This window comes from Lonchura striata, chromosome W (genome assembly GCF_050655825.1).
Source record: "Lonchura striata isolate lonStrDom1 chromosome W, ASM5065582v1, whole genome shotgun sequence".
Lineage (NCBI taxonomy): Eukaryota > Metazoa > Chordata > Aves > Passeriformes > Estrildidae > Lonchura > Lonchura striata.
Window position 1 is genome coordinate 30,389,741 of NC_140743.1, and position 141,387 is coordinate 30,531,127.

Sequence of the window (141,387 nt, forward strand, 5' to 3'; positions counted from 1 at the left end):
CTGATGTCAGTTTGTAGGGCTCCCTTGGGTCTATCTGGGCAGCACAACTTTGAGGATGGGACAACTTCGGTTGGGGGTCCATCCTTCGATATAAGGATTTTTTGCATTCAGGTCCGAGCCCAGTGCCAGGGGCCCCTGGGCACATCCTTTGGCCATTTTCCCTGGGAAAGAAAACTCACCAGTCCAGGTTGCTGATGTCAGTTTGTAGGGCTCCCTTGGGTCTATCAGGGCAGCACAACTTTGAGGAGGGGACAACTTCGGTTGGGGGTCCAAACTTCGATATAAGGATTCTCTGCAGTCAGGCCCCAGCCCAGGGCCAGGGGCCCCTGGGCACATCCTTTGGCCATTTTCCCTGGGAAAGAAAACTCACCAGTCCAGGTTGCTGATGTCAGTTTGTAGGGCTCCCTTGGGTCTCTCAGGGCAGCACAACTTTGAGGAGGGGACAACTTCGGTCTGTGATCCATTGTTCGATATAAGGATTCTTTGCAGTCAGGTCCCAGCCCGGGGTCAGGGGCCCCTGGGCACATCCTTTGGCCATTTTCCCTGGGAAAGAAAACTCACCAGTCCAGGTTGCTGATGTCAGTTTGTAGGGTTCCCTTGGGTCTCTCAGGGCAGCACAACTTTGAGGAGGGGACAACTTTGGTCTGTGATCCATTCTTAGATATAAGGATTCTTCGCAGTCAGGCCCCAGCCCGGGGTCAGGGGCCCCTGGGCACATCCTTTGGCCATTTTCCCTGGGAAAGAAAACTCACCAGTCCAGGTTGCTGATGTCAGTTTTTAGGGCTCTCTTGGGTCTCTCAGGGCAGCACAACTTTGAGGAGGGGACAACTTCGGTCTGGGGTCCATCCTTCGATATAAGGATTCTTTGCAGTCAGGTGCCAGCCCAGTGCCAGGGGCCCCTGGGCACATCCTTTGGCCATTTTCCCTGGGAAAGAAAACTCACCAGTCCAGGTTGCTGATGTCAGTTTGTAGGGCTCTCTTGGGTCTATCAGGGCAGCACAACTTTGAGGAGGGGACAACTTCGGTCTGGGGTCCATCCTTCGATATAAGGATTCTTTGCAGTCAGGTCCCAGCCCTGCTCTTGGGGCTCCTGGGAACATCCTCTGGCCATTTTCCCTGGGAAAGAAAACTCACCAGTCCAGGTTGCTGATGTCAGTTTGTAGGGCTCCCTTGGGTCTCTCAGGGCAGCACAACTTTGAGGAGGGGACAACTTCGGTCTGCGATCCATCCTTCGATATAAGGATTCTTTGCATTCAGGCCCGAGCCCAGGGTCAGGGGCCCCTGGGCACATCCTTTGGCCATTTTCCCTGGGAAAGAAAACTCACCAGTCCAGGTTGCTGATATCAGTTTGTAGGGATCCCTTGGGTCTATCAGGGCAGTACAAGTATGAGATGGGGACAACTTCGGTCTGCGATCCATCCTTCGATATAAGGATTCTTTGCATTCAGGCCCGAGCCCAGTGCCAGGGGCCCCTGGGCACATCCTTTGGCCATTTTCCCTGGGAAAGAAAACTCACCAGTCCAGGTTCCTGATGTCAGTTTGTAGGGCTCCCTTGGGTCTATCAGGGCAGCACAAGTATGAGATGACGACAACTTCGGTCTGCGATCCATCCTTCGATATAAGGATTCTTTTCATTCAGGCCCGAGCCCAGTGGCAGGGGCTCCTGGGCACATCCTTTGGCCATTTTCCCTGGGAAAGAAAACTCACCAGTCCAGGTTCCTGATGTCAGTTTGTAGGGCTCCCTTGGGTCTATCAGGGCAGCACAACTTTGAGGAGGGGACAACTTCAGTCTGGGGTCCATCCTTCGATATAAGGATTCTTTGCAGTCAGGTCCGAGCCCAGTGCCAGGGGCCCCTGGGCACATCCTTTGGCCATTTTCCCTGGGAAAGAAAACTCACCAGTCCAGGTTGCTGATGTCAGTTTGTAGGGCTCCCTTGGGTCTATCAGGGCAGCACAACTTTGAGGAGGGGACAACTTCGGTTGGGGGTCCAAACTTCGATATAAGGATTCTCTGCAGTCAGGCCCCAGCCCAGGGCCGGGTGCCCCTGGGCACATCCTTTGGCCATTTTCCCTGGGAAAGAAAATTCACCTGTCCAGGCTGCTGATGTCAGTTTGTAGGGCTCCCTTGGGTCTATCTGGGCAGCAGAAATTTGAGGGGCGGACAATTTTGGTCTGCGATCCATCCTTCGATATATGGATTCTTTGCATTCAGGTCCCAGCCCTGCTCTTGGGGCTCCTGGGAACATCCTTTGGCCATTTTCCCTGGGAAAGAAAACTCACCAGTCCAGGTTGCTGATGTCAGTTTGTAGGGCTCCCTTGGGTCTATCAGGGCAGCATAAGTATGAGATGGGGACAACTTCGGTCTGCGATCCATCCTTCGATACAAGGATTCTTGGCATTCAGGCCCGAGCCCAGGGTCAGGGGCCCCTGGGCACATCCTTTGGCCATTTTCCCTGGGAAAGAAAACTCACCAGTCCAGGTTGCTGATGTCAGTTTGTAGGGCTCCCTTGGGTCTATCAGGGCAGCACAAGTTTGAGGTGGGGACAATTTTGGTCTGTGATCCACCCTTCGATAGAGGGATTCTTTACAGTCAGGCCCGAGCCCAGGGTCAGGGGCCCCTGGGTACATCCTTTGGCCATTTTCCCTGGGAAAGAAAACTCACCAGTCCAGGTTGCTGATGTCAGTTTGAAGGGCTCCCTTGGGTCTATCAGGGCAGCACAACTTTGAGGAGGGGACAACTTCGGTTGGGGGTCCAAACTTCGATATAAGGATTCTCTGCAGTCAGGCCCCAGCCCAGGGCCAGGGGCCCCTGGGCACATCCTTTGGCCATTTTCCCTGGGAAAGAAAACTCACCAGTCCAGGTTCCTGATGTCAATTTGTAGGGCTCCCTTGGGTCTATCAGGGCAGCACAACTTTGAGGAGGGGACAACTTTGGTCTGCGAACCGTCCTTCGATATAAGGATTCTTTGCAGTCAGGCCCCAGCCCAGGGCCAGGGGCCCCTGGGCACATCCTTTGGCCATTTTCCCTGGGAAAGAAAACTCACCAGTCCAGGTTGCTGATATCAGTTTGTAGGGCTCCCTTGGGTCTATCAGGGCAGCACAAGTATGAGATGGGGACAACTTCGGTCTGCGATCCATCCTTCGATATAAGGATTATTTGCATTCAGGCCCGAGCCCAGTGCCAGGGGCTCCTGGGCACATCCTTTGGCCATTTTCCCTTGGGAAAGAAAACTCACCAGTCCAGGTTGCTGATATCAGTTTGTAGGGCTCCCTTGGGTCTCTCAGGGCAGCACAACTTTGAGGAGGGGACAACTTCGGTCTGCGATCCATCCTTCGATATAAGGATTCTTTGCAGTCAGGTGCCAGCCCAGTGCCAGGGGCCCCTGGGCACATCCTTTGGCCATTTTCCCTGGGAAAGAAAACTCACCAGTCCAGGTTGCTGATATCAGTTTGTAGGGCTCCCTTGGGTCTATCAGGGCAGTACAAGTATGAGATGGGGACAACTTCGGTCTGCGATCCATCCTTCGATACAAGGATTCTTTGCATTCAGGCCCAAGCCCAGTGCCAGGGGCCCCTGGGCACATCCTTTGGCCATTTTCCCTGGGAAAGAAAACTCACCAGTCCAGGTTCCTGATGTCAGTTTGTAGGGCTCCCTTGGGTCTATCAGGGCAGCACAAGTATGAGATGGGGACAACTTCGGTCTGCGATCCATCCTTCGATATAAGGATTCTTTGCATTCAGGCCCGAGCCCAGGGCCAGGTGCCCCTGGGCACATCCTTTGGCCATTTTCCCTGGGAAAGAAAACTCACCAGTCCAGGTTCCTGATGTCAGTTTGTAGGGCTCCCTTGGGTCTATCAGGGCAGCACAAGTTTGAGGTGGGGACAATTTTGGTCTGTGATCCACGCTTCGATTGAGGGATTCTTTACAGTCAGGCCCGCGTCCAGGACCAGGGGCTCCTGGGCACATCCTTTGGCCATTTTCCCTGGGAAAGAAAATTCACCAGTCCAGGTTGCTAATGTCAGTTTGTAGGGCTCCCTTGGGTCTATCAGGGCAGCACAACTTTGAGGAGGGGACAACTTCAGTCTGGGGTCCATCCTTCGATATAAGGATTCTTTGCAGTCAGGTCCGAGCCCAGTGCCAGGGGCCCCTGGGCACATCCTTTGGCCATTTTCCCTGGGAAAGAAAACTCACCAGTCCAGGTTGCTGAGGTCAGTTTGTAGGGCTCCCTTGGGTCTATCAGGGCAGCACAACTTTGAGGAGGGGACAACTTCGGTTGGGGGTCCAAACTTCGATATAAGGATTCTCTGCAGTCAGGCCCCAGCCCAGGGCCGGGGGCCCCTGGGCACATCCTTTGGCCATTTTCCCTGGGAAAGAAAATTCACCTGTCCAGGCTGCTGATGTCAGTTTGTAGGGCTCCCTTGGGTCTATCTGGGCAGCAGAAATTTGAGGAGCGGACAATTTTGGTCTGCGATCCATCCTTCGATATATGGATTCTTTGCATTCAGGTCCCAGCCCTGCTCTTGGGGCTCCTGGGAACATCCTTTGGCCATTTTCCCTGGGAAAGAAAACTCACCAGTCCAGGTTGCTGATATCAGTTTGTAGGGCTCCCTTGGGTCTATCAGGGCAGCACAAGTATGAGATGGGGACAACTTCGGTCTGCGATCCATCCTTCGATATAAGGATTCTTTGCATTCAGGCCCGAGCCCAGGGCCAGGTGCCCCTGGGCACATCCTTTGGCCATTTTCCCTGGGAAAGAAAACTCACCAGTCCAGGTTCCTGATGTCAGTTTGTAGGGCTCCCTTGGGTCTATCAGGGCAGCACAAGTTTGAGGTGGGGACAATTTTGGTCTGTGATCCACGCTTCGATTCAGGGATTCTTTACAGTCAGGCCCGAGCCCAGGGTCAGGGGCCCCTGGGCATATCCTTTGGCCATTTTCCCTGGGAAAGAAAACTCACCAGTCCAGGTTGCTGATGTCAGTTTGTAGGGCTTTCTTGTTTCTCTCAGGGCAGGACAACTTTGAGGATGGGACAACTTCGGTCTGGGGTCCATCCTTCGATATAAGGATTTTTTGCATTCAAGTCGGAGCCCAGTGCCAGGGGCCCCTGGGTACATCCTTTGGCCATTTTCCCTGGGAAAGAAAACTCACCAGTCCAGGTTGCTGATGTCAGTTTGTAGGGCTCCCTTGGGTCTATCAGGACAGCACAACTTTGAGGAGGGGACAACTTCGGTTGGGGGTCCAAACTTCGATATAAGGATTCTCTGCAGTCAGGCCCCAGCCCAGGGCCAGGGGCCCCTGGGCACATCCTTTGGCCATTTTCCCTGGGAAAGAAAACTCACCAGTCCAGGTTCCTGATGTCAATTTGTAGGGCTCCCTAGGGTCTCTCAGGGCAGCACAACTTTGAGGAGGGGACAACTTCGGTCTGTGATCCATTGTTCGATATAAGGATTCTTTGCAGTCAAGTCCCAGCCCGGGGTCAGGTGCCCCTGGGCACATCCTTTGGCCATTTTCACTGGGAAAGAAAACTCACCAGTCCAGGTTCCTGATGTCAGTTTGTAGGGCTCCCTTGGGTCTATCAGGGCAGCACAAGTTTGAGGTGGGGTCAATTTTGGTCTGTGATCCACGCTTCGATTGAGGGATTCTTTACAGTCAGGCCCCAGCCCAGGGCCAGGGGCCCCTGGGCACATCCTTTGGCCATTTTCCCTGGGAAAGAAAATTCACCAGTCCAGGTTGCTGAGGTCAGTTTGTAGGGCTCCCTTGGGTCTATCAGGGCAGCACAACTTTGAGGAAGGGACAACTTCGGTTGGGGGTCCAAACTTCGATATAAGGATTCTCTGCAGTCAGGCCCCAGCCCAGGGCCGGGGGCCCCTGGGCACATCCTTTGGCCATTTTCCCTGGGAAAGAAAATTCACCTGTCCAGGCTGCTGATATCAGTTTGTAGGGCTCCCTTGGGTCTATCTGGGCAGCAGAAATTTGAGGAACGGACAATTTTGGTCTGCGATCCATCCTTCGATATATGGATTCTTTGCATTCAGGTCCCAGCCCTGCTCTTGGGGCTCCTGGGAACATCCTTTGGCCATTTTCCCTGGGAAAGAAAACTCACCAGTCCAGGTTGCTGATATCAGTTTGTAGGGCTCCCTTGGGTCTATCAGGGCAGCACAAGTATGATATGGGGACAACTTCGGTCTGCGATCCATCCTTCGATACAAGGATTCTTTGCATTCAGGCCCGAGCCCAGGGCCAGGGGCCCCTGGGCACATCCTTTGGCCATTTTCCCTGGGAAAGAAAACTCACCAGTCCAGGTTCCTGATGTCAGTTTGTAGGGCTCCCTTGGGTCTATCAGGGCAGCACAAGTTTGAGGTGGGGACAATTTTGGTCTGTGATCCACCCTTCGATAGAGGGATTCTTTACAGTCAGGCCCGAGCCCAGGGTCAGGGGCCCCTGGGCATATCCTTTGGCCATTTTCCCTGGGAAAGAAAACTCACCAGTCCAGGTTGCTGATGTCAGTTTGTAGGGCTTTCTTGTTTCTCTCAGGGCAGGACAACTTTGAGGATGGGACAACTTCGGTCTGGGGTCCATCCTTCGATATAAGGATTTTTTGCATTCAAGTCGGAGCCCAGTGCCAGGGGCCCCTGGGCACATCCTTTGGCCATTTTCCCTGGGAAAGAAAACTCACCAGTCCAGGTTGCTGATGTCAGTTTGTAGGGCTCCCTTGGGTCTATCAGGGCAGCACAACTTTGAGGAGGGGACAACTTCGGTTGGGGGTCCAAACTTCGATATAAGGATTCTCTGCAGTCAGGCCCCAGCCCAGGGCCAGGGGCCCCTGGGCACATCCTTTGGCCATTTTCCCTGGGAAAGAAAACTCACCAGTCCAGGTTCCTGATGTCAATTTGTAGGGCTCCCTTGGGTCTCTCAGGGCAGCACAACTTTGAGGAGGGGACAACTTCGGTCTGTGATCCATTGTTCGATATAAGGATTCTTTGCAGTCAGGTCCCAGTCCGGGGTCAGGGGCCCCTGGGCACATCCTTTGGCCATTTTCCCTGGGAAAGAAAACTCACTAGTCCAGGTTGCTGATGTCAGTTTGTAGGGCTCCCTTGGGTCTATCAGGGCAGCACAACTTTGAGGAGGGGACAACTTTGGTCTGCGAACCGTCCTTCGATATAAGGATTCTTTGCAGTCAGGCCCCAGCCCAGGGCCAGGGGCCCCTGGGCACATCCTTTGGCCATTTTCCCTGGGAAAGAAAACTCACCAGTCCAGGTTGCTGATGTCAGTTTGTAGGGCTCCCTTGGGTCTCTCAGGGCAGCACAACTTTGAGGAGGGGACAACTTTGGTCTGTGATCCATTCTTAGATATAAGGATTCTTCGCAGTCAGGCCCCAGCCCGGGGTCAGGGGCCCCTGGGCACATCCTTTGGCCATTTTCCCTGGGAAAGAAAACTCACCAGTCCAGGTTGCTGATGTCAGTTTGTAGGGCTCTCTTGGGTCTCTCAGGGCAGCACAACTTTGAGGAGGGGACAACTTCGGTCTGGGGTCCATCCTTCGATATAAGGATTCTTTGCAGTCACGTGCCAGCCCAGTGCCAGGGGCCCCTGGGCACATCCTTTGGCCATTTTCCCTGGGAAAGAAAACTCACCAGTCCAGGTTGCTGATGTCAGTTTGTAGGGCTCCCTTGGGTCTCTCAGGGCAGCACAACTTTGAGGAGGGGACAACTTCGGTCTGCGATCCATCCTTCGATATAAGGATTCTTTGCATTCAGGCCCGAGCCCAGGGCCAGGGTCCCCTGGGCACATCCTTTGGCCATTTTCCCTGGGAAAGAAAATTCACCATTCCAGGTTGCTGATGTCAGTTTGTAGGGCTCCCTTGGGTCTATCAGGGCAGCACAAGTATGAGATGGGGACAACTTCGGTCTGCGATCCATCCTTCGATATAAGGATTCTTTGCATTCAGGCCCGAGCCCAGTGCCAGGGGCCCCTGGGCACATCCTTTGGCCATTTTCCCTGGGAAAGAAAACTCACCAGTCCAGGTTCCTGATGTCAGTTTGTAGGGCTCCCTTGGGTCTATCAGGGCAGCACAAGTATGAGATGGGGACAACTTCGGTCTGCGATCCATCTTTCGATATAAGGATTCTTTGCATTCAGGCCCGAGCCCAGGGCCAGGTGCCCCTGGGCACATCCTTTGGCCATTTTCCCTGGGAAAGAAAACTCACCAGTCCAGGTTCCTGATGTCAGTTTGTAGGGCTCCCTTGGGTCTATCAGGGCAGCACAAGTATGAGATGGGGACAACTTCGGTCTGCGATCCATCTTTCGATATAAGGATTCTTTGCATTCAGGCCCGAGCCCAGGGCCAGGTGCCCCTGGGCACATCCTTTGGCCATTTTCCCTGGGAAAGAAAATTCACCAGTCCAGGTTGCTAATGTCAGTTTGTAGGGCTCCCTTGGGTCTACCAGGGCAGCACAACTTTGAGGAGGGGACAACTTCAGTCTGGGGTCCATCCTTCGATATAAGGATTCTTTGCAGTCAGGTCCGAGCCCAGTGCCAGGGTCCCCTGGGCACATCCTTTGGCCATTTTCCCTGGGAAAGAAAACTCACCAGTCCAGGTTGCTGAGGTCAGTTTGTAGGGCTCCCTTGGGTCTATCAGGGCAGCACAACTTTGAGGACGGGACAACTTCGGTTGGGGGTCCAAACTTCGATATAAGGATTCTCTGCAGTCAGGCCCCAGCCCAGGGCCGGGGGCCCCTGGGCACATCCTTTGGCCATTTTCCCTGGGAAAGAAAATTCACCTGTCCAGGCTGCTGATGTCAGTTTGTAGGGCTCCCTTGGGTCTATCTGGGCAGCAGAAATTTGAGGAACGGACAATTTTGGTCTGCGATCCATCCTTCGATATATGGATTCTTTGCAGTCAGGTCCCAGCCCTGCTCTTGGGGCTCCTGGGAACATCCTTTGGCCATTTTCCCTGGGAAAGAAAATTCACCTGTCCAGGCTGCTGATGTCAGTTTGTAGGGCTCCCTTGGATCTATCAGGGCAGCACAACTTTGAGGAGGGGACAACTTCGGTCTGTGATCCATTGTTCGATATAAGGATTCTTTGCAGTCAGGTCCCAGCCCGGGGTCAGGGGCCCCTGGGCACATCCTTTGGCCATTTTCCCTGGGAAAGAAAACTCACTAGTCCAGGTTGCTGATGTCAGTTTGTAGGGCTCCCTTGGGTCTCTCAGGGCAGCACAACTTTGAGGAGGGGACAACTTTGGTCTGCGAACCATCCTTCGATATAAGGATTCTTTGCAGTCAGGCCCCAGCCCAGGGCCAGGGGCCCCTGGGCACATCCTTTGGCCATTTTCCCTGGGAAAGAAAACTCACCAGTCCAGGTTGCTGATGTGAGTTTGTAGGGCTCCCTTGGGTCTCTCAGGGCAGCACAACTTTCAGGAGGGGACAACTTTGGCCTGTGATCCATTCTTAGATATAAGGATTCTTCGCAGTCAGGCCCCAGCCCGGGGTCAGGGGCCCCTGGGCACATCCTTTGGCCATTTTCCCTGGGAAAGAAAACTCACCAGTCCAGGTTCCTGATGTCAATTTGTAGGGCTCCCTTGGGTCTCTCAGGGCAGCACAACTTTGAGGAGGGGACAACTTCGGTCTGGGGTCCATCCTTCGATATAAGGATTCTTTGCAGTCAGGTGCCAGCCCAGTGCCAGGGGCCCCTGGGCACATCCTTTGGCCATTTTCCCTGGGAAAGAAAACTCACCAGTCCAGGTTGCTGAGGTCAGTTTGTAGGGCTCCCTTGGGTCTATCAGGGCAGCACAACTTTGAGGAGGGGACAACTTCGGTCTGGGGTCCATCCTTCGATATAAGGATTCTTTGCAGTCAGGTGCCAGCCCAGTGCCAGGGGCCCCTGGGCACATCCTTTGGCCATTTTCCCTGGGAAGGAAAACTCACCAGTCCAGGTTCCTGATGTCAGTTTGTAGGGCTCCCTTGGGTCTATCAGGGCAGCACAAGTATGAGATGGGGACAACTTTGGTCTGCGATCCATCCTTCGATATAAGGATTCTTTGCATTCAGGCCCGAGACCAGGGCCAGGTGCCCCTGGGCACATCCTTTGGCCATTTTCCCTGGGAAAGAAAACTCACCAGTCCAGGTTCCTGATGTCAGTTTGTAGGGCTCCCTTGGGTCTATCAGGGCAGCACAAGTTTGAGGTGGGGACAATTTTGGTCTGTGATCCACGCTTCGATTCAGGGATTCTTTACAGTCAGGCCCGAGTCCAGGGCCAGGGGCTCCTGGGCACATCCTTTGGCCATTTTCCCTGGGAAAGAAAACTCACCATTCCAGGTTCCTGATGTCAGTTTGTAGGGCTCCCTTGGGTCTATCAGGGCAGCACAAGTATGAGATGGGGACAACTTCGGTCTGCGATCCATCCTTCGATACAAGGATTCTTTGCATTCAGGCCCGAGCCCAGGGCCAGGGGCCCCTGGGCACATCCTTTGGCCATTTTCCCTGGGAAAGAAAACTCACCAGTCCAGGTTCCTGATGTCAGTTTGTAGGGCTCCCTTGGGTCTATCAGGGCAGCACAAGTTTGAGGTGGGGACAATTTTGGTCTGTGATCCACCCTTCGATAGAGGGATTCTTTGCATTCAGGCCCGAGCCCAGGGCCAGGGGCCCCTGGGCATATCCTTTGGCCATTTTCCCTGGGAAAGAAAACTCACCAGTCCAGGTTGCTGATGTCAGTTTGTAGGGCTTCCTTGTTTCTCTCAGGGCAGCACAACTTTGAGGATGGGACAACTTCGGTCTGGGGTCCATCCTTCGATATAAGGATTTTTTTCATTCAGGTCCGAGCCCAGTGCCAGGGGCCCCTGGGCACATCCTTTGGCCATTTTCCCTGGGAAAGAAAACTCACTAGTCCAGGTTGCTGATGTCAGTTTGTAGGGCTCCCTTGGGTCTATCAGGGCAGCACAACTTTGAGGAGGGGACAACTTTTGTCTGCGAACCATCCTTCGATATAAGGATTCTTTGCAGTCAGGCCCCAGCCGATTGCCAGGGGCCCCTGGGCACATCCTTTGGCCATTTTCCCTGGGAAAGAAAACTCACCAGTCCAGGTTGCTGATATCAGTTTGTAGGGCTCCCTTGGGTCTATCAGGGCAGCACAAGTATGAGATGGGGACAACTTCGGTCTGCGATCCATCCTTCGATATAAGGTTTCTTTGCATTCAGGCCCGAGCCCAGTGCCAGGGGCCCCTGGGCACATCCTTTGGCCATTTTCCCTGGGAAAGAAAACTCACCATTCCAGGTTCCTGATGTCAGTTTGTAGGGCTCCCTTGGGTCTATCAGGGCAGCACAAGTATGAGATGGGGACAACTTCGGTCTGCGATCCATCCTTCGATACAAGGATTCTTTGCATTCAGGCCCGAGCCCAGGGCCAGGGGCCCCTGGGCACATCCTTTGGCCATTTTCCCTGGGAAAGAAAACTCACCAGTCCAGGTTCCTGATGTCAGTTTGTAGGGCTCCCTTGGGTCTATCAGGGCAGCACAAGTTTGAGGTGGGGACAATTTTGGTCGGTGATCCACCCTTCGATAGAGGGATTCTTTACAGTCAGGCCCGAGCCCAGGGTCAGGGGCCCCTGGGCATATCCTTTGGCCATTTTCCCTGGGAAAGAAAACTCACCAGTCCAGGTTGCTGATGTCAGTTTGTAGGGCTTCCTTGTTTCTCTCAGGGCAGCACAACTTTGAGGATGGGACAACTTCGGTCTGGGGTCCATCCTTCGATATAAGGATTTTTTGCATTCAGGTCGGTGCCCAGTGCCAGGGGCCCCTGGGCACATCCTTTGGCCATTTTCCCTGGGAAAGAAAACTCACCAGTCCAGGTTGCTGATGTCAGTTTGTAGGGCTTTCTTGTTTCTCTCAGGGCAGGACAACTTTGAGGATGGGACAACTTCGGTCTGGGGTCCATCCTTCGATATAAGGATTTTTTGCATTCAAGTCGGAGCCCAGTGCCAGGGGCCCCTGGGTACATCCTTTGGCCATTTTCCCTGGGAAAGAAAACTCACCAGTCCAGGTTCCTGATGTCAGTTTGTAGGGCTCCCTTGGGTCTATCAGGGCAGCACAACTTTGAGGAGGGGACAACTTCGGTTGGGGGTCCAAACTTCGATATAAGGATTCTCTGCAGTCAGGCCCCAGCCCAGGGCCAGGGGCCCCTGGGCACATCCTTTGGCCATTTTCCCTGGGAAAGAAAACTCACCAGTCCAGGTTCCTGATGTCAATTTGTAGGGCTCCCTTGGGTCTCTCAGGGCAGCACAACTTTGAGGAGGGGACAACTTCGGTCTGTGATCCATTGTTCGATATAAGGATTCTTTGCAGTCAGGTCCCAGTCCGGGGTCAGGGGCCCCTGGGCACATCCTTTGGCCATTTTCCCTGGGAAAGAAAACTCACTAGTCCAGGTTGCTGATGTCAGTTTGTAGGGCTCCCTTGGGTCTATCAGGGCAGCACAACTTTGAGGAGGGGACAACTTTGGTCTGCGAACCGTCCTTCGATATAAGGATTCTTTGCAGTCAGGCCCCAGCCCAGGGCCAGGGGCCCCTGGGCACATCCTTTGGCCATTTTCCCTGGGAAAGAAAACTCACCAGTCCAGGTTGCTGATGTCAGTTTGTAGGGCTCCCTTGGGTCTCTCAGGGCAGCACAACTTTGAGGAGGGGACAACTTTGGTCTGTGATCCATTCTTAGATATAAGGATTCTTCGCAGTCAGGCCCCAGCCCGGGGTCAGGGGCCCCTGGGCACATCCTTTGGCCATTTTCCCTGGGAAAGAAAACTCACCAGTCCAGGTTGCTGATGTCAGTTTGTAGGGCTCTCTTGGGTCTCTCAGGGCAGCACAACTTTGAGGAGGGGACAACTTCGGTCTGGGGTCCATCCTTCGATATAAGGATTCTTTGCAGTCACGTGCCAGCCCAGTGCCAGGGGCCCCTGGGCACATCCTTTGGCCATTTTCCCTGGGAAAGAAAACTCACCAGTCCAGGTTGCTGATGTCAGTTTGTAGGGCTCCCTTGGGTCTATCAGGGCAGCACAACTTTGAGGAGGGGACAACTTCGGTCTGGGGTCCATCCTTCGATATAAGGATTCTTTGCAGTCAGGTCCCAGCCCTGCTCTTGGGGCTCCTGGGAACATCCTTTGGCCATTTTCCCTGGGAAAGAAAACTCACCAGTCCAGGTTGCTGATGTCAGTTTGTAGGGCTCCCTTGGGTCTCTCAGGGCAGCACAACTTTGAGGAGGGGACAACTTCGGTCTGCGATCCATCCTTCGATATAAGGATTCTTTGCATTCAGGCCCGAGCCCAGGGCCAGGGTCCCCTGGGCACATCCTTTGGCCATTTTCCCTGGGAAAGAAAACTCACCATTCCAGGTTGCTGATGTCAGTTTGTAGGGCTCCCTTGGGTCTATCAGGGCAGCACAAGTATGAGATGGGGACAACTTCGGTCTGCGATCCATCCTTCGATATAAGGATTCTTTGCATTCAGGCCCGAGCCCAGTGCCAGGGGCCCCTGGGCACATCCTTTGGCCATTTTCCCTGGGAAAGAAAACTCACCAGTCCAGGTTCCTGATGTCAGTTTGTAGGGCTCCCTTGGGTCTATCAGGGCAGCACAAGTATGAGATGGGGACAACTTCGGTCTGCGATCCATCTTTCGATATAAGGATTCTTTGCATTCAGGCCCGAGCCCAGGGCCAGGTGCCCCTGGGCACATCCTTTGGCCATTTTCCCTGGGAAAGAAAACTCACCAGTCCAGGTTCCTGATGTCAGTTTGTAGGGCTCCCTTGGGTCTATCAGGGCAGCACAAGTATGAGATGGGGACAACTTCGGTCTGCGATCCATCTTTCGATATAAGGATTCTTTGCATTCAGGCCCGAGCCCAGGGCCAGGTGCCCCTGGGCACATCCTTTGGCCATTTTCCCTGGGAAAGAAAATTCACCAGTCCAGGTTGCTAATGTCAGTTTGTAGGGCTCCCTTGGGTCTACCAGGGCAGCACAACTTTGAGGAGGGGACAACTTCAGTCTGGGGTCCATCCTTCGATATAAGGATTCTTTGCAGTCAGGTCCGAGCCCAGTGCCAGGGTCCCCTGGGCACATCCTTTGGCCATTTTCCCTGGGAAAGAAAACTCACCAGTCCAGGTTGCTGAGGTCAGTTTGTAGGGCTCCCTTGGGTCTATCAGGGCAGCACAACTTTGAGGACGGGACAACTTCGGTTGGGGGTCCAAACTTCGATATAAGGATTCTCTGCAGTCAGGCCCCAGCCCAGGGCCGGGGGCCCCTGGGCACATCCTTTGGCCATTTTCCCTGGGAAAGAAAATTCACCTGTCCAGGCTGCTGATGTCAGTTTGTAGGGCTCCCTTGGGTCTATCTGGGCAGCAGAAATTTGAGGAACGGACAATTTTGGTCTGCGATCCATCCTTCGATATATGGATTCTTTGCAGTCAGGTCCCAGCCCTGCTCTTGGGGCTCCTGGGAACATCCTTTGGCCATTTTCCCTGGGAAAGAAAATTCACCTGTCCAGGCTGCTGATGTCAATTTGTAGGGCTCCCTTGGATCTATCAGGGCAGCACAACTTTGAGGAGGGGACAACTTCGGTCTGTGATCCATTGTTCGATATAAGGATTCTTTGCAGTCAGGTCCCAGTCCGGGGTCAGGGGCCCCTGGGCACATCCTTTGGCCATTTTCCCTGGGAAAGAAAACTCACTAGTCCAGGTTGCTGATGTCAGTTTGTAGGGCTCCCTTGGGTCTATCAGGGCAGCACAACTTTGAGGAGGGGACAACTTTGGTCTGCGAACCGTCCTTCGATATAAGGATTCTTTGCAGTCAGGCCCCAGCCCAGGGCCAGGGGCCCCTGGGCACATCCTTTGGCCATTTTCCCTGGGAAAGAAAACTCACCAGTCCAGGTTGCTGATGTCAGTTTGTAGGGCTCCCTTGGGTCTCTCAGGGCAGCACAACTTTGAGGAGGGGACAACTTTGGTCTGTGATCCATTCTTAGATATAAGGATTCTTCGCAGTCAGGCCCCAGCCCGGGGTCAGGGGCCCCTGGGCACATCCTTTGGCCATTTTCCCTGGGAAAGAAAACTCACCAGTCCAGGTTGCTGATGTCAGTTTGTAGGGCTCTCTTGGGTCTCTCAGGGCAGCACAACTTTGAGGAGGGGACAACTTCGGTCTGGGGTCCATCCTTCGATATAAGGATTCTTTGCAGTCACGTGCCAGCCCAGTGCCAGGGGCCCCTGGGCACATCCTTTGGCCATTTTCCCTGGGAAAGAAAACTCACCAGTCCAGGTTGCTGATGTCAGTTTGTAGGGCTCCCTTGGGTCTATCAGGGCAGCACAACTTTGAGGAGGGGACAACTTCGGTCTGGGGTCCATCCTTCGATATAAGGATTCTTTGCAGTCAGGTCCCAGCCCTGCTCTTGGGGCTCCTGGGAACATCCTTTGGCCATTTTCCCTGGGAAAGAAAACTCACCAGTCCAGGTTGCTGATGTCAGTTTGTAGGGCTCCCTTGGGTCTCTCAGGGCAGCACAACTTTGAGGAGGGGACAACTTCGGTCTGCGATCCATCCTTCGATATAAGGATTCTTTGCATTCAGGCCCGAGCCCAGGGCCAGGGTCCCCTGGGCACATCCTTTGGCCATTTTCCCTGGGAAAGAAAACTCACCATTCCAGGTTGCTGATGTCAGTTTGTAGGGCTCCCTTGGGTCTATCAGGGCAGCACAAGTATGAGATGGGGACAACTTCGGTCTGCGATCCATCCTTCGATATAAGGATTCTTTGCATTCAGGCCCGAGCCCAGTGCCAGGGGCCCCTGGGCACATCCTTTGGCCATTTTCCCTGGGAAAGAAAACTCACCAGTCCAGGTTCCTGATGTCAGTTTGTAGGGCTCCCTTGGGTCTATCAGGGCAGCACAAGTATGAGATGGGGACAACTTCGGTCTGCGATCCATCTTTCGATATAAGGATTCTTTGCATTCAGGCCCGAGCCCAGGGCCAGGTGCCCCTGGGCACATCCTTTGGCCATTTTCCCTGGGAAAGAAAACTCACCAGTCCAGGTTCCTGATGTCAGTTTGTAGGGCTCCCTTGGGTCTATCAGGGCAGCACAAGTATGAGATGGGGACAACTTCGGTCTGCGATCCATCTTTCGATATAAGGATTCTTTGCATTCAGGCCCGAGCCCAGGGCCAGGTGCCCCTGGGCACATCCTTTGGCCATTTTCCCTGGGAAAGAAAATTCACCAGTCCAGGTTGCTAATGTCAGTTTGTAGGGCTCCCTTGGGTCTACCAGGGCAGCACAACTTTGAGGAGGGGACAACTTCAGTCTGGGGTCCATCCTTCGATATAAGGATTCTTTGCAGTCAGGTCCGAGCCCAGTGCCAGGGTCCCCTGGGCACATCCTTTGGCCATTTTCCCTGGGAAAGAAAACTCACCAGTCCAGGTTGCTGAGGTCAGTTTGTAGGGCTCCCTTGGGTCTATCAGGGCAGCACAACTTTGAGGACGGGACAACTTCGGTTGGGGGTCCAAACTTCGATATAAGGATTCTCTGCAGTCAGGCCCCAGCCCAGGGCCGGGGGCCCCTGGGCACATCCTTTGGCCATTTTCCCTGGGAAAGAAAATTCACCTGTCCAGGCTGCTGATGTCAGTTTGTAGGGCTCCCTTGGGTCTATCTGGGCAGCAGAAATTTGAGGAACGGACAATTTTGGTCTGCGATCCATCCTTCGATATATGGATTCTTTGCAGTCAGGTCCCAGCCCTGCTCTTGGGGCTCCTGGGAACATCCTTTGGCCATTTTCCCTGGGAAAGAAAATTCACCTGTCCAGGCTGCTGATGTCAATTTGTAGGGCTCCCTTGGATCTATCAGGGCAGCACAACTTTGAGGAGGGGACAACTTCGGTCTGTGATCCATTGTTCGATATAAGGATTCTTTGCAGTCAGGTCCCAGCCCGGGGTCAGGGGCCCCTGGGCACATCCTTTGGCCATTTTCCCTGGGAAAGAAAACTCACTAGTCCAGGTTGCTGATGTCAGTTTGTAGGGCTCCCTTGGGTCTCTCAGGGCAGCACAACTTTGAGGAGGGGACAACTTTGGTCTGCGAACCATCCTTCGATATAAGGATTCTTTGCAGTCAGGCCCCAGCCCAGGGCCAGGGGCCCCTGGGCACATCCTTTGGCCATTTTCCCTGGGAAAGAAAACTCACCAGTCCAGGTTGCTGATGTGAGTTTGTAGGGCTCCCTTGGGTCTCTCAGGGCAGCACAACTTTCAGGAGGGGACAACTTTGGTCTGTGATCCATTCTTAGATATAAGGATTCTTCGCAGTCAGGCCCCAGCCCGGGGTCAGGGGCCCCTGGGCACATCCTTTGGCCATTTTCCCTGGGAAAGAAAACTCACCAGTCCAGGTTCCTGATGTCAATTTGTAGGGCTCCCTTGGGTCTCTCAGGGCAGCACAACTTTGAGGAGGGGACAACTTCGGTCTGGGGTCCATCCTTCGATATAAGGATTCTTTGCAGTCAGGTGCCAGCCCAGTGCCAGGGGCCCCTGGGCACATCCTTTGGCCATTTTCCCTGGGAAAGAAAACTCACCAGTCCAGGTTGCTGAGGTCAGTTTGTAGGGCTCCCTTGGGTCTATCAGGGCAGCACAACTTTGAGGAGGGGACAACTTCGGTCTGGGGTCCATCCTTCGATATAAGGATTCTTTGCAGTCAGGTGCCAGCCCAGTGCCAGGGGCCCCTGGGCACATCCTTTGGCCATTTTCCCTGGGAAGGAAAACTCACCAGTCCAGGTTCCTGATGTCAGTTTGTAGGGCTCCCTTGGGTCTATCAGGGCAGCACAAGTATGAGATGGGGACAACTTTGGTCTGCGATCCATCCTTCGATATAAGGATTCTTTGCATTCAGGCCCGAGACCAGGGCCAGGTGCCCCTGGGCACATCCTTTGGCCATTTTCCCTGGGAAAGAAAACTCACCAGTCCAGGTTCCTGATGTCAGTTTGTAGGGCTCCCTTGGGTCTATCAGGGCAGCACAAGTTTGAGGTGGGGACAATTTTGGTCTGTGATCCACGCTTCGATTCAGGGATTCTTTACAGTCAGGCCCGAGTCCAGGGCCAGGGGCTCCTGGGCACATCCTTTGGCCATTTTCCCTGGGAAAGAAAACTCACCATTCCAGGTTCCTGATGTCAGTTTGTAGGGCTCCCTTGGGTCTATCAGGGCAGCACAAGTATGAGATGGGGACAACTTCGGTCTGCGATCCATCCTTCGATACAAGGATTCTTTGCATTCAGGCCCGAGCCCAGGGCCAGGGGCCCCTGGGCACATCCTTTGGCCATTTTCCCTGGGAAAGAAAACTCACCAGTCCAGGTTCCTGATGTCAGTTTGTAGGGCTCCCTTGGGTCTATCAGGGCAGCACAAGTTTGAGGTGGGGACAATTTTGGTCTGTGATCCACCCTTCGATAGAGGGATTCTTTGTATTCAGGCCCGAGCCCAGGGCCAGGGGCCCCTGGGCATATCCTTTGGCCATTTTCCCTGGGAAAGAAAACTCACCAGTCCAGGTTGCTGATGTCAGTTTGTAGGGCTTCCTTGTTTCTCTCAGGGCAGCACAACTTTGAGGATGGGACAACTTCGGTCTGGGGTCCATCCTTCGATATAAGGATTTTTTTCATTCAGGTCCGAGCCCAGTGCCAGGGGCCCCTGGGCACATCCTTTGGCCATTTTCCCTGGGAAAGAAAACTCACTAGTCCAGGTTGCTGATGTCAGTTTGTAGGGCTCCCTTGGGTCTATCAGGGCAGCACAACTTTGAGGAGGGGACAACTTTTGTCTGCGAACCATCCTTCGATATAAGGATTCTTTGCAGTCAGGCCCCAGCCGATTGCCAGGGGCCCCTGGGCACATCCTTTGGCCATTTTCCCTGGGAAAGAAAACTCACCAGTCCAGGTTGCTGATATCAGTTTGTAGGGCTCCCTTGGGTCTATCAGGGCAGCACAAGTATGAGATGGGGACAACTTCGGTCTGCGATCCATCCTTCGATATAAGGATTCTTTGCATTCAGGCCCGAGCCCAGTGCCAGGGGCCCCTGGGCACATCCTTTGGCCATTTTCCCTGGGAAAGAAAACTCACCATTCCAGGTTCCTGATGTCAGTTTGTAGGGCTCCCTTGGGTCTATCAGGGCAGCACAAGTATGAGATGGGGACAACTTCGGTCTGCGATCCATCCTTCGATACAAGGATTCTTTGCATTCAGGCCCGAGCCCAGGGCCAGGGGCCCCTGGGCACATCCTTTGGCCATTTTCCCTGGGAAAGAAAACTCACCAGTCCAGGTTCCTGATGTCAGTTTGTAGGGCTCCCTTGGGTCTATCAGGGCAGCACAAGTTTGAGGTGGGGACAATTTTGGTCGGTGATCCACCCTTCGATAGAGGGATTCTTTACAGTCAGGCCCGAGCCCAGGGTCAGGGGCCCCTGGGCATATCCTTTGGCCATTTTCCCTGGGAAAGAAAACTCACCAGTCCAGGTTGCTGATGTCAGTTTGTAGGGCTTCCTTGTTTCTCTCAGGGCAGCACAACTTTGAGGATGGGACAACTTCGGTCTGGGGTCCATCCTTCGATATAAGGATTTTTTGCATTCAGGTCGGTGCCCAGTGCCAGGGGCCCCTGGGCACATCCTTTGGCCATTTTCCCTGGGAAAGAAAACTCACCAGTCCAGGTTGCTGATGTCAGTTTGTAGGGCTCCCTTGGGTCTATCAGGGCAGCACAACTTTGAGGAGGGGACAACTTCGGTTGGGGGTCCAAACTTCGATATAAGGATTCTCTGCAGTCAGGCCCCAGCCCAGTGCAAGGGGCCCCTGGGCACATCCTTTGGCCATTTTCCCTGGGAAAGAAAACTCACCAGTCCAGGTTCCTGATGTCAATTTGTAGGGCTCCCTTGGGTCTCTCAGGGCAGCACAACTTTGAGGAGGGGACAACTTCGGTCTGTGATCCATTGTTCGATATAAGGATTCTTTGCAGTCAGGTCCCAGCCCGGGGTCAGGGGCCCCTGGGCACATCCTTTGGCCATTTTCCCTGGGAAAGAAAACTCACTAGTCCAGGTTGCTGATGTCAGTTTGTAGGGCTCCCTTGGGTCTCTCAGGGCAGCACAACTTTGAGGAGGGGACAACTTTGGTCTGCGAACCATCCTTCGATATAAGGATTCTTTGCAGTCAGGCCCCAGCCCAGGGCCAGGGGCCCCTGGGCACATCCTTTGGCCATTTTCCCTGGGAAAGAAAACTCACCAGTCCAGGTTGCTGATGTGAGTTTGTAGGGCTCCCTTGGGTCTCTCAGGGCAGCACAACTTTCAGGAGGGGACAACTTTGGCCTGTGATCCATTCTTAGATATAAGGATTCTTCGCAGTCAGGTGCCAGCCCAGTGCCAGGGGCCCCTGGGCACATCCTTTGGCCATTTTCCCTGGGAAGGAAAACTCACCAGTCCAGGTTCCTGATGTCACTTTGTAGGGCTCCCTTGGGTCTATCAGGGCAGCACAAGTATGAGATGGGGACAACTTTGGTCTGCGATCCATCCTTCGATATAAGGATTCTTTGCATTCAGGCCCGAGACCAGGGCCAGGTGCCCCTGGGCACATCCTTTGGCCATTTTCCCTGGGAAAGAAAACTCACCAGTCCAGGTTCCTGATGTCAGTTTGTAGGGCTCCCTTGGGTCTATCAGGGCAGCACAAGTTTGAGGTGGGGACAGTTTTGGTCTGTGATCCACGCTTCGATTCAGGGATTCTTTACAGTCAGGCCCGAGTCCAGGGCCAGGGGCTCCTGGGCACATCCTTTGGCCATTTTCCCTGGGAAAGAAAACTCACCATTCCAGGTTCCTGATGTCAGTTTGTAGGGCTCCCTTGGGTCTATCAGGGCAGCACAAGTATGAGATGGGGACAACTTCGGTCTGCGATCCATCCTTCGATACAAGGATTCTTTGCATTCAGGCCCGAGCCCAGGGCCAGGGGCCCCTGGGCACATCCTTTGGCCATTTTCCCTGGGAAAGAAAACTCACCAGTCCAGGTTCCTGATGTCAGTTTGTAGGGCTCCCTTGGGTCTATCAGGGCAGCACAAGTTTGAGGTGGGGACAATTTTGGTCTGTGATCCACCCTTCGATAGAGGGATTCTTTGCATTCAGGCCCGAGCCCAGGGCCAGGGGCCCCTGGGCATATCCTTTGGCCATTTTCCCTGGGAAAGAAAACTCACCAGTCCAGGTTGCTGATGTCAGTTTGTAGGGCTTCCTTGTTTCTCTCAGGGCAGCACAACTTTGAGGATGGGACAACTTCGGTCTGGGGTCCATCCTTCGATATAAGGATTTTTTTCATTCAGGTCCGAGCCCAGTGCCAGGGGCCCCTGGGCACATCCTTTGGCCATTTTCCCTGGGAAAGAAAACTCACTAGTCCAGGTTGCTGATGTCAGTTTGTAGGGCTCCCTTGGGTCTATCAGGGCAGCACAACTTTGAGGAGGGGACAACTTTTGTCTGCGAACCATCCTTCGATATAAGGATTCTTTGCAGTCAGGCCCCAGCCGATTGCCAGGGGCCCCTGGGCACATCCTTTGGCCATTTTCCCTGGGAAAGAAAACTCACCAGTCCAGGTTGCTGATATCAGTTTGTAGGGCTCCCTTGGGTCTATCAGGGCAGCACAAGTATGAGATGGGGACAACTTCGGTCTGCGATCCATCCTTCGATATAAGGATTCTTTGCATTCAGGCCCGAGCCCAGTGCCAGGGGCCCCTGGGCACATCCTTTGGCCATTTTCCCTGGGAAAGAAAACTCACCAGTCCAGGTTCCTGATGTCAGTTTGTAGGGCTCCCTTGGGTCTATCAGGGCAGCACAAGTTTGAGGTGGGGACAATTTTGGTCTGTGATCCACCCTTCGATAGAGGGATTCTTTGCATTCAGGCCCGAGCCCAGGGCCAGGGGCCCCTGGGCATATCCTTTGGCCATTTTCCCTGGGAAAGAAAACTCACCAGTCCAGGTTGCTGATGTCAGTTTGTAGGGCTTCCTTGTTTCTCTCAGGGCAGCACAACTTTGAGGATGGGACAACTTCGGTCTGGGGTCCATCCTTCGATATAAGGATTTTTTTCATTCAGGTCCGAGCCCAGTGCCAGGGGCCCCTGGGCACATCCTTTGGCCATTTTCCCTGGGAAAGAAAACTCACTAGTCCAGGTTGCTGATGTCAGTTTGTAGGGCTCCCTTGGGTCTATCAGGGCAGCACAACTTTGAGGAGGGGACAACTTTTGTCTGCGAACCATCCTTCGATATAAGGATTCTTTGCAGTCAGGCCCCAGCCGATTGCCAGGGGCCCCTGGGCACATCCTTTGGCCATTTTCCCTGGGAAAGAAAACTCACCAGTCCAGGTTGCTGATATCAGTTTGTAGGGCTCCCTTGGGTCTATCAGGGCAGCACAAGTATGAGATGGGGACAACTTCGGTCTGCGATCCATCCTTCGATATAAGGATTCTTTGCATTCAGGCCCGAGCCCAGTGCCAGGGGCCCCTGGGCACATCCTTTGGCCATTTTCCCTGGGAAAGAAAACTCACCATTCCAGGTTCCTGATGTCAGTTTGTAGGGCTCCCTTGGGTCTATCAGGGCAGCACAAGTATGAGATGGGGACAACTTCGGTCTGCGATCCATCCTTCGATACAAGGATTCTTTGCATTCAGGCCCGAGCCCAGGGCCAGGGGCCCCTGGGCACATCCTTTGGCCATTTTCCCTGGGAAAGAAAACTCACCAGTCCAGGTTCCTGATGTCAGTTTGTAGGGCTCCCTTGGGTCTATCAGGGCAGCACAAGTTTGAGGTGGGGACAATTTTGGTCGGTGATCCACCCTTCGATAGAGGGATTCTTTACAGTCAGGCCCGAGCCCAGGGTCAGGGGCCCCTGGGCATATCCTTTGGCCATTTTCCCTGGGAAAGAAAACTCACCAGTCCAGGTTGCTGATGTCAGTTTGTAGGGCTTCCTTGTTTCTCTCAGGGCAGCACAACTTTGAGGATGGGACAACTTCGGTCTGGGGTCCATCCTTCGATATAAGGATTTTTTGCATTCAGGTCGGTGCCCAGTGCCAGGGGCCTCTGGGCACATCCTTTGGCCATTTTCCCTGGGAAAGAAAACTCACCAGTCCAGGTTGCTGATGTCAGTTTGTAGGGCTCCCTTGGGTCTATCAGGGCAGCACAACTTTGAGGAGGGGACAACTTCGGTTGGGGGTCCAAACTTCGATATAAGGATTCTCTGCAGTCAGGCCCCAGCCCAGTGCCAGGGGCCCCTGGGCACATCCTTTGGCCATTTTCCCTGGGAAAGAAAACTCACCAGTCCAGGTTCCTGATGTCAATTTGTAGGGCTCCCTTGGGTCTCTCAGGGCAGCACAACTTTGAGGAGGGGACAACTTCGGTCTGTGATCCATTGTTCGATATAAGGATTCTTTGCAGTCAGGTCCCAGCCCGGGGTCAGGGGCCCCTGGGCACATCCTTTGGCCATTTTCCCTGGGAAAGAAAACTCACTAGTCCAGGTTGCTGATGTCAGTTTGTAGGGCTCCCTTGGGTCTCTCAGGGCAGCACAACTTTGAGGAGGGGACAACTTTGGTCTGCGAACCATCCTTCGATATAAGGATTCTTTGCAGTCAGGCCCCAGCCCAGGGCCAGGGGCCCCTGGGCACATCCTTTGGCCATTTTCCCTGGGAAAGAAAACTCACCAGTCCAGGTTGCTGATGTGAGTTTGTAGGGCTCCCTTGGGTCTCTCAGGGCAGCACAACTTTCATTAGGGGACAACTTTGGCCTGTGATCCATTCTTAGATATAAGGATTCTTCGCAGTCAGGCCCCAGCCCGGGGTCAGGGGCCCCTGGGCACATCCTTTGGCCATTTTCCCTGGGAAAGAAAACTCACCAGTCCAGGTTCCTGATGTCAATTTGTAGGGCTCCCTTGGGTCTCTCAGGGCAGCACAACTTTGAGGAGGGGACAACTTCGGTCTGGGGTCCATCCTTCGATATAAGGATTCTTTGCAGTCAGGTGCCAGCCCAGTGCCAGGGGCCCCTGGGCACATCCTTTGGCCATTTTCCCTGGGAAAGAAAACTCACCAGTCCAGGTTGCTGAGGTCAGTTTGTAGGGCTCCCTTGGGTCTATCAGGGCAGCACAACTTTGAGGAGGGGACAACTTCGGTCTGGGGTCCATCCTTCGATATAAGGATTCTTTGCAGTCAGGTGCCAGCCCAGTGCCAGGGGCCCCTGGGCACATCCTTTGGCCATTTTCCCTGGGAAGGAAAACTCACCAGTCCAGGTTCCTGATGTCACTTTGTAGGGCTCCCTTGGGTCTATCAGGGCAGCACAAGTATGAGATGGGGACAACTTTGGTCTGCGATCCATCCTTCGATATAAGGATTCTTTGCATTCAGGCCCGAGACCAGGGCCAGGTGCCCCTGGGCACATCCTTTGGCCATTTTCCCTGGGAAAGAAAACTCACCAGTCCAGGTTCCTGATGTCAGTTTGTAGGGCTCCCTTGGGTCTATCAGGGCAGCACAAGTTTGAGGTGGGGACAATTTTGGTCTGTGATCCACGCTTCGATTCAGGGATTCTTTACAGTCAGGCCCGAGTCCAGGGCCAGGGGCTCCTGGGCACATCCTTTGGCCATTTTCCCTGGGAAAGAAAACTCACCATTCCAGGTTCCTGATGTCAGTTTGTAGGGCTCCCTTGGGTCTATCAGGGCAGCACAAGTATGAGATGGGGACAACTTCGGTCTGCGATCCATCCTTCGATACAAGGATTCTTTGCATTCAGGCCCGAGCCCAGGGCCAGGGGCCCCTGGGCACATCCTTTGGCCATTTTCCCTGGGAAAGAAAACTCACCAGTCCAGGTTCCTGATGTCAGTTTGTAGGGCTCCCTTGGGTCTATCAGGGCAGCACAAGTTTGAGGTGGGGACAATTTTGGTCTGTGATCCACCCTTCGATAGAGGGATTCTTTGCATTCAGGCCCGAGCCCAGGGCCAGGGGCCCCTGGGCATATCCTTTGGCCATTTTCCCTGGGAAAGAAAACTCACCAGTCCAGGTTGCTGATGTCAGTTTGTAGGGCTTCCTTGTTTCTCTCAGGGCAGCACAACTTTGAGGATGGGACAACTTCGGTCTGGGGTCCATCCTTCGATATAAGGATTTTTTTCATTCAGGTCCGAGCCCAGTGCCAGGGGCCCCTGGGCACATCCTTTGGCCATTTTCCCTGGGAAAGAAAACTCACTAGTCCAGGTTGCTGATGTCAGTTTGTAGGGCTCCCTTGGGTCTATCAGGGCAGCACAACTTTGAGGAGGGGACAACTTTTGTCTGCGAACCATCCTTCGATATAAGGATTCTTTGCAGTCAGGCCCCAGCCGATTGCCAGGGGCCCCTGGGCACATCCTTTGGCCATTTTCCCTGGGAAAGAAAACTCACCAGTCCAGGTTGCTGATATCAGTTTGTAGGGCTCCCTTGGGTCTATCAGGGCAGCACAAGTATGAGATGGGGACAACTTCGGTCTGCGATCCATCCTTCGATATAAGGATTCTTTGCATTCAGGCCCGAGCCCAGTGCCAGGGGCCCCTGGGCACATCCTTTGGCCATTTTCCCTGGGAAAGAAAACTCACCATTCCAGGTTCCTGATGTCAGTTTGTAGGGCTCCCTTGGGTCTATCAGGGCAGCACAAGTATGAGATGGGGACAACTTCGGTCTGCGATCCATCCTTCGATACAAGGATTCTTTGCATTCAGGCCCGAGCCCAGGGCCAGGGGCCCCTGGGCACATCCTTTGGCCATTTTCCCTGGGAAAGAAAACTCACCAGTCCAGGTTCCTGATGTCAGTTTGTAGGGCTCCCTTGGGTCTATCAGGGCAGCACAAGTTTGAGGTGGGGACAATTTTGGTCGGTGATCCACCCTTCGATAGAGGGATTCTTTACAGTCAGGCCCGAGCCCAGGGTCAGGGGCCCCTGGGCATATCCTTTGGCCATTTTCCCTGGGAAAGAAAACTCACCAGTCCAGGTTGCTGATGTCAGTTTGTAGGGCTTCCTTGTTTCTCTCAGGGCAGCACAACTTTGAGGATGGGACAACTTCGGTCTGGGGTCCATCCTTCGATATAAGGATTTTTTGCATTCAGGTCGGTGCCCAGTGCCAGGGGCCCCTGGGCACATCCTTTGGCCATTTTCCCTGGGAAAGAAAACTCACCAGTCCAGGTTGCTGATGTCAGTTTGTAGGGCTCCCTTGGGTCTATCAGGGCAGCACAACTTTGAGGAGGGGACAACTTCGGTTGGGGGTCCAAACTTCGATATAAGGATTCTCTGCAGTCAGGCCCCAGCCCAGTGCAAGGGGCCCCTGGGCACATCCTTTGGCCATTTTCCCTGGGAAAGAAAACTCACCAGTCCAGGTTCCTGATGTCAATTTGTAGGGCTCCCTTGGGTCTCTCAGGGCAGCACAACTTTGAGGAGGGGACAACTTCGGTCTGTGATCCATTGTTCGATATAAGGATTCTTTGCAGTCAGGTCCCAGCCCGGGGTCAGGGGCCCCTGGGCACATCCTTTGGCCATTTTCCCTGGGAAAGAAAACTCACTAGTCCAGGTTGCTGATGTCAGTTTGTAGGGCTCCCTTGGGTCTCTCAGGGCAGCACAACTTTGAGGAGGGGACAACTTTGGTCTGCGAACCATCCTTCGATATAAGGATTCTTTGCAGGCAGGCCCCAGCCCAGGGCCAGGGGCCCCTGGGCACATCCTTTGGCCATTTTCCCTGGGAAAGAAAACTCACCAGTCCAGGTTGCTGATGTGAGTTTGTAGGGCTCCCTTGGGTCTCTCAGGGCAGCACAACTTTCAGGAGGGGACAACTTTGGCCTGTGATCCATTCTTAGATATAAGGATTCTTCGCAGTCAGGTGCCAGCCCAGTGCCAGGGGCCCCTGGGCACATCCTTTGGCCATTTTCCCTGGGAAGGAAAACTCACCAGTCCAGGTTCCTGATGTCAGTTTGTAGGGCTCCCTTGGGTCTATCAGGGCAGCACAAGTATGAGATGGGGACAACTTTGGTCTGCGATCCATCCTTCGATATAAGGATTCTTTGCATTCAGGCCCGAGACCAGGGCCAGGTGCCCCTGGGCACATCCTTTGGCCATTTTCCCTGGGAAAGAAAACTCACCAGTCCAGGTTCCTGATGTCAGTTTGTAGGGCTCCCTTGGGTCTATCAGGGCAGCACAAGTTTGAGGTGGGGACAATTTTGGTCTGTGATCCACGCTTCGATTCAGGGATTCTTTACAGTCAGGCCCGAGTCCAGGGCCAGGGGCTCCTGGGCACATCCTTTGGCCATTTTCCCTGGGAAAGAAAACTCACCAGTCCAGGTTGCTGATGTCAGTTTGTAGGGCTCCCTTGGGTCTATCAGGGCAGCACAACTTTGAGGAGGGGACAACTTCGGTTGGGGGTCCAAACTTCGATATAAGGATTCTCTGCAGTCAGGCCCCAGCCCAGTGCAAGGGGCCCCTGGGCACATCCTTTGGCCATTTTCCCTGGGAAAGAAAACTCACCAGTCCAGGTTCCTGATGTCAATTTGTAGGGCTCCCTTGGGTCTCTCAGGGCAGCACAACTTTGAGGAGGGGACAACTTCGGTCTGTGATCCATTGTTCGATATAAGGATTCTTTGCAGTCAGGTCCCAGCCCGGGGTCAGGGGCCCCTGGGCACATCCTTTGGCCATTTTCCCTGGGAAAGAAAACTCACTAGTCCAGGTTGCTGATGTCAGTTTGTAGGGCTCCCTTGGGTCTCTCAGGGCAGCACAACTTTCAGGAGGGGACAACTTTGGCCTGTGATCCATTCTTAGATATAAGGATTCTTCGCAGTCAGGTGCCAGCCCAGTGCCAGGGGCCCCTGGGCACATCCTTTGGCCATTTTCCCTGGGAAGGAAAACTCACCAGTCCAGGTTCCTGATGTCAGTTTGTAGGGCTCCCTTGGGTCTATCAGGGCAGCACAAGTATGAGATGGGGACAACTTTGGTCTGCGATCCATCCTTCGATATAAGGATTCTTTGCATTCAGGCCCGAGACCAGGGCCAGGTGCCCCTGGGCACATCCTTTGGCCATTTTCCCTGGGAAAGAAAACTCACCAGTCCAGGTTCCTGATGTCAGTTTGTAGGGCTCCCTTGGGTCTATCAGGGCAGCACAAGTTTGAGGTGGGGACAATTTTGGTCTGTGATCCACGCTTCGATTCAGGGATTCTTTACAGTCAGGCCCGAGTCCAGGGCCAGGGGCTCCTGGGCACATCCTTTGGCCATTTTCCCTGGGAAAGAAAACTCACCATTCCAGGTTCCTGATGTCAGTTTGTAGGGCTCCCTTGGGTCTATCAGGGCAGCACAAGTATGAGATGGGGACAACTTCGGTCTGCGATCCATCCTTCGATACAAGGATTCTTTGCATTCAGGCCCGAGCCCAGGGCCAGGGGCCCCTGGGCACATCCTTTGGCCATTTTCCCTGGGAAAGAAAACTCACCAGTCCAGGTTCCTGATGTCAGTTTGTAGGGCTCCCTTGGGTCTATCAGGGCAGCACAAGTTTGAGGTGGGGACAATTTTGGTCTGTGATCCACCCTTCGATAGAGGGATTCTTTGCATTCAGGCCCGAGCCCAGGGCCAGGGGCCCCTGGGCATATCCTTTGGCCATTTTCCCTGGGAAAGAAAACTCACCAGTCCAGGTTGCTGATGTCAGTTTGTAGGGCTTCCTTGTTTCTCTCAGGGCAGCACAACTTTGAGGATGGGACAACTTCGGTCTGGGGTCCATCCTTCGATATAAGGATTTTTTTCATTCAGGTCCGAGCCCAGTGCCAGGGGCCCCTGGGCACATCCTTTGGCCATTTTCCCTGGGAAAGAAAACTCACTAGGACAGGTTGCTGATGTCAGTTTGTAGGGCTCCCTTGGGTCTATCAGGGCAGCACAACTTTGAGGAGGGGACAACTTTTGTCTGCGAACCATCCTTCGATATAAGGATTCTTTGCAGTCAGGCCCCAGCCGATTGCCAGGGGCCCCTGGGCACATCCTTTGGCCATTTTCCCTGGGAAAGAAAACTCACCAGTCCAGGTTGCTGATATCAGTTTGTAGGGCTCCCTTGGGTCTATCAGGGCAGCACAAGTATGAGATGGGGACAACTTCGGTCTGCGATCCATCCTTCGATATAAGGATTCTTTGCATTCAGGCCCGAGCCCAGTGCCAGGGGCCCCTGGGCACATCCTTTGGCCATTTTCCCTGGGAAAGAAAACTCACCAGTCCAGGTTCCTGATGTCAGTTTGTAGGGCTCCCTTGGGTCTATCAGGGCAGCACAAGTTTGAGGTGGGGACAATTTTGGTCTGTGATCCACCCTTCGATAGAGGGATTCTTTGCATTCAGGCCCGAGCCCAGGGCCAGGGGCCCCTGGGCATATCCTTTGGCCATTTTCCCTGGGAAAGAAAACTCACCAGTCCAGGTTGCTGATGTCAGTTTGTAGGGCTTCCTTGTTTCTCTCAGGGCAGCACAACTTTGAGGATGGGACAACTTCGGTCTGGGGTCCATCCTTCGATATAAGGATTTTTTTCATTCAGGTCCGAGCCCAGTGCCAGGGGCCCCTGGGCACATCCTTTGGCCATTTTCCCTGGGAAAGAAAACTCACTAGTCCAGGTTGCTGATGTCAGTTTGTAGGGCTCCCTTGGGTCTATCAGGGCAGCACAACTTTGAGGAGGGGACAACTTTTGTCTGCGAACCATCCTTCGATATAAGGATTCTTTGCAGTCAGGCCCCAGCCGATTGCCAGGGGCCCCTGGGCACATCCTTTGGCCATTTTCCCTGGGAAAGAAAACTCACCAGTCCAGGTTCCTGATATCAGTTTGTAGGGCTCCCTTGGGTCTATCAGGGCAGCACAAGTATGAGATGGGGACAACTTCGGTCTGCGATCCATCCTTCGATATAAGGATTCTTTGCATTCAGGCCCGAGCCCAGTGCCAGGGGCCCCTGGGCACATCCTTTGGCCATTTTCCCTGGGAAAGAAAACTCACCATTCCAGGTTCCTGATGTCAGTTTGTAGGGCTCCCTTGGGTCTATCAGGGCAGCACAAGTATGAGATGGGGACAACTTCGGTCTGCGATCCATCCTTCGATACAAGGATTCTTTGCATTCAGGCCCGAGCCCAGGGCCAGGGGCCCCTGGGCACATCCTTTGGCCATTTTCCCTGGGAAAGAAAACTCACCAGTCCAGGTTCCTGATGTCAGTTTGTAGGGCTCCCTTGGGTCTATCAGGGCAGCACAAGTTTGAGGTGGGGACAATTTTGGTCGGTGATCCACCCTTCGATAGAGGGATTCTTTACAGTCAGGCCCGAGCCCAGGGTCAGGGGCCCCTGGGCATATCCTTTGGCCATTTTCCCTGGGAAAGAAAACTCACCAGTCCAGGTTGCTGATGTCAGTTTGTAGGGCTTCCTTGTTTCTCTCAGGGCAGCACAACTTTGAGGATGGGACAACTTCGGTCTGGGGTCCATCCTTCGATATAAGGATTTTTTGCATTCAGGTCGGTGCCCAGTGCCAGGGGCCCCTGGGCACATCCTTTGGCCATTTTCCCTGGGAAAGAAAACTCACCAGTCCAGGTTGCTGATGTCAGTTTGTAGGGCTCCCTTGGGTCTATCAGGGCAGCACAACTTTGAGGAGGGGACAACTTCGGTTGGGGGTCCAAACTTCGATATAAGGATTCTCTGCAGTCAGGCCCCAGCCCAGTGCCAGGGGCCCCTGGGCACATCCTTTGGCCATTTTCCCTGGGAAAGAAAACTCACCAGTCCAGGTTCCTGATGTCAATTTGTAGGGCTCCCTTGGGTCTCTCAGGGCAGCACAACTTTGAGGAGGGGACAACTTCGGTCTGTGATCCATTGTTCGATATAAGGATTCTTTGCAGTCAGGTCCCAGCCCGGGGTCAGGGGCCCCTGGGCACATCCTTTGGCCATTTTCCCTGGGAAAGAAAACTCACTAGTCCAGGTTGCTGATGTCAGTTTGTAGGGCTCCCTTGGGTCTCTCAGGGCAGCACAACTTTGAGGAGGGGACAACTTTGGTCTGCGAACCATCCTTCGATATAAGGATTCTTTGCAGTCAGGCCCCAGCCCAGGGCCAGGGGCCCCTGGGCACATCCTTTGGCCATTTTCCCTGGGAAAGAAAACTCACCAGTCCAGGTTGCTGATGTGAGTTTGTAGGGCTCCCTTGGGTCTCTCAGGGCAGCACAACTTTCAGGAGGGGACAACTTTGGCCTGTGATCCATTCTTAGATATAAGGATTCTTCGCAGTCAGGCCCCAGCCCGGGGTCAGGGGCCCCTGGGCACATCCTTTGGCCATTTTCCCTGGGAAAGAAAACTCACCAGTCCAGGTTCCTGATGTCAATTTGTAGGGCTCCCTTGGGTCTCTCAGGGCAGCACAACTTTGAGGAGGGGACAACTTCGGTCTGGGGTCCATCCTTCGATATAAGGATTCTTTGCAGTCAGGTGCCAGCCCAGTGCCAGGGGCCCCTGGGCACATCCTTTGGCCATTTTCCCTGGGAAAGAAAACTCACCAGTCCAGGTTGCTGAGGTCAGTTTGTAGGGCTCCCTTGGGTCTATCAGGGCAGCACAACTTTGAGGAGGGGACAACTTCGGTCTGGGGTCCATCCTTCGATATAAGGATTCTTTGCAGTCAGGTGCCAGCCCAGTGCCAGGGGCCCCTGGGCACATCCTTTGGCCATTTTCCCTGGGAAGGAAAACTCACCAGTCCAGGTTCCTGATGTCACTTTGTAGGGCTCCCTTGGGTCTATCAGGGCAGCACAAGTATGAGATGGGGACAACTTTGGTCTGCGATCCATCCTTCGATATAAGGATTCTTTGCATTCAGGCCCGAGACCAGGGCCAGGTGCCCCTGGGCACATCCTTTGGCCATTTTCCCTGGGAAAGAAAACTCACCAGTCCAGGTTCCTGATGTCAGTTTGTAGGGCTCCCTTGGGTCTATCAGGGCAGCACAAGTTTGAGGTGGGGACAATTTTGGTCTGTGATCCACGCTTCGATTCAGGGATTCTTTACAGTCAGGCCCGAGTCCAGGGCCAGGGGCTCCTGGGCACATCCTTTGGCCATTTTCCCTGGGAAAGAAAACTCACCATTCCAGGTTCCTGATGTCAGTTTGTAGGGCTCCCTTGGGTCTATCAGGGCAGCACAAGTATGAGATGGGGACAACTTCGGTCTGCGATCCATCCTTCGATACAAGGATTCTTTGCATTCAGGCCCGAGCCCAGGGCCAGGGGCCCCTGGGCACATCCTTTGGCCATTTTCCCTGGGAAAGAAAACTCACCAGTCCAGGTTCCTGATGTCAGTTTGTAGGGCTCCCTTGGGTCTATCAGGGCAGCACAAGTTTGAGGTGGGGACAATTTTGGTCTGTGATCCACCCTTCGATAGAGGGATTCTTTGCATTCAGGCCCGAGCCCAGGGCCAGGGGCCCCTGGGCATATCCTTTGGCCATTTTCCCTGGGAAAGAAAACTCACCAGTCCAGGTTGCTGATGTCAGTTTGTAGGGCTTCCTTGTTTCTCTCAGGGCAGCACAACTTTGAGGATGGGACAACTTCGGTCTGGGGTCCATCCTTCGATATAAGGATTTTTTTCATTCAGGTCCGAGCCCAGTGCCAGGGGCCCCTGGGCACATCCTTTGGCCATTTTCCCTGGGAAAGAAAACTCACTAGTCCAGGTTGCTGATGTCAGTTTGTAGGGCTCCCTTGGGTCTATCAGGGCAGCACAACTTTGAGGAGGGGACAACTTTTGTCTGCGAACCATCCTTCGATATAAGGATTCTTTGCAGTCAGGCCCCAGCCGATTGCCAGGGGCCCCTGGGCACATCCTTTGGCCATTTTCCCTGGGAAAGAAAACTCACCAGTCCAGGTTGCTGATATCAGTTTGTAGGGCTCCCTTGGGTCTATCAGGGCAGCACAAGTATGAGATGGGGACAACTTCGGTCTGCGATCCATCCTTCGATATAAGGATTCTTTGCATTCAGGCCCCAGCCCAGGGCCAGGGGCCCCTGGGCACATCCTTTGGCCATTTTCCCTGGGAAAGAAAACTCACCATTCCAGGTTCCTGATGTCAGTTTGTAGGGCTCCCTTGGGTCTATCAGGGCAGCACAAGTATGAGATGGGGACAACTTCGGTCTGCGATCCATCCTTCGATACAAGGATTCTTTGCATTCAGGCCCGAGCCCAGGGCCAGGGGCCCCTGGGCACATCCTTTGGCCATTTTCCCTGGGAAAGAAAACTCACCAGTCCAGGTTCCTGATGTCAGTTTGTAGGGCTCCCTTGGGTCTATCAGGGCAGCACAAGTTTGAGGTGGGGACAATTTTGGTCGGTGATCCACCCTTCGATAGAGGGATTCTTTACAGTCAGGCCCGAGCCCAGGGTCAGGGGCCCCTGGGCATATCCTTTGGCCATTTTCCCTGGGAAAGAAAACTCACCAGTCCAGGTTGCTGATGTCAGTTTGTAGGGCTTCCTTGTTTCTCTCAGGGCAGCACAACTTTGAGGATGGGACAACTTCGGTCTGGGGTCCATCCTTCGATATAAGGATTTTTTGCATTCAGGTCGGTGCCCAGTGCCAGGGGCCCCTGGGCACATCCTTTGGCCATTTTCCCTGGGAAAGAAAACTCACCAGTCCAGGTTGCTGATGTCAGTTTGTAGGGCTTTCTTGTTTCTCTCAGGGCAGGACAACTTTGAGGATGGGACAACTTCGGTCTGGGGTCCATCCTTCGATATAAGGATTTTTTGCATTCAAGTCGGAGCCCAGTGCCAGGGGCCCCTGGGTACATCCTTTGGCCATTTTCCCTGGGAAAGAAAACTCACCAGTCCAGGTTGCTGATGTCAGTTTGTAGGGCTCCCTTGGGTCTATCAGGGCAGCACAACTTTGAGGAGGGGACAACTTCGGTTGGGGGTCCAAACTTCGATATAAGGATTCTCTGCAGTCAGGCCCCAGCCCAGGGCCAGGGGCCCCTGGGCACATCCTTTGGCCATTTTCCCTGGGAAAGAAAACTCACCAGTCCAGGTTCCTGATGTCAATTTGTAGGGCTCCCTTGGGTCTCTCAGGGCAGCACAACTTTGAGGAGGGGACAACTTCGGTCTGTGATCCATTGTTCGATATAAGGATTCTTTGCAGTCAGGTCCCAGTCCGGGGTCAGGGGCCCCTGGGCACATCCTTTGGCCATTTTCCCTGGGAAAGAAAACTCACTAGTCCAGGTTGCTGATGTCAGTTTGTAGGGCTCCCTTGGGTCTATCAGGGCAGCACAACTTTGAGGAGGGGACAACTTTGGTCTGCGAACCGTCCTTCGATATAAGGATTCTTTGCAGTCAGGCCCCAGCCCAGGGCCAGGGGCCCCTGGGCACATCCTTTGGCCATTTTCCCTGGGAAAGAAAACTCACCAGTCCAGGTTGCTGATGTCAGTTTGTAGGGCTCCCTTGGGTCTCTCAGGGCAGCACAACTTTGAGGAGGGGACAACTTTGGTCTGTGATCCATTCTTAGATATAAGGATTCTTCGCAGTCAGGCCCCAGCCCGGGGTCAGGGGCCCCTGGGCACATCCTTTGGCCATTTTCCCTGGGAAAGAAAACTCACCAGTCCAGGTTGCTGATGTCAGTTTGTAGGGCTCTCTTGGGTCTCTCAGGGCAGCACAACTTTGAGGAGGGGACAACTTCGGTCTGGGGTCCATCCTTCGATATAAGGATTCTTTGCAGTCACGTGCCAGCCCAATGCCAGGGGCCCCTGGGCACATCCTTTGGCCATTTTCCCTGGGAAAGAAAACTCACCAGTCCAGGTTGCTGATGTCAGTTTGTAGGGCTCCCTTGGGTCTATCAGGGCAGCACAACTTTGAGGAGGGGACAACTTCGGTCTGGGGTCCATCCTTCGATATAAGGATTCTTTGCAGTCAGGTCCCAGCCCTGCTCTTGGGGCTCCTGGGAACATCCTTTGGCCATTTTCCCTGGGAAAGAAAACTCACCAGTCCAGGTTGCTGATGTCAGTTTGTAGGGCTCCCTTGGGTCTCTCAGGGCAGCACAACTTTGAGGAGGGGACAACTTCGGTCTGCGATCCATCCTTCGATATAAGGATTCTTTGCATTCAGGCCCGAGCCCAGGGCCAGGGTCCCCTGGGCACATCCTTTGGCCATTTTCCCTGGGAAAGAAAACTCACCATTCCAGGTTGCTGATGTCAGTTTGTAGGGCTCCCTTGGGTCTATCAGGGCAGCACAAGTATGAGATGGGGACAACTTCGGTCTGCGATCCATCCTTCGATATAAGGATTCTTTGCATTCAGGCCCGAGCCCAGTGCCAGGGGCCCCTGGGCACATCCTTTGGCCATTTTCCCTGGGAAAGAAAACTCACCAGTCCAGGTTCCTGATGTCAGTTTGTAGGGCTCCCTTGGGTCTATCAGGGCAGCACAAGTATGAGATGGGGACAACTTCGGTCTGCGATCCATCTTTCGATATAAGGATTCTTTGCATTCAGGCCCGAGCCCAGGGCCAGGTGCCCCTGGGCACATCCTTTGGCCATTTTCCCTGGGAAAGAAAACTCACCAGTCCAGGTTCCTGATGTCAGTTTGTAGGGCTCCCTTGGGTCTATCAGGGCAGCACAAGTATGAGATGGGGACAACTTCGGTCTGCGATCCATCTTTCGATATAAGGATTCTTTGCATTCAGGCCCGAGCCCAGGGCCAGGTGCCCCTGGGCACATCCTTTGGCCATTTTCCCTGGGAAAGAAAATTCACCAGTCCAGGTTGCTAATGTCAGTTTGTAGGGCTCCCTTGGGTCTACCAGGGCAGCACAACTTTGAGGAGGGGACAACTTCAGTCTGGGGTCCATCCTTCGATATAAGGATTCTTTGCAGTCAGGTCCGAGCCCAGTGCCAGGGTCCCCTGGGCACATCCTTTGGCCATTTTCCCTGGGAAAGAAAACTCACCAGTCCAGGTTGCTGAGGTCAGTTTGTAGGGCTCCCTTGGGTCTATCAGGGCAGCACAACTTTGAGGACGGGACAACTTCGGTTGGGGGTCCAAACTTCGATATAAGGATTCTCTGCAGTCAGGCCCCAGCCCAGGGCCGGGGGCCCCTGGGCACATCCTTTGGCCATTTTCCCTGGGAAAGAAAATTCACCTGTCCAGGCTGCTGATGTCAGTTTGTAGGGCTCCCTTGGGTCTATCTGGGCAGCAGAAATTTGAGGAACGGACAATTTTGGTCTGCGATCCATCCTTCGATATATGGATTCTTTGCAGTCAGGTCCCAGCCCTGCTCTTGGGGCTCCTGGGAACATCCTTTGGCCATTTTCCCTGGGAAAGAAAATTCACCTGTCCAGGCTGCTGATGTCAGTTTGTAGGGCTCCCTTGGATCTATCAGGGCAGCACAACTTTGAGGAGGGGACAACTTCGGTCTGTGATCCATTGTTCGATATAAGGATTCTTTGCAGTCAGGTCCCAGCCCGGGGTCAGGGGCCCCTGGGCACATCCTTTGGCCATTTTCCCTGGGAAAGAAAACTCACTAGTCCAGGTTGCTGATGTCAGTTTGTAGGGCTCCCTTGGGTCTCTCAGGGCAGCACAACTTTGAGGAGGGGACAACTTTGGTCTGCGAACCATCCTTCGATATAAGGATTCTTTGCAGTCAGGCCCCAGCCCAGGGCCAGGGGCCCCTGGGCACATCCTTTGGCCATTTTCCCTGGGAAAGAAAACTCACCAGTCCAGGTTGCTGATGTGAGTTTGTAGGGCTCCCTTGGGTCTCTCAGGGCAGCACAACTTTCAGGAGGGGACAACTTTGGTCTGTGATCCATTCTTAGATATAAGGATTCTTCGCAGTCAGGCCCCAGCCCGGGGTCAGGGGCCCCTGGGCACATCCTTTGGCCATTTTCCCTGGGAAAGAAAACTCACCAGTCCAGGTTCCTGATGTCAATTTGTAGGGCTCCCTTGGGTCTCTCAGGGCAGCACAACTTTGAGGAGGGGACAACTTCGGTCTGGGGTCCATCCTTCGATATAAGGATTCTTTGCAGTCAGGTGCCAGCCCAGTGCCAGGGGCCCCTGGGCACATCCTTTGGCCATTTTCCCTGGGAAAGAAAACTCACCAGTCCAGGTTGCTGAGGTCAGTTTGTAGGGCTCCCTTGGGTCTATCAGGGCAGCACAACTTTGAGGAGGGGACAACTTCGGTCTGGGGTCCATCCTTCGATATAAGGATTCTTTGCAGTCAGGTGCCAGCCCAGTGCCAGGGGCCCCTGGGCACATCCTTTGGCCATTTTCCCTGGGAAGGAAAACTCACCAGTCCAGGTTCCTGATGTCAGTTTGTAGGGCTCCCTTGGGTCTATCAGGGCAGCACAAGTATGAGATGGGGACAACTTTGGTCTGCGATCCATCCTTCGATATAAGGATTCTTTGCATTCAGGCCCGAGACCAGGGCCAGGTGCCCCTGGGCACATCCTTTGGCCATTTTCCCTGGGAAAGAAAACTCACCAGTCCAGGTTCCTGATGTCAGTTTGTAGGGCTCCCTTGGGTCTATCAGGGCAGCACAAGTTTGAGGTGGGGACAATTTTGGTCTGTGATCCACGCTTCGATTCAGGGATTCTTTACAGTCAGGCCCGAGTCCAGGGCCAGGGGCTCCTGGGCACATCCTTTGGCCATTTTCCCTGGGAAAGAAAACTCACCATTCCAGGTTCCTGATGTCAGTTTGTAGGGCTCCCTTGGGTCTATCAGGGCAGCACAAGTATGAGATGGGGACAACTTCGGTCTACGATCCATCCTTCGATACAAGGATTCTTTGCATTCAGGCCCGAGCCCAGGGCCAGGGGCCCCTGGGCACATCCTTTGGCCATTTTCCCTGGGAAAGAAAACTCACCAGTCCAGGTTCCTGATGTCAGTTTGTAGGGCTCCCTTGGGTCTATCAGGGCAGCACAAGTTTGAGGTGGGGACAATTTTGGTCTGTGATCCACCCTTCGATAGAGGGATTCTTTGCATTCAGGCCCGAGCCCAGGGCCAGGGGCCCCTGGGCATATCCTTTGGCCATTTTCCCTGGGAAAGAAAACTCACCAGTCCAGGTTGGTGATGTCAGTTTGTAGGGCTTCCTTGTTTCTCTCAGGGCAGCACAACTTTGAGGATGGGACAACTTCGGTCTGGGGTCCATCCTTCGATATAAGGATTTTTTTCATTCAGGTCCGAGCCCAGTGCCAGGGGCCCCTGGGCACATCCTTTGGCCATTTTCCCTGGGAAAGAAAACTCACTAGTCCAGGTTGCTGATGTCAGTTTGTAGGGCTCCCTTGGGTCTATCAGGGCAGCACAACTTTGAGGAGGGGACAACTTTTGTCTGCGAACCATCCTTCGATATAAGGATTCTTTGCAGTCAGGCCCCAGCCGATTGCCAGGGGCCCCTGGGCACATCCTTTGGCCATTTTCCCTGGGAAAGAAAACTCACCAGTCCAGGTTGCTGATATCAGTTTGTAGGGCTCCCTTGGGTCTATCAGGGCAGCACAAGTATGAGATGGGGACAACTTCGGTCTGCGATCCATCCTTCGATATAAGGATTCTTTGCATTCAGGCCCGAGCCCAGTGCCAGGGGCCCCTGGGCACATCCTTTGGCCATTTTCCCTGGGAAAGAAAACTCACCATTCCAGGTTCCTGATGTCAGTTTGTAGGGCTCCCTTGGGTCTATCAGGGCAGCACAAGTATGAGATGGGGACAACTTCGGTCTGCGATCCATCCTTCGATACAAGGATTCTTTGCATTCAGGCCCGAGCCCAGGGCCAGGGGCCCCTGGGCACATCCTTTGGCCATTTTCCCTGGGAAAGAAAACTCACCAGTCCAGGTTCCTGATGTCAGTTTGTAGGGCTCCCTTGGGTCTATCAGGGCAGCACAAGTTTGAGGTGGGGACAATTTTGGTCGGTGATCCACCCTTCGATAGAGGGATTCTTTACAGTCAGGCCCGAGCCCAGGGTCAGGGGCCCCTGGGCATATCCTTTGGCCATTTTCCCTGGGAAAGAAAACTCACCAGTCCAGGTTGCTGATGTCAGTTTGTAGGGCTTCCTTGTTTCTCTCAGGGCAGCACAACTTTGAGGATGGGACAACTTCGGTCTGGGGTCCATCCTTCGATATAAGGATTTTTTGCATTCAGGTCGGTGCCCAGTGCCAGGGGCCCCTGGGCACATCCTTTGGCCATTTTCCCTGGGAAAGAAAACTCACCAGTCCAGGTTGCTGATGTCAGTTTGTAGGGCTCCCTTGGGTCTATCAGGGCAGCACAACTTTGAGGAGGGGACAACTTCGGTTGGGGGTCCAAACTTCGATATAAGGATTCTCTGCAGTCAGGCCCCAGCCCAGTGCCAGGGGCCCCTGGGCACATCCTTTGGCCATTTTCCCTGGGAAAGAAAACTCACCAGTCCAGGTTCCTGATGTCAATTTGTAGGGCTCCCTTGGGTCTCTCAGGGCAGCACAACTTTGAGGAGGGGACAACTTCGGTCTGTGATCCATTGTTCGATATAAGGATTCTTTGCAGTCAGGTCCCAGCCCTGGGTCAGGGGCCCCTGGGCACATCCTTTGGCCATTTTCCCTGGGAAAGAAAACTCACTAGTCCAGGTTGCTGATGTCAGTTTGTAGGGCTCCCTTGGGTCTCTCAGGGAAGCACAACTTTGAGGAGGGGACAACTTTGGTCTGTGATCCATTCTTAGATATAAGGATTCTTCGCAGTCAGGCCCCAGCCCGGGGTCAGGGGCCCCTGGGCACATCCTCTGGCCATTTTCCCTGGGAAAGAAAACTCACCAGTCCAGGTTGCTGATGTCAGTTTGTAGGGCTCTCTTGGGTCTCTCAGGGCAGCACAACTTTGAGGAGGGGACAACTTCAGTCTGGGGTCCATCCTTCGATATAAGGATTCTTTGCAGTCAGGTGCCAGCCCAGTGCCAGGGGCCCCTGGGCACATCCTTTGGCCATTTTCCCTGGGAAAGAAAACTCACCAGTCCAGGTTGCTGATGTCAGTTTGTAGGGCTCCCTTGGGTCTATCAGGGCAGCACAACTTTGAGGAGGGGACAACTTCGGTCTGGGGTCCATCCTTCGATATAAGGATTCTTTGCAGTCATGTCCCAGCCCTGCTCTTGGGGCTCCTGGGAACATCCTTTGGCCATTTTCCCTGGGAAAGAAAACTCACCAGTCCAGGTTGCTGATGTCAGTTTGTAGGGCTCCCTTGGGTCTCTCTGGGCAGCACAACTTTGAGGAGGGGACAACTTCGGTCTGCGATCCATCCTTCGATATAAGGATTCTTTGCATTCAGGCCCGAGCCCAGGGTCAGGGGCCCCTGGGCACATCCTTTGGCCATTTTCCCTGGGAAAGAAAACTCACCAGTCCAGGTTGCTGATGTCAGTTTGTAGGGCTCCCTTGGGTCTATCAGGGCAGCACAAGTATGAGATGGGGACAACTTCGGTCTGCGATCCATCCTTCGATATAAGGATTCTTTGCATTCAGGCCCGAGCCCAGTGCCAGGGGCCCCTGGGCACATCCTTTGGCCATTTTCCCTGGGAAAGAAAACTCACCAGTCCAGGTTCCTGATGTCAGTTTGTAGGGCTCCCTTGGGTCTATCAGGGCAGCACAAGTATGAGATGGGGACAACTTCGGTCTGCGATCCATCCTTCGATATAAGGATTCTTTGCATTCAGGCCCGAGCCCAGTGCCAGGGGCCCCTGGGCACATCCTTTGGCCATTTTCCCTGGGAAAGAAAACTCACCAGTCCAGGTTGCTGATGTCAGTTTGTAGGGCTTCCTTGTTTCTCTCAGGGCAGCCCAACTTTGAGGATGGGACAACTTCGGTCTGGGGTCCATCCTTCGATATAAGGATTTTTTGCATTCAGGTCGGTGCCCAGTGCCAGGGGCCCCTGGGCACATCCTTTGGCCATTTTCCCTGGGAAAGAAAACTCACCAGTCCAGGTTGCTGATGTCAGTTTGTAGGGCTCCCTTGGGTCTATCAGGGCAGCACAACTTTGAGGAGGGGACAACTTCGGTTGGGGGTCCAAACTTCGATATAAGGATTCTCTGCAGTCAGGCCCCAGCCCAGGGCCAGGGGCCCCTGGGCACATCCTTTGGCCATTTTCCCTGGGAAAGAAAACTCACCAGTCCAGGTTCCTGATGTCAATTTGTAGGGCTCCCTTGGGTCTCTCAGGGCAGCACAACTTTGAGGAGGGGACAACTTCGGTCTGTGATCCATTGTTCGATATAAGGATTCTTTGCAGTCAGGTCCCAGCCCGGGGTCAGGGGCCCCTGGGCACATCCTTTGGCCATTTTCCCTGGGAAAGAAAACTCACTAGTCCAGGTTGCTGATGTCAGTTTGTAGGGCTCCCTTGGGTCTCTCAGGGAAGCACAACTTTGAGGAGGGGACAACTTTGGTCTGTGATCCATTCTTAGATATAAGGATTCTTCGCAGTCAGGCCCCAGCCCGGGGTCAGGGGCCCCTGGGCACATCCTCTGGCCATTTTCCCTGGGAAAGAAAACTCACCAGTCCAGGTTGCTGATGTCAGTTTGTAGGGCTCTCTTGGGTCTCTCAGGGCAGCACAACTTTGAGGAGGGGACAACTTCAGTCTGGGGTCCATCCTTCGATATAAGGATTCTTTGCAGTCAGGTGCCAGCCCAGTGCCAGGGGCCCCTGGGCACATCCTTTGGCCATTTTCCCTGGGAAAGAAAACTCACCAGTCCAGGTTGCTGATGTCAGTTTGTAGGGCTCCCTTGGGTCTATCAGGGCAGCACAACTTTGAGGAGGGGACAACTTCGGTCTGGGGTCCATCCTTCGATATAAGGATTCTTTGCAGTCATGTCCCAGCCCTGCTCTTGGGGCTCCTGGGAACATCCTATGGCCATTTTCCCTGGGAAAGAAAACTCACCAGTCCAGGTTGCTGATGTCAGTTTGTAGGGCTCCCTTGGGTCTCTCAGGGCAGCACAACTTTGAGGAGGGGACAACTTCGGTCTGCGATCCATCCTTCGATATAAGGATTCTTTGCATTCAGGCCCGAGCCCAGGGTCAGGGGCCCCTGGGCACATCCTTTGGCCATTTTCCCTGGGAAAGAAAACTCACCAGTCCAGGTTGCTGATGTCAGTTTGTAGGGCTCCCTTGGGTCTATCAGGGCAGCACAAGTATGAGATGGGGACAACTTCGGTCTGCGATCCATCCTTCGATATAAGGATTCTTTGCATTCAGGCCCGAGCCCAGTGCCAGGGGCCCCTGGGCACATCCTTTAGCCATTTTCCCTGGGAAAGAAAACTCACCAGTCCAGGTTCCTGATGTCAGTTTGTAGGGCTCCCTTGGGTCTATCAGGGCAGCACAAGTATGAGATGGGGACAACTTCGGTCTGCGATCCATCCTTCGATATAAGGATTCTTTGCATTCAGGCCCGAGCCCAGGGCCAGGTGCCCCTGGGCACATCCTTTGGCCATTTTCCCTGGGAAAGAAAACTCACCAGTCCAGGTTCCTGATGTCAGTTTGTAGGGCTCCCTTGGGTCTATCAGGGCAGCACAAGTTTGAGGTGGGGACAATTTTGGTCTGTGATCCACTCTTCGATTGAGGGATTCTTTACAGTCAGGCCCGAGTCCAGGGCCAGGGGCTCCTGGGCACATCCTTTGGCCATTTTCCCTGGGAAAGAAAATTCACCAGTCCAGGTTGCTAATGTCAGTTTGTAGGGCTCCCTTGGGTCTATCAGGGCAGCACAACTTTGAGGAGGGGACAACTTCTGTCTGGGGTCCATCCTTCGATATAAGGATTCTTTGCAGTCAGGTCCGAGCCCAGTGCCAGGGGCCCCTGGGCACATCCTTTGGCCATTTTCCCTGGGAAAGAAAACTCACCAGTCCAGGTTGCTGAGGTCAGTTTGTAGGGCTCCCTTGGGTCTATCAGGGCAGCACAACTTTGAGGACGGGACAACTTCGGTTGGGGGTCCAAACTTCGATATAAGGATTCTCTGCAGTCAGGCCCCAGCCCAGGGCCGGGGGCCCCTGGGCACATCCTTTGGCCATTTTCCCTGGGAAAGAAAATTCACCTGTCCAGGCTGCTGATATCAGTTTCTAGGGCTCCCTTGGGTCTATCTGGGCAGCAGAAATTTGAGGAGCGGACAATTTTGGTCTGCGATCCATCCTTCGATATATGGATTCTTTGCAGTCAGGTCCCAGCCCTGCTCTTGGGGCTCCTGGGAACATCCTTTGGCCATTTTCCCTGGGAAAGAAAACTCACCAGTCCAGGTTGCTGATATCAGTTTGTAGGGCTCCCTTGGGTCTATCAGGGCAGCACAAGTATGAGATGGGGACAACTTCGGTCTGCGATCCATCCTTCGATATAAGGATTATTTGCATTCAGGCCCGAGCCCAGTGCCAGGGGCCCCTGGGCATATCCTTTGGCCATTTTCCCTGGGAAAGAAAACTCACCAGTCCAGGTTGCTGATGTCAGTTTGTAGGGCTCCCTTGGGTCTATCAGGGCAGCACAAGTATGAGATGGGGACAACTTCGGTCTGCGATCCATCCTTCGATACAAGGATTCTTTGCATTCAGGCCCGAGCCCAGGGCCAGGGGCCCCTGGGCACATCCTTTGGCCATTTTCCCTGGGAAAGAAAACTCACCAGTCCTGGTTCCTGATGTCAGTTTGTACGGCTCCTTTGGGTCTATCAGGGCAGCACAAGTTTGAGGTGGGGACAATTTTGGTCTGTGATCCACCCTTCGATAGAGGGATTCTTTACAGTCAGGCCCGAGCCCAGGGTCAGGGGCCCCTGGGCATATCCTTTGGCCATTTTCCCTGGGAAAGAAAACTCACCAGTCCAGGTTGCTGATGTCAGTTTGTAGGGCTTCCTTGTTTCTCTCAGGGCAGCACAACTTTGAGGATGGGACAACTTCGGTCTGGGGTCCATCCTTCGATATAAGGATTTTTTGCATTCAGGTCGGAGCCCAGTGCCAGGGGCCCCTGGGCACATCCTTTGGCCATTTTCCCTGGGAAAGAAAACTCACCAGTCCAGGTTGCTGATGTCAGTTTGTAGGGCTCCCTTGGGTCTATCAGGGCAGCACAACTTTGAGGAGGGGACAACTTCGGTTGGGGGTCCAAACTTCGATATAAGGATTCTCTGCAGTCAGGCCCCAGCCCAGGGCCAGGGGCCCCTGGGCACATCCTTTGGCCATTTTCCCTGGGAAAGAAAAATCACCAGTCCAGGTTGCTGATGTCAGTTTGTAGGGCTCCCTTGGGTCTCTGGGCAGCACAACTTTGAGGAGGGGACAACTTCGGTCTGTGATCCATTGTTCGATATAAGGATTCTCTGCAGTCAGGCCCCAGCCCGGGGTCAGGGGCCCCTGGGCACATCCTTTGGCCATTTTCCCTGGGAAAAAAAACTCACCAGTCCAGGTTGCTGATGTCAGTTTGTAGGGCTCCCTTGGGTCTATCAGGGCAGCACAACTTTGAGGAGGGGACAACTTTGGTCTGCGAACCGTCATTTGATATAAGGATTCTTTGCAGTCAGGCCCCAGCCCAGGGCCAGGGGCCCCTGGGCACATCCTTTGGCCATTTTCCCTGGGAAAGAAAACTCACCAGTCCAGGTTGCTGATGTCAGTTTGTAGGGCTCCCTTGGGTCTCTCAGGGCAGCACAACTTTGAGGAGGGGACAACTTTGGTCTGTGATCCATTCCTAGATATAAGGATTCTTCGCAGTCAGGCCCCAGCCCGGGGTCAGGGGCTCCTGGGCACATCCTTTGGCCATTTTCCCTGGGAAAGAAAACTCACCAGTCCAGGTTGCTGATGTCAGTTTGTAGGGCTCTCTTGGGTCTCTCAGGGCAGCACAACTTTGAGGAGGGGACAACTTCGGTCTGGGGTCCATCCTTCGATATAAGGATTTTTTGCAGTCAGGTGCCAGCCCAGTGCCAGGGGCCCCTGGGCACATCCTTTGGCCATTTTCCCTGGGAAAGAAAACTCACCAGTCCAGGTTGCTGATGTCAGTTTGTAGGGCTCCCTTGGGTCTCTCAGGGCAGCACAACTTTGAGGAGGGGACAACTTCGGTCTGCGATCCATCCGTCGATATAAGGATTCTTTGCATTCAGGCCCGAGCCCAGGGTCAGGGGCCCCTGGGCACATCCTTTGGCCATTTTCCCTGGGAAAGAAAACTCACCAGTCCAGGTTGCTGATGTCAGTTTGTAGGGCTCCCTTGGGTCTATCAGGGCAGCACAAGTTTGAGGTGGGGACAATTTTGGTCTGTGATCCACCCTTCGATAGAGGGATTCTTTACAGTCAGGCCCGAGCCCAGGGTCAGGGGCCCCTGGGCATATCCTTTGGCCATTTTCCCTGGGAAAGAAAACTCACCAGTCCAGGTTGCTGATGTCAGTTTGTAGGGCTTCCTTGTTTCTCTCAGGGCAGCACAACTTTGAGGATGGGACAACTTCGGTCTGGGGTCCATCCTTCGATATAAGGATTTTTTGCATTCAGGTCGGAGCCCAGTGCCAGGGGCCCCTGGGCACATCCTTTGGCCATTTTCCCTGGGAAAGAAAACTCACCAGTCCAGGTTGCTGATGTCAGTTTGTAGGGCTCCCTTGGGTCTATCAGGGCAGCACAACTTTGAGGAGGGGACAACTTTGGTCTGCGAACCGTCCTTCGATATAAGGATTCTTTGCAGTCAGGCCCCAGCCCAGGGCCAGGGGCCCCTGGGCACATCCTTTGGCCATTTTCCCTGGGAAAGAAAACTCACCAGTCCAGGTTGCTGATGTCAGTTTGTAGGGCTCCCTTGGGTCTCTCAGGGCAGCACAACTTTGAGGAGGGGACAACTTTGGTCTGTGATCCATTCCTAGATATAAGGATTCTTCGCAGTCAGGCCCCAGCCCGGGGTCAGGGGCTCCTGGGCACATCCTTTGGCCATTTTCCCTGGGAAAGAAAACTCACCAGTCCAGGTTGCTGATGTCAGTTTGTAGGGCTCTCTTGGGTCTCTCAGGGCAGCACAACTTTGAGGAGGGGACAACTTCGGTCTGGGGTCCATCCTTCGATATAAGGATTTTTTGCAGTCAGGTGCCAGCCCAGTGCCAGGGGCCCCTGGGCACATCCTTTGGCCATTTTCCCTGGGAAAGAAAACTCACCAGTCCAGGTTGCTGATGTCAGTTTGTAGGGCTCCCTTGGGTCTCTCAGGGCAGCACAACTTTGAGGAGGGGACAACTTCGGTCTGCGATCCATCCGTCGATATAAGGATTCTTTGCATTCAGGCCCGAGCCCAGGGTCAGGGGCCCCTGGGCACATCCTTTGGCCATTTTCCCTGGGAAAGAAAACTCACCAGTCCAGGTTGCTGATGTCAGTTTGTAGGGCTCCCTTGGGTCTATCAGGGCAGCACAAGTTTGAGGTGGGGACAATTTTGGTCTGTGATCCACCCTTCGATAGAGGGATTCTTTACAGTCAGGCCCGAGCCCAGGGTCAGGGGCCCCTGGGCATATCCTTTGGCCATTTTCCCTGGGAAAGAAAACTCACCAGTCCAGGTTGCTGATGTCAGTTTGTAGGGCTTCCTTGTTTCTCTCAGGGCAGCACAACTTTGAGGATGGGACAACTTCGGTCTGGGGTCCATCCTTCGATATAAGGATTTTTTGCATTCAGGTCGGAGCCCAGTGCCAGGGGCCCCTGGGCACATCCTTTGGCCATTTTCCCTGGGAAAGAAAACTCACCAGTCCAGGTTGCTGATGTCAGTTTGTAGGGCTCCCTTGGGTCTATCAGGGCAGCACAACTTTGAGGAGGGGACAACTTCGGTTGGGGGTCCAAACTTCGATATAAGGATTCTCTGCAGTCAGGCCCCAGCCCAGGGCCAGGGGCCCCTGGGCACATCCTTTGGCCATTTTCCCTGGGAAAGAAAAATCACCAGTCCAGGTTGCTGATGTCAGTTTGTAGGGCTCCCTTGGGTCTCTGGGCAGCACAACTTTGAGGAGGGGACAACTTCGGTCTGTGATCCATTGTTCGATATAAGGATTCTCTGCAGTCAGGCCCCAGCCCGGGGTCAGGGGCCCCTGGGCACATCCTTTGGCCATTTTCCCTGGGAAAGAAAACTCACCAGTCCAGGTTGCTGATGTCAGTTTGTAGGGCTCCCTTGGGTCTATCAGGGCAGCACAACTTTGAGGAGGGGACAACTTTGGTCTGCGAACCGTCCTTCGATATAAGGATTCTTTGCAGTCAGGCCCCAGCCCAGGGCCAGGGGCCCCTGGGCACATCCTTTGGCCATTTTCCCTGGGAAAGAAAACTCACCAGTCCAGGTTGCTGATGTCAGTTTGTAGGGCTCCCTTGGGTCTCTCAGGGCAGCACAACTTTGAGGAGGGGACAACTTTGGTCTGTGATCCATTCCTAGATATAAGGATTCTTCGCAGTCAGGCCCCAGCCCGGGGTCAGGGGCTCCTGGGCACATCCTTTGGCCATTTTCCCTGGGAAAGAAAACTCACCAGTCCAGGTTGCTGATGTCAGTTTGTAGGGCTCTCTTGGGTCTCTCAGGGCAGCACAACTTTGAGGAGGGGACAACTTCGGTCTGGGGTCCATCCTTCGATATAAGGATTTTTTGCAGTCAGGTGCCAGCCCAGTGCCAGGGGCCCCTGGGCACATCCTTTGGCCATTTTCCCTGGGAAAGAAAACTCACCAGTCCAGATTGCTGATGTCAGTTTGTAGGGCTCCCTTGGGTCTCTCAGGGCAGCACAACTTTGAGGAGGGGACAACTTCGGTCTGCGATCCATCCTTCGATATAAGGATTCTTTGCATTCAGGCCCGAGCCCAGGGTCAGGGGCCCCTGGGCACATCCTTTGGCCATTTTCCCTGGGAAAGAAAACTCACCAGTCCAGGTTGCTGATGTCAGTTTGTAGGGCTCCCTTGGGTCTATCAGGGCAGCACAAGTATGAGATGGGGACAACTTCGGTCTGCGATCCATCCTTCGATATAAGGATTCTTTGCATTCAGGCCCGAGCCCAGTGCCAGGGGCCCCTGGGCACATCCTTTGGCCATTTTCCCTGGGAAAGAAAACTCACCAGTCCAGGTTCCTGATGTCAGTTTGTAGGGCTCCCTTGGGTCTATCAGGGCAGCACAAGTATGAGATGGGGACAACTTCGGTCTGCGATCCATCTTTCGATATAAGGATTCTTTGCATTCAGGCCCGAGCCCAGGGCCAGGTGCCCCTGGGCACATCCTTTGGCCATTTTCCCTGGGAAAGAAAATTCACCAGTCCAGGTTGCTAATGTCAGTTTGTAGGGCTCCCTTGGGTCTACCAGGGCAGCACAACTTTGAGGAGGGGACAATTTCAGTCTGGGGTCCATCCTTCGATATAAGGATTCTTTGCAGTCAGGTCCGAGCCCAGTGCCAGGGTCCCCTGGGCACATCCTTTGGCCATTTTCCCTGGGAAAGAAAACTCACCAGTCCAGGTTGCTGATGTCAGTTTGTAGGGCTCCCTTGGGTCTATCAGGGCAGCACAACTTTGAGGACGGGACAACTTCGGTTGGGGGTCCAAACTTCGATATAAGGATTCTCTGCAGTCAGGCCCCAGCCCAGGGCCGGGGGCCCCTGGGCACATCCTTTGGCCATTTTCCCTGGGAAAGAAAATTCACCTGTCCAGGCTGCTGATGTCAGTTTGTAGGGCTCCCTTGGGTCTATCTGGGCAGCAGAAATTTGAGGAACGGACAATTTTGGTCTGCGATCCATCCTTCGATATATGGATTCTTTGCAGTCAGGTCCCAGCCCTGCTCTTGGGGCTCCTGGGAACATCCTTTGGCCATTTTCCCTGGGAAAGAAAATTCACCTGTCCAGGCTGCTGATGTCAGTTTGTAGGGCTCCCTTGGATCTATCAGGGCAGCACAACTTTGAGGAGGGGACAACTTCGGTCTGTGATCCATTGTTCGATATAAGGATTCTTTGCAGTCAGGTCCCAGCCCGGGGTCAGGGGCCCCTGGGCACATCCTTTGGCCATTTTCCCTGGGAAAGAAAACTCACTAGTCCAGGTTGCTGATGTCAGTTTGTAGGGCTCCCTTGGGTCTCTCAGGGCAGCACAACTTTGAGGAGGGGACAACTTTGGTCTGCGAACCATCCTTCGATATAAGGATTCTTTGCAGTCAGGCCCCAGCCCAGGGCCAGGGGCCCCTGGGCACATCCTTTGGCCATTTTCCCTGGGAAAGAAAACTCACCAGTCCAGGTTGCTGATGTGAGTTTGTAGGGCTCCCTTGGGTCTCTCAGGGCAGCACAACTTTCAGGAGGGGACAACTTTGGTCTGTGATCCATTCTTAGATATAAGGATTCTTCGCAGTCAGGCCCCAGCCCGGGGTCAGGGGCCCCTGGGCACATCCTTTGGCCATTTTCCCTGGGAAAGAAAACTCACCAGTCCAGGTTCCTGATGTCAATTTGTAGGGCTCCCTTGGGTCTCTCAGGGCAGCACAACTTTGAGGAGGGGACAACTTCGGTCTGGGGTCCATCCTTCGATATAAGGATTCTTTGCAGTCAGGTGCCAGCCCAGTGCCAGGGGCCCCTGGGCACATCCTTTGGCCATTTTCCCTGGGAAAGAAAACTCACCAGTCCAGGTTGCTGAGGTCAGTTTGTAGGGCTCCCTTGGGTCTATCAGGGCAGCACAACTTTTAGGAGGGGACAACTTCGGTCTGGGGTCCATCCTTCGATATAAGGATTCTTTGCAGTCAGGTGCCAGCCCAGTGCCAGGGGCCCCTGGGCACATCCTTTGGCCATTTTCCCTGGGAAGGAAAACTCACCAGTCCAGGTTCCTGATGTCAGTTTGTAGGGCTCCCTTGGGTCTATCAGGGCAGCACAAGTATGAGATGGGGACAACTTTGGTCTGCGATCCATCCTTCGATATAAGGATTCTTTGCATTCAGGCCCGAGACCAGGGCCAGGTGCCCCTGGGCACATCCTTTGGCCATTTTCCCTGGGAAAGAAAACTCACCAGTCCAGGTTCCTGATGTCAGTTTGTAGGGCTCCCTTGGGTCTATCAGGGCAGCACAAGTTTGAGGTGGGGACAATTTTGGTCTGTGATCCACGCTTCGATTCAGGGATTCTTTACAGTCAGGCCCGAGTCCAGGGCCAGGGGCTCCTGGGCACATCCTTTGGCCATTTTCCCTGGGAAAGAAAACTCACCATTCCAGGTTCCTGATGTCAGTTTGTAGGGCTCCCTTGGGTCTATCAGGGCAGCACAAGTATGAGATGGGGACAACTTCGGTCTGCGATCCATCCTTCGATACAAGGATTCTTTGCATTCAGGCCCGAGCCCAGGGCCAGGGGCCCCTGGGCACATCCTTTGGCCATTTTCCCTGGGAAAGAAAACTCACCAGTCCAGGTTCCTGATGTCAGTTTGTAGGGCTCCCTTGGGTCTATCAGGGCAGCACAAGTTTGAGGTGGGGACAATTTTGGTCTGTGATCCACCCTTCGATAGAGGGATTCTTTGCATTCAGGCCCGAGCCCAGGGCCAGGGGCCCCTGGGCATATCCTTTGGCCATTTTCCCTGGGAAAGAAAACTCACCAGTCCAGGTTGCTGATGTCAGTTTGTAGGGCTTCCTTGTTTCTCTCAGGGCAGCACAACTTTGAGGATGGGACAACTTCGGTCTGGGGTCCATCCTTCGATATAAGGATTTTTTTCATTCAGGTCCGAGCCCAGTGCCAGGGGCCCCTGGGCACATCCTTTGGCCATTTTCCCTGGGAAAGAAAACTCACTAGTCCAGGTTGCTGATGTCAGTTTGTAGGGCTCCCTTGGGTCTATCAGGGCAGCACAACTTTGAGGAGGGGACAACTTTTGTCTGCGAACCATCCTTCGATATAAGGATTCTTTGCAGTCAGGCCCCAGCCGATTGCCAGGGGCCCCTGGGCACATCCTTTGGCCATTTTCCCTGGGAAAGAAAACTCACCAGTCCAGGTTGCTGATATCAGTTTGTAGGGCTCCCTTGGGTCTATCAGGGCAGCACAAGTATGAGATGGGGACAACTTCGGTCTGCGATCCATCCTTCGATATAAGGATTCTTTGCATTCAGGCCCGAGCCCAGTGCCAGGGGCCCCTGGGCACATCCTTTGGCCATTTTCCCTGGGAAAGAAAACTCACCATTCCAGGTTCCTGATGTCAGTTTGTAGGGCTCCCTTGGGTCTATCAGGGCAGCACAAGTATGAGATGGGGACAACTTCGGTCTGCGATCCATCCTTCGATACAAGGATTCTTTGCATTCAGGCCCGAGCCCAGGGCCAGGGGCCCCTGGGCACATCCTTTGGCCATTTTCCCTGGGAAAGAAAACTCACCAGTCCAGGTTCCTGATGTCAGTTTGTAGGGCTCCCTTGGGTCTATCAGGGCAGCACAAGTTTGAGGTGGGGACAATTTTGGTCGGTGATCCACCCTTCGATAGAGGGATTCTTTACAGTCAGGCCCGAGCCCAGGGTCAGGGGCCCCTGGGCATATCCTTTGGCCATTTTCCCTGGGAAAGAAAACTCACCAGTCCAGGTTGCTGATGTCAGTTTGTAGGGCTTCCTTGTTTCTCTCAGGGCAGCACAACTTTGAGGATGGGACAACTTCGGTCTGGGGTCCATCCTTCGATATAAGGATTTTTTGCATTCAGGTCGGTGCCCAGTGCCAGGGGCCCCTGGGCACATCCTTTGGCCATTTTCCCTGGGAAAGAAAACTCACCAGTCCAGGTTGCTGATGTCAGTTTGTAGGGCTCCCTTGGGTCTATCAGGGCAGCACAACTTTGAGGAGGGGACAACTTCGGTTGGGGGTCCAAACTTCGATATAAGGATTCTCTGCAGTCAGGCCCCAGCCCAGTGCCAGGGGCCCCTGGGCACATCCTTTGGCCATTTTCCCTGGGAAAGAAAACTCACCAGTCCAGGTTCCTGATGTCAATTTGTAGGGCTCCCTTGGGTCTCTCAGGGCAGCACAACTTTGAGGAGGGGACAACTTCGGTCTGTGATCCATTGTTCGATATAAGGATTCTTTGCAGTCAGGTCCCAGCCCGGGGTCAGGGGCCCCTGGGCACATCCTTTGGCCATTTTCCCTGGGAAAGAAAACTCACTAGTCCAGGTTGCTGATGTCAGTTTGTAGGGCTCCCTTGGGTCTCTCAGGGAAGCACAACTTTGAGGAGGGGACAACTTTGGTCTGTGATCCATTCTTAGATATAAGGATTCTTCGCAGTCAGGCCCCAGCCCGGGGTCAGGGGCCCCTGGGCACATCCTCTGGCCATTTTCCCTGGGAAAGAAAACTCACCAGTCCAGGTTGCTGATGTCAGTTTGTAGGGCTCTCTTGGGTCTCTCAGGGCAGCACAACTTTGAGGAGGGGACAACTTCAGTCTGGGGTCCATCCTTCGATATAAGGATTCTTTGCAGTCAGGTGCCAGCCCAGTGCCAGGGGCCCCTGGGCACATCCTTTGGCCATTTTCCCTGGGAAAGAAAACTCACCAGTCCAGGTTGCTGATGTCAGTTTGTAGGGCTCCCTTGGGTCTATCAGGGCAGCACAACTTTGAGGAGGGGACAACTTTGGTCTGCGAACCGTCCTTCGATATAAGGATTCTTTGCAGTCATGTCCCAGCCCTGCTCTTGGGGCTCCTGGGAACATCCTTTGGCCATTTTCCCTGGGAAAGAAAACTCACCAGTCCAGGTTGCTGATGTCAGTTTGTAGGGCTCCCTTGGGTCTCTCTGGGCAGCACAACTTTGAGGAGGGGACAACTTCGGTCTGCGATCCATCCTTCGATATAAGGATTCTTTGCATTCAGGCCCGAGCCCAGGGTCAGGGGCCCCTGGGCACATCCTTTGGCCATTTTCCCTGGGAAAGAAAACTCACCAGTCCAGGTTGCTGATGTCAGTTTGTAGGGCTCCCTTGGGTCTATCAGGGCAGCACAAGTATGAGATGGGGACAACTTCGGTCTGCGATCCATCCTTCGATATAAGGATTCTTTGCATTCAGGCCCGAGCCCAGTGCCAGGGGCCCCTGGGCACATCCTTTGGCCATTTTCCCTGGGAAAGAAAACTCACCAGTCCAGGTTCCTGATGTCAGTTTGTAGGGCTCCCTTGGGTCTATCAGGGCAGCACAAGTATGAGATGGGGACAACTTCGGTCTGCGATCCATCCTTCGATATAAGGATTCTTTGCATTCAGGCCCGAGCCCAGTGCCAGGGGCCCCTGGGCACATCCTTTGGCCATTTTCCCTGGGAAAGAAAACTCACCAGTCCAGGTTGCTGATGTCAGTTTGTAGGGCTTCCTTGTTTCTCTCAGGGCAGCACAACTTTGAGGATGGGACAACTTCGGTCTGGGGTCCATCCTTCGATATAAGGATTTTTTGCATTCAGGTCGGTGCCCAGTGCCAGGGGCCCCTGGGCACATCCTTTGGCCATTTTCCCTGGGAAAGAAAACTCACCAGTCCAGGTTGCTGATGTCAGTTTGTAGGGCTCCCTTGGGTCTATCAGGGCAGCACAACTTTGAGGAGGGGACAACTTCGGTTGGGGGTCCAAACTTCGATATAAGGATTCTCTGCAGTCAGGCCCCAGCCCAGGGCCAGGGGCCCCTGGGCACATCCTTTGGCCATTTTCCCTGGGAAAGAAAACTCACCAGTCCAGGTTCCTGATGTCAATTTGTAGGGCTCCCTTGGGTCTCTCAGGGCAGCACAACTTTGAGGAGGGGACAACTTCGGTCTGTGATCCATTGTTCGATATAAGGATTCTTTGCAGTCAGGTCCCAGCCCGGGGTCAGGGGCCCCTGGGCACATCCTTTGGCCATTTTCCCTGGGAAAGAAAACTCACTAGTCCAGGTTGCTGATGTCAGTTTGTAGGGCTCCCTTGGGTCTCTCAGGGAAGCACAACTTTGAGGAGGGGACAACTTTGGTCTGTGATCCATTCTTAGATATAAGGATTCTTCGCAGTCAGGCCCCAGCCCGGGGTCAGGGGCCCCTGGGCACATCCTCTGGCCATTTTCCCTGGGAAAGAAAACTCACCAGTCCAGGTTGCTGATGTCAGTTTGTAGGGCTCTCTTGGGTCTCTCAGGGCAGCACAACTTTGAGGAGGGGACAACTTCAGTCTGGGGTCCATCCTTCGATATAAGGATTCTTTGCAGTCAGGTGCCAGCCCAGTGCCAGGGGCCCCTGGGCACATCCTTTGGCCATTTTCCCTGGGAAAGAAAACTCACCAGTCCAGGTTGCTGATGTCAGTTTGTAGGGCTCCCTTGGGTCTATCAGGGCAGCACAACTTTGAGGAGGGGACAACTTCGGTCTGGGGTCCATCCTTCGATATAAGGATTCTTTGCAGTCATGTCCCAGCCCTGCTCTTGGGGCTCCTGGGAACATCCTATGGCCATTTTCCCTGGGAAAGAAAACTCACCAGTCCAGGTTGCTGATGTCAGTTTGTAGGGCTCCCTTGGGTCTCTCAGGGCAGCACAACTTTGAGGAGGGGACAACTTCGGTCTGCGATCCATCCTTCGATATAAGGATTCTTTGCATTCAGGCCCGAGCCCAGGGTCAGGGGCCCCTGGGCACATCCTTTGGCCATTTTCCCTGGGAAAGAAAACTCACCAGTCCAGGTTGCTGATGTCAGTTTGTAGGGCTCCCTTGGGTCTATCAGGGCAGCACAAGTATGAGATGGGGACAACTTCGGTCTGCGATCCATCCTTCGATATAAGGATTCTTTGCATTCAGGCCCGAGCCCAGTGCCAGGGGCCCCTGGGCACATCCTTTAGCCATTTTCCCTGGGAAAGAAAACTCACCAGTCCAGGTTCCTGATGTCAGTTTGTAGGGCTCCCTTGGGTCTATCAGGGCAGCACAAGTATGAGATGGGGACAACTTCGGTCTGCGATCCATCCTTCGATATAAGGATTCTTTGCATTCAGGCCCGAGCCCAGGGCCAGGTGCCCCTGGGCACATCCTTTGGCCATTTTCCCTGGGAAAGAAAACTCACCAGTCCAGGTTCCTGATGTCAGTTTGTAGGGCTCCCTTGGGTCTATCAGGGCAGCACAAGTTTGAGGTGGGGACAATTTTGGTCTGTGATCCACGCTTCGATTGAGGGATTCTTTACAGTCAGGCCCGAGTCCAGGGCCAGGGGCTCCTGGGCACATCCTTTGGCCATTTTCCCTGGGAAAGAAAATTCACCAGTCCAGGTTGCTAATGTCAGTTTGTAGGGCTCCCTTGGGTCTATCAGGGCAGCACAACTTTGAGGAGGGGACAACTTCTGTCTGGGGTCCATCCTTCGATATAAGGATTCTTTGCAGTCAGGTCCGAGCCCAGTGCCAGGGGCCTCTGGGCACATCCTTTGGCCATTTTCCCTGGGAAAGAAAACTCACCAGTCCAGGTTGCTGAGGTCAGTTTGTAGGGCTCCCTTGGGTCTATCAGGGCAGCACAACTTTGAGGAGGGGACAACTTCGGTTGGGGGTCCAAACTTCGATATAAGGATTCTCTGCAGTCAGGCCCCAGCCCAGGGCCGGGGGCCCCTGGGCACATCCTTTGGCCATTTTCCCTGGGAAAGAAAATTCACCTGTCCAGGCTGCTGATATCAGTTTCTAGGGCTCCCTTGGGTCTATCTGGGCAGCAGAAATTTGAGGAGCGGACAATTTTGGTCTGCGATCCATCCTTCGATATATGGATTCTTTGCAGTCAGGTCCCAGCCCTGCTCTTGGGGCTCCTGGGCACATCCTTTGGCCATTTTCCCTGGGAAAGAAAACTCACCAGTCCAGGTTGCTGATATCAGTTTGTAGGGCTCCCTTGGGTCTATCAGGGCAGCACAAGTATGAGATGGGGACAACTTCGGTCTGCGATCCATCCTTCGATATAAGGATTATTTGCATTCAGGCCCGAGCCCAGTGCCAGGGGCCCCTGGGCACATCCTTTGGCCATTTTCCCTGGGAAAGAAAACTCACCAGTCCAGGTTGCTGATATCAGTTTGTAGGGCTCCCTTGGGTCTATCAGGGCAGCACAAGTATGAGATGGGGACAACTTCGGTCTGCGATCCATCCTTCGATATAAGGATTATTTGCATTCAGGCCCGAGCCCAGTGCCAGGGGCCCCTGGGCACATCCTTTGGCCATTTTCCCTGGGAAAGAAAACTCACCAGTCCAGGTTGCTGATGTCAGTTTGTAGGGCTCCCTTGGGTCTATCAGGGCAGCACAAGTATGAGATGGGGACAACTTCGGTCTGCGATCCATCCTTCGATACAAGGATTCTTTGCATTCAGGCCCGAGCCCAGGGCCAGGGGCCCCTGGGCACATCCTTTGGCCATTTTCCCTGGGAAAGAAAACTCACCAGTCCTGGTTCCTGATGTCAGTTTGTACGGCTCCCTTGGGTCTATCAGGGCAGCACAAGTTTGAGGTGGGGACAATTTTGGTCTGTGATCCACCCTTCGATAGAGGGATTCTTTACAGTCAGGCCCGAGCCCAGGGTCAGGGGCCCCTGGGCATATCCTTTGGCCATTTTCCCTGGGAAAGAAAACTCACCAGTCCAGGTTGCTGATGTCAGTTTGTAGGGCTTCCTTGTTTCTCTCAGGGCAGCACAACTTTGAGGATGGGACAACTTCGGTCTGGGGTCCATCCTTCGATATAAGGATTTTTTGCATTCAGGTCGGAGCCCAGTGCCAGGGGCCCCTGGGCACATCCTTTGGCCATTTTCCCTGGGAAAGAAAACTCACCAGTCCAGGTTGCTGATGTCAGTTTGTAGGGCTCCCTTGGGTCTATCAGGGCAGCACAACTTTGAGGAGGGGACAACTTCGGTTGGGGGTCCAAACTTCGATATAAGGATTCTCTGCAGTCAGGCCCCAGCCCAGGGCCAGGGGCCCCTGGGCACATCCTTTGGCCATTTTCCCTGGGAAAGAAAAATCACCAGTCCAGGTTGCTGATGTCAGTTTGTAGGGCTCCCTTGGGTCTCTGGGCAGCACAACTTTGAGGAGGGGACAACTTCGGTCTGTGATCCATTGTTCGATATAAGGATTCTCTGCAGTCAGGCCCCAGCCCGGGGTCAGGGGCCCCTGGGCACATCCTTTGGCCATTTTCCCTGGGAAAGAAAACTCACCAGTCCAGGTTGCTGATGTCAGTTTGTAGGGCTCCCTTGGGTCTATCAGGGCAGCACAACTTTGAGGAGGGGACAACTTTGGTCTGCGAACCGTCCTTCGATATAAGGATTCTTTGCAGTCAGGCCCCAGCCCAGGGCCAGGGGCCCCTGGGCACATCCTTTGGCCATTTTCCCTGGGAAAGAAAACTCACCAGTCCAGGTTGCTGATGTCAGTTTGTAGGGCTCCCTTGGGTCTCTCAGGGCAGCACAACTTTGAGGAGGGGACAACTTTGGTCTGTGATCCATTCCTAGATATAAGGATTCTTCGCAGTCAGGCCCCAGCCCGGGGTCAGGGGCTCCTGGGCACATCCTTTGGCCATTTTCCCTGGGAAAGAAAACTCACCAGTCCAGGTTGCTGATGTCAGTTTGTAGGGCTCTCTTGGGTCTCTCAGGGCAGCACAACTTTGAGGAGGGGACAACTTCGGTCTGGGGTCCATCCTTCGATATAAGGATTTTTTGCAGTCAGGTGCCAGCCCAGTGCCAGGGGCCCCTGGGCACATCCTTTGGCCATTTTCCCTGGGAAAGAAAACTCACCAGTCCAGGTTGCTGATGTCAGTTTGTAGGGCTCCCTTGGGTCTCTCAGGGCAGCACAACTTTGAGGAGGGGACAACTTCGGTCTGCGATCCATCCTTCGATATAAGGATTCTTTGCATTCAGGCCCGAGCCCAGGGTCAGGGGCCCCTGGGCACATCCTTTGGCCATTTTCCCTGGGAAAGAAAACTCACCAGTCCAGGTTGCTGATGTCAGTTTGTAGGGCTCCCTTGGGTCTATCAGGGCAGCACAAGTATGAGATGGGGACAACTTCGGTCTGCGATCCATCCTTCGATATAAGGATTCTTTGCATTCAGGCCCGAGCCCAGTGCCAGGGGCCCCTGGGCACATCCTTTGGCCATTTTCCCTGGGAAAGAAAACTCACCAGTCCAGGTTCCTGATGTCAGTTTGTAGGGCTCCCTTGGGTCTCTCAGGGCAGCACAAGTATGAGATGGGGACAACTTCGGTCTGCGATCCATCTTTCGATATAAGGATTCTTTGCATTCAGGCCCGAGCCCAGGGCCAGGTGCCCCTGGGCACATCCTTTGGCCATTTTCCCTGGGAAAGAAAACTCACCAGTCCAGGTTCCTGATGTCAGTTTGTAGGGCTCCCTTGGGTCTATCAGGGCAGCACAAGTTTGAGGTGGGGACAATTTTGGTCTGTGATCCACGCTTCGATTGAGGGATTCTTTACAGTCAGGCCCGAGTCCAGGGCCAGGGGCTCCTGGGCACATCCTTTGACCATTTTCCCTGGGAAAGAAAATTCACCAGTCCAGGTTGCTAATGTCAGTTTGTAGGGCTCCCTTGGGTCTATCAGGGCAGCACATCTTTGAGGAGGGGACAACTTCAGTCTGCGATCCATCCTTCGATATAAGGATTCTCTGCAGTCAGGCCCCAGCCCAGGGCCGGGGGCCCCTGGGCACATCCTTTGGCCATTTTCCCTGGGAAAGAAAATTCACCTGTCCAGGCTGCTGATGTCAGTTTGTAGGGCTCCCTTGGGTCTATCTGGGCAGCAGAAATTTGAGGAGCGGACAATTTTGGTCTGCAATCCATCCTTCGATATATGGATTCTTTGCAGTCAGGTCCCAGCCCTGCTCTTGGGGCTCCTGGGAACATCCTTTGGCCATTTTCCCTGGGAAAGAAAACTCACCAGTCCAGGTTGCTGATATCAGTTTGTAGGGCTCCCTTGGGTCTATCAGGGCAGCACAAGTAAGAGATGGGGACAACTTCGGTCTGCGATCCATCCTTCGATATAAGGATTATTTGCATTCAGGCCCGAGCCCAGTGCCAGGGGCCCCTGGGCACATCCTTTGGCCATATTCTTTGGGAAAGAAAACTCACCAGTCCAGGTTGCTGATGTCAGGTTGTAGGGCTCCCTTGGGTCTATCAGGGCAGCACAACTTTGAGGAGGGGACAACTTCGGTCTGGGGTCCATCCTTCGATATAAGGATTCTTTGCAGTCAGGTCCCAGCCCTGCTCTTGGGGCTCCTGGGAACATCCTTTGGCCATTTTCCCTGGGAAAGAAAACTCACCAGTCCAGGTTGCTGATGTCAGTTTGTAGGGCTCCCTTGGGTCTCTCAGGGCAGCACAACTTTGAGGAGGGGACAACTTCGGTCTGCGATCCATCCTTCGATATAAGGATTCTTTGCATTCAGGCCCGAGCCCAGGGTCAGGGGCCCCTGGGCACATCCTTTGGCCATTTTCCCTGGGAAAGAAAACTCACCAGTCCAGGTTGCTGATATCAGTTTGTAGGGCTCCCTTGGGTCTATCAGGGCAGTACAAGTATGAGATGGGGACAACTTCGGTCTGCGATCCATCCTTCGATATAAGGATTCTTTGCATTCAGGCCCGAGCCCAGTGCCAGGGGCCCCTGGGCACATCCTTTGGCCATTTTCCCTGGGAAAGAAAACTCACCAGTCCAGGTTCCTGATGTCAGTTTGTAGGGCTCCCTTGGGTCTATCAGGGCAGCACAAGTATGAGATGGGGACAACTTCGGTCTGCGATCCATCCTTCGATATAAGGATTCTTTGCATTCAGGCCCGAGCCCAGGGCCAGGTGCCCCTGGGCACATCCTTTGGCCATTTTCCCTGGGAAAGAAAACTCACCAGTCCAGGTTCCTGATGTCAGTTTGTAGGGCTCCCTTGGGTCTATCAGGGCAGCACAAGTTTGAGGTGGGGACAATTTTGGTCTGTGATCCACGCTTCGATTGAGGGATTCTTTGCATTCAGGCCCGAGTCCAGGACCAGGGGCTCCTGGGCACATCCTTTGGCCATTTTCCCTGGGAAAGAAAATTCACCAGTCCAGGTTGCTAATGTCAGTTTGTAGGGCTCCCTTGGGTCTATCAGGGCAGCACAACTTTGAGGAGGGGACAACTTCAGTCTGGGGTCCATCCTTCGATATAAGGATTCTTTGCAGTCAGGTCCGAGCCCAGTGCCAGGGGCCCCTGGGCACATCCTTTGGCCATTTTCCCTGGGAAAGAAAACTCACCAGTCCAGGTTGCTGAGGTCAGTTTGTAGGGCTCCCTTGGGTCTATCTGGGCAGCAGAAATTTGAGGAGCGGACAATTTTGGTCTGCGATCCATCCTTCGATATATGGATTCTTTGCATTCAGGTCCCAGCCCTGCTCTTGGGGCTCCTGGGAACATCCTTTGGCCATTTTCCCTGGGAAAGAAAACTCACCAGTCCAGGTTGCTGATATCAGTTTGTAGGGCTCCCTTGGGTCTATCAGGGCAGCACAAGTATGAGATGGGGACAACTTCGGTCTGCGATCCATCCTTCGATATAAGGATTCTTTGCAGTCAGGCCCGAGCCCAGTGCCAGGGGCCCCTGGGCACATCCTTTGGCCATTTTCCCTGGGAAAGAAAACTCACCATTCCAGGTTCCTGATGTCAGTTTGTAGGGCTCCCTTGGGTCTATCAGGGCAGCACAAGTATGAGATGGGGACAACTTCGGTTTGCGATCCATCCTTCGATACAAGGATTCTTTGCATTCAGGCCCGAGCCCAGGGCCAGGGGCCCCTGGGCACATCCTTTGGCCATTTTCCCTGGGAAAGAAAACTCACCAGTCCAGGTTCCTGATGTCAGTTTGTAGGGCTCCCTTGGGTCTATCAGGGCAGCACAAGTTTGAGGTGGGGACAATTTTGGTCTGTGATCCACCCTTCGATAGAGGGATTCTTTACAGTCAGGCCCGAGCCCAGGGTCAGGGGCCCCTGGGCATATCCTTTGGCCATTTTCCCTGGGAAAGAAAACTCACCAGTCCAGGTTGCTGATGTCAGTTTGTAGGGCTTCCTTGTTTCTCTCAGGGCAGGACAACTTTGAGGATGGGACAACTTCGGTCTGGGGTCCATCCTTCGATATAAGGATTTTTTGCATTCAGGTCGGAGCCCAGTGCCAGGGGCCCCTGGGTACATCCTTTGGCCATTTTCCCTGGGAAAGAAAACTCACCAGTCCAGGTTGCTGATGTCAGTTTGTAGGGCTCCCTTGGGTCTATCAGGGCAGCACAACTTTGAGGAGGGGACAACTTCGGTTGGGGGTCCAAACTTCGATATAAGGATTCTCTGCAGTCAGGCCCCAGCCCAGGGCCAGGGGCCCCTGGGCACATCCTTTGGCCATTTTCCCTGGGAAAGAAAACTCACCAGTCCAGGTTCCTGATGTCAATTTGTAGGGCTCCCTTGGGTCTCTCAGGGCAGCACAACTTTGAGGAGGGGACGACTTCGGTCTGTGATCCATTGTTCGATATAAGGATTCTTTGAAGTCAGGTCCCAGCCCGGGGTCAGGGGCCCCTGGGCACATCCTTTGGCCATTTTCCCTGGGAAAGAAAACTCACTAGTCCAGGTTGCTGATGTCAGTTTGTAGGGCTCCCTTGGGTCTATCAGGGCAGCACAACTTTGAGGAGGGGACAACTTTGGTCTGCGAACCGTCCTTCGATATAAGGATTCTTTGCATTCAGGCCCGAGCCCAGTGCCAGGGGCCCCTGGGCACATCCTTTGGCCATTTTCCCTGGGAAAGAAAACTCACCAGTCCAGGTTCCTGATGTCAGTTTGTAGGGCTCCCTTGGGTCTATCAGGGCAGCACAAGTATGAGATGGGGACAACTTCGGTCTGCGATCCATCCTTCGATATAAGGATTCTTTGCATTCAGGCCCGAGCCCAGGGCCAGGTGCCCCTGGGCACATCCTTTGGCCATTTTCCCTGGGAAAGAAAATTCACCAGTCCAGGTTGCTAATGTCAGTTTGTAGGGCTCCCTTGGGTCTATCAGGGCAGCACAACTTTGAGGAGGGGACAACTTCAGTCTGGGGTCCATCCTTCGATATAAGGATTCTTTGCATTCAGGTCCGAGCCCAGTGCCAGGGGCCCCTGGGCACAACCTTTGGCCATTTTCCCTGGGAAAGAAAACTCACCAGTCCAGGTTGCTGAGGTCAGTTTGTAGGGCTCCCTTGGGTCTATCAGGGCAGCACAACTTTGAGGAGGGGACAACTTCGGTTGGGGGTCCAAACTTTGATATAAGGATTCTCTGCAGTCAGGCCCCAGCCCAGGGCCGGGGGCCCCTGGGCACATCCTTTGGCCATTTTCCCTGGGAAAGAAAATTCACCTGTCCAGGCTGCTGATATCAGTTTCTAGGGCTCCCTTGGGTCTATCTGGGCAGCAGAAATTTGAGGAGCGGACAATTTTGGTCTGCGATCCATCCTTCGATATATGGATTCTTTGCAGTCAGGTCCCAGCCCTGCTCTTGGGGCTCCTGGGAACATCCTTTGGCCATTTTCCCTGGGAAAGAAAACTCACCAGTCCAGGTTGCTGATATCAGTTTGTAGGGCTCCCTTGGGTCTATCAGGGCAGCACAAGTATGAGATGGGGACAACTTCGGTCTGCGATCCATCCTTCGATATAAGGATTATTTGCATTCAGGCCCGAGCCCAGTGCCAGGGGCCCCTGGGCACATCCTTTGGCCATTTTCCCTGGGAAAGAAAACTCACCAGTCCAGGTTGCTGATGTCAGTTTGTAGGGCTCCCTTGGGTCTATCAGGGCAGCACAAGTATGAGATGGGGACAACTTCGGTCTGCGATCCATCCTTCGATACAAGGATTCTTTGCATTCAGGCCCGAGCCCAGGGCCAGGGGCCCCTGGGCACATCCTTTGGCCATTTTCCCTGGGAAAGAAAACTCACCAGTCCTGGTTCCTGATGTCAGTTTGTACGGCTCCCTTGGGTCTATCAGGGCAGCACAAGTTTGAGGTGGGGACAATTTTGGTCTGTGATCCACCCTTCGATAGAGGGATTCTTTACAGTCAGGCCCGAGCCCAGGGTCAGGGGCCCCTGGGCATATCCTTTGGCCATTTTCCCTGGGAAAGAAAACTCACCAGTCCAGGTTGCTGATGTCAGTTTGTAGGGCTTCCTTGTTTCTCTCAGGGCAGCACAACTTTGAGGATGGGACAACTTCGGTCTGGGGTCCATCCTTCGATATAAGGATTTTTTGCATTCAGGTCGGAGCCCAGTGCCAGGGGCCCCTGGGCACATCCTTTGGCCATTTTCCCTGGGAAAGAAAACTCACCAGTCCAGGTTGCTGATGTCAGTTTGTAGGGCTCCCTTGGGTCTATCAGGGCAGCACAACTTTGAGGAGGGGACAACTTCGGTTGGGGGTCCAAACTTCGATATAAGGATTCTCTGCAGTCAGGCCCCAGCCCAGGGCCAGGGGCCCCTGGGCACATCCTTTGGCCATTTTCCCTGGGAAAGAAAAATCACCAGTCCAGGTTGCTGATGTCAGTTTGTAGGGCTCCCTTGGGTCTCTGGGCAGCACAACTTTGAGGAGGGGACAACTTCGGTCTGTGATCCATTGTTCGATATAAGGATTCTCTGCAGTCAGGCCCGAGCCCAGGGTCAGGGGCCCCTGGGCACATCCTTTGGCCATTTTCCCTGGGAAAGAAAACTCACCAGTCCAGGTTGCTGATGTCAGTTTGTAGGGCTCCCTTGGGTCTATCAGGGCAGCACAAGTATGAGATGGGGACAACTTCGGTCTGCGATCCATCCTTCGATATAAGGATTCTTTGCATTCAGGCCCGAGCCCAGTGCCAGGGGCCCCTGGGCACATCCTTTGGCCATTTTCCCTGGGAAAGAAAACTCACCAGTCCAGGTTCCTGATGTCAGTTTGTAGGGCTCCCTTGGGTCTATCAGGGCAGCACAAGTATGAGATGGGGACAACTTCGGTCTGCGATCCATCTTTCGATATAAGGATTCTTTGCATTCAGGCCCGAGCCCAGGGCCAGGTGCCCCTGGGCACATCCTTTGGCCATTTTCCCTGGGAAAGAAAACTCACCAGTCCAGGTTCCTGATGTCAGTTTGTAGGGCTCCCTTGGGTCTATCAGGGCAGCACAAGTTTGAGGTGGGGACAATTTTGGTCTGTGATCCACGCTTCGATTGAGGGATTCTTTACAGTCAGGCCCGAGTCCAGGGCCAGGGGCTCCTGGGCACATCCTTTGACCATTTTCCCTGGGAAAGAAAATTCACCAGTCCAGGTTGCTAATGTCAGTTTGTAGGGCTCCCTTGGGTCTATCAGGGCAGCACATCTTTGAGGAGGGGACAACTTCAGTCTGGGGTCCATCCTTCGATATAAGGATTCTTTGCAGTCAGGTCCGAGCCCAGTGCCAGGGGCCCCTGGGCACATCCTTTGGCCATTTTCCCTGGGAAAGAAAACTCACCAGTCCAGGTTGCTGAGGTCAGTTTGTAGGGCTCCCTTGGGTCTATCAGGGCAGCACAACTTTGAGGAGGGGACAACTTCGGTTGGGGGTCCAAACTTCGATATAAGGATTCTCTGCAGTCAGGCCCCAGCCCAGGGCCGGGGGCCCCTGGGCACATCCTTTGGCCATTTTCCCTGGGAAAGAAAATTCACCTGTCCAGGCTGCTGATGTCAGTTTGTAGGGCTCCCTTGGGTCTATCTGGGCAGCAGAAATTTGAGGAGCGGACAATTTTGGTCTGCGATCCATCCTTCGATATATGGATTCTTTGCAGTCAGGTCCCAGCCCTGCTCTTGGGGCTCCTGGGAACATCCTTTGGCCATTTTCCCTGGGAAAGAAAACTCACCAGTCCAGGTTGCTGATATCAGTTTGTAGGGCTCCCTTGGGTCTATCAGGGCAGCACAAGTAAGAGATGGGGACAACTTCGGTCTGCGATCCATCCTTCGATATAAGGATTATTTGCATTCAGGCCCGAGCCCAGTGCCAGGGGCCCCTGGGCACATCCTTTGGCCATATTCTTTGGGAAAGAAAACTCACCAGTCCAGGTTGCTGATGTCAGGTTGTAGGGCTCCCTTGGGTCTATCAGGGCAGCACAACTTTGGGGAGGGGACAACTTCGGTCTGGGGTCCATCCTTCGATATAAGGATTCTTTGCAGTCAGGTCCCAGCCCTGCTCTTGGAGCTCCTGGGAACATCCTTTGGCCATTTTCCCTGGGAAAGAAAACTCACCAGTCCAGGTTGCTGATGTCAGTTTGTAGGGCTCCCTTGGGTCTCTCAGGGCAGCACAACTTTGAGGAGGGGACAACTTCGGTCTGCGATCCATCCTTCGATATAAGGATTCTTTGCATTCAGGCCCGAGCCCAGGGTCAGGGGCCCCTGGGCACATCCTTTGGCCATTTTCCCTGGGAAAGAAAACTCACCAGTCCAGGTTGCTGATATCAGTTTGTAGGGCTCCCTTGGGTCTATCAGGGCAGTACAAGTATGAGATGGGGACAACTTCGGTCTGCGATCCATCCTTCGATATAAGGATTCTTTGCATTCAGGCCCGAGCCCAGTGCCAGGGGCCCCTGGGCACATCCTTTGGCCATTTTCCCTGGGAAAGAAAACTCACCAGTCCAGGTTCCTGATGTCAGTTTGTAGGGCTCCCTTGGGTCTATCAGGGCAGCACAAGTATGAGATGGGGACAACTTCGGTCTGCGATCCATCCTTCGATATAAGGATTCTTTGCATTCAGGCCCGAGCCCAGGGCCAGGTGCCCCTGGGCACATCCTTTGGCCATTTTCCCTGGGAAAGAAAACTCACCAGTCCAGGTTCCTGATGTCAGTTTGTAGGGCTCCCTTGGGTCTATCAGGGCAGCACAAGTTTGAGGTGGGGACAATTTTGGTCTGTGATCCACGCTTCGATTGAGGGATTCTTTACAGTCAGGCCCGAGTCCAGGACCAGGGGCTCCTGGGCACATCCTTTGGCCATTTTCCCTGGGAAAGAAAATTCACCAGTCCAGGTTGCTAATGTCAGTTTGTAGGGCTCCCTTGGGTCTATCAGGGCAGCACAACTTTGAGGAGGGGACAACTTCAGTCTGGGGTCCATCCTTCGATATAAGGATTCTTTGCAGTCAGGTCCGAGCCCAGTGCCAGGGGCCCCTGGGCACATCCTTTGGCCATTTTCCCTGGGAAAGAAAACTCACCAGTCCAGGTTGCTGAGGTCAGTTTGTAGGGCTCCCTTGGGTCTATCAGGGCAGCACAACTTTGAGGAGGGGACAACTTCGGTTGGGGGTCCAAACTTCGATATAAGGATTCTCTGCAGTCAGGTCCCAGCCCAGGGCCGGGGGCCCCTGGGCACATCCTTTGGCCATTTTCCCTGGGAAAGAAAATTCACCTGTCCAGGCTGCTGATGTCAGTTTGTAGGGCTCCCTTGGGTCTATCTGGGCAGCAGAAATTTGAGGAGCGGACAATTTTGGTCTGCGATCCATCCTTCGATATATGGATTCTTTGCATTCAGGTCCCAGCCCTGCTCTTGGGGCTCCTGGGAACATCCTTTGGCCATTTTCCCTGGGAAAGAAAACTCACCAGTCCAGGTTGCTGATATCAGTTTGTAGGGCTCCCTTGGGTCTATCAGGGCAGCACAAGTATGAGATGGGGACAACTTCGGTCTGCGATCCATCCTTCGATATAAGGATTCTTTGCAGTCAGGCCCGAGCCCAGTGCCAGGGGCCCCTGGGCACATCCTTTGGCCATTTTCCCTGGGAAAGAAAACTCACCATTCCAGGTTCCTGATGTCAGTTTGTAGGGCTCCCTTGGGTCTATCAGGGCAGCACAAGTATGAGATGGGGACAACTTCGGTCTGCGATCCATCCTTCGATACAAGGATTCTTTGCATTCAGGCCCGAGCCCAGGGCCAGGGGCCCCTGGGCACATCCTTTGGCCATTTTCCCTGGGAAAGAAAACTCACCAGTCCAGGTTCCTGATGTCAGTTTGTAGGGCTCCCTTGGGTCTATCAGGGCAGCACAAGTTTGAGGTGGGGACAATTTTGGTCTGTGATCCACCCTTCGATAGAGGGATTCTTTACAGTCAGGCCCGAGCCCAGGGTCAGGGGCCCCTGGGCATATCCTTTGGCCATTTTCCCTGGGAAAGAAAACTCACCAGTCCAGGTTGCTGATGTCAGTTTGTAGGGCTTCCTTGTTTCTCTCAGGGCAGGACAACTTTGAGGATGGGACAACTTCGGTCTGGGGTCCATCCTTCGATATAAGGATTTTTTGCATTCAGGTCGGAGCCCAGTGCCAGGGGCCCCTGGGTACATCCTTTGGCCATTTTCCCTGGGAAAGAAAACTCACCAGTCCAGGTTGCTGATGTCAGTTTGTAGGGCTCCCTTGGGTCTATCAGGGCAGCACAACTTTGAGGAGGGGACAACTTCGGTTGGGGGTCCAAACTTCGATATAAGGATTCTCTGCAGTCAGGCCCCAGCCCAGGGCCAGGGGCCCCTGGGCACATCCTTTGGCCATTTTCCCTGGGAAAGAAAACTCACCAGTCCAGGTTGCTGATGTCAATTTGTAGGGCTCCCTTGGGTCTCTCAGGGCAGCACAACTTTGAGGAGGGGACAACTTCGGTCTGTGATCCATTGTTCGATATAAGGATTCTTTGAAGTCAGGTCCCAGCCCGGGGTCAGGGGCCCCTGGGCACATCCTTTGGCCATTTTCCCTGGGAAAGAAAACTCACTAGTCCAGGTTGCTGATGTCAGTTTGTAGGGCTCCCTTGGGTCTATCAGGGCAGCACAACTTTGAGGAGGGGACAACTTTGGTCTGCGAACCGTCCTTCGATATAAGGATTCTTTGCAGTCAGGCCCCAGCCAAGGGCCAGGGGCCCCTGGGCACATCCTTTGGCCATTTTCCCTGGGAAAGAAAACTCACCAGTCCAGGTTGCTGATGTCAGTTTGTAGGGCTCCCTTGGGTCTCTCAGGGCAGCACAACTTTGAGGAGGGGACAACTTCGGTCTGGGGTCCATCCTTCGATATAAGGATTCTTTGCAGTCAGGTGCCAGCCCAGTGCCAGGGGCCCCTGGGCACATCCTTTGGCCATTTTCCCTGGGAAAGAAAACTCACCAGTCCAGGTTGCTGATGTCAGTTTGTAGGGCTCCCTTGGGTCTATCAGGGCAGCACAACTTTGAGGAGGGGACAACTTCGGTCTGGGGTCCATCCTTCGATATAAGGATTCTTTGCAGTCAGGTCCCAGCCCTGCTCTTGGGGCTCCTGGGAACATCCTTTGGCCATTTTCCCTGGGAAAGAAAACTCACCAGTCCAGGTTGCTGATGTCAGTTTGTAGGGCTCCCTTGGGTCTCTCAGGGCAGCACAAGTATGAGATGGGGACAACTTCGGTCTGCGATCCATCCTTTGATATAAGGATTCTTTGCATTCAGGCCCGAGCCCAGGGTCAGGGGCCCCTGGGCACATCCTTTGGCCATTTTCCCTGGGAAAGAAAACTCACCAGTCCAGGTTCCTGATGTCAGTTTGTAGGGCTCCCTTGGGTCTATCAGGGCAGCACAAGTATGAGATGGGGACAACTTCGGTCTGCGATCCATCCTTCGATATAAGGATTCTTTGCATTCAGGCCCGAGCCCAGTGCCAGGGGCCCCTGGGCACATCCTTTGGCCATTTTCCCTGGGAAAGAAAACTCACCAGTCCAGGTTCCTGATGTCAGTTTGTAGGGCTCCCTTGGGTCTATCAGGGCAGCACAAGTATGAGATGGGGACAACTTCGGTCTGCGATCCATCTTTCGATATAAGGATTCTTTGCATTCAGGCCCGAGCCCAGTGCCAGGTGCCCCTGGGCACATCCTTTGGCCATTTTCCCTGGGAAAGAAAACTCACCAGTCCAGGTTCCTGATGTCAGTTTGTAGGGCTCCCTTGGGTCTATCAGGGCAGCACAAGTTTGAGGTGGGGACAGTTTTGGTCTGTGATCCACGCTTCGATTGAGGGATTCTTTACAGTCAGGCCCGAGTCCAGGGCCAGGGGCTCCTGGGCACATCTTTTGGCCATTTTCCCTGGGAAAGAAAATTCACCAGTCCAGGTTGCTAATGTCAGTTTGTAGGGCTCCCTTGGGTCTGTCAGGGCAGCACAACTTTGAGGAGGGGACAACTTCAGTCTGGGGTCCATCCTTCGATATAAGGATTCTTTGCAGTCAGGTCCGAGCCCAGTGCCAGGGGCCCCTGGGCACATCCTTTGGCCATTTTCCCTGGGAAAGAAAACTCACCAGTCCAGGTTGCTGAGGTCAGTTTGTAGGGCTCCCTTGGGTCTATCAGGGCAGCACAACTTTGAGGAGGGGACAACTTCGGTTGGGGGTACAAACTTCGATATAAGGATTCTCTGCAGTCAGGCCCCAGCCCAGGGCCGGGGGCCCCTGGGCACATCCTTTGGCCATTTTCCCTGGGAAAGAAAATTCACCTGTCCAGGCTGCTGATGTCAGTTTGTAGGGCTCCCTTGGGTCTATCTGGGCAGCAGAAATTTGAGGAGCGGACAATTTTGGTCTGCGATCCATCCTTCGATATATGGATTCTTTGCAGTCAGGTCCCAGCCCTGCTCTTGGGGCTCCTGGGAACATCCTTTGGCCATTTTCCCTGGGAAAGAAAATTCACCTGTCCAGGCTGCTGATGTCAGTTTGTAGGGCTCCCTTGGGTGTCTCAGGGCAGCACAACTTTGAGGAGGGGACAACTTCGGTCTGTGATCCATTGTTCGATATAAGGATTCTTTGCAGTCAGGTCCCAGCCCGGGGTCAGGGGCCCCTGGGCACATCCTTTGGCCATTTTCCCTGGGAAAGAAAACTCACTAGTCCAGGTTGCTGATGTCAGTTTGTAGGGCTCCCTTGGGTCTATCAGGGCAGCACAACTTTGAGGAGGGGACAACTTTGGTCTGCGAACCATCCTTCGATATAAGGATTCTTTGCAGTCAGGCCCCAGCCCAGGGCCAGGGGCCCCTGGGCACATCCTTTGGCCATTTTCCTTGGGAAAGAAAACTCACCAGTCCAGGTTGCTGATGTCAGTTTGTAGGGCTCCCTTGGGTCTCTCAGGGCAGCACAACTTTGAGGAGGGGACAACTTTGGTCTGTGATCCATTCTTAGATATAAGGATTCTTCGCAGTCAGGCCCCAGCCCGGGGTCAGGGGCCCCTGGGCACATCCTTTGGCCATTTTCCCTGGGAAAGAAAACTCACCAGTCCAGGTTCCTGATGTCAGTTTGTAGGGCTCTCTTGGGTCTCTCAGGGCAGCACAACTTTGAGGAGGGGACAACTTCGGTCTGGGGTCCATCCTTCGATATAAGGATTCTTTGCAGTCAGGTGCCAGCCCAGTGTCTTGGTTAGACAAGACAGGAGTTTGTGAAAGAGGGCAAAGCCTCCTGTACAATGGAGAACGGCAAACCCCCCTCCCCCTGAATTACCAGGATCTTTAAATTAAAAGGCTTTCAGGCAAAGATATGGGAGTGGGAGTAACAATTCTTTACTAGGAGAAAACTGGACAACAATTTAAAAAAAGGCAAATGCAATCGGTACAAACAAAACCAGTGAAAGAAAAAAGTCTAGAACTTGAGGAATGCTAGTATCAGGTTTGCTGGGACAATTGCTTTCCCTTGCAATAGTTGATGAGTTGCAGCTGAAGTGGTGATTTTTAGAAGGGTATAATTTTCCTTTGAAGATCTGGTGGCAGTGGGGGCCGGTCTTCCTCTGCGCCGGGGTTGCCTTTGAGCTCCGCTGCCGTCGCCTCTGCGCGCGCCGGCTGCTTCGCTGCGAGTGCCGCCGAAGAGAGAGAGAGCGAGAGCTGTTTTTCTGGGAATCTCGCAAAGAGAGAGAGAGAGCTGCTTCTCTTGGAGTCCTGCGAAGAAGAGGGAGAGCTGCTTCTCTCGGAATCCCGCGAAGAGAGAGAGAGCTGCTTCCCCCTCTGGGTGGGACCCCTCACGGTGTTACATTTTTTCAGCCCTTCATTGAATTAGTCAAAGGTGTATACACAAACCATTGTCTCTGAGAGAGATAACAAAAAACCTGTCCAACCGGTTCGCCTTCGACAGATGGCAAATGGAATACAAGCTTATCTTACAACCCAGGACATTATCCACCCCTTATTCTATTTCCATCTGCACACCATGAAATTTTACACCCAGTTCTCTTTTAAGACTAAGTTTCCCTGTGGTACACAGCGGGTCTCCTCATCTTCCTGCATTACCCACCAAGTGTAACCAGGTCCTTGAGCAAAGACAATCCCACGAATGGGTTGGTCTTTGCCTGAGGTGGGATTAATCCAAACAGTTTTCCCTAAAATACCTTTCATATGTACTACAGGGACCTTATCTCCATCTACTGCGTGTAAGGGTTCTGACTGAGCAGGGCCAGCTCGATTGACAGACCCCCGGGTGTTGACCATCCAGGTTGCTTTTGCCAGGTTAATTTCTCAGTTTCTAAATGTTCCCCCACCGAGTGCCTTCAGGGTAGTCTTAAGGAGTCCGTTGCACCGTTCAACTTTGCCGGCAGCTGGAGAATGATAGGGAATATGATATATTCATTCGATACCATGTTCTCTGGCCCAGGTGTTGATAAGGCTGTTCTTGAAATGGGTGCCGTTGTCAGACTCAATTCTCTCAGGGGTGCCGTGTCTCCACAGGACTTGTTTTTCCAAGCCTAAGATGGTGTTCCGGGCAGTGGCATGAGGTACAGGGAAAGTTTCCAGCCATCCAGTGGTGGCTTCTACCATGGTCAGCACGTAGCGCTTGCCTTGGCGTGTCTGGGGCAGTGTGATGTAGTCAATCTGCCAGGCCTCCCCATACTTGTACTTGGACCACCGCCCACCATACCATAGGGGCTTCACTCTCTTGGCCTGTTTGATGGCAGCACACGTCTCACAGTCATGGATAACCTGGGAAACACTGTCCATGGTTAGATCCACCCCTCGGTCTCGTGCCCACTTGTAGGTGGCATCTTTGCCCTGATGACCTGAGGCATCATGAGCCCATCGAGCCAGGAACAACTCCCCCTTATGGTGCCAATCTAAGTCTATCTTTGACACCTCTATTTTTGCTGCCTGATCTACCTGCTCGTTGTTCCGGTGCTCCTCATTAGCCCGACTTTTGGGGACATGGGCATCTACATGACGGACTTTCACCGTCAGCTTTTCCACCCGAGAGGCAATGTCTTTCCATATATCAGCAGCCCAGATTGGCTTTCCTCTACGTTGCCAGTTGGCCTTCCTCCACCTTCCCAGCCAGCCCCACAGAGCATTGGCTACCATCCATGAATCAGTATAAAGGTAGAGCTTTGGCCACTTTTCCCTTTCAGCAATGTCCAGAGCCAGCTGAACGGCCTTGAGTTCAGCGAGTTGGCTCGATCCACCTTCTCCTTCGGTAGCTTGTGCAACTTGGCGTGTGGGGCTCCATACGGCTGCTTTCCACTTCCGGTTCATCCCTACGATGCGACAGGAACCGTCAGTGAAAAGAGCGTAGCAGGTCTCCTCTGCTGGTAGTTGGTTGTATGGTGGAGCTTCTTCAGCTCTTGCCACTTGTACCTGCTCCTCATCATCAGTGAGACCAAAGTTTTCACCTTCTGGCCAGTTCGTAATTATCTCCAAAATCTCAGGGCGATTCAGGTTTCCAATACGGGCGCGTTGAGTGATGAGGGCAATCTATTTGCTCCATGTGGCGTCAGTGGCATGGTGGGTAGTAGGAACCTTTCCTTTAAACATCCACCCCAGCACCGGTAGTCGGGGTGCCAGGAGGAGTTGTGTTTCTGTGCCAATTACTTCTGAGGCTGCTTGAACTCCTTCAAAGGCAGCCAAGATTTCCTTCTCTGTGGGAGTGTAGTTGGCTTCAGACCCTCTGTAACTTCGGCTCCAGAATCCCAGTGGTCGGCCTCGAGTCTCCCCAGGCACTTTCTGCCAAAGGCTCCAAGACAACCCATGGTTCCCGGCTGCAGAGTAGAGCACATTCTTGACCTCTGGTCCCGTTTTGACTGGGCCAAGGGCTACAGCATGAGCGATCTCCTGCTTGATCTGGGTGAAGGCTTGTTGCTGCTCAGGGCCCCAGTGGAAATCATTCTTCTTTCGGGTAACTAGATAAAGAGGGCTCACAATCTGGCTATACTCAGGAATGTGCATTCTCCAGAAACCTATGGCACCCAGGAAAGCTTGTGTTTCCTTTTTGCTGGTTGGTGGGGACATAGCTGTGATCTTGTTGATGACCTCAGTGGGAATCTGGCGCCGTCCATCTTGCCATTTCACTCCCAGGAACTGGATCTCTCGGGCAGGTCCCTTGACTTTGCTCTTCTTGATGGCAAAGCCAGCTTCTAGTAGTATCTGGATGATCCTCTCACCTTTCTCAAACACTTCTGCCGCTGTGCTCCCCCACACAATGATGTCATCAATGTATTGCAGGTGTTCTGGAGCCTCACCCTTTTCTAGTGCAGCCTGGATCAGTCCATGGCAGATGGTGGGGCTGTGTTTCCACCCCTGGGGCAGTCGGTTCCAGGTGTACTGCACGCCCCTCCAGGTGAAAGCAAACTGAGGCCTGCATTCTGCTGCCAGAGGAATGGAGAAAAACGCATTAGCAATATCAATGGTGGCATACCACTTTGCTGCCTTGGACTCCAGCTCGTACTGGAGTTCCAGCATGTCCGGCACAGCAGCGCTCAGCGGTGGAGTCACTTCATTTAAGTCACGATAGTCCACAGTCAATCTCCATTCTTTGTCAGATTTGCGCACAGGCCAGATGGGGTTGTTGAAGGGTGAGTGGGTTTTGCTGACCACCCCTTGGCTCTCCAGCTCCCGAATCATTTTGTGGATGGGGATCACGGCATCTCGATCCGTCCGATACTGCCGGCGGTGCACTGTCGAGGTCGCAATTGGCACGCGTTGTTCTTCCACCCTTAGGAGTCCTACTGCAGAGGGGTTTTCTGACAGTCCAGGCAAGGTGTTCAATTGCTTAATGTCTTCTGCCTCTACAGCGGCTATTCCAAAAGCCTACTTGAGTCCCTTTGGGTCTTTGTAATATCCGTTCCGGAGGAAGTCTATGCCTAGGATACACGGAGCATCTGGGCCAGTCACTATAGGGTGTTTCTTCCACTCCTTCCCAGTCAGGCTCACCTCAGCTTCCACCAGAGTCAATTGTTGTGATCCCCCTGTCACACCAGCAATGGAAACAGGCTCTGCCCCCACATGTCCCGATGGTATCAGAGTACACTGTGCACCAGTATCAACTAAAGCATCATATTTTTGTGGCTCTGATGTGCCAGGCCATCGGATCCACACTGTCCAGAAGATCCGGTTTTCCCGTGCCTCTCCCTGGCTAGAGACAGGGCCTCTCTAACACTGGTTATCATTCCTTCCCTGGGCATACATACTAGAGGTCCCTTCAAGGGGGTCTGACAGATCGTACCCACAAGCTTGGTCACGGGAGGTTGAGGCTACCTTCACTTTGGTGGAACTCCCCCGGTTAGAGTTTCCCTCCTTGAGTTGACGGACTCGTGCTGCCAGGACAGAAGTGGGTTTCCCATCCCACCTCCCCATGTCTTCCCCATGGTCACGCAGGAAGAACCACAGATTAGCCCTTGGGGTGTACCCTCTTTCTCTAGCTGGGGATTGTTGGGTGCTGATTCTGGGGCCTGTGACTCTCACGGGTGCTGTATTAACCTTCCTTATCTCCTCCCTCATCTCCTCTTTAAACTCCTTAATCACAGCTGAGATATGAGCCTGCATTGGGCCATTAATCATACTCTCATAATTCCTAAGTTTGTTGGCAACAGAACCTATTGTCTCCCGGTGGGTGTCAGCATTGATCGTTGCAATGAAGGTGGCGTATTGAGATGGCCCAAGATTTGCCAGACTCCACAGCATTTGTCCCGTACACCTGACCTTGTCAGGATCATTATTGTGTCGTCCATCCCTCCTAAAGAGTACCTCCAATACTGCCACTTCTCTCAGCTGTTGGATCCCTTCCTCGAGGGTCTTCCAGCGCATTCTATGATGGTGCTCTTGCATTCTCTCTCTGTGGATAAACCTCTCCCTGACACTCATTAAGAGCCGCTCCCAGAGAGAAAGGGACCCTGGTTCCCTTACAAAAACCTGATTTATACCCGAGTCCTGGGTCAAGGGTCCCAAGTTCCTTGCCTCACCACCGTCCAGCTGCACGCCTGTACCCATAAGATCCCAAACCCGGAGTAGCCAGGTAGCATAAGCCTCACGCCCTCGTCGCACAATGTCTTTATGCAGATTGCGAAGACTTTCGTACGTCAGGGACTCGGTGATGATAGCAATCTCTGGCTCCCCTGTGGGTTGTGAGGTTCCTCCATTCCTGTCCCTATCTGCAGGGTGCTCTGCTTTCACCTTAGACTTCCTTGTTTCTACCGGGGCCACTGCTGCTGACCGTGACTGCCCTTGTGGTTCAGCTGGAACCTGGACAGTTGTAACATTAGTGGGTTCCACAGCTGTACTATTAGACTGTCCCTCCTCAAGGCAAAGGGCCGGTTTCTCACCAGCTGGGGAAATGCACTCCTTCAGCATCTCTCGTATCTCCTTAACCAGAACCCTCACCCAATCTGGGCGGTTCATTTCTGAGGTGGGCTGTGGGGCAGGGTCAGGCTCTGGAGCAGCAGCATCTCGAGTCTGTGGTGTAGGTGTGAGGGTAGTTATCCAGGTTAATCTTCCCTTATCTCTGAATGCTAAATATAACAGGACTATCAGCAACACCACCCATTGTATGGTATCATTAGCACTTATAAAGGATCTTAACCCTTTGAGAACTGGTGGAGCAGACCCGAAAAGATGGTTAAAAGGTTGAGAGAAAGTTTGCCCAGGTGCTATTTCCTCGCAGTAGGTACCGTTATTAAAGTAACCCCAAAAACATACAGTTAACGTGTGATAGCTATGAATCCATGTACCTGCCTTCCAGAGGAAATTAAAGATCCATGAATTCCTCACTCAATTAACCCAGAAGCCAAACTTGATAACAGACACCGTAGCCTTAGTTATAGGACCCATTTTTAGATAAGGGTCTGCAAATGGGAAAAGTATAGCTACGATCACATGCCACCCAAACCAAGGTAAACTAGACCACATGGTGATGCTGAAGATGTTTTTACACACAACAAAAAACCAAATTACTTAAGAACTGTTAATCCTTTTTCCCTCTCAATGCCCTCGGGCCCCACGTTGGGCGCCAAATTCTGTCTTGGTTAGACAAGACAGGAGTTTGTGAAAGAGGGCAAAGCCTCCTGTACAATGGAGAACGGCAAACCCCCCTCCCCCTGAATTACCAGGATCTTTAAATTAAAAGGCTCTCAGGCAAAGATATGGGAGTGGGAGTAACAATTCTTTACTAGGAGAAAACTGGACAACAATTTAAAAAAAGGCAAATGCAATCGGTACAAACAAAACCAGTGAAAGAAAAAAGTCTAGAACCTGAGGAATGCTAGTATCAGGTTTGCTGGGACAATTGCTTTCCCTTGCAATAGTTGATGAGTTGCAGCTGAAGTGGTGATTTTTAGAAGGGTATAATTTTCCTTTGAAGATCTGGTGGCAGTGGGGGCCGGTCTTCCTCTGCGCCGGGGTTGCCTTTGAGCTCCGCTGCCGTCGCCTCTGCGCGCGCCGGCTGCTTCGCTGCGAGTGCCGCCGAAGAGAGAGAGAGCGAGAGCTGTTTTTCTGGGAATCCCGCGAAGAGAGAGAGAGAGCTGCTTCTCTCGGAGTCCCGCGAAGAAGAGGGAGAGCTGCTTCTCTCGGAATCCCGCGAAGAGAGAGAGAGCTGCTTCCCCCCTCTGGGTGGGACCCCTCACGGTGTTACATTTTTTCAGCCCTTCATTGAATCAGTCAAAGGTGTATACACAAACCATTGTCTCTGAGAGAGATAACAAAAAACCTGTCCAACCGGTTCGCCTTCGACAGATGGCAAATGGAATACAAGCTTATCTTACAACCCAGGACACCCAGTGCCAGGGGCCCCTGGGCACATCCTTTGGCCATTTTCCCTGGGAAAGAAAACTCACCAGTCCAGGTTGCTGATGTCAGTTTGTAGGGCTCCCTTGGGTCTATCAGGGCAGCACAACTTTGAGGAGGGGACAACTTCGGTCTGGGGTCCATCCTTCGATATAAGGATTCTTTGCAGTCAGGTCCCAGCCCTGCTCTTGGGGCTCCTGGGAACATCCTTTGGCCATTTTCCCTGGGAAAGAAAACTCACCAGTCCAGGTTGCTGATGTCAGTTTGTAGGGCTCTCTTGGGTCTCTCAGGGCAGCACAACTTTGAGGAGGGGACAACTTCGGTCTGGGGTCCATCCTTCGATATAAGGATTCTTTGCAGTCAGGTGCCAGCCCAGTGCCAGGGGCCCCTGGGCACATCCTTTGGCCATTTTCCCTGGGAAAGAAAACTCACCAGTCCAGGTTCCTGATGTCAGTTTGTAGGGCTCCCTTGGGTCTATCAGGGCAGCACAAGTATGAGATGGGGACAACTTCGGTCTGCGATCCATCCTTCGATATAAGGATCCTTTGCATTCAGGCCCGAGACCAGGGCCAGGTGCCCCTGGGCACATCCTTTGGCCATTTTCCCTGGGAAAGAAAACTCACCAGTCCAGGTTCCTGATGTCAGTTTGTAGGGCTCCCTTGGGTCTATCAGGGCAGCACAACTTTGAGGTGGGGACAATTTTGGTCTGCGATCCACGCTTCGATTGAGGGATTCTTTACAGTCAGGCCCGAGTCCAGGGCCAGGGGCTCCTGGGCACATCCTTTGGCCATTTTCCCTGGGAAAGAAAACTCACCATTCCAGGTTCCTGATGTCAGTTTGTAGGGCTCCCTTGGGTCTATCAGGGCAGCACAAGTATGAGATGGGGACAACTTCGGTCTGCGATACATCCTTCGATACAAGGATTCTTTGCATTCAGGCCCGAGCCCAGGGCCAGGGGCCCCTGGGCACATCCTTTGGCCATTTTCCCTGGGAAAGAAAACTCACCAGTCCAGGTTCCTGATGTCAGTTTGTAGGGCTCCCTTGGGTCTATCAGGGCAGCACAAGTTTGAGGTGGGGACAATTTTGGTCTGTGATCCACCCTTCGATAGAGGGATTCTTTGCATTCAGGCCCGAGCCCAGGGCCAGGGGCCCCTGGGCATATCCTTTGGCCATTTTCCCTGGGAAAGAAAACTCACCAGTCCAGGTTGCTGATGTCAGTTTGTAGGGCTTCCTTGTTTCTCTCAGGGAAGCACAACTTTGAGGATGGGACAACTTCGGTCTGGGGTCCATCCTTCGATATAAGGATTTTTTGCATTCAGGTCCGAGCCCAGTGCCAGGGGCCCCTGGGCACATCCTTTGGCCATTTTCCCTGGGAAAGAAAACTCACTAGTCCAGTTTGCTGATGTCAGTTTGTAGGGCTGCCTTGGGTCTATCAGGGCAGCACAACTTTGAGGAGGGGACAACTTTTGTCTGCGAACCATCCTTCGATATAAGGATTCTTTGCAGTCAGGCCCCAGCCCATTGCCAGGGGCCCCTGGGCACATCCTTTGGCCATTTTCCCTGGGAAAGAAAACTCACCAGTCCAGGCTGCTGATATCAGTTTGTAGGGCACCCTTGGGTCTATCAGGGCAGCACAAGTATGAGATGGGGACAACTTCGGTCTGCGATCCATCCTTCGATATAAGGATTCTTTGCATTCAGGCCCGAGCCCAGTGCCAGGGGCCCCTGGGCACATCCTTTGGCCATTTTCCCTGGGAAAGAAAACTCACCATTCCAGGTTCCTGATGTCAGTTTGTAGGGCTCCCTTGGGTCTATCAGGGCAGCACAAGTATGAGATGGGGACAACTTCGGTCTGCGATCCATCCTTCGATACAAGGATTCTTTGCATTCAGGCCCGAGCCCAGGGCCAGGGGCCCCTGGGCACATCCTTTGGCCATTTTCCCTGGGAAAGAAAACTCACCAGTCCAGGTTCCTGATGTCAGTTTGTAGGGCTCCCTTGGGTCTATCAGGGCAGCACAAGTTTGAGGTGGGGACAATTTTGGTCTGTGATCCACCCTTCGATAGAGGGATTCTTTACAGTCAGGCCCGAGCCCAGGGTCAGGGGCCCCTGGGCATATCCTTTGGCCATTTTCCCTGGGAAAGAAAACTCACCAGTCCAGGTTGCTGATGTCAGTTTGTAGGGCTTCCTTGTTTCTCTCAGGGCAGCACAACTTTGAGGATGGGACAACTTCGGTCTGGGGTCCATCCTTCGATATAAGGATTTTTTGCATTCAGGTCGGAGCCCAGTGCCAGGGGCCCCTGGGCACATCCTTTGGCCATTTTCCCTGGGAAAGAAAACTCACCAGTCCAGGTTGCTGATATCAGTTTGTAGGGCTCCCTTGGGTCTATCAGGGCAGCACAAGTATGAGATGGGAACAACTTCGGTCTGCGATCCATCCTTCGATATATGGATTCTTTGCAGTCAGGCCCGAGCCCAGTGCCAGGGGCCCCTGGGCACATCCTTTGGCCATTTTCCCTGGGAAAGAAAACTCACCATTCCAGGTTCCTGATGTCAGTTTGTAGGGCTCCCTTGGGTCTATCAGGGCAGCACAACTTTGAGGAGGGGACAACTTCGGTTGGGGGTCCAAACTTAGATATAAGGATTCTCTGCAGTCAGGCCCCAGCCCAGGGCCAGGGGCCCCTGGGCACATCCTTCGGCCATTTTCCCTGGGAAAGAAAACTCACCAGTCCAGGTTGCTGATGTCAGTTTGTAGGGCTCCCTTGGGTCTCGCAGGGCAGCAGAACTTTGAGGAGGGGACAACTTCGGTCTGTGATCCATTGTTCGATATAAGGATTCTTTGCAGTCAGGCCCCAGCCCGGGGTCAGGGGCCCCTGGGCACATCCTTTGGCCATTTTCCCTGGGAAAGAAAACTCACTAGTCCAGGTTGCTGATGTCAGTTTGTAGGGCTCCCTTGGGTCTATCAGGGCAGCACAACTTTGAGGAGGGGACAACTTTGGTCTGCGAACCGTCCTTCGATATAAGGATTCTTTGCAGTCAGGCCCCAGCCCAGGGCCAGGGGCCCCTGGGCACATCCTTTGGCCATTTTCCCTGGGAAAGAAAACTCACCAGTCCAGGTTGCTGATGTCAGTTTGTAGGGCTCCCTTGGGTCTCTCAGGGCAGCACAACTTTGAGGAGGGGACAACTTCGGTCTGGGGTCCATCCTTCGATATAAGGATTCTTTGCAGTCAGGTCCCAGCCCTGCTCTTGGGGCTCCTGGGAACATCCTTTGGCCATTTTCCCTGGGAAAGAAAACTCACCAGTCCAGGTTGCTGATGTCAGTTTGTAGGGCTCCCTTGGGTCTCTCAGGGCAGCACAACTTTGAGGAGGGGACAACTTCGGTCTGCGATCCATCCTTCGATATAAGGATTCTTTGCATTCAGGCCCGAGCCCAGGGTCAGGGGCCCCTGGGCACATCCTTTGGCCATTTTCCCTGGGAAAGAAAACTCACCAGTCCAGGTTGCTGATATCAGTTTGTAGGGCTCCCTTGGGTCTATCAGGGCAGTACAAGTATGAGATGGGGACAACTTCGGTCTGCGATCCAACCTTCGATATAAGGATTCTTTGCATTCAGGCCCGAGCCCAGTGCCAGGGGCCCCTGGGCACATCGTTTGGCCATTTTCCCTGGGAAAGAAAACTCACCAGTCCAGGTTCCTGATGTCAGTTTGTAGGGCTCCCTTGGGTCTATCAGGGCAGCACAAGTATGAGATGGGGACAACTTCGGTCTGCGATCCATCCTTCGATATAAGGATTCTTTGCATTCAGGCCCGAGCCCAGGGCCAGGTGCCCCTGGGCACATCCTTTGGCCATTTTCCCTGGGAAAGAAAACTCACCAGTCCAGGTTCCTGATGTCAGTTTGTAGGGCTCCCTTGGGTCTATCAGGGCAGCACAAGTTTGAGGTGGGGACAATTTTGGTCTGTGATCCACGCTTCGATTGAGGGATTCTTTACAGTCAGGCCCGAGTCCAGGGCCCGGGGCTCCTGGGCACATCCTTTGGCCATTTTCCCTGGGAAAGAAAATTCACCAGTCCAGGTTGCTAATGTCAGTTTGTAGGGCTCCCTTGGGTCTATCAGGGCAGCACAACTTTGAGGAGGGGACAACTTCAGTCTGGGGTCCATCCTTCGATATAAGGATTCTTTGCATTCAGGTCCGAGCCCAGTGCCAGGGGCCCCTGGGCACATCCTTTGGCCATTTTCCCTGGGAAAGAAAACTCACCAGTCCAGGTTGCTGATATCAGTTTGTAGGGCTCCCTTGGGTCTATCAGGGCAGCACAAGTATGAGATGGGAACAACTTCGGTCTGCGATCCATCCTTCGATATATGGATTCTTTGCAGTCAGGCCCGAGCCCAGTGCCAGGGGCCCCTGGGCACATCCTTTGGCCATTTTCCCTGGGAAAGAAAACTCACCATTCCAGGTTCCTGATGTCAGTTTGTAGGGCTCCCTTGGGTCTATCAGGGCAGCACAACTTTGAGGAGGGGACAACTTCGGTTGGGGGTCCAAACTTAGATATAAGGATTCTCTGCAGTCAGGCCCCAGCCCAGGGCCAGGGGCCCCTGGGCACATCCTTCGGCCATTTTCCCTGGGAAAGAAAACTCACCAGTCCAGGTTGCTGATGTCAGTTTGTAGGGCTCCCTTGGGTCTCGCAGGGCAGCAGAACTTTGAGGAGGGGACAACTTCGGTCTGTGATCCATTGTTCGATATAAGGATTCTTTGCAGTCAGGCCCCAGCCCGGGGTCAGGGGCCCCTGGGCACATCCTTTGGCCATTTTCCCTGGGAAAGAAAACTCACTAGTCCAGGTTGCTGATGTCAGTTTGTAGGGCTCCCTTGGGTCTATCAGGGCAGCACAACTTTGAGGAGGGGACAACTTTGGTCTGCGAACCGTCCTTCGATATAAGGATTCTTTGCAGTCAGGCCCCAGCCCAGGGCCAGGGGCCCCTGGGCACATCCTTTGGCCATTTTCCCTGGGAAAGAAAACTCACCAGTCCAGGTTGCTGATGTCAGTTTGTAGGGCTCCCTTGGGTCTCTCAGGGCAGCACAACTTTGAGGAGGGGACAACTTCGGTCTGGGGTCCATCCTTCGATATAAGGATTCTTTGCAGTCAGGTCCCAGCCCTGCTCTTGGGGCTCCTGGGAACATCCTTTGGCCATTTTCCCTGGGAAAGAAAACTCACCAGTCCAGGTTGCTGATGTCAGTTTGTAGGGCTCCCTTGGGTCTCTCAGGGCAGCACAACTTTGAGGAGGGGACAACTTCGGTCTGCGATCCATCCTTCGATATAAGGATTCTTTGCATTCAGGCCCGAGCCCAGGGTCAGGGGCCCCTGGGCACATCCTTTGGCCATTTTCCCTGGGAAAGAAAACTCACCAGTCCAGGTTGCTGATATCAGTTTGTAGGGCTCCCTTGGGTCTATCAGGGCAGTACAAGTATGAGATGGGGACAACTTCGGTCTGCGATCCAACCTTCGATATAAGGATTCTTTGCATTCAGGCCCGAGCCCAGTGCCAGGGGCCCCTGGGCACATCCTTTGGCCATTTTCCCTGGGAAAGAAAACTCACCAGTCCAGGTTCCTGATGTCAGTTTGTAGGGCTCCCTTGGGTCTATCAGGGCAGCACAAGTATGAGATGGGGACAACTTCGGTCTGCGATCCATCCTTCGATATAAGGATTCTTTGCATTCAGGCCCGAGCCCAGGGCCAGGTGCCCCTGGGCACATCCTTTGGCCATTTTCCCTGGGAAAGAAAACTCACCAGTCCAGGTTCCTGATGTCAGTTTGTAGGGCTCCCTTGGGTCTATCAGGGCAGCACAAGTTTGAGGTGGGGACAATTTTGGTCTGTGATCCACGCTTCGATTGAGGGATTCTTTACAGTCAGGCCCGAGTCCAGGGCCCGGGGCTCCTGGGCACATCCTTTGGCCATTTTCCCTGGGAAAGAAAATTCACCAGTCCAGGTTGCTAATGTCAGTTTGTAGGGCTCCCTTGGGTCTATCAGGGCAGCACAACTTTGAGGAGGGGACAACTTCAGTCTGGGGTCCATCCTTCGATATAAGGATTCTTTGCATTCAGGTCCGAGCCCAGTGCCAGGGGCCCCTGGGCACATCCTTTGGCCATTTTCCCTGGGAAAGAAAACTCACCAGTCCAGGTTGCTGAGGTCAGTTTGTAGGGCTCCCTTGGGTCTATCAGGGCAGCACAACTTTGAGGAGGGGACAACTTCGGTTGGGGGTCCAAACTTTGATATAAGGATTCTCTGCAGTCAGGCCCCAGCCCAGGGCCGGGGGCCCCTGGGCACATCCTTTGGCCATTTTCCCTGGGAAAGAAAATTCACCTGTCCAGGCTGCTGATATCAGTTTGTAGGGCTCCCTTGGGTCTATCTGGGCAGCAGAAATTTGAGGAGCGGACAATTTTGGTCTGCGATCCATCCTTCGATATATGGATTCTTTGCAGTCAGGTCCCAGCCCTGCTCTTGGGGCTCCTGGGAACATCCTTTGGCCATTTTCCCTGGGAAAGAAAACTCACCAGTCCAGGTTGCTGATGTCAGTTTGTAGGGCTCCCTTGGGTCTATCAGGGCAGCACAAGTATGAGATGGGGACAACTTCGGTCTGCGATCCATCCTTCGATGTAAGGATTATTTGCATTCAGGCCCGAGCCCAGTGCCAGGGGCCCCTGGGCACATCCTTTGGCCATTTTCCCTGGGAAAGAAAACTCACCAGTCCAGGTTGCTGATGTCAGTTTGTAGGGCTCCCTTGGGTCTATCAGGGCAGCACAAGTATGAGATGGGGACAACTTCGGTCTGCGATCCATCCTTCGATACAAGGATTCTTTGCATTCAGGCCCGAGCCCAGGGCCAGGGGCCCCTGGGCACATCCTTTGGCCATTTTCCCTGGGAAAGAAAACTCACCAGTCCAGGTTCCTGATGTCAGTTTGTACGGCTCCCTTGGGTCTATCAGGGCAGCACAAGTTTGAGGTGGGGACAATTTTGGTCTGTGATCCACCCTTCGATAGAGGGATTCTTTACAGTCAGGCCCGAGCTCAGGGTCAGGGGCCCCTGGGCATATCCTTTGGCCATTTTCCCTGGGAAAGAAAACTCACCAGTCCAGGTTGCTGATGTCAGTTTGTAGGGCTTCCTTGTTTCTCTCAGGGCAGCACAACTTTGAGGATGGGACAACTTCGGTCTGGGGTCCATCCTTCGATATAAGGATTTTTTGCATTCAGGTCGGAGCCCAGTGCCAGGGGCCCCTGGGCACATCCTTTGGCCATTTTCCCTGGGAAAGAAAACTCACCAGTCCAGGTTGCTGATGTCAGTTTGTAGGGCTCCCTTGGGTCTATCAGGGCAGCACAACTTTGAGGAGGGGACAACTTCGGTTGGGGTCCAAACTTCGATATAAGGATTCTCTGCAGTCAGGCCCCAGCCCAGGGCCAGGGGCCCCTGGGCACATCCTTTGGCCATTTTCCCTGGGAAAGAAAACTCACCAGTCCAGGTTGCTGATGTCAGTTTGTAGGGCTCCCTTGGGTCTCTCAGGGCAGCACAACTTTGAGGAGGGGACAACTTCGGTCTGTGATCCATTGTTCGATATAAGGATTCTTTGCAGTCAGGTCCCAGCCCGGGGTCAGGGGCCCCTGGGCACATCCTTTGGCCATTTTCCCTGGGAAAGAAAACTCACCAGTCCAGGTTGCTGATGTCAGTTTGTAGGGCTCCCTTGGGTCTCTCAGGGCAGCACAACTTTGAGGAGGGGACAACTTTGGTCTGTGATCCATTCTTAGATATAAGGATTCTTCGCAGTCAGGCCCCAGCTCGGGGTCAGGGGCCCCTGGGCACATCCTTTGGCCATTTTCCCTGGGAAAGAAAACTCACCAGTCCAGGTTGCTGATGTCAGTTTGTAGGGCTCTCTTGGGTCTCTCAGGGCAGCACAACTTTGAGGAGGGGACAACTTCGGTCTGGGGTCCATCCTTCGATATAAGGATTTTTTGCAGTCAGGTGCCAGCCCAGTGCCAGGGGCACCTGGGCACATCCTTTGGCCATTTTCCCTGGGAAAGAAAACTCACCAGTCCAGGTTGCTGATGTCAGTTTGTAGGGCTCCCTTGGGTCTATCAGGGCAGCACAACTTTGAGGAGGGGACAACTTCGGTCTGGGGTCCATCCTTCGATATAAGGATTCTTTGCAGTCAGGTCCCAGCCCTGCTCTTGGGGCTCCTGGGAACATCCTTTGGCCATTTTCCCTGGGAAAGAAAACTCACCAGTCCAGGTTGCTGATGTCAGTTTGTAGGGCTCCCTTGGGTCTCTCAGGGCAGCACAACTTTGAGGAGGGGACAACTTCGGTCTGCGATCCATCCTTCGATATAAGGATTCTTTGCATTCAGGCCCGAGCCCAGGGTCAGGGGCCCCTGGGCACATCCTTTGGCCATTTTCCCTGGGAAAGAAAACTCACCAGTCCAGGTTGCTGATATCAGTTTGTAGGGCTCCCTTGGGTCTATCAGGGCAGTACAAGTATGAGATGGGGACAACTTCGGTCTGCGATCCATCCTTCGATATAAGGATTCTTTTCATTCAGGCCCGAGCCCAGTGCCAGGGGCCCCTGGGCACATCCTTTGGCCATTTTCCCTGGGAAAGAAAACTCACCAGTCCAGGTTCCTGATGTCAGTTTGTAGGGCTCCCTTGGGTCTATCAGGGCAGCACAAGTATGAGATGACGACAACTTCGGTCTGCGATCCATCCTTCGATATAAGGATTCTTTGCATTCAGGCCCGAGCCCAGGGCCAGGTGCCCCTGGGCACATCCTTTGGCCATTTTCCCTGGGAAAGAAAACTCACCAGTCCAGGTTCCTGATGTCAGTTTGTAGGGCTCCCTTGGGTCTATCAGGGCAGCACAAGTTTGAGGTGGGGGCAATTTTGGTCTGTGATCCACGCTTCGATTGAGGGATTCTTTACAGTCAGGCCCGAGTCCAGGGCCAGGGGCTCCTGGGCACATCCTTTGGCCATTTTCCCTGGGAAAGAAAATTCACCAGTCCAGGTTGCTAATGTCAGTTTGTAGGGCTCCCTTGGGTCTATCAGGCAGCACAACTTTGAGGAGGGGACAACTTCAGTCTGGGGTCCATCCTTCGATATAATGATTCTTTGCAGTCAGGTCCGAGCCCAGTGCCAGGGGCCCCTGGGCACATCCTTTGGCCATTTTCCCTGGGAAAGAAATCTCACCAGTCCAGGTTGCTGAGGTCAGTTTGTAGGGCTCCCTTGGGTCTATCAGGGCAGCACAACTTTGAGGAGGGGACAACTTCGGTTGGGGGTCGAAACTTCGATATAAGGATTCTCTGCAGTCAGGCCCCAGCCCAGGGCCGGGGGCCCCTGGGCACATCCTTTGGCCATTTTCCCTGGGAAAGAAAATTCACCTGTCCAGGCTGCTGATATCAGTTTGTAGGGCTCCCTTGGGTCTATCTGGGCAGCAGAAATTTGAGGAGCGGACAATTTTGGTCTGCGATCCATCCTTCGATATATGGATTCTTTGCATTCAGGTCCCAGCCCTGCTCTTGGGGCTCCTGGGAACATCCTTTGGCCATTTTCCCTGGGAAAGAAAACTCACCAGTCCAGGTTGCTGATGTCAGTTTGTAGGGCTCCCTTGGGTCTATCAGGGCAGCACAAGTTTGAGGTGGGGACAATTTTGGTCTGTGATCCACCCTTCGATAGAGGGATTCTTTACAGTCAGGCCCGAGCCCAGGGTCAGGGGCCCCTGGGCATATCCTTTGGCCATTTTCCCTGGGAAAGAAAACTCACCAGTCCAGGTTGCTGATGTCAGTTTGTAGGGTTTCCTTGTTTCTCTCAGGGCAGCACAACTTTGAGGATGGGACAACTTCGGCCTGGGGTCCATCCTTCGATATAAGGATTTTTTGCATTCAGGTCGGAGCCCAGTGCCAGGGGCCCCTGGGTACATCCTTTGGCCATTTTCCCTGGGAAAGAAAACTCACCAGTCCAGGTTGCTGATGTCAGTTTGTAGGGCTCCCTTGGGTCTATCAGGGCAGCACAACTTTGAGGAGGGGACAACTTCGGTTGGGGGTCCAAACTTCGATATAAGGATTCTCTGCAGTCAGGCCCCAGCCCAGGGCCAGGGGCCCCTGGGCACATCCTTTGGCCATTTTCCCTGGGAAAGAAAAATCACCAGTCCAGGTTCCTGATGTCAATTTGTAGGGCTCCCTTTGGTCTCTGGGCAGCACAACTTTGAGAAGGGGACAATTTCGGTCTGTGATCCATTGTACGATATAAGGATTCTTTGCAGTCATGTCCCAGCCCGGGGTCAGGGGCCCCTGGGCACATCCTTTGGCCATTTTCCCTGGGAAAGAAAACTCACTAGTCCAGGTTGCTGATGTCAGTTTGTAGGGCTCCCTTGGGTCTATCAGGGCAGCACAACTTTGAGGAGGGGACAACTTTGGTCTGCGAACAGTCCTTCGATATAAGGATTCTTTGCAGTCAGGCCCCAGCCCAGGGCCAGGGGCCCCTGGGCACATCCTTTGGCCATTTTCCCTGGGAAAGAAAACTCACCAGTCCAGGTTGCTGATGTCAGTTTGTAGGGCTCCCTTGGGTCTCTCAGGGCAGCACAACTTTGAGGAGGGGACAACTTCGGTCTGGGGTCCATCCTTCGATATAAGGATTCTTTGCAGTCAGGTGCCAGCCCAGTGCCAGGGGCCCCTGGGCACATCCTTTGGCCATTTTCCCTGGGAAAGAAAACTCACCAGTCCAGGTTGCTGATGTCAGTTTGTAGGGCTCCCTTGGGTCTCTCAGGGCAGCACAACTTTGAGGAGGGGACAACTTCGGTCTGCGATCCATCCTTCGATATAAGGATTCTTTGCATTCAGGCCCGAGCCCAGGGTCAGGGGCCCCTGGGCACATCCTTTGGCCATTTTCCCTGGGAAAGAAAACTCACCAGTCCAGGTTGCTGATGTCAGTTTGTAGGGCTCCCTTGGGTCTATCAGGGCAGCACAAGTATGAGATGGGGACTGTTGAGGCGCGGCATGCGCTCCTCGCCGCGGCACTCCGAGCCGTGCTGGGCGGTGAGGGAAGAGAACGGGCGGCCGCTTTCCCCCGCAAGCTCTGCAGTTTCAGTTCGTGGCGCGCAGGGACAGACGAAGGCGACACGGGACTTGGGGGGGGAACGAGATGGTTTTATTCCATGAGCCCCAAGACCCCGGCGGGCGGGGGGGCAAAGGTTTTATACAGAACTCAGGAGGACGGGTGTAGGAACAGCAACCAATGAGGGAATAGCAGGGGAGGAGTTTAGGGCAGAACTAACATCTGGAAGCTGAGGAGGGGGCTAGAATGAATGACAGGGAAGGTTCTAGGGAAAGGGGCAGGGAAAGGGAGGATTGGGGGGGGGGAAACAGATATTAAACAGATATCAAATGAAAGAAAAACACACCACCGCATCTCCCTCTTTTTCTTTACAAAAAGAAGGAGAATTTTGTGGTTTAAGCAAATTAATAAAACATGCAAATAATATAAAATCATATGATAACATTGTAAATTACTTAAAGGACATGAAAGACACATTATTGCATTTATAGGGCAGGAAGAGTAGTAACAGCCTAAATTAGACACAAGACTGCACAAAACTTGCTGTTTTGCTGCTCTGAGTAACAATTTAAAATAATGTAAATAATGTAAATAATTGAAATAGAATGAAATAATTGACAAATTAAACTAAAAAATTTAATTAGAATGATTAAAATTACAACTATTTAACTTGAATAAAATAATTAAATGGAATTATTGGAATTAAATATAATAAAAGATCAACTAAATATAACTAATAAATTTTTTAAATTTCGCAGCAATGCAGCAAGCCTGAAGCGATATAGTAGCTGAGTGATTCCTGTAGCAATAATGGTTAAACACAGCCTTTAAGTTAAAAAATATTAGAAAAGACTGAATTAATTATAATTACAACAAAACAACTTAATATAAAATTAAATTGTAACATTATATATTATTAAAAAAACATAAATTGAAAGACATTAAAAAATGATAAACTAATTGTGATTATAACATATGAAACATATAAAAACTTCATCTGGAATATATAAAATTGTCCTAAATGAGAGTCCAAATTAAGGGTACAAAGCACAGCAGGATTTGTGACTTCATTTGATTTAGAATTTGCTTCGTCGCGGCGCTTGCGATGTTTAGCTTCTCAAATTCTTAAAGCAGAGTTAGCGGATAACGGCGCTTGTCTTAAAGCAGAGTCAGCAGATAGCGATGTGGTTTGTTCAATTTGAATGTCCGTTTGAGAGGTGGGCATAATATCTTGAGTAATAATTAACTGGGATGATTTTTTTTTCTATAAAATATAACTCAACAAACAGATTATTCAAAAATAATCAAAAGCAAAAAGAGGAATTTGTAGTTAAATAAAAAGGAATATTGGGTAGGGTACATTAAGGAATAGGATAGGGGAATCAGACAATCACTTAATTAGTGATTGCCATGATTAACAGGGGGTATCGGTAAGGGGTGGATCGGGGCGCCGCCATTTCAGGGGGAAGACAAAATGACGGATCCCTAGTCCCGGGTTTCGGCTCTATTTCCTCGGGAGAAGATCCCTCCCGACCCTCCCCCCGGAGGACGAGCCCGAAGAAGGATGGGGGAATATCCAACCCCGCCTCCCCCAACAGGGACTAGCCTCGTGCAGGGACGGTGCAGGGCTATTGGGGGAGAAATGGGACTGGCGGGAAGCCAGGGGCGGAAAAGAAGGGTCAAGGCGGGAAATGGGTCCCGAGCGGCGTGGCCAGCGCCATCTTGAGAGGGGGTGCCAGATACACTGCACTTGGCCTGAGCAGTGTCCGGCAGGGCACTTGGGGCGGCTCGGCCACAGCAATCCCCAAGGGAGGATAGGAAAGGGTTTTAGGAAAGTCCGAGGGGATGGGGATATAGGGAGCTTCACAGAAGCAAAAAGGGGAAATTTATAGGAGGGGGGGGGGGCCGCCCGACGCAGCTGGATGTCGGCGCAATGCGTGGGTGTAAAGGGCCCCTTTTAACAACGCTCCTATAGCTAACGTGTCGTCTTTTTAGCTGATCCCTACTGGTGTCTTTTCTACCCCCTCCGTCCAGCCCAGAATGGGGAGGGGAGGATAGAGAAGACAACTTTTTCGAGGAGAAGAAAAAGCGATCTAATCTAGGTCCCCACAGAAGACTAGGCGAAGGATAGCACTCAGTGCTAGCTTCTCCCAGAAAAAGAAAACCCACCCGCTTGCCAGGGACATGCACGGCTACAGCCCCAGTCTGGGCGCAGACGGGGGTTAAAACGCGAGAAAAAAAAAGGTGGCAGACCCAGCCGCCCGTCGGGGCGACCCCCACCCCGTGTAGCCCACCTTACCTTGCAGGCTCGGACGGAGATGGCTTGAATCTTCTCCTCGACTCGATGGAAAAGTCGCGCTAAAAACTGGGGATGTTCCTTCCCGGTTTTGGCCCTTCCGGAAGCCTGGGTGTTCCCGTTAAACCAAGACTCGTCCCCGAAGCCTTGGTTTCGGCCACTATCAGCCTCCGGTGGTCTCGCTGCAGATGCTGACCGAGGAATGAACCTCTTCTCGGTCAGCCCCTCTTCAGGCTCCCCCGAGCCGCTGCCAAAACCGCCCTCTGTGTTCTCGGGTAAGTCTGCCCGCCAAAAAGCTCTGCAGCCCGGCTGCCCGTGCAGCGCGGCTGCTCCCGGGCGGGAAGATGGCGAGAACAAAGAGGTCCCGGAGCCTCAATCTTTTTCGCTCGGCGCTCAGCTCCTCTTAGCATCCGGCAGAGCTTTTACGGCCGTAGATGTTCCTCTTCCCTCCTTCTTCTTCTGTGAGGCGGGCGCCCCCACAAATTTGCCCGTTTTTTTTACAAGACGAAGGAGGGAACCATCCTCTGCTACCATATGTTGAGGCGCGGCATGCGCTCCTCGCCGCGGCACTCCGAGCCGTGCTGGGCGGTGAGGGAAGAGAACGGGCGGCCGCTTTCCCCCGCAAGCTCTGCAGTTTCAGTTCGTGGCGCGCAGGGACAGACGAAGGCGACACGGGACTTGGGGGGGGAACGAGATGGTTTTATTCCATGAGCCCCAAGACCCCGGCGGGCGGGGGGGCAAAGGTTTTATACAGAACTCAGGAGGACGGGTGTAGGAACAGCAACCAATGAGGGAATAGCAGGGGAGGAGTTTAGGGCAGAACTAACATCTGGAAGCTGAGGAGGGGGCTAGAATGAATGACAGGGAAGGTTCTAGGGAAAGGGGCAGGGAAAGGGAGGATTGGGGGGGGGGAAACAGATATTAAACAGATATCAAATGAAAGAAAAACACACCACCGCAGGGGACAACTTCGGTCTGCGATCCATCCTTCGATATAAGGATTCTTTGCATTCAGGCCCGAGCCCAGTGCCAGGGGCCCCTGGGCACATCCTTTGGCCATTTTCCCTGGGAAAGAAAACTCACCAGTCCAGGTTCCTGATGTCAGTTTGTAGGGCTCCCTTGGGTCTATCAGGGCAGCACAAGTATGAGATGGGGACAACTTCGGTCTGCGATCCATCCTTCGATATAAGGATTCTTTGCATTCAGGCCCGAGACCAGGGCCAGGTGCCCCTGGGCACATCCTTTGGCCATTTTCCCTGGGAAAGAAAACTCACCAGTCCAGGTTCCTGATGTCAGTTTGTAGGGCTCCCTTGGGTCTATCAGGGCAGCACAAGTTTGAGGTGGGGACAATTTTGGTCTGCGATCCACGCTTCGATTGAGGGATTCTTTACAGTCAGGCCCGAGTCCAGGGCCAGGGGCTCCTGGGCACATCCTTTGGCCATTTTCCCTGGGAAAGAAAACTCACCATTCCAGGTTCCTGATGTCAGTTTGTAGGGCTCCCTTGGGTCTATCAGGGCAGCACAAGTATGAGATGGGGACAACTTCGGTCTGCGATCCATCCTTCGATACAAGGATTCTTTGCATTCAGGCCCGAGCCCAGGGCCAGGGGCCCCTGGGCACATCCTTTGGCCATTTTCCCTGGGAAAGAAAACTCACCAGTCCAGGTTCCTGATGTCAGTTTGTAGGGCTTCCTTGTTTCTCTCAGGGCAGCACAACTTTGAGGATGGGACAACATCGGTCTGGGGTCCATCCTTCGATATAAGGATTTTTTGCATTCAGGTCCCAGCCCAGGGCCAGGGGCCCCTGGGCACATCCTTTGGCCATTTTCCCTGGGAAAGAAAACTCACTAGTCCAGGTTGCTGATGTCAGTTTGTAGGGCTCCCTTGGGTCTATCAGGGCAGCACAACTTTGAGGAGGGGACAACTTTTGTCTGCGAACCATCCTTCGATATAAGGATTCTTTGCAGTCAGGCCCCAGCCCATTGCCAGGGGCCCCTGGGCACATCCTTTGGCCATTTTCCCTGGGAAAGAAAACTCACCAGTCCAGGTTGCTGATATCAGTTTGTAGGGCGCCTTTGGGTCTATCAGGGCAGCACAAGTATGAGATGGTGACAACTTTGGTCTGTGATCCATCCTTCGATATAAGGATTCTTTGCATTCAGGCCCGAGCCCAGTGCCAGGGGCCCCTGGGCACATCCTTTGGCCATTTTCCCTGGGAAAGAAAACTCACCATTCCAGGTTCCTGATGTCAGTTTGTAGGGCTCCCTTGGGTCTATCAGGGCAGCACAAGTATGAGATGGGGACAACTTCGGTCTGCGATCCATCCTTCGATACAAGGATTCTTTGCATTCAGGCCCGAGCCCAGGGCCAGGGGCCCCTGGGCACATCCTTTGGCCATTTTCCCTGGGAAAGAAAACTCACCAGTCCAGGTTCCTGATGTCAGTTTGTAGGGCTCCCTTGGGTCTATCAGGGCAGCACAAGTTTGAGGTGGGGACAATTTTGGTCTGTGATCCACCCTTCGATAGAGGGATTCTTTACAGTCAGGCCCGAGCCCAGTGTCAGGGGCCCCTGGGCATATCCTTTGGCCATTTTCCCTGGGAAAGAAAACTCACCAGTCCAGGTTGCTGATGTCAGTTTGTAGGGCTTCCTTGTTTCTCTCAGGGCAGCACAACTTTGAGGATGGGACAACTTCAGTCTGTGATCCATCCTTCGATATAAGGATTTTTTGCATTCAGGCCCCAGCCCAGGGCCAGGGGCCCCTGGGCACATCCTTTGGCCATTTTCCCTGGGAAAGAAAACTCACCAGTCCAGGTTGCTGATATCAGTTTGTAGGGCTCCCTTGGGTCTATCAGGGCAGCACAAGTATGAGATGGGAACAACTTCGGTCTGCGATCCATCCTTCGATATATGGATTCTTTGCAGTCAGGCCCGAGCCCAGTGCCAGGGGCCCCTGGGCACATCCTTTGGCCATTTTCCCTGGGAAAGAAAACTCACCATTCCAGGTTCCTGATGTCAGTTTGTAGGGCTCCCTTGGGTCTCGCAGGGCAGCACAACTTTGAGGAGGGGACAACTTCGGTCTGTGATCCATTGTCCGATATAAGGATTCCTTGCAGTCAGGCCCCAGCACGGGGTCAGGGGCCCATGGGCACATCCTTTGGCCATTTTCCCTGGGAAAGAAAACTCACTAGTCCAGGTTGCTGATGTCAGTTTGTAGGGCTCCCTTGGGTCTATCAGGGCAGCACAACTTTGAGGAGGGGACAACTTTGGTCTGCGAACCGTCCTTCGATATAAGGATTCTTTGCAGTCAGGCCCCAGCCCAGGGCCAGGGGCCCCTGGGCACATCCTTTGGCCATTTTCCCTGGGAAAGAAAACTCACCAGTCCAGGTTGCTGATGTCAGTTTGTAGGGCTCCCTTGGGTCTCTCAGGGCAGCACAACTTTGAGGAGGGGACAACTTCGGTCTGGGGTCCATCCTTCGATATAAGGATTCTTTGCAGTCAGGTCCCAGCCCTGCTCTTGGGGCTCCTGGGAACATCCTTTGGCCATTTTCCCTGGGAAAGAAAACTCACCAGTCCAGGTTGCTGATGTCAGTTTGTAGGGCTCCCTTGGGTCTCTCAGGGCAGCACAACTTTGAGGAGGGGACAACTTCGGTCTGCGATCCATCCTTCGATATAAGGATTCTTTGCATTCAGGCCCGAGCCCAGGGTCAGGGGCCCCTGGGCACATCCTTTGGCCATTTTCCCTGGGAAAGAAAACTCACCAGTCCAGGTTGCTGATATCAGTTTGTAGGGCTCCCTTGGGTCTATCAGGGCAGTACAAGTATGAGATGGGGACAACTTCGGTCTGTGATCCACCCTTCGATAGAGGGATTCTTTACAGTCAGGCCCGAGCCCAGGGCCAGGTGCCCCTGGGCACATCCTTTGGCCATTTTCCCTGGGAAAGAAAACTCACCAGTCCAGGTTCCTGATGTCAGTTTGTAGGGCTCCCTTGGGTCTATCAGGGCAGCACAAGTTTGAGGTGGGGACAATTTTGGTCTGTGATCCACGCTTCGATTGAGGGATTCTTTACAGTCAGGCTCGAGTCCAGGGCCCGGGGCTCCTGGGCACATCCTTTGGCCATTTTCCCTGGGAAAGAAAATTCACCAGTCCAGGTTGCTAATGTCAGTTTGTAGGGCTCCCTTGGGTCTATCAGGGCAGCACAACTTTGAGGAGGGGACAACTTCAGTCTGGGGTCCATCCTTCGATATAAGGATTCTTTGCATTCAGGTCCGAGCCCAGTGCCAGGGGCCCCTGGGCACATCCTTTGGCCATTTTCCCTGGGAAAGAAAACTCACCAGTCCAGGTTGCTGAGGTCAGTTTGTAGGGCTCCCTTGGGTCTATCAGGGCAGCACAACTTTGAGGAGGGGACAACTTCGGTTGGGGGTCCAAACTTTGATATAAGGATTCTCTGCAGTCAGGCCCCAGCCCAGGGCCGGGGGCCCCTGGGCACATCCTTTGGCCATTTTCCCTGGGAAAGAAAATTCACCTGTCCAGGCTGCTGATATCAGTTTGTAGGGCTCCCTTGGGTCTATCTGGGCAGCAGAAATTTGAGGAGCGGACAATTTTGGTCTGCGATCCATCCTTCGATATATGGATTCTTTGCAGTCAGGTCCCAGCCCTGCTCTTGGGGCTCCTGGGAACATCCTTTGGCCATTTTCCCTGGGAAAGAAAACTCACCAGTCCAGGTTGCTGATATCAGTTTGTAAGGCTCCCTTGGGTCTATCAGGGCAGCACAAGTATGAGATGGGGACAACTTCGGTCTGCGATCCATCCTTCGATACAAGGATTCTTTGCATTCAGGCCCGAGCCCTAGGCCAGGGGCCCCTGGGCACATCCTTTGGCCATTTTCCCTGGGAAAGAAAACTCACCAGTCCAGGTTCCTGATGTCAGTTTGTACGGCTCCCTTGGGTCTATCAGGGCAGCACAAGTTTGAGGTGGGGACAATTTTGGTCTGTGATCCACCCTTCGATAGAGGGATTCTTTACAGTCAGGCCCGAGCCCAGGGTCAGGGGCCCCTGGGCATATCCTTTGGCCATTTTCCCTGGGAAAGAAAACTCACCAGTCCAGGTTGCTGATGTCAGTTTGTAGGGCTTCCTTGTTTCTCTCAGGGCAGCACAACTTTGAGGAGGGGACAACTTCGGTTGGGGGTCCAAACTTCGATATAAGGATTCTCTGCAGTCAGGCCCCAGCCCAGTGCCAGGGGCCCCTGGGCACATCCTTTGGCCATTTTCCCTGGGAAAGAAAACTCACCAGTCCAGGTTGCTGATGTCAGTTTGTAGGGCTCCCTTGGGTCTATCAGGGCAGCACAACTTTGAGGAGGGGACAACTTCGGTCTGTGATCCATTGTTCGATATAAGGATTCTTTGCAGTCAGGTCCCAGCCCGGGGTCAGGGGCCCCTGGGCACATCCTTTGGCCATTTTCCCTGGGAAAGAAAACTCACCAGTCCAGGTTGCTGATGTCAGTTTGTAGGGCTCCCTTGGGTCTATCAGGGCAGTACAAGTATGAGATGGGGACAACTTCGGTCTGCGATCCATCCTTCGATATAAGGATTCTTTTCATTCAGGCCCGAGCCCAGTGCCAGGGGCCCCTGGGCACATCCTTTGGCCATTTTCCCTGGGAAAGAAAACTCACCAGTCCAGGTTCCTGATGTCAGTTTGTAGGGCTCCCTTGGGTCTATCAGGGCAGCACAAGTATGAGATGACGACAACTTCGGTGTGCGATCCATCCTTCGATATAAGGATTCTTTGCATTCAGGCCCGAGCCCAGGGCCAGGTGCCCCTGGGCACATCCTTTGGCCATTTTCCCTGGGAAAGAAAACTCACCAGTCCAGGTTCCTGATGTCAGTTTGTAGGGCTCCCTTGGGTCTATCAGGGCAGCACAAGTTTGAAGTGGGGACAATTTTGGTCTGTGATCCACGCTTCGATTGAGGGATTCTTTACAGTCAGGCCCGAGTCCAGGGCCAGGGGCTCCTGGGCACATCCTTTGGCCATTTTCCCTGGGAAAGAAAATTCACCAGTCCAGGTTGCTAATGTCAGTTTGTAGGGCTCCCTTGGGTCTATCAGAGCAGCACAACTTTGAGGAGGGGACAACTTCAGTCTGGGGTCCATCCTTCGATATAATGATTCTTTGCAGTCAGGTCCGAGCCCAGTGCCAGGGGCCCCTGGGCACATCCTTTGGCCATTTTCCCTGGGAAAGAAAACTCACCAGTCCAGGTTGCTGAGGTCAGTTTGTAGGGCTCCCTTGGGTCTATCAGGGCAGCACAACTTTGAGGAGGGGACAACTTCGGTTGGGGGTCGAAACTTCGATATAAGGATTCTCTGCAGTCAGGCCCCAGCCCAGGGCCGGGGGCCCCTGGGCACATCCTTTGGCCATTTTCCCTGGGAAAGAAAATTCACCTGTCCAGGCTGCTGATGTCAGTTTGTAGGGCTCCCTTGGGTCTATCTGGGCAGCAGAAATTTGAGGAGCGGACAATTTTGGTCTGCAATCCATCCTTCGATATATGGATTCTTTGCATTCAGGTGCCAGCCCTGCTCTTGGGGCTCCTGGGAACATCCTTTGGCCATTTTCCCTGGGAAAGAAAACTCACCAGTCCAGGTTGCTGATGTCAGTTTGTAGGGCTCCCTTGGGTCTATCAGGGCAGCACAAGTATGAGATGGGGACAACTTCGGTCTGCGATCCATCCTTCGATACAAGGATTCTTTGCATTCAGGCCCGAGCCCAGGGCCAGGGGCCCCTGGGCACATCCTTTGGCCATTTTCCCTGGGAAAGAAAACTCACCAGTCCAGGTTGCTGATGTCAGTTTGTAGGGCTCCCTTGGGTCTATCAGGGCAGCACAAGTTTGAGGTGGGGACAATTTTGGTCTGTGATCCACCCTTCGATAGAGGGATTCTTTACAGTCAGGCCCGAGCCCAGGGTCAGGGGCCCCTGGGCATATCCTTTGGCCATTTTCCCTGGGAAAGAAAACTCACCAGTCCAGGTTGCTGATGTCAGTTTGTAGGGCTTCCTTGGGTCTATCAGGGCAGCACAAGTTTGAGGTGGGGACAATTTTGGTCTGTTGTCCACCCTTCGATAGAGGGATTCTTTACAGTCAGGCCCGAGCCCAGGGTCAGGGGCCCCTGGGCATATCCTTTGGCCATTTTCCCTGGGAAAGAAAACTCACCAGTCCAGGTTGCTGATGTCAGTTTGTAGGGCTTCCTTGTTTCTCTCAGGGCAGCACAACTTTGAGGATGGGACAACTTCGGTCTGGGGTCCATCCTTCGATATAAGGATTTTTTGCATTCAGGTCGGAGCCCAGTGCCAGGGGCCCCTGGGCACATCCTTTGGCCATTTTCCCTGGGAAAGAAAACTCACCAGTCCAGGTTGCTGATGTCAGTTTGTAGGGCTCCCTTGGGTCTATCAGGGCAGCACAACTTTGAGGAGGGGACAACTTCGGTTGGGGGTCCAAACTTCGATATAAGGATTCTCTGCAGTCAGGCCCCAGCCCAGGGCCAGGGGCCCCTGGGCACATCCTTTGGCCATTTTCCCTGGGAAAGAAAACTCACCAGTCCAGGTTCCTGGTGTCAGTTTGTAGGGCTCCCTTGGGTCTATCAGGGCAGCACAAGTATGAGATGACGACAACTTCGGTCTGCGATCCATCCTTCGATACAAGGATTCTTTGCATTCAGGCCCGAGCCCAGGGCCAGGGGCCCCTGGGCACATCCTTTGGCCATTTTCCCTGGGAAAGAAAACTCACCAGTCCAGGTTGCTGATGTCAGTTTGGAGGGCTCCCTTGGGTCTATCAGGGCAGCACAAGTTTGAGGTGGGGACAATTTTGGTCTGTGATCCACCCTTCGATAGAGGGATTCTTTACAGTCAGGCCCGAGCCCAGGGTCAGGGGCCCCTGGGCATATCCTTTGGCCATTTTCCCTGGGAAAGAAAACTCACCAGTCCAGGTTGCTGATGTCAGTTTGTAGGGCTTCCTTGTTTCTCTCAGGGCAGCACAACTTTGAGGAGGGGACAACTTCGGTTGGGGGTCCAAACTTCGATATAAGGATTCTCTGCAGTCAGGCCCCAGCCCAGGGCCAGGGGCCCCTGGGCACATCCTTTGGCCATTTTCCCTGGGAAAGAAAAATCACCAGTCCAGGTTCCTGATGTCAATTTGTAGGGCTCCCTTTGGTCTCTGGGCAGCACAACTTTGAGGAGGGGACAACTTCGGTCTGTGATCCATTGTTCGATATAAGGATTCTTTGCAGTCAGGTCCCAGCCCGGGGTCAGGGGCCCCTGGGCACATCCTTTGGCCATTTTCCCTGGGAAAGAAAACTCACTAGTCCAGGTTGCTGATGTCAGTTTGTAGGGCTCCCTTGGGTCTATCAGGGCAGCACAACTTTGAGGAGGGGACAACTTTGGTCTGCGAACCGTCCTTCGATATAAGGATTCTTTGCAGTCAGGCCCCAGCCCAGGGCCAGGGGCCCCTGGGCACATCCTTTGGCCATTTTCCCTGGGAAAGAAAACTCACCAGTCCAGGTTGCTGATGTCAGTTTGTAGGGCTCCCTTGGGTCTCTCAGGGCAGCACAACTTTGAGGGGGGGACAACTTTGGTCTGTGATCCATTCTTAGATATAAGGATTCTTCGCAGTCAGGCCCCAGCCCGGGGTCAGGGGCCCCTGGGCACATCCTTTGGCCATTTTCCCTGGGAAAGAAAACTCACCAGTCCAGGTTGCTGATGTCAGTTTGTAGGGCTCTCTTGGGTCTCTCAGGGCAGCACAACTTTGAGGAGGGGACAACTTCGGTCTGGGGTCCATCCTTCGATATAAGGATTCTTTGCAGTCAGGTGCCAGCCCAGTGCCAGGGGCCCCTGGGCACATCCTTTGGCCATTTTCCCTGGGAAAGTAAACTCACTAGTCCAGGTTGCTGATGTCAGTTTGTAGGGCTCCCTTGGGTCTATCAGGGCAGCACAACTTTGAGGAGGGGACAACTTTGGTCTGCGAACCGTCCTTCGATATAAGGATTCTTTGCAGTCAGGCCCCAGCCGAGGGCCAGGGGCCCCTGGGCACATCCTTTGGCCATTTTCCCTGGGAAAGAAAACTCACCAGTCCAGGTTGCTGATGTCAGTTTGTAGGGCTCCCTTGGGTCTCTCAGGGCAGCACAACTTTGAGGAGGGGACAACTTCGGTCTGTGATCCATTGTTCGATATAAGGATTCTTTGCAGTCAGGTCCCAGCCCGGGGTCAGGGGCCCCTGGGCACATCCTTTGGCCATTTTCCCTGGGAAAGAAAACTCACCAGTCCAGGTTGCTGATGTCAGTTTGTAGGGCTCCCTTGGGTCTATCAGGGCAGCACAACTTTGAGGAGGGGACAACTTCGGTTGGGGGTCCAAACTTCGATATAAGGATTCTCTGCAGTCAGGCCCCAGCCCAGGGCCAGGGGCCCCTGGGCACATCCTTTGGCCATTTTCCCTGGGAAAGAAAACTCACCAGTCCAGGTTCCTGGTGTCAGTTTGTAGGGCTCCCTTGGGTCTATCAGGGCAGCACAAGTATGAGATGACGACAACTTCGGTCTGCGATCCATCCTTCGATACAAGGATTCTTTGCATTCAGGCCCGAGCCCAGGGCCAGGGGCCCCTGGGCACATCCTTTGGCCATTTTCCCTGGGAAAGAAAACTCACCAGTCCAGGTTGCTGATGTCAGTTTGGAGGGCTCCCTTGGGTCTATCAGGGCAGCACAAGTTTGAGGTGGGGACAATTTTGGTCTGTGATCCACCCTTCGATAGAGGGATTCTTTACAGTCAGGCCCGAGCCCAGGGTCAGGGGCCCCTGGGCATATCCTTTGGCCATTTTCCCTGGGAAAGAAAACTCACCAGTCCAGGTTGCTGATGTCAGTTTGTAGGGCTTCCTTGTTTCTCTCAGGGCAGCACAACTTTGAGGAGGGGACAACTTCGGTTGGGGGTCCAAACTTCGATATAAGGATTCTCTGCAGTCAGGCCCCAGCCCAGGGCCAGGGGCCCCTGGGCACATCCTTTGGCCATTTTCCCTGGGAAAGAAAAATCACCAGTCCAGGTTCCTGATGTCAATTTGTAGGGCTCCCTTTGGTCTCTGGGCAGCACAACTTTGAGGAGGGGACAACTTCGGTCTGTGATCCATTGTTCGATATAAGGATTCTTTGCAGTCAGGTCCCAGCCCGGGGTCAGGGGCCCCTGGGCACATCCTTTGGCCATTTTCCCTGGGAAAGAAAACTCACTAGTCCAGGTTGCTGATGTCAGTTTGTAGGGCTCCCTTGGGTCTATCAGGGCAGCACAACTTTGAGGAGGGGACAACTTTGGTCTGCGAACCGTCCTTCGATATAAGGATTCTTTGCAGTCAGGCCCCAGCCCAGGGCCAGGGGCCCCTGGGCACATCCTTTGGCCATTTTCCCTGGGAAAGAAAACTCACCAGTCCAGGTTGCTGATGTCAGTTTGTAGGGCTCCCTTGGGTCTCTCAGGGCAGCACAACTTTGAGGGGGGGACAACTTTGGTCTGTGATCCATTCTTAGATATAAGGATTCTTCGCAGTCAGGCCCCAGCCCGGGGTCAGGGGCCCCTGGGCACATCCTTTGGCCATTTTCCCTGGGAAAGAAAACTCACCAGTCCAGGTTGCTGATGTCAGTTTGTAGGGCTCTCTTGGGTCTCTCAGGGCAGCACAACTTTGAGGAGGGGACAACTTCGGTCTGGGGTCCATCCTTCGATATAAGGATTCTTTGCAGTCAGGTGCCAGCCCAGTGCCAGGGGCCCCTGGGCACATCCTTTGGCCATTTTCCCTGGGAAAGTAAACTCACTAGTCCAGGTTGCTGATGTCAGTTTGTAGGGCTCCCTTGGGTCTATCAGGGCAGCACAACTTTGAGGAGGGGACAACTTTGGTCTGCGAACCGTCCTTCGATATAAGGATTCTTTGCAGTCAGGCCCCAGCCGAGGGCCAGGGGCCCCTGGGCACATCCTTTGGCCATTTTCCCTGGGAAAGAAAACTCACCAGTCCAGGTTGCTGATGTCAGTTTGTAGGGCTCCCTTGGGTCTCTCAGGGCAGCACAACTTTGAGGAGGGGACAACTTCGGTCTGTGATCCATTGTTCGATATAAGGATTCTTTGCAGTCAGGTCCCAGCCCGGGGTCAGGGGCCCCTGGGCACATCCTTTGGCCATTTTCCCTGGGAAAGAAAACTCACCAGTCCAGGTTGCTGATGTCAGTTTGTAGGGCTCCCTTGGGTCTATCAGGGCAGTACAAGTATGAGATGGGGACAACTTCGGTCTGCGATCCATCCTTCGATATAAGGATTCTTTTCATTCAGGCCCGAGCCCAGTGCCAGGGGCCCCTGGGCACATCCTTTGGCCATTTTCCCTGGGAAAGAAAACTCACCAGTCCAGGTTCCTGGTGTCAGTTTGTAGGGCTCCCTTGGGTCTATCAGGGCAGCACAAGTATGAGATGACGACAACTTCGGTCTGCGATCCATCCTTCGATACAAGGATTCTTTGCATTCAGGCCCGAGCCCAGGGCCAGGGGCCCCTGGGCACATCCTTTGGCCATTTTCCCTGGGAAAGAAAACTCACCAGTCCAGGTTGCTGATGTCAGTTTGGAGGGCTCCCTTGGGTCTATCAGGGCAGCACAAGTTTGAGGTGGGGACAATTTTGGTCTGTGATCCACCCTTCGATAGAGGGATTCTTTACAGTCAGGCCCGAGCCCAGGGTCAGGGGCCCCTGGGCATATCCTTTGGCCATTTTCCCTGGGAAAGAAAACTCACCAGTCCAGGTTGCTGATGTCAGTTTGTAGGGCTTCCTTGTTTCTCTCAGGGCAGCACAACTTTGAGGAGGGGACAACTTCGGTTGGGGGTCCAAACTTCGATATAAGGATTCTCTGCAGTCAGGCCCCAGCCCAGGGCCAGGGGCCCCTGGGCACATCCTTTGGCCATTTTCCCTGGGAAAGAAAAATCACCAGTCCAGGTTCCTGATGTCAATTTGTAGGGCTCCCTTTGGTCTCTGGGCAGCACAACTTTGAGGAGGGGACAACTTCGGTCTGTGATCCATTGTTCGATATAAGGATTCTTTGCAGTCAGGTCCCAGCCCGGGGTCAGGGGCCCCTGGGCACATCCTTTGGCCATTTTCCCTGGGAAAGAAAACTCACTAGTCCAGGTAGCTGATGTCAGTTTGTAGGGCTCCCTTGGGTCTATCAGGGCAGCACAACTTTGAGGAGGGGACAACTTTGGTCTGCGAACCGTCCTTCGATATAAGGATTCTTTGCAGTCAGGCCCCAGCCCAGGGCCAGGGGCCCCTGGGCACATCCTTTGGCCATTTTCCCTGGGAAAGAAAACTCACCAGTCCAGGTTGCTGATGTCAGTTTGTAGGGCTCCCTTGGGTCTCTCAGGGCAGCACAACTTTGAGGGGGGGACAACTTTGGTCTGTGATCCATTCTTAGATATAAGGATTCTTCGCAGTCAGGCCCCAGCCCGGGGTCAGGGGCCCCTGGGCACATCCTTTGGCCATTTTCCCTGGGAAAGAAAACTCACCAGTCCAGGTTGCTGATGTCAGTTTGTAGGGCTCTCTTGGGTCTCTCAGGGCAGCACAACTTTGAGGAGGGGACAACTTCGGTCTGGGGTCCATCCTTCGATATAAGGATTCTTTGCAGTCAGGTGCCAGCCCAGTGCCAGGGGCCCCTGGGCACATCCTTTGGCCATTTTCCCTGGGAAAGAAAACTCACTAGTCCAGGTTGCTGATGTCAGTTTGTAGGGCTCCCTTGGGTCTATCAGGGCAGCACAACTTTGAGGAGGGGACATCTTCGGTCTGTGATCCACCCTTCGATAGAGGGATTCTTTACAGTCAGGCCCGAGCCCAGGGCCAGGTGCCCCTGGGCACATCCTTTGGCCATTTTCCCTGGGAAAGAAAACTCACCAGTCCAGGTTGCTGATGTCAGTTTGTAGGGCTCCCTTGGGTCTCTCAGGGCAGCACAACTTTGAGGGGGGGACAACTTTGGTCTGTGATCCATTCTTAGATATAAGGATTCTTCGCAGTCAGGCCCCAGCCCGGGGTCAGGGGCCCCTGGGCACATCCTTTGGCCATTTTCCCTGGGAAAGAAAACTCACCAGTCCAGGTTGCTGATGTCAGTTTGTAGGGCTCCCTTGGGTCTATCAGGGCAGCACAACTTTGAGGAGGGGACAACTTCGGTTGGGGGTCCAAACTTCGATATAAGGATTCTCTGCAGTCAGGCCCCAGCCCAGGGCCAGGGGCCCCTGGGCACATCCTTTGGCCATTTTCCCTGGGAAAGAAAACTCACCAGTCCAGGTTGCTGATGTCAGTTTGTAGGGCTCCCTTGGGTCTCTCAGGGCAGCACAACTTTGAGGAGGGGACAACTTCGGTCTGTGATCCATTGTTCGATATAAGGATTCTTTGCAGTCAGGTCCCAGCCCGGGGTCAGGGGCCCCTGGGCACATCCTTTGGCCATTTTCCCTGGGAAAGAAAACTCACCAGTCCAGGTTGCTGATGTCAGTTTGTAGGGCTCCCTTGGGTCTATCAGGGCAGTACAAGTATGAGATGGGGACAACTTCGGTCTGCGATCCATCCTTCGATATAAGGATTCTTTTCATTCAGGCCCGAGCCCAGTGCCAGGGGCCCCTGGGCACATCCTTTGGCCATTTTCCCTGGGAAAGAAAACTCACCAGTCCAGGTTCCTGGTGTCAGTTTGTAGGGCTCCCTTGGGTCTATCAGGGCAGCACAAGTATGAGATGACGACAACTTCGGTCTGCGATCCATCCTTCGATACAAGGATTCTTTGCATTCAGGCCCGAGCCCAGGGCCAGGGGCCCCTGGGCACATCCTTTGGCCATTTTCCCTGGGAAAGAAAACTCACCAGTCCAGGTTGCTGATGTCAGTTTGGAGGGCTCCCTTGGGTCTATCAGGGCAGCACAAGTTTGAGGTGGGGACAATTTTGGTCTGTGATCCACCCTTCGATAGAGGGATTCTTTACAGTCAGGCCCGAGCCCAGGGTCAGGGGCCCCTGGGCATATCCTTTGGCCATTTTCCCTGGGAAAGAAAACTCACCAGTCCAGGTTGCTGATGTCAGTTTGTAGGGCTTCCTTGTTTCTCTCAGGGCAGCACAACTTTGAGGAGGGGACAACTTCGGTTGGGGGTCCAAACTTCGATATAAGGATTCTCTGCAGTCAGGCCCCAGCCGAGGGCCTGGGGCCCCTGGGCACATCCTTTGGCCATTTTCCCTGGGAAAGAAAAATCACCAGTCCAGGTTCCTGATGTCAATTTGTAGGGCTCCCTTTGGTCTCTGGGCAGCACAACTTTGAGGAGGGGACAACTTCGGTCTGTGATCCATTGTTCGATATAAGGATTCTTTGCAGTCAGGTCCCAGCCCGGGGTCAGGGGCCCCTGGGCACATCCTTTGGCCATTTTCCCTGGGAAAGAAAACTCACTAGTCCAGGTTGCTGATGTCAGTTTGTAGGGCTCCCTTGGGTCTCTCAGGGCAGCACAACTTTGAGGGGGGGACAACTTTGGTCTGTGATCCATTCTTAGATATAAGGATTCTTCGCAGTCAGGCCCCAGCCCGGGGTCAGGGGCCCCTGGGCACATCCTTTGGCCATTTTCCCTGGGAAAGAAAACTCACCAGTCCAGGTTGCTGATGTCAGTTTGTAGGGCTCTCTTGGGTCTCTCAGGGCAGCACAACTTTGAGGAGGGGACAACTTCGGTCTGGGGTCCATCCTTCGATATAAGGATTCTTTGCAGTCAGGTGCCAGCCCAGTGCCAGGGGCCCCTGGGCACATCCTTTGGCCATTTTCCCTGGGAAAGAAAACTCACTAGTCCAGGTTGCTGATGTCAGTTTGTAGGGCTCCCTTGGGTCTATCAGGGCAGCACAACTTTGAGGAGGGGACAACTTTGGTCTGCGATCCATCCTTCGATATATGGATTCTTTGCAGTCAGGCCCCAGCCCAGGGCCAGGGGCCCCTGGGCACATCCTTTGGCCATTTTCCCTGGGAAAGAAAACTCACCAGTCCAGGTTGCTGATGTCAGTTTGTAGGGCTCCCTTGGGTCTCTCAGGGCAGCACAACTTTGAGGGGGGGACAACTTTGGTCTGTGATCCATTCTTAGATATAAGGATTCTTCGCAGTCAGGCCCCAGCCCGGGGTCAGGGGCCCCTGGGCACATCCTTTGGCCATTTTCCCTGGGAAAGAAAACTCACCAGTCCAGGTTGCTGATGTCAGTTTGTAGGGCTCTCTTGGGTCTCTCAGGGCAGCACAACTTTGAGGAGGGGACAACTTCGGTCTGGGGTCCATCCTTCGATATAAGGATTCTTTGCAGTCAGGTGCCAGCCCAGTGCCAGGGGCCCCTGGGCACATCCTTTGGCCATTTTCCCTGGGAAAGAAAACTCACCAGTCCAGGTTGCTGATGTCAGTTTGTAGGGCTCCCTTGGGTCTCTCAGGGCAGCACAACTTTGAGGAGGGGACAACTTCGGTCTGCGATCCATCCTTCGATATAAGGATTCTTTGCATTCAGGCCCGAGCCCAGGGTCAGGGGCCCCTGGGCACATCCTTTGGCCATTTTCCCTGGGAAAGAAAACTCACCAGTCCAGGTTGCTGATGTCAGTTTGTAGGGCTCCCTTGGGTCTATCAGGGCAGCACAAGTATGAGATGGGGACAACTTCGGTCTGCGATCCATCCTTCGATATAAGGATTCTTTGCATTCAGGCCCGAGCCCAGTGCCAGGGGCCCCTGGGCACATCCTTTGGCCATTTTCCCTGGGAAAGAAAACTCACCAGTCCAGGTTCCTGATGTCAGTTTGTAGGGCTCCCTTGGGTCTATCAGGGCAGCATAAGTATGAGATGACGACAACTTCGGTCTGCGATCCATCCTTCGATATAAGGATTCTTTGCATTCAGGCCCGAGCCCAGGGCCAGGTGCCCCTGGGCACATCCTTTGGCCATTTTCCCTGGGAAAGAAAACTGACCAGTCCAGGTTCCTGATGTCAGTTTGTAGGGCTCCCTTGGGTCTATCAGGGCAGCACAAGTTTGAGGTGGGGACAATTTTGGTCTGTGATCCACGCTTCGATTGAGGGATTCTTTACAGTCAGGCCCGAGTCCAGGGCCAGGGGCTCCTGGGCACATCCTTTGACCATTTTCCCTGGGAAAGAAAATTCACCAGTCCAGGTTGCTAATGTCAGTTTGTAGGGCTCCCTTGGGTCTATCAGGGCAGCACAACTTTGAGGAGGGGACAACTTCAGTCTGGGGTCCATCCTTCGATATAAGGATTCTTTGCAGTCAGGTCCGAGCCCATTGCCAGGGGCCCCTGGGCACATCCTTTGGCCATTTTCCCTGGGAAAGAAAACTCACCAGTCCAGGTTGCTGAGGTCAGTTTGTAGGGCTCCCTTGGGTCTATCAGGGCAGCACAACTTTGAGGAGGGGACAACTTCGGTTGGGGGTCCAAACTTCGATATAAGGATTCTCTGCAGTCAGGCCCCAGCCCAGGGCCGGGGGCCCCTGGGCACATCCTTTGGCCATTTTCCCTGGGAAAGAAAATTCACCTGTCCAGGCTGCTGATGTCAGTTTGTAGGGCTCCCTTGGGTCTATCTGGGCAGCAGAAATTTGAGGAGCGGACAATTTTGGTCTGCGATCCATCCTTCGATATATGGATTCTTTGCAGTCAGGTCCCAGCCCTGCTCTTGGGGCTCCTGGGAACATCCTTTGGCCATTTTCCCTGGGAAAGAAAACTCACCAGTCCAGGTTGCTGATATCAGTTTGTAGGGCTCCCTTGGGTCTATCAGGGCAGGACAAGTAAGAGATGGGGACAACTTCGGTCTGCGATCCATCCTTCCATATAAGGATTATTTGCATTCAGGCCCGAGCCCAGTGCCAGGGGCCCCTGGGCACATCCTTTGGCCATTTTCCCTGGGAAAGAAAACTCACCAGTCCAGGTTGCTGATGTCAGGTTGTAGGGCTCCCTTGGGTCTATCAGGGCAGCACAACTTTGAGGAGGGGACAACTTCGGTCTGGGGTCCATCCTTCGATATAAGGATTCTTTGCAGTCAGGTCCGAGCCCAGTGCCAGGGGCCCCTGGGCACATCCTTTGGCCATTTTCCCTGGGAAAGAAAACTCACCAGTCCAGGTTGCTGAGGTCAGTTTGTAGGGCTCCCTTGGGTCTATCAGGGCAGCACAACTTTGAGGAGGGGACAACTTCGGTTGGGGGTCCAAACTTCGATATAAGGATTCTCTGCAGTCAGGCCCCAGCCCAGGGCCGGGGGCCCCTTGGCACATCCTTTGGCCATTTTCCCTGGGAAAGAAAATTCACCTGTCCAGGCTGCTGATGTCAGTTTGTAGGGCTCCCTTGGGTCTATCTGGGCAGCAGAAATTTGAGGAGCGGACAATTTTGGTCTGCGATCCATCCTTCGATATATGGATTCTTTGCAGTCAGGTCCCAGCCCCTGCTCTTGGGGCTCCTGGGAACATCCTTTGGCCATTTTCCCTGGGAAAGAAAACTCACCAGTCCAGGTTGCTGATATCAGTTTGTAGGGCTCCCTTGGGTCTATCAGGGCAGGACAAGTAAGAGATGGGGACAACTTCGGTCTGCGATCCATCCTTCCATATAAGGATTATTTGCATTCAGGCCCGAGCCCAGTGCCAGGGGCCCCTGGGCACATCCTTTGGCCATTTTCCCTGGGAAAGAAAACTCACCAGTCCAGGTTGCTGATGTCAGGTTGTAGGGCTCCCTTGGGTCTATCAGGGCAGCACAACTTTGAGGAGGGGACAACTTCGGTCTGGGGTCCATCCTTCGATATAAGGATTCTTTGCAGTCAGGTCCCAGCCCTGCTCTTGGGGCTCCTGGGAACATCCTTTGGCCATTTTCCCTGGGAAAGAAAACTCACCAGTCCAGGTTGCTGATGTCAGTTTGTAGGGCTCCCTTGGGTCTCTCAGGGCAGCACAACTTTGAGGAGGGGACAACTTCGGTCTGCGATCCATCCTTCGATATAAGGATTCTTTGCATTCAGGCCCGAGCCCAGGGTCAGGGGCCCCTGGGCACATCCTTTGGCCATTTTCCCTGGGAAAGAAAACTCACCAGTCCAGGTTGCTGATGTCAATTTGTAGGGCTTCCTTGTTTCTCTCAGGGCAGGACAACTTTGAGGATGGGACAACTTCGGTCTGGGGTCCATCCTTCGATATAAGGATTTTTTGCAGTCAGGTCCCAGCCCTGCTCTTGGGGCTCCTGGGAACATCCTTTGGCCATTTTCCCTGGGAAAGAAAACTCACCAGTCCAGGTTGCTGATGTCAGTTTGTAGGGCTCCCTTGGGTCTCTCAGGGCAGCACAACTTTGAGGAGGGGACAACTTCGGTCTGCGATCCATCCTTCGATATAAGGATTCTTTGCATTCAGGCCCGAGCCCAGTGCCAGGGGCCCCTGGGCACATCCTTTGGCCATTTTCCCTGGGAAAGAAAACTCACCAGTCCAGGTTGCTGATATCAGTTTGTAGGGCTCCCTTGGGTCTCTCAGGGCAGTACAAGTATGAGATGGGGACAACTTCGGTCTGCGATCCATCCTTCGATATAAGGATTCTTTGCATTCAGGCCCGAGCCCAGTGCCAGGGGCCCCTGGGCACATCCTTTGGCCATTTTCCCTGGGAAAGAAAACTCACCAGTCCAGGTTCCTGATGTCAGTTTGTAGGGCTCCCTTGGGTCTATCAGGGCAGCACAAGTATGAGATGGGGACAACTTCGGTCTGCGATCCATCCTTCGATATAAGGATTCTTTGCATTCAGGCCCGAGCCCAGGGCCAGGTGCCCCTGGGAACATCCTTTGGCCATTTTCCCTGGGAAAGAAAACTCACCAGTCCAGGTTCCTGATGTCAGTTTGTAGGGCTCCCTTGGGTCTATCAGGGCAGCACAAGTTTGAGGTGGGGACAATTTTGGTCTGTGATCCACGCTTCGATTGAGGGATTCTTTACAGTCAGGCCCGAGTCCAGGACCAGGGGCTCCTGGGCACATCCTTTGGCCATTTTCCCTGGGAAAGAAAATTCACCAGTCCAGGTTGCTAATGTCAGTTTGTAGGGCTCCCTTGGGTCTATCAGGGCAGCACAACTTTGAGGAGGGGACAACTTCAGTCTGGGGTCCATCCTTCGATATAAGGATTCTTTGCAGTCAGGTCCGAGCCCAGTGCCAGGGGCCCCTGGGCACATCCTTTGGCCATTTTCCCTGGGAAAGAAAACTCACCAGTCCAGGTTGCTGAGGTCAGTTTGTAGGGCTCCCTTGGGTCTATCAGGGCAGCACAACTTTGAGGAGGGGACAACTTCGGTTGGGGGTCCAAACTTCGATATAAGGATTCTCTGCAGTCAGGCCCCAGCCCAGGGCCGGGGGCCCCTGGGCACATCCTTTGGCCATTTTCCCTGGGAAAGAAAATTCACCTGTCCAGGCTGCTGATGTCAGTTTGTAGGGCTCCCTTGGGTCTATCTGGGCAGCAGAAATTTGAGGAGCGGACAATTTTGGTCTGCGATCCATCCTTCGATATATGGATTCTTTGCATTCAGGTCCCAGCCCTGCTCTTGGGGCTCCTGGGAACATCCTTTGGCCATTTTCCCTGGGAAAGAAAACTCACCAGTCCAGGTTGCTGATATCAGTTTGTAGGGCTCCCTTGGGTCTATCAGGGCAGCACAAGTATGAGATGGGGACAACTTCGGTCTGCGATCCATCCTTCGATATAAGGATTCTTTGCAGTCAGGCCCGAGCCCAGTGCCAGGGGCCCCTGGGCACATCCTTTGGCCATTTTCCCTGGGAAAGAAAACTCACCATTCCAGGTTCCTGATGTCAGTTTGTAGGGCTCCCTTGGGTCTATCAGGGCAGCACAAGTATGAGATGGGGACAACTTCGGTCTGCGATCCATCCTTCGATACAAGGATTCTTTGCATTCAGGCCCGAGCCCAGGGCCAGGGGCCCCTGGGCACATCCTTTGGCCATTTTCCCTGGGAAAGAAAACTCACCAGTCCAGGTTCCTGATGTCAGTTTGTAGGGCTCCCTTGGGTCTATCAGGGCAGCACAAGTTTGAGGTGGGGACAATTTTGGTCTGTGATCCACCCTTCGATAGAGGGATTCTTTGCAGTCAGGCCCGAGCCCAGGGTCAGGGGCCCCTGGGCATATCCTTTGGCCATTTTCCCTGGGAAAGAAAACTCACCAGTCCAGGTTGCTGATGTCAGTTTGTAGGGCTTCCTTGTTTCTCTCAGGGCAGGACAACTTTGAGGATGGGACAACTTCGGTCTGGGGTCCATCCTTCGATATAAGGATTTTTTGCATTCAGGTCGGAGCCCAGTGCCAGGGGCCCCTGGGTACATCCTTTGGCCATTTTCCCTGGGAAAGAAAACTCACCAGTCCAGGTTCCTGATGTCAATTTGTAGGGCTCCCTTGGGTCTCTCAGGGCAGCACAACTTTGAGGAGGGGACAATTTCGGTCTGTGATCCATTGTTCGATATAAGGATTCTTTGAAGTCAGGTCCCAGCCCGGGGTCAGGGGCCCCTGGGCACATCCTTTTGCCATTTTCCCTGGGAAAGAAAACTCACTAGTCCAGGTTGCTGATGTCAGTTTGTAGGGCTCCCTTGGGTCTATCAGGGCAGCACAACTTTGAGGAGGGGACAACTTTGGTCTGCGAACCGTCCTTCGATATAAGGATTCTTTGCAGTCAGGCCCCAGCCCAGGGCCAGGGGCCCCTGGGCACATCCTTTGGCCATTTTCCCTGGGAAAGAAAACTCACCAGTCCAGGTTGCTGATGTCAGTTTGTAGGGCTCCCTTGGGTCTCTCAGGGCAGCACAACTTTGAGGAGGGGACAACTTTGGTCTGTGATCCATTCTTAGATATAAGGATTCTTCGCAGTCAGGCCCCAGCCCGGGGTCAGGGGCCCGTGGGCACATCCTTTGGCCATTTTCCCTGGGAAAGAAAACTCACCAGTCCAGGTTGCTGATGTCAGTTTGTAGGGCTCTCTTGGGTCTCTCAGGGCAGCACAACTTTGAGGAGGGGACAACTTCGGTCTGGGGTCCATCCTTCGATATAAGGATTCTTTGCAGTCAGGTGCCAGCCCAGTGCCAGAAGCCTCTGGGCACATCCTTTGGCCATTTTCCCTGGGAAAGAAAACTCACCAGTCCAGGTTGCTGATGTCAGTTTGTAGGGCTCCCTTGGGTCTATCAGGGCAGCACAACTTTGAGGAGGGGACAACTTCGGTCTGGGGTCCATCCTTCGATATAAGGATTCTTTGCAGTCAGGTCCCAGCCCTGCTCTTGGGGCTCCTGGGAACATCCTTTGGCCATTTTCCCTGGGAAAGAAAACTCACCAGTCCAGGTTGCTGATGTCAGTTTGTAGGGCTCCCTTGGGTCTCTCAGGGCAGCACAAGTATGAGATGGGGACAACTTCGGTCTGCGATCCATCCTTTGATATAAGGATTCTTTGCATTCAGGCCCGAGCCCAGGGTCAGGGGCCCCTGGGCACATCCTTTGGCCATTTTCCCTGGGAAAGAAAACTCACCAGTCCAGGTTCCTGATGTCAGTTTGTAGGGCTCCCTTGGGTCTATCAGGGCAGCACAAGTATGAGATGGGGACAGCTTCGGTCTGCGATCCATCTTTCGATATAAGGATTCTTTGCATTCAGGCCCGAGCCCAGTGCCAGGTGCCCCTGGGCACATCCTTTGGCCATTTTCCCTGGGAAAGAAAACTCACCAGTCCAGGTTGCTGAGGTCAGTTTGTAGGGCTCCCTTGGGTCTATCAGGGCAGAACAACTTTGAGGAGGGGACAACTTCGGTTGGGGGTCCAAACTTCGATATAAGGATTCTCTGCAGTCAGGCCCCAGCCCAGGGCCGGGGGCCCCTGGGCACATCCTTTGGCCATTTTCCCTGGGAAAGAAAATTCACCTGTCCAGGCTGCTGATGTCAGTTTGTAGGGCTCCCTTGGGTCTATCTGGGCAGCAGAAATTTGAGGAGCGGACAATTTTGGTCTGCGATCCATCCTTCGATATATGGATTCTTTGCATTCAGGTCCCAGCCCTGCTCTTGGGGCTCCTGGGAACATCCTTTGGCCATTTTCCCTGGGAAAGAAAACTCACCAGTCCAGGTTGCTGATATCAGTTTGTAGGGCTCCCTTGGGTCTATCAGGGCAGCACAAGTATGAGATGGGGACAACTTCGGTCTGCGATCCATCCTTCGATATAAGGATTCTTTGCATTCAGGCCCGAGCCCAGTGCCAGGGGCCCCTGGGCACATCCTTTGGCCATTTTCCCTGGGAAAGAAAACTCACCATTCCAGGTTCCTGATGTCAGTTTGTAGGGCTCCCTTGGGTCTATCAGGGCAGCACAAGTATGAGATGGGGACAACTTCGGTCTGCGATCCATCCTTTGATACAAGGATTCTTTGCATTCAGGCCCGAGCCCAGGGCCAGGTGCCCCTGGGCACATCCTTTGGCCATTTTCCCTGGGAAAGAAAACTCACCAGTCCAGGTTCCTGATGTCAGTTTGTAGGGCTCCCTTTGGTCTCTGGGCAGCACAACTTTGAGGAGGGGACAACTTCGGTCTGTGATCCATTGTTCGATATAAGGATTCTTTGCAGTCAGGTGCCAGCCCGGGGTCAGGGGCCCCTGGGCACATCCTTTGGCCATTTTCCCTGGGAAAGAAAACTCACTAGTCCAGGTTGCTGATGTCAGTTTGTAGGGCTCCCTTGGGTCTATCAGGGCAGCACAACTTTGAGGAGGGGACAACTTCGGTTGGGGGTCCAAACTTCGATATAAGGATTCTCTGCAGTCAGGCCCCAGCCCAGGGCCAGGGGCCCCTGGGCACATCCTTTGGCCATTTTCCCTGGGAAAGAAAACTCACCAGTCCAGGTTGCTGATGTCAGTTTGTAGGGCTCCCTTGGGTCTCTCAGGGCAGCACAACTTTGAGGAGGGGACAACTTCGGTCTGTGATCCATTGTTCGATATAAGGATTCTTTGCAGTCAGGTCCCAGCCCGGGGTCAGGGGCCCCTGGGCACATCCTTTGGCCATTTTCCCTGGGAAAGAAAACTCACCAGTCCAGGTTGCTGATGTCAGTTTGTAGGGCTCCCTTGGGTCTATCAGGGCAGTACAAGTATGAGATGGGGACAACTTCGGTCTGCGATCCATCCTTCGATATAAGGATTCTTTTCATTCAGGCCCGAGCCCAGTGCCAGGGGCCCCTGGGCACATCCTTTGGCCATTTTCCCTGGGAAAGAAAACTCACCAGTCCAGGTTCCTGGTGTCAGTTTGTAGGGCTCCCTTGGGTCTATCAGGGCAGCACAAGTATGAGATGACGACAACTTCGGTCTGCGATCCATCCTTCGATACAAGGATTCTTTGCATTCAGGCCCGAGCCCAGGGCCAGGGGCCCCTGGGCACATCCTTTGGCCATTTTCCCTGGGAAAGAAAACTCACCAGTCCAGGTTGCTGATGTCAGTTTGGAGGGCTCCCTTGGGTCTATCAGGGCAGCACAAGTTTGAGGTGGGGACAATTTTGGTCTGTGATCCACCCTTCGATAGAGGGATTCTTTACAGTCAGGCCCGAGCCCAGGGTCAGGGGCCCCTGGGCATATCCTTTGGCCATTTTCCCTGGGAAAGAAAACTCACCAGTCCAGGTTGCTGATGTCAGTTTGTAGGGCTTCCTTGTTTCTCTCAGGGCAGCACAACTTTGAGGAGGGGACAACTTCGGTTGGGGGTCCAAACTTCGATATAAGGATTCTCTGCAGTCAGGCCCCAGCCGAGGGCCTGGGGCCCCTGGGCACATCCTTTGGCCATTTTCCCTGGGAAAGAAAAATCACCAGTCCAGGTTCCTGATGTCAATTTGTAGGGCTCCCTTTGGTCTCTGGGCAGCACAACTTTGAGGAGGGGACAACTTCGGTCTGTGATCCATTGTTCGATATAAGGATTCTTTGCAGTCAGGTCCCAGCCCGGGGTCAGGGGCCCCTGGGCACATCCTTTGGCCATTTTCCCTGGGAAAGAAAACTCACTAGTCCAGGTTGCTGATGTCAGTTTGTAGGGCTCCCTTGGGTCTCTCAGGGCAGCACAACTTTGAGGGGGGGACAACTTTGGTCTGTGATCCATTCTTAGATATAAGGATTCTTCGCAGTCAGGCCCCAGCCCGGGGTCAGGGGCCCCTGGGCACATCCTTTGGCCATTTTCCCTGGGAAAGAAAACTCACCAGTCCAGGTTGCTGATGTCAGTTTGTAGGGCTCTCTTGGGTCTCTCAGGGCAGCACAACTTTGAGGAGGGGACAACTTCGGTCTGGGGTCCATCCTTCGATATAAGGATTCTTTGCAGTCAGGTGCCAGCCCAGTGCCAGGGGCCCCTGGGCACATCCTTTGGCCATTTTCCCTGGGAAAGAAAACTCACTAGTCCAGGTTGCTGATGTCAGTTTGTAGGGCTCCCTTGGGTCTATCAGGGCAGCACAACTTTGAGGAGGGGACAACTTTGGTCTGCGATCCATCCTTCGATATATGGATTCTTTGCAGTCAGGCCCCAGCCCAGGGCCAGGGGCCCCTGGGCACATCCTTTGGCCATTTTCCCTGGGAAAGAAAACTCACCAGTCCAGGTTGCTGATGTCAGTTTGTAGGGCTCCCTTGGGTCTCTCAGGGCAGCACAACTTTGAGGGGGGGACAACTTTGGTCTGTGATCCATTCTTAGATATAAGGATTCTTCGCAGTCAGGCCCCAGCCCGGGGTCAGGGGCCCCTGGGCACATCCTTTGGCCATTTTCCCTGGGAAAGAAAACTCACCAGTCCAGGTTGCTGATGTCAGTTTGTAGGGCTCTCTTGGGTCTCTCAGGGCAGCACAACTTTGAGGAGGGGACAACTTCGGTCTGGGGTCCATCCTTCGATATAAGGATTCTTTGCAGTCAGGTGCCAGCCCAGTGCCAGGGGCCCCTGGGCACATCCTTTGGCCATTTTCCCTGGGAAAGAAAACTCACCAGTCCAGGTTGCTGATGTCAGTTTGTAGGGCTCCCTTGGGTCTCTCAGGGCAGCACAACTTTGAGGAGGGGACAACTTCGGTCTGCGATCCATCCTTCGATATAAGGATTCTTTGCATTCAGGCCCGAGCCCAGGGTCAGGGGCCCCTGGGCACATCCTTTGGCCATTTTCCCTGGGAAAGAAAACTCACCAGTCCAGGTTGCTGATGTCAGTTTGTAGGGCTCCCTTGGGTCTATCAGGGCAGCACAAGTATGAGATGGGGACAACTTCGGTCTGCGATCCATCCTTCGATATAAGGATTCTTTGCATTCAGGCCCGAGCCCAGTGCCAGGGGCCCCTGGGCACATCCTTTGGCCATTTTCCCTGGGAAAGAAAACTCACCAGTCCAGGTTCCTGATGTCAGTTTGTAGGGCTCCCTTGGGTCTATCAGGGCAGCATAAGTATGAGATGACGACAACTTCGGTCTGCGATCCATCCTTCGATATAAGGATTCTTTGCATTCAGGCCCGAGCCCAGGGCCAGGTGCCCCTGGGCACATCCTTTGGCCATTTTCCCTGGGAAAGAAAACTGACCAGTCCAGGTTCCTGATGTCAGTTTGTAGGGCTCCCTTGGGTCTATCAGGGCAGCACAAGTTTGAGGTGGGGACAATTTTGGTCTGTGATCCACGCTTCGATTGAGGGATTCTTTACAGTCAGGCCCGAGTCCAGGGCCAGGGGCTCCTGGGCACATCCTTTGACCATTTTCCCTGGGAAAGAAAATTCACCAGTCCAGGTTGCTAATGTCAGTTTGTAGGGCTCCCTTGGGTCTATCAGGGCAGCACAACTTTGAGGAGGGGACAACTTCAGTCTGGGGTCCATCCTTCGATATAAGGATTCTTTGCAGTCAGGTCCGAGCCCATTGCCAGGGGCCCCTGGGCACATCCTTTGGCCATTTTCCCTGGGAAAGAAAACTCACCAGTCCAGGTTGCTGAGGTCAGTTTGTAGGGCTCCCTTGGGTCTATCAGGGCAGCACAACTTTGAGGAGGGGACAACTTCGGTTGGGGGTCCAAACTTCGATATAAGGATTCTCTGCAGTCAGGCCCCAGCCCAGGGCCGGGGGCCCCTGGGCACATCCTTTGGCCATTTTCCCTGGGAAAGAAAATTCACCTGTCCAGGCTGCTGATGTCAGTTTGTAGGGCTCCCTTGGGTCTATCTGGGCAGCAGAAATTTGAGGAGCGGACAATTTTGGTCTGCGATCCATCCTTCGATATATGGATTCTTTGCAGTCAGGTCCCAGCCCTGCTCTTGGGGCTCCTGGGAACATCCTTTGGCCATTTTCCCTGGGAAAGAAAACTCACCAGTCCAGGTTGCTGATATCAGTTTGTAGGGCTCCCTTGGGTCTATCAGGGCAGGACAAGTAAGAGATGGGGACAACTTCGGTCTGCGATCCATCCTTCCATATAAGGATTATTTGCATTCAGGCCCGAGCCCAGTGCCAGGGGCCCCTGGGCACATCCTTTGGCCATTTTCCCTGGGAAAGAAAACTCACCAGTCCAGGTTGCTGATGTCAGGTTGTAGGGCTCCCTTGGGTCTATCAGGGCAGCACAACTTTGAGGAGGGGACAACTTCGGTCTGGGGTCCATCCTTCGATATAAGGATTCTTTGCAGTCAGGTCCGAGCCCAGTGCCAGGGGCCCCTGGGCACATCCTTTGGCCATTTTCCCTGGGAAAGAAAACTCACCAGTCCAGGTTGCTGAGGTCAGTTTGTAGGGCTCCCTTGGGTCTATCAGGGCAGCACAACTTTGAGGAGGGGACAACTTCGGTTGGGGGTCCAAACTTCGATATAAGGATTCTCTGCAGTCAGGCCCCAGCCCAGGGCCGGGGGCCCCTTGGCACATCCTTTGGCCATTTTCCCTGGGAAAGAAAATTCACCTGTCCAGGCTGCTGATGTCAGTTTGTAGGGCTCCCTTGGGTCTATCTGGGCAGCAGAAATTTGAGGAGCGGACAATTTTGGTCTGCGATCCATCCTTCGATATATGGATTCTTTGCAGTCAGGTCCCAGCCCCTGCTCTTGGGGCTCCTGGGAACATCCTTTGGCCATTTTCCCTGGGAAAGAAAACTCACCAGTCCAGGTTGCTGATATCAGTTTGTAGGGCTCCCTTGGGTCTATCAGGGCAGGACAAGTAAGAGATGGGGACAACTTCGGTCTGCGATCCATCCTTCCATATAAGGATTATTTGCATTCAGGCCCGAGCCCAGTGCCAGGGGCCCCTGGGCACATCCTTTGGCCATTTTCCCTGGGAAAGAAAACTCACCAGTCCAGGTTGCTGATGTCAGGTTGTAGGGCTCCCTTGGGTCTATCAGGGCAGCACAACTTTGAGGAGGGGACAACTTCGGTCTGGGGTCCATCCTTCGATATAAGGATTCTTTGCAGTCAGGTCCCAGCCCTGCTCTTGGGGCTCCTGGGAACATCCTTTGGCCATTTTCCCTGGGAAAGAAAACTCACCAGTCCAGGTTGCTGATGTCAGTTTGTAGGGCTCCCTTGGGTCTCTCAGGGCAGCACAACTTTGAGGAGGGGACAACTTCGGTCTGCGATCCATCCTTCGATATAAGGATTCTTTGCATTCAGGCCCGAGCCCAGGGTCAGGGGCCCCTGGGCACATCCTTTGGCCATTTTCCCTGGGAAAGAAAACTCACCAGTCCAGGTTGCTGATGTCAATTTGTAGGGCTTCCTTGTTTCTCTCAGGGCAGGACAACTTTGAGGATGGGACAACTTCGGTCTGGGGTCCATCCTTCGATATAAGGATTTTTTGCAGTCAGGTCCCAGCCCTGCTCTTGGGGCTCCTGGGAACATCCTTTGGCCATTTTCCCTGGGAAAGAAAACTCACCAGTCCAGGTTGCTGATGTCAGTTTGTAGGGCTCCCTTGGGTCTCTCAGGGCAGCACAACTTTGAGGAGGGGACAACTTCGGTCTGCGATCCATCCTTCGATATAAGGATTCTTTGCATTCAGGCCCGAGCCCAGTGCCAGGGGCCCCTGGGCACATCCTTTGGCCATTTTCCCTGGGAAAGAAAACTCACCAGTCCAGGTTGCTGATATCAGTTTGTAGGGCTCCCTTGGGTCTCTCAGGGCAGTACAAGTATGAGATGGGGACAACTTCGGTCTGCGATCCATCCTTCGATATAAGGATTCTTTGCATTCAGGCCCGAGCCCAGTGCCAGGGGCCCCTGGGCACATCCTTTGGCCATTTTCCCTGGGAAAGAAAACTCACCAGTCCAGGTTCCTGATGTCAGTTTGTAGGGCTCCCTTGGGTCTATCAGGGCAGCACAAGTATGAGATGGGGACAACTTCGGTCTGCGATCCATCCTTCGATATAAGGATTCTTTGCATTCAGGCCCGAGCCCAGGGCCAGGTGCCCCTGGGAACATCCTTTGGCCATTTTCCCTGGGAAAGAAAACTCACCAGTCCAGGTTCCTGATGTCAGTTTGTAGGGCTCCCTTGGGTCTATCAGGGCAGCACAAGTTTGAGGTGGGGACAATTTTGGTCTGTGATCCACGCTTCGATTGAGGGATTCTTTACAGTCAGGCCCGAGTCCAGGACCAGGGGCTCCTGGGCACATCCTTTGGCCATTTTCCCTGGGAAAGAAAATTCACCAGTCCAGGTTGCTAATGTCAGTTTGTAGGGCTCCCTTGGGTCTATCAGGGCAGCACAACTTTGAGGAGGGGACAACTTCAGTCTGGGGTCCATCCTTCGATATAAGGATTCTTTGCAGTCAGGTCCGAGCCCAGTGCCAGGGGCCCCTGGGCACATCCTTTGGCCATTTTCCCTGGGAAAGAAAACTCACCAGTCCAGGTTGCTGAGGTCAGTTTGTAGGGCTCCCTTGGGTCTATCAGGGCAGCACAACTTTGAGGAGGGGACAACTTCGGTTGGGGGTCCAAACTTCGATATAAGGATTCTCTGCAGTCAGGCCCCAGCCCAGGGCCGGGGGCCCCTGGGCACATCCTTTGGCCATTTTCCCTGGGAAAGAAAATTCACCTGTCCAGGCTGCTGATGTCAGTTTGTAGGGCTCCCTTGGGTCTATCTGGGCAGCAGAAATTTGAGGAGCGGACAATTTTGGTCTGCGATCCATCCTTCGATATATGGATTCTTTGCATTCAGGTCCCAGCCCTGCTCTTGGGGCTCCTGGGAACATCCTTTGGCCATTTTCCCTGGGAAAGAAAACTCACCAGTCCAGGTTGCTGATATCAGTTTGTAGGGCTCCCTTGGGTCTATCAGGGCAGCACAAGTATGAGATGGGGACAACTTCGGTCTGCGATCCATCCTTCGATATAAGGATTCTTTGCAGTCAGGCCCGAGCCCAGTGCCAGGGGCCCCTGGGCACATCCTTTGGCCATTTTCCCTGGGAAAGAAAACTCACCATTCCAGGTTCCTGATGTCAGTTTGTAGGGCTCCCTTGGGTCTATCAGGGCAGCACAAGTATGAGATGGGGACAACTTCGGTCTGCGATCCATCCTTCGATACAAGGATTCTTTGCATTCAGGCCCGAGCCCAGGGCCAGGGGCCCCTGGGCACATCCTTTGGCCATTTTCCCTGGGAAAGAAAACTCACCAGTCCAGGTTCCTGATGTCAGTTTGTAGGGCTCCCTTGGGTCTATCAGGGCAGCACAAGTTTGAGGTGGGGACAATTTTGGTCTGTGATCCACCCTTCGATAGAGGGATTCTTTGCAGTCAGGCCCGAGCCCAGGGTCAGGGGCCCCTGGGCATATCCTTTGGCCATTTTCCCTGGGAAAGAAAACTCACCAGTCCAGGTTGCTGATGTCAGTTTGTAGGGCTTCCTTGTTTCTCTCAGGGCAGGACAACTTTGAGGATGGGACAACTTCGGTCTGGGGTCCATCCTTCGATATAAGGATTTTTTGCATTCAGGTCGGAGCCCAGTGCCAGGGGCCCCTGGGTACATCCTTTGGCCATTTTCCCTGGGAAAGAAAACTCACCAGTCCAGGTTCCTGATGTCAATTTGTAGGGCTCCCTTGGGTCTCTCAGGGCAGCACAACTTTGAGGAGGGGACAATTTCGGTCTGTGATCCATTGTTCGATATAAGGATTCTTTGAAGTCAGGTCCCAGCCCGGGGTCAGGGGCCCCTGGGCACATCCTTTTGCCATTTTCCCTGGGAAAGAAAACTCACCAGTCCAGGTTGCTGATGTCAGTTTGTAGGGCTCTCTTGGGTCTCTCAGGGCAGCACAACTTTGAGGAGGGGACAACTTCGGTCTGGGGTCCATCCTTCGATATAAGGATTCTTTGCAGTCAGGTGCCAGCCCAGTGCCAGGGGCCCCTGGGCACATCCTTTGGCCATTTTCCCTGGGAAAGAAAACTCACCAGTCCAGGTTGCTGATGTCAGTTTGTAGGGCTCCCTTGGGTCTCTCAGGGCAGCACAACTTTGAGGAGGGGACAACTTCGGTCTGCGATCCATCCTTCGATATAAGGATTCTTTGCATTCAGGCCCGAGCCCAGGGTCAGGGGCCCCTGGGCACATCCTTTGGCCATTTTCCCTGGGAAAGAAAACTCACCAGTCCAGGTTGCTGATGTCAGTTTGTAGGGCTCCCTTGGGTCTATCAGGGCAGCACAAGTATGAGATGGGGACAACTTCGGTCTGCGATCCATCCTTCGATATAAGGATTCTTTGCATTCAGGCCCGAGCCCAGTGCCAGGGGCCCCTGGGCACATCCTTTGGCCATTTTCCCTGGGAAAGAAAACTCACCAGTCCAGGTTCCTGATGTCAGTTTGTAGGGCTCCCTTGGGTCTATCAGGGCAGCATAAGTATGAGATGACGACAACTTCGGTCTGCGATCCATCCTTCGATATAAGGATTCTTTGCATTCAGGCCCGAGCCCAGGGCCAGGTGCCCCTGGGCACATCCTTTGGCCATTTTCCCTGGGAAAGAAAACTGACCAGTCCAGGTTCCTGATGTCAGTTTGTAGGGCTCCCTTGGGTCTATCAGGGCAGCACAAGTTTGAGGTGGGGACAATTTTGGTCTGTGATCCACGCTTCGATTGAGGGATTCTTTACAGTCAGGCCCGAGTCCAGGGCCAGGGGCTCCTGGGCACATCCTTTGACCATTTTCCCTGGGAAAGAAAATTCACCAGTCCAGGTTGCTAATGTCAGTTTGTAGGGCTCCCTTGGGTCTATCAGGGCAGCACAACTTTGAGGAGGGGACAACTTCAGTCTGGGGTCCATCCTTCGATATAAGGATTCTTTGCAGTCAGGTCCGAGCCCATTGCCAGGGGCCCCTGGGCACATCCTTTGGCCATTTTCCCTGGGAAAGAAAACTCACCAGTCCAGGTTGCTGAGGTCAGTTTGTAGGGCTCCCTTGGGTCTATCAGGGCAGCACAACTTTGAGGAGGGGACAACTTCGGTTGGGGGTCCAAACTTCGATATAAGGATTCTCTGCAGTCAGGCCCCAGCCCAGGGCCGGGGGCCCCTGGGCACATCCTTTGGCCATTTTCCCTGGGAAAGAAAATTCACCTGTCCAGGCTGCTGATGTCAGTTTGTAGGGCTCCCTTGGGTCTATCTGGGCAGCAGAAATTTGAGGAGCGGACAATTTTGGTCTGCGATCCATCCTTCGATATATGGATTCTTTGCAGTCAGGTCCCAGCCCTGCTCTTGGGGCTCCTGGGAACATCCTTTGGCCATTTTCCCTGGGAAAGAAAACTCACCAGTCCAGGTTGCTGATATCAGTTTGTAGGGCTCCCTTGGGTCTATCAGGGCAGGACAAGTAAGAGATGGGGACAACTTCGGTCTGCGATCCATCCTTCCATATAAGGATTATTTGCATTCAGGCCCGAGCCCAGTGCCAGGGGCCCCTGGGCACATCCTTTGGCCATTTTCCCTGGGAAAGAAAACTCACCAGTCCAGGTTGCTGATGTCAGGTTGTAGGGCTCCCTTGGGTCTATCAGGGCAGCACAACTTTGAGGAGGGGACAACTTCGGTCTGGGGTCCATCCTTCGATATAAGGATTCTTTGCAGTCAGGTCCGAGCCCAGTGCCAGGGGCCCCTGGGCACATCCTTTGGCCATTTTCCCTGGGAAAGAAAACTCACCAGTCCAGGTTGCTGAGGTCAGTTTGTAGGGCTCCCTTGGGTCTATCAGGGCAGCACAACTTTGAGGAGGGGACAACTTCGGTTGGGGGTCCAAACTTCGATATAAGGATTCTCTGCAGTCAGGCCCCAGCCCAGGGCCGGGGGCCCCTTGGCACATCCTTTGGCCATTTTCCCTGGGAAAGAAAATTCACCTGTCCAGGCTGCTGATGTCAGTTTGTAGGGCTCCCTTGGGTCTATCTGGGCAGCAGAAATTTGAGGAGCGGACAATTTTGGTCTGCGATCCATCCTTCGATATATGGATTCTTTGCAGTCAGGTCCCAGCCCCTGCTCTTGGGGCTCCTGGGAACATCCTTTGGCCATTTTCCCTGGGAAAGAAAACTCACCAGTCCAGGTTGCTGATATCAGTTTGTAGGGCTCCCTTGGGTCTATCAGGGCAGGACAAGTAAGAGATGGGGACAACTTCGGTCTGCGATCCATCCTTCCATATAAGGATTATTTGCATTCAGGCCCGAGCCCAGTGCCAGGGGCCCCTGGGCACATCCTTTGGCCATTTTCCCTGGGAAAGAAAACTCACCAGTCCAGGTTGCTGATGTCAGGTTGTAGGGCTCCCTTGGGTCTATCAGGGCAGCACAACTTTGAGGAGGGGACAACTTCGGTCTGGGGTCCATCCTTCGATATAAGGATTCTTTGCAGTCAGGTCCCAGCCCTGCTCTTGGGGCTCCTGGGAACATCCTTTGGCCATTTTCCCTGGGAAAGAAAACTCACCAGTCCAGGTTGCTGATGTCAGTTTGTAGGGCTCCCTTGGGTCTCTCAGGGCAGCACAACTTTGAGGAGGGGACAACTTCGGTCTGCGATCCATCCTTCGATATAAGGATTCTTTGCATTCAGGCCCGAGCCCAGGGTCAGGGGCCCCTGGGCACATCCTTTGGCCATTTTCCCTGGGAAAGAAAACTCACCAGTCCAGGTTGCTGATGTCAATTTGTAGGGCTTCCTTGTTTCTCTCAGGGCAGGACAACTTTGAGGATGGGACAACTTCGGTCTGGGGTCCATCCTTCGATATAAGGATTTTTTGCAGTCAGGTCCCAGCCCTGCTCTTGGGGCTCCTGGGAACATCCTTTGGCCATTTTCCCTGGGAAAGAAAACTCACCAGTCCAGGTTGCTGATGTCAGTTTGTAGGGCTCCCTTGGGTCTCTCAGGGCAGCACAACTTTGAGGAGGGGACAACTTCGGTCTGCGATCCATCCTTCGATATAAGGATTCTTTGCATTCAGGCCCGAGCCCAGTGCCAGGGGCCCCTGGGCACATCCTTTGGCCATTTTCCCTGGGAAAGAAAACTCACCAGTCCAGGTTGCTGATATCAGTTTGTAGGGCTCCCTTGGGTCTCTCAGGGCAGTACAAGTATGAGATGGGGACAACTTCGGTCTGCGATCCATCCTTCGATATAAGGATTCTTTGCATTCAGGCCCGAGCCCAGTGCCAGGGGCCCCTGGGCACATCCTTTGGCCATTTTCCCTGGGAAAGAAAACTCACCAGTCCAGGTTCCTGATGTCAGTTTGTAGGGCTCCCTTGGGTCTATCAGGGCAGCACAAGTATGAGATGGGGACAACTTCGGTCTGCGATCCATCCTTCGATATAAGGATTCTTTGCATTCAGGCCCGAGCCCAGGGCCAGGTGCCCCTGGGAACATCCTTTGGCCATTTTCCCTGGGAAAGAAAACTCACCAGTCCAGGTTCCTGATGTCAGTTTGTAGGGCTCCCTTGGGTCTATCAGGGCAGCACAAGTTTGAGGTGGGGACAATTTTGGTCTGTGATCCACGCTTCGATTGAGGGATTCTTTACAGTCAGGCCCGAGTCCAGGACCAGGGGCTCCTGGGCACATCCTTTGGCCATTTTCCCTGGGAAAGAAAATTCACCAGTCCAGGTTGCTAATGTCAGTTTGTAGGGCTCCCTTGGGTCTATCAGGGCAGCACAACTTTGAGGAGGGGACAACTTCAGTCTGGGGTCCATCCTTCGATATAAGGATTCTTTGCAGTCAGGTCCGAGCCCAGTGCCAGGGGCCCCTGGGCACATCCTTTGGCCATTTTCCCTGGGAAAGAAAACTCACCAGTCCAGGTTGCTGAGGTCAGTTTGTAGGGCTCCCTTGGGTCTATCAGGGCAGCACAACTTTGAGGAGGGGACAACTTCGGTTGGGGGTCCAAACTTCGATATAAGGATTCTCTGCAGTCAGGCCCCAGCCCAGGGCCGGGGGCCCCTGGGCACATCCTTTGGCCATTTTCCCTGGGAAAGAAAATTCACCTGTCCAGGCTGCTGATGTCAGTTTGTAGGGCTCCCTTGGGTCTATCTGGGCAGCAGAAATTTGAGGAGCGGACAATTTTGGTCTGCGATCCATCCTTCGATATATGGATTCTTTGCATTCAGGTCCCAGCCCTGCTCTTGGGGCTCCTGGGAACATCCTTTGGCCATTTTCCCTGGGAAAGAAAACTCACCAGTCCAGGTTGCTGATATCAGTTTGTAGGGCTCCCTTGGGTCTATCAGGGCAGCACAAGTATGAGATGGGGACAACTTCGGTCTGCGATCCATCCTTCGATATAAGGATTCTTTGCAGTCAGGCCCGAGCCCAGTGCCAGGGGCCCCTGGGCACATCCTTTGGCCATTTTCCCTGGGAAAGAAAACTCACCATTCCAGGTTCCTGATGTCAGTTTGTAGGGCTCCCTTGGGTCTATCAGGGCAGCACAAGTATGAGATGGGGACAACTTCGGTCTGCGATCCATCCTTCGATACAAGGATTCTTTGCATTCAGGCCCGAGCCCAGGGCCAGGGGCCCCTGGGCACATCCTTTGGCCATTTTCCCTGGGAAAGAAAACTCACCAGTCCAGGTTCCTGATGTCAGTTTGTAGGGCTCCCTTGGGTCTATCAGGGCAGCACAAGTTTGAGGTGGGGACAATTTTGGTCTGTGATCCACCCTTCGATAGAGGGATTCTTTGCAGTCAGGCCCGAGCCCAGGGTCAGGGGCCCCTGGGCATATCCTTTGGCCATTTTCCCTGGGAAAGAAAACTCACCAGTCCAGGTTGCTGATGTCAGTTTGTAGGGCTTCCTTGTTTCTCTCAGGGCAGGACAACTTTGAGGATGGGACAACTTCGGTCTGGGGTCCATCCTTCGATATAAGGATTTTTTGCATTCAGGTCGGAGCCCAGTGCCAGGGGCCCCTGGGTACATCCTTTGGCCATTTTCCCTGGGAAAGAAAACTCACCAGTCCAGGTTCCTGATGTCAATTTGTAGGGCTCCCTTGGGTCTCTCAGGGCAGCACAACTTTGAGGAGGGGACAATTTCGGTCTGTGATCCATTGTTCGATATAAGGATTCTTTGAAGTCAGGTCCCAGCCCGGGGTCAGGGGCCCCTGGGCACATCCTTTTGCCATTTTCCCTGGGAAAGAAAACTCACTAGTCCAGGTTGCTGATGTCAGTTTGTAGGGCTCCCTTGGGTCTATCAGGGCAGCACAACTTTGAGGAGGGGACAACTTTGGTCTGCGAACCGTCCTTCGATATAAGGATTCTTTGCAGTCAGGCCCCAGCCCAGGGCCAGGGGCCCCTGGGCACATCCTTTGGCCATTTTCCCTGGGAAAGAAAACTCACCAGTCCAGGTTGCTGATGTCAGTTTGTAGGGCTCCCTTGGGTCTCTCAGGGCAGCACAACTTTGAGGAGGGGACAACTTTGGTCTGTGATCCATTCTTAGATATAAGGATTCTTCGCAGTCAGGCCCCAGCCCGGGGTCAGGGGCCCGTGGGCACATCCTTTGGCCATTTTCCCTGGGAAAGAAAACTCACCAGTCCAGGTTGCTGATGTCAGTTTGTAGGGCTCTCTTGGGTCTCTCAGGGCAGCACAACTTTGAGGAGGGGACAACTTCGGTCTGGGGTCCATCCTTCGATATAAGGATTCTTTGCAGTCAGGTGCCAGCCCAGTGCCAGAAGCCTCTGGGCACATCCTTTGGCCATTTTCCCTGGGAAAGAAAACTCACCAGTCCAGGTTGCTGATGTCAGTTTGTAGGGCTCCCTTGGGTCTATCAGGGCAGCACAACTTTGAGGAGGGGACAACTTCGGTCTGGGGTCCATCCTTCGATATAAGGATTCTTTGCAGTCAGGTCCCAGCCCTGCTCTTGGGGCTCCTGGGAACATCCTTTGGCCATTTTCCCTGGGAAAGAAAACTCACCAGTCCAGGTTGCTGATGTCAGTTTGTAGGGCTCCCTTGGGTCTCTCAGGGCAGCACAAGTATGAGATGGGGACAACTTCGGTCTGCGATCCATCCTTTGATATAAGGATTCTTTGCATTCAGGCCCGAGCCCAGGGTCAGGGGCCCCTGGGCACATCCTTTGGCCATTTTCCCTGGGAAAGAAAACTCACCAGTCCAGGTTCCTGATGTCAGTTTGTAGGGCTCCCTTGGGTCTATCAGGGCAGCACAAGTATGAGATGGGGACAACTTCGGTCTGCGATCCATCCTTCGATATAAGGATTCTTTGCATTCAGGCCCGAGCCCAGTGCCAGGGGCCCCTGGGCACATCCTTTGGCCATTTTCCCTGGGAAAGAAAACTCACCAGTCCAGGTTCCTGATGTCAGTTTGTAGGGCTCCCTTGTGTCTATCAGGGCAGCACAAGTATGAGATGGGGACAGCTTCGGTCTGCGATCCATCTTTCGATATAAGGATTCTTTGCATTCAGGCCCGAGCCCAGTGCCAGGTGCCCCTGGGCACATCCTTTGGCCATTTTCCCTGGGAAAGAAAACTCACCAGTCCAGGTTGCTGAGGTCAGTTTGTAGGGCTCCCTTGGGTCTATCAGGGCAGAACAACTTTGAGGAGGGGACAACTTCGGTTGGGGGTCCAAACTTCGATATAAGGATTCTCTGCAGTCAGGCCCCAGCCCAGGGCCGGGGGCCCCTGGGCACATCCTTTGGCCATTTTCCCTGGGAAAGAAAATTCACCTGTCCAGGCTGCTGATGTCAGTTTGTAGGGCTCCCTTGGGTCTATCTGGGCAGCAGAAATTTGAGGAGCGGACAATTTTGGTCTGCGATCCATCCTTCGATATATGGATTCTTTGCATTCAGGTCCCAGCCCTGCTCTTGGGGCTCCTGGGAACATCCTTTGGCCATTTTCCCTGGGAAAGAAAACTCACCAGTCCAGGTTGCTGATATCAGTTTGTAGGGCTCCCTTGGGTCTATCAGGGCAGCACAAGTATGAGATGGGGACAACTTCGGTCTGCGATCCATCCTTCGATATAAGGATTCTTTGCATTCAGGCCCGAGCCCAGTGCCAGGGGCCCCTGGGCACATCCTTTGGCCATTTTCCCTGGGAAAGAAAACTCACCATTCCAGGTTCCTGATGTCAGTTTGTAGGGCTCCCTTGGGTCTATCAGGGCAGCACAAGTATGAGATGGGGACAACTTCGGTCTGCGATCCATCCTTTGATACAAGGATTCTTTGCATTCAGGCCCGAGCCCAGGGCCAGGTGCCCCTGGGCACATCCTTTGGCCATTTTCCCTGGGAAAGAAAACTCACCAGTCCAGGTTCCTGATGTCAGTTTGTAGGGCTCCCTTTGGTCTCTGGGCAGCACAACTTTGAGGAGGGGACAACTTCGGTCTGTGATCCATTGTTCGATATAAGGATTCTTTGCAGTCAGGTGCCAGCCCGGGGTCAGGGGCCCCTGGGCACATCCTTTGGCCATTTTCCCTGGGAAAGAAAACTCACTAGTCCAGGTTGCTGATGTCAGTTTGTAGGGCTCCCTTGGGTCTATCAGGGCAGCACAACTTTGAGGAGGGGACAACTTTGGTCTGCGAACCGTCCTTCGATATAAGGATTCTTTGCAGTCAGGCCCCAGCCCAGGGCCAGGGGCCCCTGGGCACATCCTTTGGCCATTTTCCCTGGGAAAGAAAACTCACCAGTCCAGGTTGCTGATGTCAGTTTGTAGGGCTCCCTTGGGTCTCTCAGGGCAGCACAACTTTGAGGGGGGGACAACTTTGGTCTGTGATCCATTCTTAGATATAAGGATTCTTCGCAGTCAGGCCCCAGCCCGGGGTCAGGGGCCCCTGGGCACATCCTTTGGCCATTTTCCCTGGGAAAGAAAACTCACCAGTCCAGGTTGCTGATGTCAGTTTGTAGGGCTCTCTTGGGTCTCTCAGGGCAGCACAAATTTGAGGAGGGGACAACTTCGGTCTGGGGTCCATCCTTCGATATAAGGATTCTTTGCAGTCAGGTGCCAGCCCAGTGCCAGGGGCCCCTGGGCACATCCTTTGGCCATTTTCCCTGGGAAAGAAAACTCACTAGTCCAGGTTGCTGATGTCAGTTTGTAGGGCTCCCTTGGGTCTATCAGGGCAGCACAACTTTGAGGAGGGGACAACTTTGGTCTGCGAACCGTCCTTCGATATAAGGATTCTTTGCAGTCAGGCCCCAGCCCAGGGCCAGGGGCCCCTGGGCACATCCTTTGGCCATTTTCCCTGGGAAAGAAAACTCACCAGTCCAGGTTGCTGATGTCAGTTTGTAGGGCTCCCTTGGGTCTCTCAGGGCAGCACAACTTTGAGGGGGGGACAACTTTGGTCTGTGATCCATTCTTAGATATAAGGATTCTTCGCAGTCAGGCCCCAGCCCGGGGTCAGGGGCCCCTGGGCACATCCTTTGGCCATTTTCCCTGGGAAAGAAAACTCACCAGTCCAGGTTGCTGATGTCAGTTTGTAGGGCTCTCTTGGGTCTCTCAGGGCAGCACAACTTTGAGGAGGGGACAACTTCGGTCTGGGGTCCATCCTTCGATATAAGGATTCTTTGCAGTCAGGTGCCAGCCCAGTGCCCGGGGCCCCTGGGCACATCCTTTGGCCATTTTCCCTGGGAAAGAAAACTCACCAGTCCAGGTTGCTGATGTCAGTTTGTAGGGCTCCCTTGGGTCTCTCAGGGCAGCACAACTTTGAGGAGGGGACAACTTCGGTCTGCGATCCATCCTTCGATATAAGGATTCTTTGCATTCAGGCCCGAGCCCAGGGTCAGGGGCCCCTGGGCACATCCTTTGGCCATTTTCCCTGGGAAAGAAAACTCACCAGTCCAGGTTGCTGATATCAGTTTGTAGGGCTCCCTTGGGTCTATCAGGGCAGCACAAGTATGAGATGGGGACAACTTCGGTCTGCGATCCATCCTTCGATATAAGGATTCTTTGCATTCAGGCCCGAGCCCAGTGCCAGGGGCCCCTGGGCACATCCTTTGGCCATTTTCCCTGGGAAAGAAAACTCACAAGTCCAGGTTCCTGATGTCAGTTTGTAGGGCTCCCTTGGGTCTATCAGGGCAGCATAAGTATGAGATGACGACAACTTCGTTCTGCGATCCATCCTTCGATATAAGGATTCTTTGCATTCAGGCCCGAGCCCAGGGCCAGGTGCCCCTGGGCACATCCTTTGGCCATTTTCCCTGGGAAAGAAAACTCACCAGTCCAGGTTCCTGATGTCAGTTTGTTGGGCTCCCTTGGGTCTATCAGGGCAGCACAAGTTTGAGGTGGGGACAATTTTGGTCTGTGATCCACGCTTCGATTGAGGGATTCTTTACAGTCAGGCCCGAGTCCAGGGCCAGGGGCTCCTGGGCACATCCTTTGACCATTTTCCCTGGGAAAGAAAATTCACCAGTCCAGGTTGCTAATGTCAGTTTGTAGGGCTCCCTTGGGTCTATCAGGGCAGCACAACTTTGAGGAGGGGACAACTTCAGTCTGGGGTCCATCCTTCGATATAAGGATTCTTTGCAGTCAGGTCCGAGCCCAGTGCCAGGGGCCCCTGGGCACATCCTTTGGCCATTTTCCCTGGGAAAGAAAACTCACCAGTCCAGGTTGCTGAGGTCAGTTTGTAGGGCTCCCTTGGGTCTATCAGGGCAGCACAACTTTGAGGAGGGGACAACTTCGGTTGGGGGTCCAAACTTCGATATAAGGATTCTCTGCAGTCAGGCCCCAGCCCAGGGCCGGGGGCCCCTGGGCACATCCTTTGGCCATTTTCCCTGGGAAAGAAAATTCATCTGTCCAGGCTGCTGATGTCAGTTTGTAGGGCTCCCTTGGGTCTATCTGGGCAGCAGAAATTTGAGGAGCGGACAATTTTGGTCTGCGATCCATCCTTCGATATATGGATTCTTTGCAGTCAGGTCCCAGCCCTGCTCTTGGGGCTCCTGGGAACATCCTTTGGCCATTTTCCCTGGGAAAGAAAACTCACCAGTCCAGGTTGCTGATATCAGTTTGTAGGGCTCCCTTGGGTCTATCAGGGCAGGACAAGTAAGAGATGGGGACAACTTCGGTCTGCGATCCATCCTTCCATATAAGGATTATTTGCATTCAGGCCCGAGCCCAGTGCCAGGGGCCCCTGGGCACATCCTTTGGCCATTTTCCCTGGGAAAGAAAACTCACCAGTCCAGGTTGCTGATGTCAGTTTGTAGGGCTCCCTTGGGTCTCTCAGGGCAGCACAACTTTGAGGAGGGGACAACTTTGGTCTGTTATCCATTCTTAGATATAAGGATTCTTCGCAGTCAGGCCCCAGCCCGGGGTCAGGGGCCCGTGGGCACATCCTTTGGCCATTTTCCCTGGGAAAGAAAACTCACCAGTCCAGGTTGCTGATGTCAGTTTGTAGGGCTCTCTTGGGTCTCTCAGGGCAGCACAACTTTGAGGAGGGGACAACTTCGGTCTGGGGTCCATCCTTCGATATAAGGATTCTTTGCAGTCAGGTGCCAGCCCAGTGCCAGAAGCCCCTGGGCACATCCTTTGGCCATTTTCCCTGGGAAAGAAAACTCACCAGTCCAGGTTGCTGATGTCAGTTTGTAGGGCTCCCTTGGGTCTATCAGGGCAGCACAACTTTAAGGAGGGGACAACTTCGGTCTGGGGTCCATCCTTCGATATAAGGATTCTTTGCAGTCAAGTCCCAGCCCTGCTCTTGGGGCTCCTGGGAACATCCTTTGGCCATTTTCCCTGGGAAAGAAAACTCACCAGTCCAGGTTGCTGATGTCAGTTTGTAGGGCTCCCTTGGGTCTCTCAGGGCAGCACAAGTATGAGATGGGGACAACTTCGGTCTGCGATCCATCCTTTGATATAAGGATTCTTTGCATTCAGGCCCGAGCCCAGGGTCAGGGGCCCCTGGGCACATCCTTTGGCCATTTTCCCTGGGAAAGAAAACTCACGAGTCCAGGTTCCTGATGTCAGTTTGTAGGGCTCCCTTGGGTCTATCAGGGCAGCACAAGTATGAGATGGGGACAACTTCGGTCTGCGATCCATCCTTCGATATAAGGATTCTTTGCATTCAGGCCCGAGCCCAGTGCCAGGGGCCCCTGGGCACATCCTTTGGCCATTTTCCCTGGGAAAGAAAACTCACCAGTCCAGGTTCCTGATGTCAGTTTGTAGGGCTCCCTTGTGTCTATCAGGGCAGCACAAGTATGAGATGGGGACAGCTTCGGTCTGTGATCCATCTTTCGATATAAGGATTCTTTGCATTCAGGCCCGAGCCCAGGGCCAGGTGCCCCTGGGCACATCCTTTGGCCATTTTCCCTGGGAAAGAAAACTCACCAGTCCAGGTTGCTGAGGTCAGTTTGTAGGGCTCCCTTGGGTCTATCAGGGCAGAACAACTTTGAGGAGGGGACAACTTCGGTTGGGGGTCCAAACTTCGATATAAGGATTCTCTGCAGTCAGGCCCCAGCCCAGGGCCGGGGGCCCCTGGGCACATCCTTTGGCCATTTTCCCTGGGAAAGAAAATTCACCTGTCCAGGCTGCTGATGTCAGTTTGTAGGGCTCCCTTGGGTCTATCTGGGCAGCAGAAATTTGAGGAGCGGACAATTTTGGTCTGCGATCCATCCTTCGATATATGGATTCTTTGCATTCAGGTCCCAGCCCTGCTCTTGGGGCTCCTGGGAACATCCTTTGGCCATTTTCCCTGGGAAAGAAAACTCACCAGTCCAGGTTGCTGATATCAGTTTGTAGGGCTCCCTTGGGTCTATCAGGGCAGCACAAGTATGAGATGGGGACAACTTCGGTCTGCGATCCATCCTTCGATATAAGGATTCTTTGCATTCAGGCCCGAGCCCAGTGCCAGGGGCCCCTGGGCACATCCTTTGGCCATTTTCCCTGGGAAAGAAAACTCACCAGTCCAGGTTCCTGATGTCAGTTTGTAGGGCTCCCTTGGGTCTATCAGGGCAGCACAAGTATGAGATGGGGACAACTTCGGTCTGCGATCCATCCTTTGATACAAGGATTCTTTGCATTCAGGCCCGAGCCCAGGGCCAGGTGCCCCTGGGCACATCCTTTGGCCATTTTCCCTGGGAAAGAAAACTCACCAGTCCAGGTTCCTGATGTCAGTTTGTAGGGCTCCCTTGGGTCTATCAGGGCAGCACAAGTTTGAGGTGGGGACAATTTTGGTCTGTGATCCACCCTTCGATAGAGGGATTCTTTACAGTCAGGCCCGAGCCCAGGGTCAGGGGCCCCTGGGCATATCCTTTGGCCATTTTCCCTGGGAAAGAAAACTCACCAGTCCAGGTTGCTGATGTCAGTTTGTAGGGCTTCCTTGTTTCTCTCAGGGCAGCACAACTTTGAGGATGGGACAACTTCGGTCTGGGGTCCATCCTTCGATATAGGGATTTTTTGCATTCAGGTCGGAGCCCAGTGCCAGGGGCCCCTGGGTACATCCTTTGGCCATTTTCCCTGGGAAAGAAAACTCACCAGTCCAGGTTGCTGAGGTCAGTTTGTAGGGCTCCCTTGGGTCTATCAGGGCAGCACAACTTTGAGGAGGGGACAACTTCGGTTGGGGGTCCAAACTTCGATATAAGGATTCTCTGCAGTCAGGCCCCAGCCCAGGGCCAGGGGCCCCTGGGCACATCCTTTGGCCATTTTCCCTGGGAAAGAAAACTCACCAGTCCAGGTTCCTGATGTCAATTTGTAGGGCTCCCTTGGGTCTCTCAGGGCAGCACAACTTTGAGGACGGGACAACTTCGGTCTGTGATCCATTGTTCGATATAAGGATTCTTTGCAGTCAGGTCCCAGCCCGGGGTCAGGGGCCCCTGGGCACATCCTTTGGCCATTTTCCCTGGGAAAGAAAACTCACTAGTCCAGGTTGCTGATGTCAGTTTGTAGGGCTCCCTTGGGTCTATCAGGGCAGCACAACTTTGAGGAGGGGACAACTTTGGTCTGCGAACCGTCCTTCGATATAAGGATTCTTCGCAGTCAGGCCCCAGCCCGGGGTCAGGGGCCCGTGGGCACATCCTTTGGCCATTTTCCCTGGGAAAGAAAACTCACCAGTCCAGGTTGCTGATGTCAGTTTGTAGGGCTCTCTTGGGTCTCTCAGGGCAGCACAACTTTGAGGAGGGGACAACTTCGGTCTGGGGTCCATCCTTCGATATAAGGATTCTTTGCAGTCAGGTGCCAGCCCAGTGCCAGGGGCCCCTGGGCACATCCTTTGGCCATTTTCCCTGGGAAAGAAAACTCACCAGTCCAGGTTGCTGATGTCAGTTTGTAGGGCTCCCTTGGGTCTATCAGGGCAGCACAACTTTGAGGAGGGGACAACTTCGGTCTGGGGTCCATCCTTCGATATAAGGATTCTTTGCAGTCAGGTCCCAGCCCTGCTCTTGGGGCTCCTGGGAACATCCTTTGGCCATTTTCCCTGGGAAAGAAAACTCACCAGTCCAGGTTGCTGATGTCAGTTTGTAGGGCTCCCTTGGGTCTCTCAGGGCAGCACAACTTTGAGGAGGGGACAACTTCGCTCTGCGATCCATCCTTTGATATAAGGATTCTTTGCATTCAGGCCCGAGCCCAGGGTCAGGGGCCCCTGGGCACATCCTTTGGCCATTTTCCCTGGGAAAGAAAACTCACCAGTCCAGGTTGCTGATGTCAGTTTGTAGGGCTCCCTTGGGTCTATCAGGGCAGCACAAGTATGAGATGGGGACAACTTCGGTCTGCGATCCATCCTTCGATATAAGGATTCTTTGCATTCAGGCCCGAGCCCAGTGCCAGAGGCCCCTGGGCACATCCTTTGGCCATTTTCCCTGGGAAAGAAAACTCACCAGTCCAGGTTCCTGATGTCAGTTTGTAGGGCTCCCTTGGGTCTATCAGGGCAGCACAAGTATGAGATGGGGACAACTTCGGTCTGCGATCCATCTTTCGATATAAGGATTCTTTGCATTCAGGCCCGAGCCCAGGGCCAGGTGCCCCTGGGCACATCCTTTGGCCATTTTCCCTGGGAAAGAAAACTCACCAGTCCAGGTTCCTGATGTCAGTTTGTAGGGCTCCCTTGGGTCTATCAGGGCAGCACAAGTTTGAGGTGGGGACAGTTTTGGTCTGTGATCCACGCTTCGAATGAGGGATTCTTTACAGTCAGGCCCGAGTCCAGGGCCAGGGGCTCCTGGGCACATCCTTTGGCCATTTTCCCTGGGAAAGAAAATTCACCAGTCCAGGTTGCTAATGTCAGTTTGTAGGGCTCCCTTGGGTCTATCAGGGCAGCACAACTTTGAGGAGGGGACAACTTCAGTCTGGGGTCCATCCTTCGATATAAGGATTCTTTGCAGTCAGGTCCGAGCCCAGTGCCAGGGGCCCCTGGGCACATCCTTTGGCCATTTTCCCTGGGAAAGAAAACTCACCAGTCCAGGTTGCTGAGGTCAGTTTGTAGGGCTCCCTTGGGTCTATCAGGGCAGCACAACTTTGAGGAGGGGACAACTTCGGTTGGGGGTCCAAACTTCGATATAAGGATTCTCTGCAGTCAGGCCCCAGCCCAGGGCCAGGGGCCCCTGGGCACATCCTTTGGCCATTTTCCCTGGGAAAGAAAACTCACCAGTCCAGGTTCCTGATGTCAATTTGTAGGGCTCCCTTGGGTCTCTCAGGGCAGCACAACTTTGAGGACGGGACAACTTCGGTCTGTGATCCATTGTTCGATATAAGGATTCTTTGCAGTCAGGTCCCAGCCCGGGGTCAGGGGCCCCTGGGCACATCCTTTGGCCATTTTCCCTGGGAAAGAAAACTCACTAGTCCAGGTTGCTGATGTCAGTTTGTAGGGCTCCCTTGGGTCTATCAGGGCAGCACAACTTTGAGGAGGGGACAACTTTGGTCTGCGAACCGTCCTTCGATATAAGGATTCTTCGCAGTCAGGCCCCAGCCCGGGGTCAGGGGCCCGTGGGCACATCCTTTGGCCATTTTCCCTGGGAAAGAAAACTCACCAGTCCAGGTTGCTGATGTCAGTTTGTAGGGCTCTCTTGGGTCTCTCAGGGCAGCACAACTTTGAGGAGGGGACAACTTCGGTCTGGGGTCCATCCTTCGATATAAGGATTCTTTGCAGTCAGGTGCCAGCCCAGTGCCAGGGGCCCCTGGGCACATCCTTTGGCCATTTTCCCTGGGAAAGAAAACTCACCAGTCCAGGTTGCTGATGTCAGTTTGTAGGGCTCCCTTGGGTCTATCAGGGCAGCACAACTTTGAGGAGGGGACAACTTCGGTCTGGGGTCCATCCTTCGATATAAGGATTCTTTGCAGTCAAGTCCCAGCCCTGCTCTTGGGGCTCCTGGGAACATCCTTTGGCCATTTTCCCTGGGAAAGAAAACTCACCAGTCCAGGTTGCTGATGTCAGTTTGTAGGGCTCCCTTGGGTCTCTCAGGGCAGCACAACTTTGAGGAGGGGACAACTTCGCTCTGCGATCCATCCTTTGATATAAGGATTCTTTGCATTCAGGCCCGAGCCCAGGGTCAGGGGCCCCTGGGCACATCCTTTGGCCATTTTCCCTGGGAAAGAAAACTCACCAGTCCAGGTTGCTGATGTCAGTTTGTAGGGCTCCCTTGGGTCTATCAGGGCAGCACAAGTATGAGATGGGGACAACTTCGGTCTGCGATCCATCCTTCGATATAAGGATTCTTTGCATTCAGGCCCGAGCCCAGTGCCAGGGGCCCCTGGGCACATCCTTTGGCCATTTTCCCTGGGAAAGAAAACTCACCAGTCCAGGTTCCTGATGTCAGTTTGTAGGGCTCCCTTGGGTCTATCAGGGCAGCACAAGTATGAGATGGGGACAACTTCGGTCTGCGATCCATCTTTCGATATAAGGATTCTTTGCATTCAGGCCCGAGCCCAGGGCCAGGTGCCCCTGGGCACATCCTTTGGCCATTTTCCCTGGGAAAGAAAACTCACCAGTCCAGGTTCCTGATGTCAGTTTGTAGGGCTCCCTTGGGTCTATCAGGGCAGCACAAGTTTGAGGTGGGGACAGTTTTGGTCTGTGATCCACGCTTCGATTGAGGGATTCTTTACAGTCAGGCCCGAGTCCAGGGCCAGGGGCTCCTGGGCACATCCTTTGGCCATTTTCCCTGGGATAGAAAATTCAACAGTCCAGGTTGCTAATGTCAGTTTGTAGGGCTCCCTTGGGTCTCTCAGGGCAGCACAACTTTGAGGAGGGGACAACTTCAGTCTGGGGTCCATCCTTCGATATACGGATTCTTTGCAGTCAGGTCCGAGCCCAGTGCCAGGGGCCCCTGGGCACATCCTTTGGCCATTTTCCCTGGGAAAGAAAACTCACCAGTCCAGGTTGCTGAGGTCAGTTTGTAGGGCTCCCTTGGGTCTATCAGGGCAGCACAACTTTGAGGAGGGGATAACTTCGGTTGGGGGTCCAAACTTCGATATAAGGATTCTCTGCAGTCAGGCCCCAGCCCAGGGCCGGGGGCCCCTGGGCACATCCTTTGGCCATTTTCCCTGGGAAAGAAAATTCACCTGTCCAGGCTGCTGATGTCAGTTTGTAGGGCTCCCTTGGGTCTATCTGGGCAGCAGAAATTTGAGGAGCGGACAATTTTGGTCTGCGATCCATCCTTCGATATATGGATTCTTTGCAGTCAGGTCCCAGCCCTGCTCTTGGGGCTCCTGGGAACATCCTTTGGCCATTTTCCCTGGGAAAGAAAATTCACCTGTCCAGGCTGCTGATGTCAGTTTGTAGGGCTCCCTTGGGTCTCTCAGGGCAGCACAACTTTGAGGAGGGGACAACTTCGGTCTGTGATCCATTGTTCGATATAAGGATTCTTTGCAGTCAGGTCCCAGCCCGGGGTCAGGGGCCCCTGGGCACATCCTTTGGCCATTTTCCCTGGGAAAGAAAACTCACTAGTCCAGGTTGCTGATGTCAGTTTGTAGGGCTCCCTTGGGTCTATCAGGGCAGCACAACTTTGAGGAGGGGACAACTTTGGTCTGCGAACCATCCTTCGATATAAGGATTCTTTGCAGTCAGGCCCCAGCCCAGGGCCAGGGGCCCCTGGGCACATCCTTTGGCCATTTTCCCTGGGAAAGAAAACTCACCAGTCCAGGTTGCTGATGTCAGTTTGTAGGGCTCCCTTGGGTCTCTCAGGGCAGCACAACTTTGAGGAGGGGACAACTTTGGTCTGTGATCCATTCTTAGATATAAGGATTCTTCGCAGTCAGGCCCCAGCCCGGGGTCAGGGGCCCCTGGGCACATCCTTTGGCCATTTTCCCTGGGAAAGAAAACTCACCAGTCCAGGTTCCTGATGTCAGTTTGTAGGGCTCTCTTGGGTCTCTCAGGGCAGCACAACTTTGAGGAGGGGACAACTTCGGTCTGGGGTCCATCCTTCGATATAAGGATTCTTTGCAGTCAGGTGCCAGCCCAGTGCCAGGGGCTCCTGGGCACATCCTTTGGCCATTTTCCCTGGGAAAGAAAACTCACCAGTCCAGGTTGCTGATGTCAGTTTGTAGGGCTCCCTTGAGTCTCTCAGGGCAGCACAACTTTGAGGAGGGGACAACTTCGGTCTGGGGTCCATCCTTCGATATAAGGATTCTTTGCAGTCAGGTCCCAGCCCTGCTCTTGGGGCTCCTGGGAACATCCTTTGGCCATTTTCCCTGGGAAAGAAAACTCACCAGTCCAGGTTCCTGATGTCAGTTTGTAGGGCTCCCTTGGGTCTATCAGGGCAGAACAAGTATGAGGTGGGGACAATTTTGGTCTGCGATCCACGCTTCGATTGAGGGATTCTTTACAGTCAGGCCCGAGTCCAGGGCCAGGGGCTCCTGGGCACATCCTTTGGCCATTTTCCCTGGGAAAGAAAACTCACCATTCCAGGTTCCTGATGTCAGTTTGTAGGGCTCCCTTGGGTCTATCAGGGCAGCACAAGTATGAGATGGGGACAACTTCGGTCTGCGATCCATCCTTCGATACAAGGATTCTTTGCATTCAGGCCCGAGCCCAGGGCCAGGGGCCCCTGGGCACATCCTTTGGCCATTTTCCCTGGGAAAGAAAACTCACCAGTCCAGGTTCCTGATGTCAGTTTGTAGGGCTCCCTTGGGTCTATCAGGGCAGCACAAGTTTGAGGTGGGGACAATTTTGGTCTGTGATCCACCCTTCGATAGAGGGATTCTTTGCATTCAGGCCCGAGCCCAGGGCCAGGGGCCCCTGGGCATATCCTTTGGCCATTTTCCCTGGGAAAGAAAACTCACTAGTCCAGGTTGCTGATGTCAGTTTGTAGGGCTTCCTTGTTTCTCTCAGGGCAGCACAACTTTGAGGATGGGACAACTTCGGTCTGGGGTCCATCCTTCGATATAAGGATTTTTTGCATTCAGGTCCGAGCCCAGTGCCAGGGGCCCCTGGGCACATCCTTTGGCCATTTTCCCTGGGAAAGAAAACTCACTAGTCCAGGTTGCTGATGTCAGTTTGTAGGGCTCCCTTGGGTCTATCAGGGCAGCACAACTTTGTGGAGGGGACAACTTTTGTCTGCGAGCCATCCTTCGATATAAGGATTCTTTGCAGTCAGGCCCCAGCCCATTGCCAGGGGCCCCTGGGCACATCCTTTGGCCATTTTCCCTGGGAAAGAAAACTCACCAGTCCAGGTTGCTGATATCAGTTTGTAGGGCGCCCTTGGGTCTATCAGGGCAGCACAAGTATGAGATGGGGACAACTTCGGTCTGCGATCCATCCTTCGATATAAGGATTCTTTGCATTCAGGCCCGAGCCCAGTGCCAGGGGCCCCTGGGCACATCCTTTGGCCATTTTCCCTGGGAAAGAAAACTCACCATTCCAGGTTCCTGATGTCAGTTTGTAGGGCTCCCTTGGGTCTATCAGGGCAGCACAAGTATGAGATGGGGACAACTTCGGTCTGCGATCCATCCTTCGATACAAGGATTCTTTGCATTCAGGCCCGAGCCCAGGGCCAGGGGCCCCTGGGCACATCCTTTGGCCATTTTCCCTGGGAAAGAAAACTCACCAGTCCAGGTTCCTGATGTCAGTTTGTAGGGCTCCCTTGGGTCTATCAGGGCAGCACAAGTTTGAGGTGGGGACAATTTTGGTCTGTGATCCACCCTTCGATAGAGGGATTCTTTACAGTCAGGCCAGAGCCCAGGGTCAGGGGCCCCTGGGCATATCCTTTGGCCATTTTCCCTGGGAAAGAAAACTCACCAGTCCAGGTTGCTGATGTCAGTTTGTAGGGCTTCCTTGTTTCTCTCAGGGCAGCACAACTTTGAGGATGGGACAACTTCGGTCTGGGGTCCATCCTTCGATATAAGGATTTTTTGCATTCAGGTCGGAGCCCAGTGCCAGGGGCCCCTGGGCACATCCTTTGGCCATTTTCCCTGGGAAAGAAAACTCACCAGTCCAGGTTGCTGATGTCAGTTTGTAGGGCTCCCTTGGGTCTCTCAGGGCAGCACAACTTTGAGGAGGGGACAACTTTGGTCTGTGATCCATTCTTAGATATAAGGATTCTTCGCAGTCAGGCCCCAGCCCGGGGTCAGGGGCCCCTGGGCACATCCTTTGGCCATTTTCCCTGGGAAAGAAAACTCAGCAGTCCAGGTTCCTGATGTCAGTTTGTAGGGCTCTCTTGGGTCTCTCAGGGCAGCACAACTTTGAGGAGGGGACAACTTCGGTCTGGGGTCCATCCTTCGATATAAGGATTCTTTGCAGTCAGGTGCCAGCCCAGTGCCAAGGGCTCCTGGGCACATCCTTTGGCCATTTTCGCTGGGAAAGAAAACTCACCAGTCCAGGTTGCTGATGTCAGTTTGTAGGGCTCCCTTGGGTCTATCAGGGCAGCACAACTTTGAGGAGGGGACAACTTCGGTCTGGGGTCCATCCTTCGATATAAGGATTCTTTGCTGTCAGGTCCCAGCCCTGCTCTTGGGGCTCCTGGGAACATCCTTTGGCCATTTTCCCTGGGAAAGAAAACTCACCAGTCCAGGTTGCTGATGTCAGTTTGTAGGGCTCTCTTGGGTCTCTCAGGGCAGCACAACTTTGAGGAGGGGACAACTTCGGTCTGGGGTCCATCCTTCGATATAAGGATTCTTTGCAGTCAGGTGCCAGCCCAGTGCGAGGGGCCCCTGGGCACATCCTTTGGCCATTTTCCCTGGGAAAGAAAACTCACCAGTCCAGGTTCCTGATGTCAGTTTGTAGGGCTCCCTTGGGTCTATCAGGGCAGCACAAGTATGAGATGGGGACAACTTCGGTCTGCGATCCATCCTTCGATATAAGGATTCTTTGCATTCAGGCCCGAGACCAGGGCCAGGTGCCCCTGGGCACATCCTTTGGCCATTTTCCCTGGGAAAGAAAACTCACCAGTCCAGGTTCCTGATGTCAGTTTGTAGGGCTCCCTTGGGTCTATCAGGGCAGCATAAGTTTGAGGTGGGGACAATTTTGGTCTGCGATCCACGCTTCGATTGAGGGATTCTTTACAGTCAGGCCCGAGTCCATGGCCAGGGGCTCCTGGGCACATCCTTTGGCCATTTTCCCTGGGAAAGAAAACTCACCATTCCAGGTTCCTGATGTCAGTTTGTAGGGCTCCCTTGGGTCTATCAGGGCAGCACAAGTATGAGATGGGGACAACTTCGGTCTGCGATCCATCCTTCGATACAAGGATTCTTTGCATTCAGGCCCGAGCCCAGGGCCAGGGGCCCCTGGGCACATCCTTTGGCCATTTTCCCTGGGAAAGAAAACTCACCAGTCCAGGTTCCTGATGTCAGTTTGTAGGGCTCCCTTGGGTCTATCAGGGCAGCACAAGTTTGAGGTGGGGACAATTTTGGTCTGTGATCCACCCTTCGATAGAGGGATTCTTTGCATTCAGGCCCGAGCCCAGGGCCAGGGGGCCCTGGGCATATCCTTTGGCCATTTTCCCTGGGAAAGAAAACTCACCAGTCCAGGTTGCTGATGTCAGTTTGTAGGGCTTCCTTGTTTCTCTCAGGGCAGCACAACTTTGAGGATGGGACAACTTCGGTCTGGGGTCCATCCTTCGATATAAGGATTTTTTGCATTCAGGTCCGAGCCCAGTGCCAGGGGCCCCTGGGCACATCCTTTGGCCATTTTCCCTGGGAAAGAAAACTCACTAGTCCAGGTTGCTGATGTCAGTTTGTAGGGCTCCCTTGGGTCTATCAGGGCAGCACAACTTTGAGGAG